This window comes from Pseudophryne corroboree, chromosome 6 (assembly GCF_028390025.1).
Source record: "Pseudophryne corroboree isolate aPseCor3 chromosome 6, aPseCor3.hap2, whole genome shotgun sequence".
In the NCBI taxonomy this organism is placed as follows: Eukaryota; Metazoa; Chordata; class Amphibia; order Anura; family Myobatrachidae; genus Pseudophryne; species Pseudophryne corroboree.
The window spans coordinates 30,581,468-30,725,646 of NC_086449.1; the positions used below are offsets into that span (position 1 = coordinate 30,581,468).

At 45.2% G+C, this 144,179-nt stretch overlaps 2 protein-coding genes across 2 annotated transcripts in view; both read left to right on the top strand.

Annotated features, from left to right (window-relative positions):
* The first annotated feature begins 5,606 nt into the window (after positions 1–5,606).
* LOC134934174 (extracellular calcium-sensing receptor-like) lies at positions 5,607–85,081 on the top strand. The gene is made up of 6 exons (XM_063929668.1): positions 5,607–5,986; positions 75,657–75,948; positions 76,076–76,897; positions 79,554–79,775; positions 82,939–83,062; positions 84,174–85,081. The coding sequence occupies exons 1-6, from the start codon at positions 5,607–5,609 to the stop codon at positions 85,079–85,081; spliced, it is 2,748 nt and encodes a 915-aa protein (XP_063785738.1).
* A 58,884-nt stretch (positions 85,082–143,965) lies between these two features.
* LOC134934176 (taste receptor type 1 member 1-like) overlaps positions 143,966–144,179 on the top strand; it is a 14,041-nt gene continuing 13,827 nt past the window's right edge. The window contains exon 1 of the mRNA XM_063929669.1: positions 143,966–144,179. This exon is cut by the window's right edge and continues 41 nt beyond it. Coding sequence (XP_063785739.1) covers positions 143,966–144,179 — 214 coding nt within the window.

Sequence of the window (144,179 nt, forward strand, 5' to 3'; positions counted from 1 at the left end):
CTCCAGCTTCTTCTGTAAAAGCCTGATGAGGGGAATGACCTGACTCAGGCTGGCAGTGTCTGAACTGACTTCACGTGTGGCAAGTTCAAAGGGTTGCAGAACCTTGCACAACGTTGAAATCATTCTCCACTGCGCTTGAGTCAGGTGCATTCCCCCTCCTTTGCCTATATCGTAGGCAGCTGTATAGGCTTGAATGGCCTTTTGCTGCTCCTCCATCCTCTGAAGCATATAGAGGGTTGAATTCCACCTCGTTACCACCTCTTGCTTCAGATGATGGCGGGGCAGGTTCAGGAGTGTTTGCTGGTGCTCCAGTCTTCGGCATGCGGTGGCTGAATGCCGAAAGTGGCCCGCAATTCTTCGGGCCACCGACAGCATCTCTTGCACTCCCCTGTCATTTTTTAAATAATTCTGCACCACCAAATTCAATGTATGTGCAAAACATGGGACGTGTTGTAATTTGCCCACATGTAATGCACGCACAATATTGGTGGCATTGTTCGATGTCACAAATCCCCAGGAGAGTGCAATTGAGGTAAGCCATTCTGCAATGATGTTCCTCAGTTTCCGTAAGAGGTTGTCAGCTGTGTGCCTCTTATGGAAAGCGGTGATACAAAGCGTAGCCTGCCTAGGAACGAGTTGGCGTTTGCGAGATGCTGTTACTGGTCCCACCGCTGCTGTTCTTGCTGCGGGAGGCAATACATCTACCTAGTGGGCTGTCACAGTCATATAGTCCTGAGTCTGCCCTGCTCCACTTGTCCACATGTCCATGGTTAAGTGGACATTGGGTGCAACTGCATTTTTTAGGACACTGGTGACTTTTTCTGAGGTCTGTGTACATCATCTGTATCGCCTGCCTAGAGAAGTGGAACCTAGATGGTATTTGGTACCGGGGACACACTAACTCAATAAATTGTCTAATTCCCTGTGAATTAACGGTGGATACCGGATACACGATTAACACCACCTAGGCTGCCAAGGCCTGAGTTATCTGCTTTGCAGCAGGATGACTGCTGTGATATTTCATCTTCCTCGCAAAGGACTGTTGGACAGTCAATTGCTTACTGGAAGTAGTACAAGTGGTCTTACGACTTCCCCTCTGGAATGACGATGGACTCCCACCAGCAACAACAGCAGCGCCAGCAGCAGTAGGCATTACACTCAAGGATGCATCGGAGGAATACCAGGCAGGAGAGGACTCGTCAGACTTGCAAGTGACATGGCCTGCAGGACTATTGGCTTTCCTGTCTAAGGAGGAAATTGACATTGAGGGAGTTGGTGGTGTGGTTTGCAGGAGCTTGGTTACAAGAGGAAGGGATTTAGTTGTCAGGGGACTGCTTCCGCTGTCACCCAAAGTTTTTGAACTTGTCAATGACGTCTGATGAATGCTCTCCAGGTGACGTATAAGGGAGGATGTTCCTAGGTGGTTAATGTCCTTACCCCTACTTATTACAGCTTGACAAAGGCAACACACGGCTTGACACCTGTTGTCCGCATTTCTGTTAAAATAATTCCACACCGAAGAGGTGATTTTTTTTGTAATTTGACCAGGCATGTCAATGGCCATATTCGTACCACGGACAACAGGTGTCTCCCCGGGTGCCTGACTTACACAAACCACCTCACCATCAGAATCCTCCTTGTCAATTTCCTCCTCAGCGCCAGCAACACCCATATCCTCATCCTGGTGTACTTCAACAGTGACATCTTCAATTTGACTATCAGGAACTGGACTGCGGGTGCTCCTTCCAGCACTTGCAGGGGGCATGCAAATGGTGGAAGGCGCCACCTCTTTCCGTCCAGTGTTGAGTAGGTCAGGCATCGCAACCGACACAATTGGACTCTTCTTGGGGATTTGTGATTTAGAAGAACGCACAGTTCTTTGCTGTGCTTTTGACAGCTTAAGTCTTTTTATTTTTCTAGCGGGAGGATGAGTGCTTTCATCCTCATGTGAATCTGAGCCACTAGCCTTGAACATAGGCCAGGTCCTCAGCCGTTCCTTGCCACTCCGTGTCGTAAATGGCATATTGGCAAGTTTACGCTTCTCATCAGACGCTTTTAATTTTGATTTTTGGGTCATTTTACTGAACTTTTGTTTTTTTAATTTTACATGCTCTCTACTATGACATTGGGCATCGTCCTTGGCAGACGACGTTGATGGCATTTCATCGTCTCGGCCATGACTAGTGGCAGCAGCTTCAGCACGAGGTGGAAGTGGATCTTGATCTTTCCCTATTTTACCCTCCACATTTTTGTTCTCTATTTTTTAATGTGTGGAATTATATGCCAGTAATATATATCAATAGCAATGGCCTACTGTACCGTACTGCTATATATATACTGGTGGTCAGCAAAATTCTGCACTGTCCTCCTACTATATACTGCGCACAACTAAAATGCAGCACAGGTATGGATGGATAGTATACTTGACGACACAGAGGTAGAGCAGTGGACTACTGTACCGTACTGCTATATATATATACTGGTGGTCAGCAAAATTCTGCACTGTCCTCCTACTATATACTGCGCACAACTAAAATGCAGCACAGGTATGGATGGATAGTATACTTGACGACACAGAGGTAGAGCAGTGGACTACTGTACCGTACTGCTATATATATACTGGTGGTCAGAAAAATTCTGCATTGTCCTCCTACTATATACTGCGCACAACTAAAATGCAGCACAGGTATGGATGGATAGTATACTTGATGACACAGAGGTAGAGCAGTGGACTACTGTACCATACTGCTATATATATACTGGTGGTCAGCAAAATTCTGCACTGTCCTCCTACTTTACACTGCGCACAACTAAAATGCAGCACAGTTATGGATGGATAGTATACTTGACGACACAGGGGTAGAGCAGTGGACTACTGTACCGTACTGCTATATATATACTGGTGGTCAGCAAAATTCTGCACTGTCCTACTACTATGTACTGCGCACAACTAAAATGCAGCACAGGTATGGATGGATAGTATACTTGACGACACAGAGGTAGAGCAGTGGACTACTGTACCGTACTGCTATATATATACTGGTGGTCAGCAAAATTCTGCACTGTCCTCCTACTATATACTGCGCACAACTAAAATGCAGCACAGGTATGGATGGATAGTATACTTGACGACACAGAGGTAGAGCAATGGACTACTGTACCGTACTGCTATATATATACTGGTGGTCAGCAAAATTCTGCACTGTCCTCCTACTATATACTGCGCACAACTAAAATGCAGCACAGTTATGGATGGATAGTATACTTGACGACACAGGGGTAGAGCAGTGGACTACTGTACCGTACTGCTATATATATACTGGTGGTCAGCAAAATTCTGCACTGTCCTACTACTATGTACTGCGCACAACTAAAATGCAGCACAGGTATGGATGGATAGTATACTTGACGACACAGAGGTAGAGCAGTGGAGTACTGTACCGTACTGCTATATATACTGTATATGTATACTGGTGGTCACAGCAAAATTCTGCACTGTCCTTCTACTATATACTACAATGCAGCACAGATATGGAGAATTTTTCAGGCAGAGAACGTAGATATTTTCAGCACACTGAGAACAGATATTTGCAAGCACACTGAGCACAGATATTTGCAAGCACACTGAGCACAGATATTTGCAAGCACACTGAGCACAGATATTTGCAGCACTCTGAGCACAGATATTTGCAGCACACTGAACACAGAAACTGAGAGAACGCAGCCACGTCCTCTCGCTGTCATCTCCAAAGCACGAGTGAAAATGGCGGCGACGCGCGGCTCTTTATATAGAATACGAATCTCGCGAGAATCCGACAGAGGGATGATGATGTTCGGGCGCGCTCGGGTTAACCGAGCAAGGCGAGAAGATCTGAGTCTGCTTTGGAACCGTGTAAAATGGGTGAAGTTAGGGGGGGTTCGGATCCTGAGGAACAGAACCCGCTCATCACTATTAATTATGCTTGTGTAGGCATAAATCGACAGTTCCCCTTTAAAGAAGGAGAACCAGCTAAACAATATAGAGAAGAAACACTCTGCGCTATTTAAAATCCTTCCAGACTCTAAATAAAGTGAATTCACATGTATACATAAAAAACACTCTTTTATTCCAGATTAAATTAATCACATGAATCTCCAATTAATAGATAAAATTATATATTCTCACCACATAAAAATGTATAAAAAAACTATCCTATGAATATACAGATTAACAGATCTAATTAACTCTGATTTCCAATAGCCGGCTTTCTGTGCACATAAAATCATATGAAGATATGGATCAGCTCCCATGCATAAACAATGTCCACAGTATGTGAAATAGGGGATATATTTGTTATTTGTTATGCCAAATGTATCCTCAAATTGTCCGCTCACTGTTTGTAGAGAGACCAAGTAATCAGATGTAGTTATCACCGCTTGTTGTTACTTTGTAAAGGAATGGACATACAATATTTCTCACTTCAATACTAGGTCCTTCAATACAAGGCTTGACCAGCAGAAGACCGCCTCCTGAACCCCTCAAAAAGCGGACACATGTGGCACCCAAGAAACCAAGGTCGGATGTCCTGTCCAAACCACAGCAGTGTACACCGCCACGAAGAATGATAGTCGTTTCTTCCATACCACCGTGCCAAATTTTGGTCACTCCACCAAGATGCCAACCACACTCCCCTCATCTGGATGGTGAGTAGGGAAAAAAAAAAAGATTAGTCCTCTATTAATTATCCATTAATTTACATTCATAAACTGGACACACATCACAACCAACAATACTTACAGAAGAACAGCAACCACAAAATGGCCACAAAGTGGAATGTAGATTTCCGCCTCCATTAAAGATATGTATGTCCACTTCAGCCATACAGTAGCAGATTGTCTGGAAGATGCTGCAACAGAAACAGATGTATAAACTTGACAAAGAGTAATGCTGTAAACATTGTTGTGTGTTTGTTTTTTTGGCATACATTGGCTTCAACATGCAAAAACATACACATGTTGTTTGCGCACACAGTAAAAGGCAACACTTTTGTTTGCAAATCACACATTTCTCATGGAGTATGTAGGATATACCAGACAAATTATGTGGTTGCTATTACATTGATGTATACAGCAAAGCAACAATGGGAGAGGCATGAGCAGCCTTTAAAGCCAGTAGTGATGTTGTTGCAATGCAGAATATGTACAATATGCGTTCACATACATGTGTACAGTGGCCTTCGTTTGTGAAACATTTGTCAAGCATATATGGCTAATTAACCAAAAATGCTTTGTCCTTCCAGAAACAAGTAACACTACCAGCATCCCTCCGACACACCAGCAAGACAGTGACATGGATGAGACAATCATTTTACAACTACAACCAATAATTGAAAGAAACACCTCCCCAGCACCAGTGAGTACCCCACCCCCACTAAACACACCACAACCACAACACAGCCCAACAACACCAGTAGCACAAGGGCCTGATCAAGTGTTTTGGGACAATTGGGCTACACAGCAGGCCACTAATCAGGATTGCCTGCGTAGACAGACACAAATTTTCTCCAGCCTGCCTAATCACCTCAAAAGAATAAGGTATCAGTTGACAAAATGAACCAACCACGCGAATGGCACACACCATGGAAATCATGCGGGCAGACATGACACATGTAATGGGAAACTTACAACGCCTAATGGAAGAACATCACAGACAACAGCAAAGCTACCTAAACATTTTAGAAACAAATCAAATGCTCATTGAATCGATATCCTGCATCATGGAAAATCACAATGCAGCAATGCGTGAACTCAATGCCACTCTCACTAACCTCAATGAAACACTCAGCTCCCAGCAGCAACAGCAACAAAGCACCAGTTCTGGTACGACAACTCCACATGTATCGCCTGTGGCCTCACCACCAAGGCGCTCCAGCAGAACACGCCTGCATGACAGTGGTAAAGGCAAAGCAGCATTCAAGCAACCGCCCACAAAAATTAAATGCCAGATGTAGTGGTTTCTGTTTGGAGGCAACAAAAAATAAGTTAGTAACTGTCTGTTTGACACTATAGATTGTCCTGTTATCACCTTACTAATTTAAGCAACATCATTAATTAGCCCTAAACAAAGTTAACAAGCGTATTTCTTCTTCACACTGCTAATTCCCAGCCTTTGTCAATTTTTTGCCCAGTGAAATGTTATCTGTGCTACACATTGGGGGTCATTCCGAGTTGTTCGCTCGTTGCCGATTTTCGCAACGGAGCGATTAATGCGAAAATGCGCATGCGCATGGTACGCAGTGTGCATGTGCTAAGTATTTTAGCTCAAAACTTAGTAGATTTACTCACGTCCGAACAAAGAATTTTCATCGTTGAAGTGATCGGAGTGTGATTGACAGGAAGTGGGTGTTTCTGGACGGATACTCAGCATTTTCACTGCGTTTGCGGAAAAACGCAGGCGTGCCAGGGAAAAATGCAGGAGTGGCTGGAGAAACGGGGGAGTGTCTGGGCGAACGCTGGGTGTGTTTGTGATGTCAAACCAGGAATGAAAAGGACTGAGCTGGTCACAATGGCAGAGTAAGTCTGGAGCTACTCAGAAACTGCGGGGTAATCGTTACGAGAAAATTAGCAAATCTTTCGTTCGCAATTTTGCTATGCTAAGATACACTCCCAGTAGGCGGCGGCTTAGCATGTGCAATGCTGCTAAAAGCAGCTAGCGAGCGAACAACTCGGAATCACCCCCATTGTGAGTTGCATGCATTAATGAGGCAACAGTCTTTGAGTATCTAATTATTATTTCCAGATTTAAATCAGTCTCATCTATAGCAGCCTCACTACTGCACAGGCATGCACATTGTGAGTTGCATGCATTAATGAGCCAACAGTCTTTGATTTTCTAATTATTATTTCCAGATTCTAATCAGTAACATCTATAGCAGCCTCACTACTGCACAGGCATGCAGATTAACACATGATCCATACAACCAAATTGCTTTCTTTGTGTGGTTAATTGTTTAATACTTTATGCCATTAGGACAATAACAGTATTGCTCAACAAGCAAGTGTCAGAATATGTGCAAACAATATTTCTAATTTTTATTTTTTGGAGGTTTGTCATTAATGTCCTGCCATGTTTGTGTGTGCTAGAAAGGCATTATGGCAGCATTAGGTTAAAAAAAATCACACTTTTCCTTGCAACTGCAAAAGTAATGTGTGTAATAATGGATACATATCGTTTATTGTGGTGTGTCTCTAAACCATGCATAATTAAACAAGCAATCAGAAACAAATAAAAAATGTAGGATGATATGAAGTTTGTGTCCCTTAAATACCATGGAACACCACACATAGGGCCACATGTATTCAGCATGGATAAGATAAAAAAAACATGGCAAAGTGTAAAGTTAATACGTAGCAGACATTCAGATAGTAACTAACATTTTCTACAACAATCAATATTATGTAGTGGTTTATCACCTGCCAGTTATCACTGCTTAATGACTTCTCTAGCCTTAATACATGTGCATCATAATATGATATGTACTCAAAACAGAAACACACAATACACATGCTGCATTTGTATGCCACTAAGCCAGTGTATGTTTTTATGTCTTTGGAATCATACACATTCTGACGAAGTAACATGTTTGAGTTGGTTTTAAACAATTATGTGAGAAAGTAAAATAAAAAAAAAACCTGATACACATATACTGTACTTACCTTAAAAATGTAGATTGATAAGCTCTTGCCTTACCTGCCTCCCTACATCTGTACTCCACGTGTCGCCAGATGTATCTAACTCCTCTGCTTGCTGACTGCTTTCTTCATCCTTCTCCTCCTCATCAACATGTGGCAGATGTTGTTGCAAACACATGTTATGAAGAAAACAGCAGCAGAAAACAATTCTGGTCACCTTTAAGGGACTATGCAACAAAAGACCACCAGACTTATCCAGAAACCGAAACCTAGATTTCAGCACACCAAAACATCTTTCTATCACACTCCGCGCGGACTTATGTACATTATTGTAATTGTGTTCAGCAGGGGAACCAGGGCAGGACAATGGAGTCAGAAGCCAAGAGAAACAGCCATCTCCTCCATCACCTGAAATACATATATAGTAACGTGTGTAAAGTACATATACAGCAACACATAACTAACACAGTAGATTTGTGCATAGTATACAAAGTCCTACACATATCAAATCACATACCCAGCAGCCATCCATCTGGCATTTGTCCGTCCTCAAATTTATCAAAGAGGGATGACTGACTGAGGATGAAGGAGTCATGGCAGCCACCAGGGTAACCATCAACAACACTCATGATTTTGAGTTTTGCATCACAAACCACCTGGACATTTGTAGAGTGGTCAAGATGTCTATGCTGCCTGCCCCTAGGTGGTCTCAGCCAAACGTTTGTGCAATATATGGCTCCCAGCACATTGGGCATGCCAGCAAGGCCATAGAAAGCTACACCTGTGTGTATATTTGTGAAAAAAAGGGTACTGATATTAAATTACATAACAGCATCACTGTTTACTGACATTACTAAAACCAACAAATTAACAGATGAGGTTATTAGGTATACGTCGCCTGTGTTAGGATTCTGGAAAAGGAGGGCTGTGATATCTCAATGACATCGCCAGACACAGCCTGAAAGCTACTAGTAGCCATAAAGTGCAACACAGCCAGGAGTTTGTGCAGGCCTGAGACAGGGCGAAAGCATGCTGTCTCAGGTTCTAGATCAGGTTTGACAAGGTCATACAGATGGAAAATGTTTGAACATTTTAGACGGAACATCTGTATGACCTTGTCATCGGCCAATGCGTTTAAGTTTAAACACCCCTTAAAAAAATGAGGCCTGCACAGCCTCCGCATAACCTGTACAAGCTGCTGACCATGTTCAGTTTCCTGGCCCTGGTTTCTTCCAGGCTGATGTCTGAGTCTCAGGAATCCCACAGCACACAAAACATCACTGCACCATAGTCCAGTAGCCATTTCTGAGTGTAGGTTGATTGAAATGAGCCTAGGGTCCTTTTATAGGCATCCTAATTCAGGTGTGATTGATCTGGAAGTTGCCACACATGTAAACACGCCAGGAAAAAGCAGGCCTATTTATTTGCTGCTTTTTTTTACGATTCGCAAAAAAACCCGACCACAATTGAGCATTCACGGACAAACATCCAAATACGAATGAATAGTAAATTCCGGTGTTGTATGAACAAACAGCCGTGTTTGACCGATGGTCTATTCATTCGTATTTCTGATCTCTGCTGTGAAAACCATTACGAATTGCCAAAACACTGCCGAGATTTGAACTTAGTAAATTCCCGTGTTGACATTTAGAAAAAAAAAAAATTGGAAAAAATCGGGACTTTAGTAAATAAAACCCCTGATCTTACATATGCTCTTTTCTGCAAGTGGGCTGCATAGTGATCACAGAGTGAAAGTTGGAGGGTGATAAATTTGTACATACAACCGATATGAGGAAGTAGTTTATCTTTTGTTGTTTGTGATGTTAGAAATGTTCTATTAGTTTTTGTCCAGTTTAAGTCAAGGCTAAGTCCAGGCTTTGATATTAAAATTATATATCTTTACCCTTTGAGCCTACTCCCTTGGAGTCCTACACCCTGAATTAATCAGCGAGGCTTAATCAGCCCACTATACTGTAATATGAACTAATATTAACATGTGTAAGTTATAGGTTCACTGATTAAAACCCCACACAATGCCCAACACCCATTAGTGGGCAATAAAAGCTAAAATAATCAAATAATGATAGGGAAGAAGGCCATCACAAATTCCCCAAATATCTAACAATTAAACAGGCTAAAGTCTGCTTATAACAATAACTCCAGTTTACCTAAGCAAAACAGATAGTGCTATGAAATAGTATCCTACTTCACTGCAGCTGGTGAGAGTTGTAGTAATTGTTCTGATTACCTGTAGGTGAGAGAATAAGATGTTAGGGTGAGATCGCAGTCCTTTGCCTACTGTATTTCCTTCCAGGCTTTGATATTAAAATGATATATCTTCACCCTTTGAGCCTACTCCATTTTAGGCCAAAAGGTTGCACCGAGGTAGCTGGATGACTAAGATCAGTGACACAAGTGGGCGGCACAAACACTTGCCCATATAGGAGTGGCACGGCAGTGGCAGACAGGATGGCACTTTTAAAAACTAGGCCCCAAAGAGCACATCATGCAAAGAAAAAAAAGAGGTGCAAGATGGAATTATCCTTGGGCCCTCCTACCCACCCTTATGTTGTATAAACAAGACATGCACACTTTAACAAACCAATCATTTCAGCGACAGGGTTTGCCACATGTCTGTGGCTGAAATGATTGGTTTATTTGGGCCCCCACCAAAAAAGAAGCAATTAATCTCTCCTTGCAAAAACTGGCTCTACAGAGGTAAGATGTTCTCCTCATCTTCATCCTCTGATTCCTCACCCCTTTCAGTGTATACATCCTCATTCTCACAGAGTATTAATTCGTCTTCACTGGAATCCACCATCACAGGTCCCTGTGTACTTTCTGTAGGCAATTGCTGGTAAAAGTCTTCCTGAAGGAATTTATAATTAATTTTGATGAACATCATCTTCTCCGCATTTTGTGAAAGTAAACTCCTACGCCGATCGCTGACAAGGTTACCGGCTACACTAAACACTCTTTCGGAGTACACATTCGGGGGAGGGTAACTTAGGTAAAATAAAACCAGTTTGTGCAAGGGCCTCCAAATTGCCTTTTATCCTGCCAGTATACCCATGGACTGTCTAACATGCCTACTTGATGCTGTCACCGATATAATCCTCCACTATTCTTTCAATGGCGACAGCATCATATGCAGTCACAGTAGACATGTCAGTAATTGTTGGCAGCTCCTTCAGTCCGGACCAGATGTTAACACTTGCTCCTGACTGCCCTGCATCACCGCCAGCGGGTGGTCTAAGAATTTTGATTCTTTTCTTTGCAGCCCCAGTTGCGCGAGAAAATGAAGGAGGAGCTGTTGATGGGTCACGTTCCGGTTGAGTTGACAATTTTCTCACCAGCAGGTCTTTGCACCTCTGCGCACTTGTGTCCGCCAGAAAGAGAGATACAATGTAGGTTTTAAACCTAGGATCGAGCACGGAGTCCAAAATGAAGTGCTCTGATTTCAGCAGATTGACCACCCTTGAATCCTGGCAAAGCAAATGAAAGGCTCCATCCACAAGTCTCACATACTTAGCAAAATCACTCCGTCCTAGCTCCTCCTTCAATTTCTCCAGCTGATTTTGCAAAAGCCTGATGAGGGGAATGACCTGACTCAAGCTGGCAGTGTCTGAACTGACTTCACGTTTGGCAAGTTCGAATGGTTGGAGAACCTTGCACAACACGGAAATTATTCTCCACTGCGCTTGAGTCAGGTGCATTCCCCTTCCTTTGCTTGTATCATAGGTGAATGTATAGGCTTGAAAGGCCTTTTACTGCTCCTCCATCCTCTGAAGCATATAGAGGGTTGAATTCCACCTCATTACCACCTCTTGCTTCAGGCGATAGCAAGGCAGGTTCAGGAGTGTTTGTATGTGCTCCAGCGTTTGGCACACAGTCGCTGAATGTCGAAACAGGACCACAATTTTGCGGGCCACCGACAGTATCTCCTGCATGCCCCTGTTGTTTTTTAAAAAATTCTGCACCACCAAATTAATTGTGTGTTCAAAACACGGGACGAGCTGTCATTTGCCCAGATGTAATGCATGCACAATATTGGTGGCGTTTTCCGACATCACAAATCCCCAGTAGAGTCTAAGTGGGGTAAAATATTGTGCGATGATGTCCCTCAGTTTCCGAAAGAGGTTGTCAGCTGTGTGCCTCTTATGGAAACCAGTGATACACAGCATAGCCTGCCTATTATTGAGTTGGCATTTGTGAGATGCTGCTGCTGCTGCCGCTGCTGTTGTCACTGTGGAAGGCAATACATCTACTCAGAGAGCTGTCACAGTCATATAGTCCATCGTTTGCCCTGCTCCACTTGTCCACATGTCCATGGTTAAGTGGACAGTGGGTACAACTGCATTTTTCAGGATACTGAGGAAACTTTTCTTAATGTCTCTGTACAGTACGGGAGATGCTTGCCTTGTGCAGTGGAATCAAGATGGGATTTGGAACCAGGGACAAAGTACGTCCATCAACTGTCTAAATCCCACTGCACTAATGGCAGATACCGGATGCACATCTAACACCAGCATAGTTGTTATGGCCTCAGTAATCCGCTTTGCAACAGAGTTACTGCTGTTATATTTCATCTTCCTCACAAAGGACTGTTCAATTGCTTAGTTAAAGTAGTACAAGTGGTCTTCCGACTTCCTCTCTGGGATGATGATCAACTCCCAGCAGCAACAACAGCAGCGGCAGCAGCAGTAGGTGTACCACTCAAGGATCCTCCGGCGGAATCCCGGATAGTAGAGGACTCATCAGTCATGGCCTGCAGGACTACTGATGTTCCTGACTGAGGAGGAAATTGACGTTGAGGGAGTTGGTGGTGTGGATTGCAAGAGCTTGGATCCTTACCCCTACTTATTAGGGGCTGACAAAGGCTACACATGGCTTGACACCTGTTGTCCGGATTTGTGGAGAAATAATTCTACACTGAAGAGGTGGCTTTTTTGGTATTTTGCCCAGGCATAACAATGGGCTGTTTCAACCCATGGTTCAACAACTGTCTCTACTAGTGCCTTATTCAAACAAACCAAATCACCATCAGAACCCTCATTGTCAATTTCCTTCTCAGCACCAGCTACACCAATATCCTCCTCATCCTGGTGTACTTCTAGAGTGACATCCTGAAACTCAATATCAGCAACTGGACTGGTGGTGCTCCTCCCAGCACTTTCATAGGGTGTGCAAATGGTGGTAGTAGCCTCTTCTTCCCATACGATCAGGCCTAGGCATCGCAACCGCGAACACACTTGGATTCTCCTTGGAGATTTGTGATATCTCTGAGTCTGAATGTTCAGTTGTTTTTTCCTGTGCTTTAACAAGCATAATTTTTTTTATTTTTCGAGAGAGAGGAGGGCTTCCATCCTCATGAGAAGCTGAGCCACAAGCCATGAACATAGGCAAAGGCCTTAGCCTTTTCTTGCCACTTTGTGTCTTGAATGGCATATTGCCAATTTACGTTTCTCATCAGATCATTTCTTTTTTTTCTAGTTATAAATTTTTGCTTTTTAGATTTTACATGCCCTCTATGACATTGGGCATCGGCCTTACCAGACAACGTTTATGGAATTGCATCATCAATGCCATGACTGGTAGCAGCAGCAGCTTCAGCAGTAGTACTAGGAACTGGAAGTGGTTCCTGATCTTTCACTATTTTTCCTCCAAATTTTTGTTATCCATTTCAAAGGACAGCATCCCTTTATTATTACAGAACATAGAACAGTGATCTTTTATTTTCACAGCACCCCTGTAATTTTACAGCATACAACACAGGGCCAGTGAACCTTTATTTTAATAACAGCACCCCTGTAATTTTTCAGCATACAGGACAGGGCCAGTGTACATTTATTGTAACAACAGCACCCCTGTATTTTCACAGCATACAGGATAGGGCCAGTGTACCTTTATTTTAACAACAGCACTCCTATATTTTCACAGCACCCCTGTATTTTTACAGCATACAAGACAGGGCCAGTGTACTTTTATTTTAACAACAGCATCCCATTATTTTTACAACATATAGGATAGGGCCAGTTTACATTTATTTTCACAGCAACCCTATATATTTACAGCATACAAGACATGGCCAGTGTACCTTTATTTTAACAACAGCACCCCTGTATTTTTACAGCATGCAGGACCGGGCCAGCATCCCTGTATTTTAACACCCCTGTCATTTTACAGCATGCAAGACAGGGCCAGTGTACCTTTATTTTAACAACTGCACCCTGGTAATTTTACAGCATACAGGACCGGGCCAGCACCCCTGTATTTTCACATCACCCCTGTTTTGTTACAGCATGCAAGACAGGTCCATTGTACATGTATTTTAACAGCACCCCTGTATTTTTACAGCATACAAAACAGGGCCAGTATACATTTATGTTCACAGCACACCTGTAATTAATCAGCATACAAGACATGACCAGTATACCTTTACAAAACCCCTGAACTTTTTACAGCATACAGGACAGAACCAGCACCGCTATATTTTCACAGCACCCCTGTATTTTTACACCATACAGGACAGTGCCCTTGTACAGCACAGTGACAGGACAGCAACACCAATGTACAGCTGCAGCACCCCTTACAGCACAGGACACCACAGTGACAGGACAGCACCCCTAGCAGCACAGGGACTTCACGGTGACAGGACAGCACCCATAGAGAGCACATACTGACCCCTTCTGATGCAACCACCCACAGAGAGACAGAGGTCTGTCTCCCTCACTCTCCAAGTCTGGAGTTAAAATATCAGTGACGCATGGCTCTTTATATGAAATCCAAAAACCATGAGAATCAAACAGTGGGATTATGATATTTTGCCTCGTTCTGGGATCTGAGTCTAGCAGGAAGTCCCAAGCCGGACTCGATTCCCAGCTTGGATCGTGAAGTTCGGGGGGGGGGGGGGGGGGGGGTTGGTTCACTGATAACCGAACCCGATCATCTCTAGTGAATACACAGAAGCCCAGATGCTCACATAGAGTAATAGGCCATTTTCAGATGCAAAAACTGCAACTGTTATATTCCTGTGACATTGCTGCACTACCATAGGGGTGTGTGGACAAATCTGGTTATGTGTCCACTCCTCATCATACAAAAGAAAGTCTTCAAAAATACTTTATGTGGCTTTGTGGTGTGGGGAGGTGCCAATCAGTGTGCAGTGGGAGTAGCCTGGTTGCATTGTGAAGCCCTCAGTGCCCCCAGCTAACATGCAAGGTACCAGCTCAGCCAGGTACCAGGCACCTTTGCAGCTCTTGGCTCTCTGTAGCCACTGTTTTGAGTTACTTGTAGCCTAGCCACACTCCCCGCCTCTCCTTTCCCCCAGAAGGCTGCCCCTCACCCACATTTTCCAGTGATACTGCCGTATATGTCCAGTGATACTGCCGTATAAATCCAGTGGTACAAGCATATAAATCTAGTCCAGTGATACTGCTGTATATGTTCAGTGATACTGCCGTATATTTCCAGTGGTACTGGCATATAAATCTAGTCCAGTGATACTGCTGTATATGTTCAGTGATACTGCCGTATATTTCCAGTGGTACTGCCATATAAATCCAGTGGTACTGCGTATAAATCCAGTCCAGTGATACTGCCGTATCTATGTCCAGTGATACTGCCATTTATGTCCAGTGGTACTGTCATATAAATCCAGTGATACTGCCGTATATGTCCAATGGTACTGCCATATAATTCCAGTTATACTACCATGTATGTCCAGTGGTACTGTCATATAATTCCAGTGATACTGCTGTATATGTCCAGTGGTACTGGCGTATAAATCCAGTCCAGTGATACTGGCGTATATGTCCAGTGATACTGCCGTATATGTCCAGCGGCACTGCCGTATAAATCCAGTGATTCTGCCGTATATGTCCAGTGATACTGCTGTATATGTCCGGTGGTAATGGCGTATAAATCCAGTCCAGTGATACTGCCGTATATGTCCAGTGGTACTGCCATATAATTCCAGTGAAACTGCCATATATGTCCAGTGGTACTGCCGTATAAATCCAGTCCAGTGATACTGCCATATATATCCAGTGGTACTGCCATATAAATCCAGTGGTACTGCCGTATAAGTCCAGTCCAGTGGTGCTACCATATAAGTTCAGTGGTGCTGTCATGTGCTGTATATTTTTTACTCCAAATAAAGGGGTTATTAATATTTAATCCAAATAATTTTTACAGGGTTTGCCCTGTGTGGTGCAGAGGTACACTCTCCTGTGCTGCATTTTGTTATATAGCCCCAAATTTTGAGGATAAAATAGAGAAAGATCAAGAACCACTTCCTCCTACTGCTGTTGCTGCCGCTGCTGTTGTTGCTGCTGAGAGTCTATCGTCATCCAAGAGGGGAAGTCAGAAGACCAGTTGTACTACTTCAGCTAAGCATTTGACTCTCCAACAGTCCTATGTGAGGAAGATCAAATATGACAGCAGTCACCCTGTTGCAAAGCAGATTACTGAGGCCATAACAACTATGCTGGTGAAAGACATACGTCCGGTATCTGCCATTAGTGCTGCGGGACTGCAGTGCCACTTCTAGATGAGCCAGGTGTTTGTGCCGCACACTTTTGTCGCTTAGCTTAGTCATACTGTACATCCACCTCAGTGCAACCATTTGGCCTAAAAACAATATTGTGAGGTGTGAGGTGTTCAGAATAGACTGTAAATGAGTGGAAATGAATGTTATTGAGGTTAATAATACAGTAGGATCAAAATTACCCCCAAATTCTGTGATTTTAGCTGTTTTTATGGTTTTTTTTTCAAAAATCATCCAGTTCCAAAACCAAAGCCAAAACACGAAAGGGTTGTTTTGGCAAAACCAATCCAGATCCAAAACACGAGCATGGAACCAGAACCAAAACCAAAACACAAAACACAAAAAGTGCCCACCGCACGTCTCTTTTTTGAAGACTGTATTACCTACAGTAGAGTATAGAAACATCTGGGATCTCAGGAGCAATATAATCTGTCTCATTATCCATGATGCACGGGAAACAGTAATATCATTAGCCACAATGCACACAAACCCCACAGATCATTAACCACAGTAAACGGGAATCCCACAGAACCACACCCCCATAAAACTCACCCCGGTCACCAGTGGATTGCCCAGGGCCAAGACCAACACTGAAATCTGTGGAAGGCGGGAAGAAAGAGACGGCCATCTGTCCGCCATTGATGTTACAATATGTGTGTCACGGACCTGCCGGTCGCTTCTCCAGATACACCAATCTGAGAATCGCCGCCTGTGACATGGTGGTCAATTTGGACACACCGGGTTATACAAACACATTTGCCACCACCAGCAAAAGTCTCTTTTTAGTGCTGAAGCGCACAGTAAACTTATGCTCTTACCTGCAAACAGGGTGTGGTATGGCTGATCGATGGTCTCCTGACCACCGTTTAGCATGCCGACGCTGGGATCCCGGCAGTATACCGACGCTGGTATCCCAGTGGGGAGGGGCGAGTACAGTAAGCCCCTTGCAGGCTCGCAGTGCTCACCACTCTGCAGGCTCGGTGGCGACCCACTAGTGGAAATAGTCCCTGTTGGTCGGCATGCCGATTGTCGGGATAGTGGGGGGTCGGGATTTTGGGGGAGGTCGTGACCTAAGGTATGCCACCCTGCAAACACACTGCAATGCTTAGAAAAATTGGTAACGTGGGCGACACAAGGCTATGCTATTAGTGGCTGTGATGACTGGGGAGGAGTGATGCTTTCAGCGGCTGCAATGCCTGAACAGCAGAGGTGATTTTGGCGGCTGTGAATCTCGGGTGGGAGTGCTATCAATTGTGGCTGTGACACCATAGTTAAGTCCCTTACACATTATGCAACACAGCAGTAGTTCCCCTTACACATTATGCCCACATTGTAGTGCCTCTTATAAAGTAAGCCCACACAGCAGTAGTGCCCCTTGTACATTCCTCTCACACAGCAGTAGTGCCCCTTACACATTATGCCCATGCAGTAGTGGTGCCCTTTAAACATTATGCCCATACAGTAGTAATGCCCCTTACACATTATGTCCACACAGTAGTAGTGCCCCTACACATTATGCCCACACTGCAGTAGTGCCCCATACACATTATGCCCGTACAGTAGTAGGGCTCCTTACAGATTACACCCACACAATAGTTGTGTGCCTTACACAATGCACCCACACAGTAGTAGCGAGCCTTACACATTGTACCCACAAAGTAATAAGGCCAATTACACCACAAAGTAGCAGTGCCCCTTACACATTATGCCCACATAGTAGTTGTGCCTCTTACACATTATGCTCACATACTATAGTAGTAATGCCCCTTACAGATAAATAACCACACAATAGTTGCATGCCTTACACTTAGAAGTGCCCCTTACACAACAAAGTAGTAGTTTCCCTTACACATTACACCCACACAGAAGTATTGCCCCTTACACATTATGCAGCAATGTCTTGAATGGCCGAGATGGGGTGGTGCCATTGCGGGGCCTGGGGCTAGTATCAAACAGTAATGGCAGTACCTGGTGTGCAGTAAGGTCTGCTGGGATCTGCAGTTTATTTTGAGTTTCTTCACTGTAGTGCAGTGCTGGACATCGGAGCCAGTGACAATGGCTCCTGCCGGCATATGCGAGTCTCCGGTCTAGAAAATGCCCAGGGTGGCACAACAGGTACTGCCTGTGAATTTGGGTAGGGGGATTTGCTATTGGCGATGGTCACTGCGATGTCCAAGGTGGGGTGTAAATCTATCAGTGATTGTGATGTCTGGGGAGGAGGGGTGCAATCGGCGTCAGTCCAGTGCAGGGGGGAGGTAACTGGAACTTGTAAAGCCACCCATTGAACGTCTCAATACAGATCCTGCAATATGCAACATAGTCATACTTTTGCACTGCTACTGATATATATGCGCAGCTGCAACACCATTAGTATACATCTCTGATTTAGGGTCAGTATATAAATGATATAAACAAATTGTCAAGGATATGAAGAGCGAGTGCTAAATAGCGCAAGTGACCGTAAAATTCAGGGTAGTAGGATTGTATGATCCTTGCACAATTTAGTTAGGTAAGCAAACAGTTATCAGTTTGGGAGCAGGAGGCTATTAGAATAGTGGGAGTGTTTAGGGAGGAGCTAGAGAACATTTTGGTGGAGGAAGGTGTACTCCTCTTCCTCTTTCTCTTTTGGATTTCCAACCCTCCCCCCCCCAAGTCACCTTTTTGCCTCACCCGTTTTTTATTTTTCTTTACCGGTTGGGGTTTGTCAACCTATAAGTGGCGGTAAAGAATGACAGTTACAGTGGCTATTGCACTGCTGTTCCGAGGGCGCTGTTTGCCCAATACATTGTATACTCTGGAATTCCTTAGCGGGGGTCATTGGGCTTGGCTGTCTGGCAGGCCATATTATGGTGTATTGGGGAGAGAATTGGAGCCTCGTCATTTATTGGCATAGCCAATGAGTAATAAAAAGTGTGGCGGCAATAAGATATAATGTCACTGGTGATCTGGCTGTTCTTTCTTATTGCCACCATACTTAGTTTAAGTATTACAAATAAATAACGGTTGATCGATTTTAATGGCATTTCAGTGGTCTGTGTCGTTATTTCTAGATAAGGTAAGCTAGTTATTATTTAATAGATAAGGTTATTGTGTAATGATGTCATGCAGTCTGACATCTGCCATGTCAGGACCTGCATTTCCTCCTGACCTGGTCCTGACATGCCACATGGAGCATTATGGGGTTGCTCCAAGGTGGGTAGCTCTTAGCTTAGATATATTGTAGCAGGGAGCCAATATCATGTGGCTCATTGCTGGTTAAACATAGACCCAGATTGGGGTAATGGAGGTGTGAGGGGTGGTGCCTCTGGACTGGCAGAGCTGGATGGCTTTAGTGTGGCATACCCTTACATAAGGCGCCCATAATTTTATTGTGATCACTTATACTTTAACTTTAAGCTAGCTTAGCACTACAAATAAAGACACAGACACAAATAGCTAGATTTAAAAGGTTAGACGGTATTTATTGATGACTGACCGGAACTTTAAACTAGATTTTATGTTGGAGGATGGCAAAGATAAAGGCGCTACCAAACGCCAGCTCCAGTCATCTGATTATATCACCGAAAAGGAGGAGGGGACTACCACAACAACCACCTCCTACATACCTAACCCGCATTGTGCAGGACCCACCACTCTTTCCTCTGGCAAATATGGATGCTCCCCTAGGGGAGCGTCCGATTGTCCAACCGCAGGGTAAGGACACACTCGCCGTCCATTCCGAAAGAGGGTGCCCCACAATGACCACTTAGGCCTATATGACCGCTGGCTGGTAGCAACTTTCCCGCCTATCTGGCTTTTAATAGCCACCAAAAGAGAAAACCAGAACATAAAATTGACTTCCGGGAAAAATAAGAGGGAGGGCGGGAGGGGCTGTCCAAATGGCAAGAGGAAGTATGAAGCACATGACCCAAGCTTTTATATGCACTGCAGCCTACACCCACAAATACTGATGGACAAGGAAAACAACCTATAGAAATTTCCCAAGATTCCTTGGAAAAACTACCTAGCAACTGCTTTGTCATAAACAACCAATCACAAAAAATGGGGCTCTTAAATGGTCTCGTGCTTATTCAGCCCTCATCTAATCTTAACACTTATCACATATTAATTTCTTTAACACTATTTCTTATTTTAATTACATCTGATTTTTGTATCACCTTCTCTATAGTTTCGGCTTCTTAAACACTAATCTATTAACATTAAAGTTTTTTCACTGGTATGCTGCCCTGGGCTGTCTGGCTTTTGCTGATATTTTTGGGGTGCCACGCCCTGCACCTAGATATAGTGCTAGGGACCCCCAATATATATATAGAGAGGCCTTGACATGGCTTGGTGGCTTACACATACATTTGCGCAGATATATGTAACCGAGATCTCTGAATTCTAAGATATTGGGGTATATTTACTAGAGATGAGCGGGTTCGGTTCCTCGGAATCCGAACCCGCCCGAACTTCAGGTTTTTTTACACGGGGCCGAGCGACTCGGATCTTCCCGCCTTGCTCGGTTAACCCGAGCGCGCCCGAACGTCATCATCCCGCTGTCGGATTCTCGCGAGGCTCGGATTCTATCGCGAGACTCGGATTCTATATAAGGAGCCGCGCGTCGCCGCCATTTTCACACGTGCATTGAGATTGATAGGGAGAGGACGTGGCTGGCGTCCTCTCCGTTTATAGAGAAGAGAGTGAGACTAGAGTAGAGAGAGACACAGTATTTACTTTAGTAATTTTGGGGAGCATTAGGAGGAGTACTACTACTTGCTGAAGTGATAGTGTGACTGTATATCTGACTTGTGGGGGAGACAGTGGGGAGCAGTTAGAGTCTGAGAGCAGGAGTACATATTTTAACGTACAGTGCACACTTTTGCTGCCAGAGTGCCACACTGCCATTGTGACCACACTGACCACCAGTATATATTGTGATTGTCTGCTTAGGAGTACTACTTGCAAGTTGCTGATAGTGTGACCAGTGACCTGACCACCAGTTTAATTAATCACCACCAGTTTAATATATACATATATATATATATATATATATATATATATAATTGTATATAATATATATATAATTGTATACCACCTACCCGTGTTTTTTTCTTTTTCTTTCTTCTTGATACATACTACTATAGTAGCTTACTGTAGCAGTCTGCAGTGCTGCTGAGCTGACAGTGTCCAGCAGGTCCGTCATCAGTCATTACATAATAAATATATATACCTGTCCGGGTGCAGTACTAGTGATATTATATATATATATATTAATTTCATCTCATTATCATCCAGTCTATATTAGCAGCAGACACAGTACGGTAGTCCACGGCTGTAGCTACCTCTGTGTCGGCAGTCGCTCGTCCATCCATAATTGTATACCACCTACCCGTGGTTTTTTTTTTCTTTCTTCTTCATACATACTACTATAGTAGCTTACTGTAGCAGTCTGCGGTGCTGCTGAGCTGACAGTGTCCAGCAGGTCCGTCATCAGTCATTACATAATAAATATATATACCTGTCCGGCTGCAGTACTAGTGATATTATATATATATATATATATATATTAATTTCATCTCATTATCATCCAGTCTATATTAGCAGCAGACACAGTACGGTAGTCCACGGCTGTAGCTACCTCTGTGTCGGCAGTCGCTCGTCCATCCATAATTGTATACCACCTACCCGTGTTTTTTTTTTTTCTTTCTTCTTGATACATACTACTATAGTAGCTTACTGTAGCAGTCTGCGGTGCTGCTGAGCTGACAGTGTCCAGCAGGTCCGTCATCAGTCATTACATAATAAATATATATACCTGTCCGGCTGCAGTACTAGTGATATTATATATATATATATTAATTTCATCTCATTATCATCCAGTCTATATTAGCAGCAGACACAGTAAGGTAGTCCACGGCTGTAGCTACCTCTGTGTCGGCAGTCGCTCGTCCATCCATAATTGTATACCACCTACCCGTGGTTTTTTTTTCTTTTCTTTCTTCTTGATACATACTACTATAGTAGCTTACTGTAGCAGTCTGCGGTGCTGCTGAGCTGACAGTGTCCAGCAGGTCCGTCATCAGTCATTACATAATAAATATATATACCTGTCCGGCTGCAGTACTAGTGATATTATATATATATATATTAATTTCATCTCATTATCATCCAGTCTATATTAGCAGCAGACACAGTACGGTAGTCCACGGCTGTAGCTACCTCTGTGTCGGCAGTCGCTCGTCCATCCATAATTGTATACCACCTACCCGTGGTTTTTTTTTTCTTTCTTCTTGATACATACTACTATAGTAGCTTACTGTAGCAGTCTGCGGTGCTGCTGAGCTGACAGTGTCCAGCAGGTCCGTCATCAGTCATTACATAATAAATATATATACCTGTCCAGCTGCAGTACTAGTGATATTATATATATATATATATTAATTTCATCTCATTATCATCCAGTCTATATTAGCAGCAGACACAGTACGGTAGTCCACGGCTGTAGCTACCTCTGTGTCGGCAGTCGCTCGTCCATCCATAATTGTATACCACCTACCCGTGGTTTTTTTTTTCTTTCTTCTTGATACATACTACTATAGTAGCTTACTGTAGCAGTCTGCGGTGCTGCTGAGCTGACAGTGTCCAGCAGGTCCGTCATCAGTCATTACATAATAAATATATATACCTGTCCGGCTGCAGTACTAGTGATGTTATATATATATATATATTAATTTCATCTCATTATCATCCAGTCTATATTAGCAGCAGACACAGTACGGTAGTCCACGGCTGTAGCTACCTCTGTGTCGGCAGTCGCTCGTCCATCCATAAGTATACTAGTATCCATCCATCTCCATTGTTTACCTGAGGTGCCTTTTAGTTGTGCCTATTAAAATATGGAGAAAAAAAATGTTGAGGTTCCAAAATTAGGGAAAGATCAAGATCCACTTCCACCTCGTGCTGAAGCTGCTGCCACTAGTCATGGTCGAGACGATGAAATGCCAGCAACGTCGTCTGCCAAGGCCGATGCCCAATGTCATAGTACAGAGCATGTAAAATCCAAAACACCAAATATCAGTAAAAAAAGGACTCCAAAATCTAAAATAAAATTGTCGGAGGAGAAGCGTAAACTTGCCAATATGCCATTTACCACACGGAGTGGCAAGGAACGGCTGAGGCCCTGGCCTATGTTCATGGCTAGTGGTTCAGCTTCACATGAGGATGGAAGCACTCAGCCTCTCGCTAGAAAAATGAAAAGACTCAAGCTGGCAAAAGCACCACAAAGAACTGTGCGTTCTTCGAAATCCCAAATCCACAAGGAGAGTCCAATTGTGTCGGTTGCGATGCCTGACCTTCCCAACACTGGACGTGAAGAGCATGCGCCTTCCACCATTTGCACGCCCCCTGCAAGTGCTGGAAGGAGCACCCGCAGTCCAGTTCCTGATAGTCAGATTGAAGATGTCAGTGTTGAAGTACACCAGGATGAGGAGGATATGGGTGTTGCTGGCGCTGGGGAGGAAATTGACAAGGAGGATTCTGATGGTGAGGTGGTTTGTTTAAGTCAGGCACCCGGGGAGACACCTGTTGTCCGTGGGAGGAATATGGCCGTTGACATGCCTGGTGAAAATACCAAAAAAATCAGCTCTTCGGTGTGGAAGTATTTCAACAGAAATGCGGACAACATTTGTCAAGCCGTGTGTTGCCTTTGTCAAGCTGTAATAAGTAGGGGTAAGGACGTTAATCACCTCGGAACATCCTCCCTTATACGTCACCTGCAGCACATTCATAATAAGTCAGTGACAAGTTCAAAAACTTTGGGCGACAGCGGAAGCAGTCCACTGACCAGTAAATCCCTTCCTCTTGTAACCAAGCTCACGCAAACCACCCCACCAACTCCCTCAGTGTCAATTTCCTCCTTCCCCAGGAATGCCAATAGTCCTGCAGGCCATGTCACTGGCAATTCTGACGATTCCTCTCCTGCCTGGGATTCCTCCGATGCATCCTTGCGTGTAACGCCTACTGCTGCTGGCGCTGCTGTTGTTGCTGCTGGGAGTCGATGGTCATCCCAGAGGGGAAATCGTAAGACCACTTTTACTACTTCCACCAAGCAATTGACTGTCCAACAGTCCTTTGCGAGGAAGATGAAATATCACAGCAGTCATCCTGCTGCAAAGCGGATAACTGAGGCCTTGACAACTATGTTGGTGTTAGACGTGCGTCCGGTATCCGCCATTAGTTCACAGGGAACTAGACAATTTCTTGAGGTAGTGTGCCCCCGTTACCAAATACCATCTAGGTTCCACTTCTCTAGGCAGGCGATACCGAGAATGTACACGGACGTCAGAAAAAGACTCACCAGTGTCCTAAAAAATGCAGTTGTACCCAATGTCCACTTAACCACGGACATGTGGACAAGTGGAGCAGGGCAGGGTCAGGACTATATGACTGTGACAGCCCACTGGGTAGATGTATGGACTCCCGTCGCAAGAACAGCAGCGGCGGCACCAGTAGCAGCATCTCGCAAACACCAACTCTTTCCTAGGCAGGCTACGCTTTGTATCACCGGTTTCCAGAATACGCACACAGCTGAAAACCTCTTACGGCAACTGAGGAAGATCATCGCGGAATGGCTTACCCCAATTGGACTCTCCTGTGGATTTGTGGCATCGGACAACGCCAGCAATATTGTGTGTGCATTAAATATGGGCAAATTCCAGCACGTCCCATGTTTTGCACATACCTTGAATTTGGTGGTGCAGAATTTTTTTAAAAACGACAGGGGAGTGCAAGAGATGCTGTCGGTGGCCAGAAGAATTGCGGGACACTTTTGGCGTACAGGTACCACGTACAGAAGACTGGAGCAACACCAAAAACGCCTGAACCTGCCCTGCCATCATCTGAAGCAAGAAGTGGTAACGAGGTGGAATTCAACCCTATATATGCTTCAGAGGTTGGAGGAGCAGCAAAAGGCCATTCAAGCCTATACAATTCAGCACGATATAGGAGGTGGAATGCACCTGTCTCAAGCGCAGTGGAGAATGATTTCAACGTTGTGCAAGGTTCTGCTGCCCTTTGAACTTGCCACACGTGAAGTCAGTTCAGACACTGCCAGCCTGAGTCAGGTCATTCCCCTCATCAGGCTTTTGCAGAAGAAGCTGGAGACATTGAAGGAGGAGCTAACACGGAGCGATTCCGCTAGGCATGTGGGACTTGTGGATGGAGCCCTTAATTCGCTTAACAAGGATTCACGGGTGGTCAATCTGTTGAAATCAGAGCACTACATTTTGGCCACCGTGCTCGATCCTAGATTTAAAACCTACCTTGGATCTCTCTTTCCGGCAGACACAAGTCTGCTGGGGTTCAAAGACCTGCTTGTGAGAAAATTGTCAAGTCAAGCGGAACGCGACCTGTCAACATCTCCTCCTTCACATTCTCCCGCAACTGGGGGTGCGAGGAAAAGGCTCAGAATTCCGAGCCCACCCGCTGGCGGTGATGCAGGGCAGTCTGGAGCGACTGCTGATGCTGACATCTGGTCCGGACTGAAGGACCTGACAACGATTACGGACATGTCGTCTAATGTCACTGCATATGATTCTCTCCCCATTGAAAGAATGGTGGAGGATTATATGAGTGACCGCATCCAAGTAGGCACGTCACACAGTCCGTACTTATACTGGCAGGAAAAAGAGGCAATTTGGAGGCCCTTGCACAAACTGGCTTTATTCTACCTAAGTTGCCCTCCCACAAGTGTGTACTCCGAAAGAGTGTTTAGTGCCGCCGCTCACCTTGTCAGCAATCGGCGTACGAGGTTACTTCCAGAAAATGTGGAGAAGATGATGTTCATTAAAATTAATTCTAATCAATTCCTCCGTGGAGACATTGACCAGCAGCAATTGCCTCCACAAAGTACATAGGGAGCTGAGATGGTGGATTCCAGTGGGGACGAATTGATAATCTGTGAGGAGGGGGATGTACACGGTGATATATCGGAGGATGATGATGAGGTGGACATCTTGCCTCTGTAGAGCCAGTTTGTGCAAGGAGAGATTAATTGCTTCTTTTTTGGTGGGGGTCCAAACCAACCCGTCATTTCAGTCACAGTCGTGTGGCAGACCCTGTCACTGAAATGATGGGTTGGTTAAAGTGTGCATGTCCTGTTTATACAACATAAGGGTGGGTGGGAGGGCCCAAGGACAATTCCATCTTGCACCTCTTTTTTCTTTTTTTCTTCTTTGCGTCATGTTCTGTTTGGGGAGTGTTTTTTGGAAGGGCCATCCTGCGTGACACTGCAGTGCCACTCCTAGATGGGCAAGGTGTTTGTGTCGGCCACTAGGGTCGCTTATCTTACTCACACAGCTACCTCATTGCGCCTCTTTTTTTCTTTGCGTCATGTGCTGTTTGGGGAGTGTTTTTTGGAAGGGCCATCCTGCGTGACACTGCAGTGCCACTCCTAGATGGGCCAGGTGTTTGTGTCGGCCACTAGGGTCGCTTATCTTACTCACACAGCTACCTCATTGCGCCTCTTTTTTTCTTTGCGTCATGTGCTGTTTGGGGAGTGTTTTTTGGAAGGGCCATCCTGCGTGACACTGCAGTGCCACTCCTAGATGGGCCAGGTGTTTGTGTCGGCCACTAGGGTCACTTATCTTACTCACAGAGCTACCTCATTGCGCCTCTTTTTTTCTTTGCGTCATGTGCTGTTTGGGTAGTGTTTTTTGGAAGGGCCATCCTGCGTGACACTGCAGTGCCACTCCTAGATGGGCCAGGAGTTTGTGTCGGCCACTAGGGTCGCTTATCTTACTCACACAGCTACCTCATTGCGCCTCTTTTTTTCTTTGCGTCATGTGCTGTTTGGGGAGTGTTTTTTGGAAAGGCCATCCTGCGTGACACTGCAGTGCCACTCCTAGATGGGCCAGGTGTTTGTGTCGGCCACTAGGGTCGCTTAGCTTAGTCATCCAGCGACCTCGGTGCAAATTTTAGGACTAAAAATAATATTGTGAGGTGTGAGGTATTCAGAATAGACTGAAAATGAGTGGAAATTATGGTTTTTGAGGTTAATAATACTTTGGGGTCAAAATGACCCCCAAATTCTATGATTTAAGCTGTTTTTTAGTGTTTTTTGAAAAAAACACCCGAATCCAAAACACACCCGAATCCGACAAAAAAAATTCGGTGAGGTTTTGCCAAAACGCGGTCGAACCCAAAACACGGCCGCGGAACCGAACCCAAAACCAAAACACAAAACCCGAAAAATTTCAAGTGCACATCTCTAATATTTACTAAGATTCGTATTTTCCCGATTGAGGTTAAAGTTCAATCACGAATGACATCGAAAGTGTAAAGTTGCAACTTTTTGAATTTATTACGACTAATTTACTAAGCTGTCGTATTCTGCATTTTCGTATTTACCGATGTCGATGTCATTCGTTTTTTTTTGCAGTGTTTTACGTGAGTGACTTGTAAAACACTGCCGACTTTAACACAATGAATCTCGGCCGGATCTGTGAGATCCGTGCTGGGCTTCATTGTGCACCTTTACTAAAATAAAAATCATTGTTAAAATCTAAAAAAAAAATGCGTGGGGTCCCCCCTCCTAAGCCAAACCAGCCTCGGGCTCTTTGAGCCGGTCCTGGTTGAAAAAATATGGGGGTAAAAATGACAGGGGTTCCCCCATATTTAAACAACCAGCACCGGGCTCTGCGCCTGGTCCTGGTTCCGAAAATACGGGGGACAAAAAGCGTAGGTGTCCCACGTATTTCTGAAACCAGCACCGGGCTCCACTAGCCAGATACATAATGCCACAGCCGGGGGAGACTTTTATATTGGTCCCTGCGGCCCTGGCATTACATACCCAACTAGTCATCCCTGGCCGGGGTACCCTGGAGGAGTGGGGACCCCTTCAATCAAGGGGTCCCCTCCCTCCAGCCACCCAAGGGCCAGGGGTGAAGCCCGAGGCTGTCCCCCCATCCAAGGGCTGGGGATGGGGGGCTGATAGCCTTTTTGTCAAAAAATGAATATTGTTTTTAGTAGCAGAACTACAAGTCCCAGCAAGCCTCCCCCGCAAGCTGGTACTTGGAGAACCACAAGTACCAGCATGCGGTGGAAAACCGGGCCCGCTGGTACCTGTAGTACTACTACTAAAAAAATACCCCAATAAAAACAGAAGACATACACCTTGAAAGTAAAACTTTAATACATACATCCACACCTCCATACACACATACTTACCTATGTTCACACGAGGGTCGGTCCTCTTCTCCATGTAGAATCCATGGGGTACCTGTTGAAAAAATTATACTCACAAAATCCAGTGTAGATGGCTCCTCTTCTTTTCTATTTGTAATCCTGGTACTTTGCAAAATAAAAAAACGGACACCCGACCACGCACTGAAAGGGGCCCCATGTTTTCACATGGGACCCCTTTCCCCGAATGCCAGGAACCCCCCCTGACTTCTGTCTAAGAGGGTTCCATCAGCCAATCAGGGAGCGCCACGTTGTGGCACCCTCCTGATTGGCTGTGTGCTCCTGTAGTGTATGTCAGGTAGCACACGGCAGTGTTACAATGTAGCGCCTATGCGCTCCATTGTAACCAATGGTGGGAACTTTGTGGTCAGCGGTTGACCGAAAGTAACCTCACCGCTGACCACAAAGTTTCCACCATTGGTTACAATGGAGCGCATAGGCGCTACATTGTAACACTGCCGTGTGCTACCTGACATACACTACAGGAGCACACAGCCAATCAGGAGGGTGCCACAACGTGGTGCTCCCTGATTGGCTGTTGAAACCCTCTTAGACAGAAGTCAGGGGGGGTTCCTGGCATTCGGGGAAAGGGGTCCCATGTGAAAACATGGGGCCCCTTTCAGTGCGTGGTCGGGTGTCCGTTTTTTTATTTTGCAAAGTTCCAGGATTACAAATAGAAAAGAAGAGGAGCCATCTACACTGGATTTTGTGAGTATAATTTTTTCAACAGGTACCCCATGGATTCTACATGGAGAAGAGGACCGACCTTCGTGTGAACATAGGTAAGTATGTGTGTATGGAGGTGTGGATGTATGTATTAAAGTTTTACTTTCAAGGTGTGTGTCTTCTGTTTTTATTGGGGTATTTTTTTAGTAGTAGTACTACAAGTACCAGCGGGCCCGGTTTTCCACCGCATGCTGGTACTTGTGGTTCTCCAAGTACCAGCTTGCGGGGGAGGCTTGCTGGGACTTGTAGTACTGCTACTAAAAACAATATTCATTTTTTGACAAAAAGGCTATCAGCCCCCCATCTGCAGCCCTTGGATGGGGGGGACAGCCTCGGGCTTCACCCCTGGCCCTTGGGTGGCTGGAGGGGAGGGGGACCCCTTGATTGAAGGGGTCCCCACTCCTCCAGGGTACCCCGGCCAGGGGTGACACTAGTTGGGTATGTAATGCCAGGGCCGCAGGGACCAATATAAAAGTGTCCCCCGGCTGTGGCATTATGTATCTGGCTAGTGGAGCCCGGTGCTGGTTTCAGAAATACGGGGGACCCCTACGCTTTTTGTCCCCCGTATTTTTGGAACCAGGACCAGGCGCAGAGCCCGGTGCTGGTAGTTTAAATATGGGGGAACCCCTGTCATTTTTTCCCCCATATTTTTTCATCCAGGGCCGACTCAAAGAGCCCGAGGCTGGTTTGGCTTAGGAGGGGGGACCCCACGCATTTTTTTTTAAAAAACAGACACTTTCCCACCCCTTCCCACTGAAAAACATGCACGGATCTCATGGATCCGTGCATGCCTATCCGAACACGGTAAAAAAAAGCAGGTCTGGTTTTTTTTAGCACTTTTTCACGATTTGTATTTTAGCACGGCAGTGTTTGGCTATTGTCGGCAGTGTTTGTGATTTGCACTTTTTAGTAGAGATGAGCGGGTTCGGTTTCTCTGAATCCGAACCCGCCAGAACTTCATGTTTTTTTTCACGGGTCCGAGCGACTCGGATCTTCCCGCCTTGCTCGGTTAACCCGAGCGCGCCCGAACGTCATCATGACGCTGTCGGATTCTCGCGAGGCTCGGATTCTATCGCGAGACTCGGATTCTATATAAGGAGCCGCGCGTCGCCGCCATTTTCACACGTGCATTGAGATTGATAGGGAGAGGACGTGGCTGGCGTCCTCTCCATTTAGGTTATAAGAGACTGAGAGAGATTTACTGGAGCTGACTAGGAGGAGTACTGTTACTGTAGAAGTGTAGAGACTGAGTGGAGAGAGTTTACTAGTGAGGACAGTGCAGTTTACTTTATAATCCGTTCTCTGCCTGAAAAAAGCGATACACAGCACACAGTGACTCAGTCACATACCATATCTGTGTGCACTGCTCAGGCTCAGGCCAGTGTGCTGCATCATCTATTATCTATATATAATATTATATATATCTGTCTGACTGCTCAGCTCACACAGCTTATAATTGTGGGGGAGACTGGGGAGCACTACTGCAGTGCCAGTTATAGGTTATAGCAGGAGCCAGGAGTACATAATATATTATATAGTGAGTGACCACCAGACACACAGTGCAGTTTATTTAATATATCCGTTCTCTGCCTGAAAAAAGCGATACACACAGTGACTCAGTCAGTCACATACCATATCTGTGTGCACTGCTCAGGCTCAGGCCAGTGTGCTGCATCATCTATATATATTATATATCTGTCTGACTGCTCAGCTCACACAGCTTATAATTGTGGGGGAGACTGGGGAGCACTACTGCAGTGCCAGTTATAGGTTATAGCAGGAGCCAGGAGTACATAATATTATATTAAAATTAAACAGTGCACACTTTTGCTGCAGGAGTGCCACTGCCAGTGTGACTAGTGACCAGTGACCTGACCACCAGTATATATAATATTAGTAGTATACTATCTCTTTATCAACCAGTCTATATTAGCAGCAGACACAGTACAGTGCGGTAGTTCACGGCTGTGGCTACCTCTGTGTCGGCACTCGGCAGCCCGTCCATAATTGTATATACCACCTAACCGTGGTTTTTTTTTCTTTCTTTATACATACATACTAGTTACGAGTATACTATCTCTTTATCAACCAGTCTATATTAGCAGCAGACACAGTACAGTGCGGTAGTTCACGGCTGTGGCTACCTCTGTGTCGGCACTCGGCAGCCCGTCCATAATTGTATATACCACCTAACCGTGGTTTTTTTTTCTTTCTTTATACATACATACTAGTTACGAGTATACTATCTCTTTATCAACCAGTCTATATATTAGCAGCAGACACAGTACAGTGCGGTAGTTCACGGCTGTGGCTACCTCTGTGTCGGCACTCGGCAGCCCGTCCATAATTGTATATACCACCTAACCGTGGTTTTTTTTCTCTTTCTTTATACATACATACTAGTTACGAGTATACTATCTCTTTATCAACCAGTCTATATTAGCAGCAGACACAGTACAGTGCGGTAGTTCACGGCTGTGGCTACCTCTGTGTCGGCACTCGGCAGCCCGTCCATAATTGTATATACCACCTAACCGTGGTTTTTTTTTCTTTCTTTATACATACATACTAGTTACGAGTATACTATCTCTTTATCAACCAGTCTATATTAGCAGCAGACACAGTACAGTGCGGTAGTTCACGGCTGTGGCTACCTCTGTGTCGGCACTCGGCAGCCCGTCCATAATTGTATATACCACCTAACCGTGGTTTTTTTTTCTTTCTTTATACATACATACTAGTTACGAGTATACTATCTCTTTATCAACCAGTCTATATTAGCAGCAGACACAGTACAGTGCGGTAGTTCACGGCTGTGGCTACCTCTGTGTCGGCACTCGGCAGCCCGTCCATAATTGTATATACCACCTAACCGTGTTTTTTTTTTCTTTCTTTATACATACATACTAGTTACGAGTATACTATCTCTTTATCAACCAGTCTATATATTAGCAGCAGACACAGTACAGTGCGGTAGTTCACGGCTGTGGCTACCTCTGTGTCGGCACTCGGCAGCCCGTCCATAATTGTATATACCACCTAACCGTGGTTTTTTTTTTCTTTCTTTATACATACATACTAGTTACGAGTATACTATCTCTTTATCAACCAGTCTATATATTAGCAGCAGACACAGTACAGTGCGGTAGTTCACGGCTGTGGCTACCTCTGTGTCGGCACTCGGCAGCCCGTCCATAATTGTATATACCACCTAACCGTGGTTTTTTTTTCTTTCTTTATACATACATACTAGTTACGAGTATACTATCTCTTTATCAACCAGTCTATATTAGCAGCAGACACAGTACAGTGCGGTAGTTCACGGCTGTGGCTACCTCTGTGTCGGCACTCGGCAGCCCGTCCATAATTGTATATACCACCTAACCGTGGTTTTTTTTTCTTTCTTTATACATACATACTAGTTACGAGTATACTATCTCTTTATCAACCAGTCTATATTAGCAGCAGACACAGTACAGTGCGGTAGTTCACGGCTGTGGCTACCTCTGTGTCGGCACTCGGCAGCCCGTCCATAATTGTATATACCACCTAACCGTGGTTTTTTTTTCTTTCTTTATACATACATACTAGTTACGAGTATACTATCTCTTTATCAACCAGTCTATATATTAGCAGCAGACACAGTACAGTGCGGTAGTTCACGGCTGTGGCTACCTCTGTGTCGGCACTCGGCAGCCCGTCCATAATTGTATATACCACCTAACCGTGGTTTTTTTTTCTTTCTTTATACATACATACTAGTTACGAGTATACTATCTCTTTATCAACCAGTCTATATATTAGCAGCAGACACAGTACAGTGCGGTAGTTCACGGCTGTGGCTACCTCTGTGTCGGCACTCGGCAGCCCGTCCATAATTGTATATACTACCTAACCGTGGTTTTTTTTTCTTTCTTTATACATACATACTAGTTACGAGTATACTATCTCTTTATCAACCAGTCTATATATTAGCAGCAGACACAGTACAGTGCGGTAGTTCACGGCTGTGGCTACCTCTGTGTCGGCACTCGGCAGCCCGTCCATAATTGTATATACCACCTAACCGTGGTTTTTTTTTCTTTCTTTATACATACATACTAGTTACGAGTATACTATCTCTTTATCAACCAGTCTATATATTAGCAGCAGACACAGTACAGTGCGGTAGTTCACGGCTGTGGCTACCTCTGTGTCGGCACTCGGCAGCCCGTCCATAATTGTATATACCACCTAACCGTGGTTTTTTTTTCTTTCTTTATACATACATACTAGTTACGAGTATACTATCTCTTTATCAACCAGTCTATATATTAGCAGCAGACACAGTACAGTGCGGTAGTTCACGGCTGTGGCTACCTCTGTGTCGGCACTCGGCAGCCCGTCCTTAATTGTATATACCACCTAACCGTGGTTTTTTTTTCTTTCTTTATACATACATACTAGTTACGAGTATACTATCTCTTTATCAACCAGTCTATATATTAGCAGCAGACACAGTACAGTGCGGTAGTTCACGGCTGTGGCTACCTCTGTGTCGGCACTCGGCAGCCCGTCCATAATTGTATACTAGTATCCAATCCATCCATCTCCATTGTTTACCTGAGGTGCCTTTTAGTTGTGCCTATTAAAATATGGAGAACAAAAATGTTGAGGTTCCAAAATTAGGGAAAGATCAAGATCCACTTCCACCTCGTGCTGAAGCTGCTGCCACTAGTCATGGCCGAGACGATGAAATGCCAGCAACGTCGTCTGCCAAGGCCGATGCCCAATGGCATAGTACAGAGCATGTCAAAACCAAAACACCAAATATCAGTAAAAAAAGGACTCCAAAACCTAAAATAAAATTGTCGGAGGAGAAGCGTAAACTTGCCAATATGCCATTTACCACACGGAGTGGCAAGGAACGGCTGAGGCCCTGCCTATGTTCATGGCTAGTGGTTCAGCTTCACATGAGGATGGAAGCACTCAGCCTCTCGCTAGAAAACTGAAAAGACTCAAGCTGGCAAAAGGCAAAGCACCGCAAAGAACTGTGCGTTCTTTGAAATCCCAAATCCACAAGGAGAGTCCAATTGTGTCGGTTGCGATGCCTGACCTTCCCAACACTGGACGTGAAGAGCATGCGCCTTCCACCATTTGCACGCCCCCTGCAAGTGCTGGAAGGAGCACCCGCAGTCCAGTTCCTGATAGTCAGATTGAAGATGTCAGTGTTGAAGTACACCAGGATGAGGAGGATATGGGTGTTGCTGGCGCTGGGGAGGAAATTGACCAGGAGGATTCTGATGGTGAGGTGGTTTGTTTAAGTCAGGCACCCGGGGAGACACCTGTTGTCCGTGGGAGGAATATGGCCGTTGACATGCCAGGTGAAAATACCAAAAAAATCAGCTCTTCGGTGTGGAGGTATTTCACCAGAAATGCGGACAACAGGTGTCAAGCCGTGTGTTCCCTTTGTCAAGCTGTAATAAGTAGGGGTAAGGACGTTAACCACCTCGGAACATCCTCCCTTATACGTCACCTGCAGCGCATTCATAATAAGTCAGTGACAAGTTCAAAAACTTTGGGTGACAGCGGAAGCAGTCCACTGACCAGTAAATCCCTTCCTCTTGTAACCAAGCTCACGCAAACCACCCCACCAACTCCCTCAGTGTCAATTTCCTCCTTCCCCAGGAATGCCAATAGTCCTGCAGGCCATGTCACTGGCAATTCTGACGAGTCCTCTCCTGCCTGGGATTCCTCCGATGCATCCTTGCGTGTAACGCCTACTGCTGCTGGCGCTGCTGTTGTTGCCGCTGGGAGTCGATGGTCATCCCAGAGGGGAAGTCGTAAGCCCACTTGTACTACTTCCAGTAAGCAATTGACTGTTCAACAGTCCTTTGCGAGGAAGATGAAATATCACAGCAGTCATCCTACTGCAAAGCGGATAACTGAGTCCTTGACAACTATGTTGGTGTTAGACGTGCGTCCGGTATCCGCCGTTAGTTCACAGGGAACTAGACAATTTATTGAGGCAGTGTGCCCCCGTTACCAAATACCATCTAGGTTCCACTTCTCTAGGCAGGCGATACCGAGAATGTACACGGACGTCAGAAAAAGACTCACCAGTGTCCTAAAAAATGCAGTTGTACCCAATGTCCACTTAACCACGGACATGTGGACAAGTGGAGCAGGGCAGGGTCAGGACTATATGACTGTGACAGCCCACTGGGTAGATGTATGGACTCCCGCCGCAAGAACAGCAGCGGCGGCACCAGTAGCAGCATCTCGCAAACGCCAACTCTTTCCTAGGCAGGCTACGCTTTGTATCACCGCTTTCCAGAATACGCACACAGCTGAAAACCTCTTACGGCAACTGAGGAAGATCATCGCGGAATGGCTTACCCCAATTGGACTCTCCTGTGGATTTGTGGCATCGGACAACGCCAGCAATATTGTGTGTGCATTAAATATGGGCAAATTCCAGCACGTCCCATGTTTTGCACATACCTTGAATTTGGTGGTGCAGAATTTTTTAAAAAACGACAGGGGCGTGCAAGAGATGCTGTCGGTGGCCAGAAAAATTGCGGGACACTTTCGGCGTACAGGCACCACGTACAGAAGACTGGAGCACCACCAAAAACTACTGAACCTGCCCTGCCATCATCTGAAGCAAGAAGTGGTAACGAGGTGGAATTCAACCCTCTATATGCTTCAGAGGTTGGAGGAGCAGCAAAAGGCCATTCAAGCCTATACAATTGAGCACGATATAGGAGGTGGAATGCACCTGTCTCAAGTGCAGTGGAGAATGATTTCAACGTTGTGCAAGGTTCTGATGCCCTTTGAACTTGCCACACGTGAAGTCAGTTCAGACACTGCCAGCCTGAGTCAGGTCATTCCCCTCATCAGGCTTTTGCAGAAGAAGCTGGAGGCATTGAAGAAGGAGCTAAAAGGGAGCGATTCCGCTAGGCATGTGGGACTTGTGGATGCAGCCCTTAATTCGCTTAACAAGGATTCACGGGTGGTCAATCTGTTGAAATCAGAGCACTACATTTTGGCCACCGTGCTCGATCCTAGATTTAAAGCCTACCTTGGATCTCTCTTTCCGGCAGACACAGGTCTGCTGGGGTTGAAAGACCTGCTGGTGACAAAATTGTCAAGTCAAGCGGAACGCGACCTGTCAACATCTCCTCCTTCACATTCTCCCGCAACTGGGGGTGCGAGGAAAAGGCTCAGAATTCCGAGCCCACCCGCTGGCGGTGATGCAGGGCAGTCTGGAGCGACTGCTGATGCTGACATCTGGTCCGGACTGAAGGACCTGACAACGATTACGGACATGTCGTCTACTGTCACTGCATATGATTCTCTCAACATTGATAGAATGGTGGAGGATTATATGAGTGACCGCATCCAAGTAGGCACGTCACACAGTCCGTACTTATACTGGCAGGAAAAAGAGGCAATTTGGAGGCCCTTGCACAAACTGGCTTTATTCTACCTAAGTTGCCCTCCCACAAGTGTGTACTCCGAAAGAGTGTTTAGTGCCGCCGCTCACCTTGTCAGCAATCGGCGTACGAGGTTACATCCAGAAAATGTGGAGAAGATGATGTTCATTAAAATGAATTATAATCAATTCCTCCGCGGAGACATTGACCAGCAGCAATTGCCTCCACAAAGTACACAGGGAGCTGAGATGGTGGATTCCAGTGGGGACGAATTGATAATCTGTGAGGAGGGGGATGTACACGGTGATATATCGGAGGGTGAAGATGAGGTGGACATCTTGCCTCTGTAGAGCCAGTTTGTGCAAGGAGAGATTAATTGCTTCTTTTTTTGGGGGGGTCCAAACCAACCCGTCATATCAGTCACAGTCGTGTGGCAGACCCTGTCACTGAAATGATGGGTTGGTTAAAGTGTGCATGTCCTGTTTTGTTTATACAACATAAGGGTGGGTGGGAGGGCCCAAGGACAATTCCATCTTGCACCTCTTTTTTCTTTTCTTTTTCTTTGCATCATGTGCTGATTGGGGAGGGTTTTTTGGAAGGGACATCCTGCGTGACACTGCAGTGCCACTCCTAGATGGGCCCGGTGTTTGTGTCGGCCACTAGGGTCGCTAATCTTACTCACACAGCTACCTCATTGCGCCTCTTTTTTTCTTTGCGTCATGTGCTGTTTGGGGAGGGTTTTTTGGAAGGGACATCCTGCGTGACACTGCAGTGCCACTCCTAGATGGGCCCGGTGTTTGTGTCGGCCACTAGGGTCGCTAATCTTACTCACACAGCTACCTCATTGCGCCTCTTTTTTTCTTTGCGTCATGTGCTGTTTGGGGAGGGTTTTTTGGAAGGGCCATCCTGCGTGACACTGCAGTGCCACTCCTAGATGGGCCCGGTGTTTGTGTCGGCCACTAGGGTCGCTAATCTTACTCACACAGCTACCTCATTGCGCCTCTTTTTTTCTTTGCGTCATGTGCTGTTTGGGGAGGGTTTTTTGGAAGGGACATCCTGCGTGACACTGCAGTGCCACTCCTAGATGGGCCCGGTGTTTGTGTCGGCCACTAGGGTCGCTTATCTTACTCACACAGCGACCTCGGTGCAAATTTTAGGACTAAAAATAATATTGTGAGGTGTGAGGTATTCAGAATAGACTGAAAATGAGTGTAAATTATGGTTTTTGAGGTTAATAATACTTTGGGATCAAAATGACCCCCAAATTCTATGATTTAAGCTGTTTTTTAGTGTTTTTTGAAAAAAACACCCGAATCCAAAACACACCCGAATCCGACAAAAAAAATTCGGTGAGGTTTTGCCAAAACGCGTTCGAACCCAAAACACGGCCGCGGAACCGAACCCAAAACCAAAACACAAAACCCGAAAAATTTCAGGCGCTCATCTCTACTTTTTAGTAAATGACCGATTTCTACCAAATTCCTGGCGTATTTGACCGATGGTGAATTGATTCGTGATTTTTTCCTAGGACTTCCAAAATAATACGAATGCCCTCATCACTGTCGTGATTTGAGTTTAGTAAATTCCTGAGATGACACTTTGAAGAAAAAACATCATCTCGGTCCAAATTGGGACCTTAGTAAATATACCCCATTGTATGGTATTTACATATCTTTACTGCTATCATCCAGGGTGCTGGGAGAAACAAAATGTATTTTTTTCTTGCTTAGAAAACCCCTCCTTTCAAGCACCTGAATGATATCACTAAGCTAATTGAGCATCCACCACTATATTCATTTATTTCTCACCATTCATTGTATGCAAATAATTATATTTTCTATTTTACTATATGAATCTTATGTAGCAAGCATAACGTACAGCTGGGAGATCACATCTGTACAATTATAACCATAATTATCCACTTGGATAAAGTTAATGTTTGATACAAGACCAGACAATGAGCACAGGGAATACTTACTATCTAACTTCAAACATAAGTGCTGCAATTATACACACAGAAATATACAAACTTCCCTATAAAACCGATAAATCACAATATGTAACTCACAAAGCCATCATCTGACTGTAAGTACCGTATACCACACATGTAACTGCTCCTATACCAAACACCCTCAACTATATACTGTCACTGTCACTGCACCTCCATCACACACCCTCATCTACACACATCACTGTCACTGCACCTCCATCACACACCCTCATCTATACACATCACTGTCACTGCACCTCCATCACACACCCTCATCTATACACATCACTGTCACTGCACCTCCATCACACACCCTCATCTATACACATCACTGTCACTGCACCTCCATCACACACCCTCATCTGTACACATCACTGTCACTGCACCTCCATCACACACCCTCATCTATACACATCACTGTCACTGCACTTCCATCACACACCCTCATCTATACACATCACTGTCACTGCACCTCCATCATACACCCTCATCTATACACATCACTATCACTGCACCTCCATCACACACCCTCATCTACACACATCACTGTCACTGCACCTCCATCATACACACTCATCTATACACATCACTGTCACTGCACCTCCATCATACACCCTTATCTATACACATCACTGTCACTGCACCTCCATCACACACCCTCATCTATACACATCACTGTCACTGCACCTCCATCATACACCCTCATCTATACACATCACTGTCACTGCATCTCCATCACACACCCTCATCTATACACATCACTGTCACTGCACCTCCATCACACACCCTCATCTATACATATCACTGTCACTGCACCTCCATCACACACCCTCATCTATATATTCTATACACATCACTGTCACTGCACCTCCATCACACACCCTCATCTATACACATCACTGTCACTGCACCTCCATCACACACCCTCATCTATACACATCACTGTCACTGCACCTCCATCATACACCCTCATCTATACACATCACTGTCACTGCATCTCCATCACACACCCTCATCTATACACATCACTGTCACTGTATCTCCATCACACACCCTCATCTATACACATCACTGTCACTGCACCTCCATCACACACCCTCATCTATACACATCACTGTCACTGCACCTCCATCACACACCCTCATCTATACACATCACTGTCACTGCACCTCCATCACACACCCTCATCTATACACATCACTGTCACTGCACCTCCATCATACACCCTCATCTATACACATCACTGTCACTGCATCTCCATCACACACCCTCATCTATACACATCACTGTCACTGTATCTCCATCACACACCCTCATCTATACACATCACTGTCACTGCACCTCCATCACACACCCTCATCTATACACATCACTGTCACTGCACCTCCATCACACACCCTCATCTATACACATCACTGTCACTGCACCTCCATCACACACCCTCATCTATACACATCACTGTCACTGCACCTCCATCACACACCCTCATCTATACACATCACTGTCACTGCACCTCCATCACACACCCTCATCTATACACATCACTGTCACTGCACCTCCATCACACACCCTCATCTGTACACATCACTGTCACTGCACCTCCATCACACACCCTCATCTATACACATCACTGTCACTTCACCTCCATCACACACCCTCATCTGTACACATCACTGTCACTGCACCTCCATCATACACCCTCATCTGTACACATCACTGACACTGCACCTCCATCACACACCCTCATCTGTACACATCACTGTCACTGCACCTACATCATACAACATCATCTATACACATCACTGTCACTGCACCTCCATCATACACCCTCATCTATACACATCACTGTCACTGCACCTCCATCACACACCATCATCTGTACACATCACTGTCACTGCACCTCCATCATACACCCTCATCTATACACATCACTGTCACTGCACCTCCATCACACATCCTCACCTATACACATCACTGTCACTGCACCTCCATCATACACCCTCATCTATACACATCACTGTCACTGCACCTCCATCACACACCCTCATCTGTACACATCACTGTCACTGCACCTCCATCACACACCCTCATCTATACACATCACTGTCACTGTACCTCCATCACACACCCTCATCTATACACATCACTGTCACTGCACCTCCATCATACACCCTCATCTATACACATCACTGTCACTGCACCTCCATCACACACCCTCATCTGTACACATCACTGTCACTGCACCTCCATCACACACCCTCATCTATACACATCACTGTCACTGTACCTCCACCACACACCCTCATCTGTACACATCACTGTCACTGCACCTCCATCACACACCCTCATCTGTACACATCACTGTCACTGCACCTCCATCACACACCCTCATCTGTACACAACACTGTCACTGCACCTCCATCACACACCCTCATCTGTACACAACACTGTCACTGCACCTCCATCACACACCCTCATCTACACACATCACTGTCACTGCACCTCCATCATACACCCTCATCTATACACATCACTGTCACTGCACCTCCATCACACACCCTCATCTGTACACATCACTGTCACTGCACCTCCATCACACACCCTCATCTATACACATCACTGTCACTGTACCTCCACCACACACCCTCATCTGTACACATCACTGTCACTGCACCTCCATCACACACCCTCATCTGTACACATCACTGTCACTGCACCTCCATCACACACCCTCATCTGTACACAACACTGTCACTGCACCTCCATCACACACCCTCATCTGTACACAACACTGTCACTGCACCTCCATCACACACCCTCATCTACACACATCACTGTCACTGCACCTCCATCATACGCCCTCATCTATACACATCACTATCACTGCACCTCCATCATACACCCTCATCTATACACATCACTGTCACTGCACCTCCATCACACACCCTCATCTGTACACATCACTGTCACTGCACCTCCATCACACACCCTCATCTGTACACAACACTGTCACTGCACCTCCATCACACACCCTCATCTACACACATCACTGTCACTGCACCTCCATCATACACCCTCATCTATACACATCACTGTCACTGCACCTCCATCACACACCCTCATCTATACACATCACTGTCACTGCACCTCCATCACACACCCTCATCTGTACACATCACTGTCACTGCACCTCCATCACACACCCTCATCTGTACACAACACTGTCATTGCACCTCCATCACACACCCTCATCTGTACACATCACTGTCACTGCACCTCCATCACACACCCTCATCTATACACATCACTGTCACTGCACCTCCATCACACACCCTCATCTATACACATCACTGTCACTGCACCTCCATCACACACCCTCATCTATACACATCACTGTCACTGCACCTCCATCACACACCCTCATCTATACACATCACTGTCACTGCACCTCCATCACACACCCTCATCTATACACATCACTGTCACTGCACCTCCATCACACACCATCATCTATACACATCACTGTCACTGCACCTCCATCACACACCCTCATCTGTACACATCACTGTCACTGCACCTCCATCACACACCCTCATCTACACACATCAATGTCACTGCACCTCCATCACACACCCTCATCTATACACATCACTGTCACTGCACCTCCATCATACACCCTCATCTATACACATCACTGTCACTGCACCTCCATCACACCCCCTCATCTATACACATCACTGTCACTGCACCTCCATCATACACCCTCATCTATATACATCACTGTCACTGCACCTCCATCACACACCCTCATCTATACACATCACTGTCACTGCACCTCCATCACACACCCTCATCTATACACATCACTGTCACTGCACCTCCATCACATACCCTCATCTGGACACATCACTGTCACTGCACCTCCATCACACCCCCTCATCTATACACATCACTGTCACTGCACCTCCATCATACACCCTCATCTATATACATCACTGTCACTGCACCTCCATTACACACCCTCATCTATACACATCACTGTCACTGCACCTCCATCACACACCCTCATCTATACACATCACTGTCACTGCACCTCCATCACACACCCTCATCTACACACATCAATGTCACTGCACCTCTATCACACACCCTCACCTATACACATCACTGTCACTGCACCTCCATCACATACCCTCATCTGTACACATCACTGTCACTGCACCTCCATCACACACCCTCATCTATACACATCACTGTCACTGCACCTCCATCATACACCTTCATCTGTACACATCACTGTCACTGCACCTCCATCATACACCCTCATCTATACACATCACTGTCACTGCACCTCCATCACACACCCTCATCTATACACATCCCTGTCACTACACCTCCATCATACACCCTCATCTATACACATCACTGTCACTGCACCTCCATCATACACCCTCATCTATACACATCACTGTCACTGCACCTCCATCACACACCCTCATCTATACACATCACTGTCACTGCACCTCCATCACACACCCTCATCTGTACACATCACTGTCACTGTACCTCCATCACACACCCTCATATATACACATCACTGTCACTGCACCTCCATCACAAACCCTCATCTATACACATCACTGTCACTGTACCTCCATCACACACCCTAATCTGTACACATCACTGTCACTGCACCTCCATCACACACCCTCATCTATACACACATCACTGTCACTGCACCTCCATCACACACCCTCATCTATACACATCACTGTCACTGCACCTCCATCATACACCCTCATCTATACACATCACTGTCACTGCATCTCCATCACACACCTTCATCTATACACATCACTGTCACTGCACCTCCATCACACACCCTCATCTATACACATCACTGTCACTGCACCTCCATCACACACCCTCATCTATACACATCACTGTCACTGCACCTCCATCACACACCCTCATCTATACACATCACTGTCACTGCACCTCCATCACACACCCTCATCTATACACATCACTGTCACTGCACCTCCATCACATACCCTCATCTGGACACATCACTGTCACTGCACCTCCATCACACCCCCTCATCTATACACATCACTGTCACTGCACCTCCATCATACACCCTCATCTATATACATCACTGTCACTGCACCTCCATTACACACCCTCATCTATACACATCACTGTCACTGCACCTCCATCACACACCCTCATCTATACACATCACTGTCACTGCACCTCCATCACACACCCTCATCTACACACATCAATGTCACTGCACCTCTATCACACACCCTCACCTATACACATCACTGTCACTGCACCTCCATCACATACCCTCATCTGTACACATCACTGTCACTGCACCTCCATCACACACCCTCATCTATACACATCACTGTCACTGCACCTCCATCATACACCTTCATCTGTACACATCACTGTCACTGCACCTCCATCATACACCCTCATCTATACACATCACTGTCACTGCACCTCCATCACACACCCTCATCTATACACATCCCTGTCACTACACCTCCATCATACACCCTCATCTATACACATCACTGTCACTGCACCTCCATCATACACCCTCATCTATACACATCACTGTCACTGCACCTCCATCACACACCCTCATCTATACACATCACTGTCACTGCACCTCCATCACACACCCTCATCTGTACACATCACTGTCACTGTACCTCCATCACACACCCTCATATATACACATCACTGTCACTGCACCTCCATCACAAACCCTCATCTATACACATCACTGTCACTGTACCTCCATCACACACCCTAATCTGTACACATCACTGTCACTGCACCTCCATCACACACCCTCATCTATACACACATCACTGTCACTGCACCTCCATCACACACCCTCATCTATACACATCACTGTCACTGCACCTCCATCATACACCCTCATCTATACACATCACTGTCACTGCATCTCCATCACACACCTTCATCTATACACATCACTGTCACTGCACCTCCATCACACACCCTCATCTATACACATCACTGTCACTGCACCTCCATCACACACCCTCATCTATACACATCACTGTCACTGCACCTACATCACACACCCTCATCTATACACATCACTGTCACTGCACCTCCATCACACACCCTCATCTATACACATCACTATCACTGTACCTCCATCACACACCCTCATCTGTACACATCACTGTCACTGCACCTCCATCACACACCCTCATCTGTACACATCACTGTCACTGCACCTCCATCACACACCCTCATCTATACACATCACTGTCACTGCACCTACATCACACACCCTCATCTATACACATCACTGTCACTGCACCTACATCACACACCCTCATCTATACACATCACTGTCACTGCACCTCCATCATACACCCTCATCTATACACATCACTGTCACTGTACCTCCATCACACACCCTCATCTATACACATCACTGTCACTGCACCTCCATCACACACCCTCATCTATACACATCACTGTCACTGCACCTCCATCACACACCTTCATCTATACACATCACTGTCACTGCACCTCCATCATACACCCTCATCTATACACATCACTGTCACTGCACCTCCATCATACACCCTCATCTATACACATCACTGTCACTGCACCTCCATCACACACCCTCATCTATACACATCACTGTCACTGCACCTCCATCACACACCCTCATCTATACACATCACTGTCACTGCACCTCCATCACACACCCTCATCTGTACACATCACTGTCACTGCACCTCCATCATACACCCTCATCTATACACATCACTGTCACTGCACCTCCATCACACACCCTCATCTATACACATAACTGTCTCTGTACCTCCATCATACACCCTCATCTATACACATCACTGTCACTGCACCTCCATCACACACCCTCATCTATACACATAACTGTCTCTGTACCTCCATCACACACCCTCATCTTTACACATCACTATCACTGCACCTCCATCACACACCCTCATCTATACACATCACTGTCACTACACCTCCATCACACACCCTCATCTATACACATACCTGTCACTGCACCTCCATCACACACCCTCATCTATACACATCACTGTCACTGCACCTCAATCACACACCCTCATCTATACACATCACTGTCACTGCACCTCCATCACACACCTCATCTATACACATCACTGTCACTACACCTCCATCACACACCCTCATCTCTACACATCACTGTCACTGCACCTCCATCATACACCCTCACCTATACACATCACTGTCACTGCACCTCCATCACACACCCTCATCTACACACATAACTGTCTCTGTACCTCCATCACACACCCTCATCTATACACATCACTGTCACTGCACCTCCATCACGCACCCTCATCTGTACACATCACTGTCACTGCACCTCCATCACACACCCTCATCTATACACATCACTATCACTGCACCTCCATCACACACCCTCATCTATACACATCACTGTCACTACACCTCCATCAAACACCCTCATCTATACACATCACTGTCACTGCACCTCAATCATACACCCTCATCTGTACACATCACTGTCACTGCACCTCCATCACACACCCTCATCTACACACATAACTGTCTCTGTACCTCCATCACACACCCTCATCTTTACACATCACTATCACTGCTCCTCCATCACACACCCTCATCTATATACATCACTGTCACTGCACCTCCATTACACACCCTCATCTATACACATCACTATCACTGCACCTCCATCACACACCCTCATCTATACACATCACTGTCACTGCATCTCCATCACACACCTTTATCTATACACATCACTGTCACTGCACCTCCATCACACACCTTCATCTATACACATCACTGTCACTGCACCTCCATCACACACCCTCATCAATACACATCACTGTCACTGCACCTCCATCATACACCCTCATCTATACACATCACTGTCACTGCACCTCCATCACACACCTTTATCTATACACATCACTGTCACTGCACCTCCATCACACACCTTCATCTATACACATCACTGTCACTGCACCTCCATCACACACCCTCATCTATACACATCACTGTCACTGCACCTCCATCATACACCCTCATCTATACACATCACTGTCACTACACCTCCATCACACACCCTCATCTATACACACATCACTGTCACTGCACCTCCATCACACACCCTCATCTATACACATCACTGTCACTGCACCTCCATCACACACCCTCATATATACACATCACTGTCACTGCACCTCCATCACAAACCCTCATCTATACACATCACTGTCACTGCAACTCCATCACACACCCTCATCTATACACATCACTGTCACTGCACCTCCATCACACACCCTCATCTATACACATCACTGTCACTGTACCTCCATCACACACCCTAATCTGTACACATCACTGTCACTGCACCTCCATCACACACCCTCATCTATACACATCACTGTCACTGCACCTCCATCACACACCCTCATCTATACACATCACTGTCACTGCACCTCCATCACACACCCTCATCTATACATATCACTGTCACTGCACCTCCATCACACACCCTCATCTGTACACATCACTGTCACTGCACCTCCATCACACACCCTCATCTATACACATCACTGTCACTGCACCTCCATCTCACACCCTCATCTATACACATCACTGTCACTGCACCTCCATCACACACCTTCATCTATACACATCACTGTCACTGCACCTCCATCACACACCCTCATCTATACACATCACTGTCACTGCACCTCCATCACACACCCTCATCTATACACATCACTGTCACTGCACCTCAACCACACACCCTCATCTATACACCTCACTGTCACTGCACCTCCATCACACACCCTCATCTATACACATCACTGTCACTGCACCTCCATCACACACCCTCATCTGTACACATCACTGTCACTGCACCTCCATCACACACCCTCATCTATACACATCGCTGTCACTGCACCTGCATCATACACCCTCATATATACACATCACTATCACTGCACCTCCATCACACATCGTCATCTGTACACATCACTGTCACTGCACCTCCATCACACACCCTCATCTATACACATCACTGTCACTGCACCTCCATCATACACCCTCATCTGTACACATCACTGTCACTGCACCTCCATCACACACCCTCATCTATACATATCACTGTCACTGCACCTCCAATAAACACCCTCATCTGTACACATCACTGTCACTGCACCTCCATCACACACCCTCATCTATACACATCACTGTCACTGCACCTCCATCACACACCCTCATCTGTACACATCACTGTCACTGCACCTCCATCACACACCCTCATCTATACATATCACTGTCACTGCACCTCCAATAAACACCCTCATCTGTACACATCACTGTCACTGCACCTCCATCACACACCCTCATCTATACACATCACTGTCACTGCACCTCCATCACACACCCTCATCTATACACATCACTGTCACTGCACCTCCATCACACACCCTCATCTATACACATCACTGTCACTGCACCTCCATCATACACCCTCATCTATACACATCACTATCACTGCACCTCCATCACACACCCTCATCTATACACATCACTGTCACTGCACCTCCATCACACACCCTCATCTGTACACATCACTGTCACTGCACCTCCATCATACACCCTCATCTGTACACATCACTGTCACTGCACCTCCATCACACACCCTCATCTGTACACATCACTGTCACTGCACCTCCATCACACATCCTCATCTGTACACATCACTGTCACTGCACCTCCATCATACACCCTCATCTGTACACATCACTGTCACTGCACCTCCATCACACACCCTCATCTATACACATCACTATCACTGCACCTCCATCACACACCCTCATCTATACACATCACTGTCACTGCACTTCCATCACACACCCTCATCTATACACATCACTGTCACTGCACCTCCATCACACACCCTCATCTGTACACATCACTGTCACTGCACCTCCATCACACACCCTCATCTATACACATCACTGTCACTGCATCTCCATCACACACCCTCATCTATACACATCACTGTCACTGCACCTCCATCACACACCCTCATCTATACACATCACTGTCACTGCACCTCCATCATACACCCTCATCTATACACATCACTGTCACTGCACCTCCATCACACACCCTCATCTATACACATCACTGTCACTGCACATCCATCACACACCCTCATCTATACACATCACTGTCACTGCACCTCCATCATACACCCTCATCTATACACATCACTGTCACTGCACCTCCATCACACACCCTCATCTACACACATCACTGTCACTGCACCTCCATCACACACCCTCATCTGTACACATCACTATCACTGCATCTCCATCACACACCCTCATCTATACACATCACTGTCACTGCACCTCCATCATACACCCTCATCTATACACATCACTATCACTGCACCTCCATCACACACCCTCATCTATACACATCACTGTCACTGCACCTCCATCACACACCCTCATCTGTACACATCACTGTCACTGCACCTCCATCACACACCCTCATCTGTACACATCACTGTCACTGCACCTCCATCACACACCCTCATCTGTACACATCACTGTCACTGCACCTCCATCATACACCCTCATCTGTACACATCACTGTCACTGCACCTCCATCACACACACTCATCTATACACATCACTGTCACTGCACCTCCATCACACACCCTCATCTGTACACATCACTGTCACTGCACCTCCATCACACACCCTCAGCTATACACATCACTGTCACTGCACCTCCATCACACACCCTCATCTATACACTAGAGATGAGCGCCTGAAATTTTTCGGGTTTTGTGTTTTGGTTTTGGGTTCGGTTCCGCGGCCGTGTTTTGTGTTCGAACGCGTTTTGGCAAAACCTCACCGAATTTTTTTTGTCGGATTCGGGTGTGTTTTGGATTCGGGTGTTTTTTTCAAAAAACACTAAAAAACAGCATAAATCATAGAATTTGGGGGTCATTTTGATCCCAAAGTATTATTAACCTCAAAAACCATAATTTACACTCATTTTCAGTCTATTCTGAATACCTCACACCTCACAATATTATTTTTAGTCCTAAAATTTGCACCGAGGTCGCTGTGTGAGTAAGATAAGCGACCCTAGTGGCCGACACAAACACCGGGCCCATCTAGGAGTGGCACTGCAGTGTCACGCAGGATGTCCCTTCCAAAAAACCCTCCCCAAACAGCACATGACGCAAAGAAAAAAAGAGGCGCAATGAGGTAGCTGTGTGAGTAAGATTAGCGACCCTAGTGGCCGACACAAACACCGGGCCCATCTAGGAGTGGCACTGCAGTGTCACGCAGGATGTCCCTTCCAAAAAACCCTCCCCAAACAGCACATGACGCAAAGAAAAAAAGAGGCGCAATGAGGTAGCTGTGTGAGTAAGATTAGCGACCCTAGTGGCCGACACAAACACCGGGCCCATCTAGGAGTGGCACTGCAGTGTCACGCAGGATGGCCCTTCCAAAAAACCCTCCCCAAACAGCACATGACGCAAAGAAAAAAAGAGGCGCAATGAGGTAGCTGTGTGAGTAAGATTAGCGACCCTAGTGGCCGACACAAACACCGGGCCCATCTAGGAGTGGCACTGCAGTGTCACGCAGGATGTCCCTTCCAAAAAACCCTCCCCAAACAGCACATGACGCAAAGAAAAAAAGAGGCGCAATGAGGTAGCTGTGTGAGTAAGATTAGCGACCCTAGTGGCCGACACAAACACCGGGCCCATCTAGGTGTGGCACTGCAGTGTCACGCAGGATGTCCCTTCCAAAAAACCCTCCCCAAACAGCACATGACGCAAAGAAAAAAAGAGGCGCAATGAGGTAGCTGTGTGAGTAAGATTAGCGACCCTAGTGGCCGACACAAACACCGGGCCCATCTAGGAGTGGCACTGCAGTGTCACGCAGGATGTCCCTTCCAAAAAACCCTCCCCAAACAGCACATGACGCAAAGAAAAAAAGAGGCGCAATGAGGTAGCTGACTGTGTGAGTAAGATAAGCGACCCTAGTGGCCGACACAAACACAGGGCCCATCTAGGAGTGGCACTGCAGTGTCACGCAGGATGTCCCTTCCAAAAAAAACCTCCCCAATCAGCACATGATGCAAAGAAAAAGAAAAGAAAAAAGAGGTGCAAGATGGAATTGTCCTTGGGCCCTCCCACCCACCCTTATGTTGTATAAACAAAACAGGACATGCACACTTTAACCAACCCATCATTTCAGTGACAGGGTCTGCCACACGACTGTGACTGATATGACGGGTTGGTTTGGACCCCCCCCCAAAAAAGAAGCAATTAATCTCTCCTTGCACAAACTGGCTCTACAGAGGCAAGATGTCCACCTCATCTTCACCCTCCGATATATCACCGTGTACATCCCCCTCCTCACAGATTATCAATTCGTCCCCACTGGAATCCACCATCTCAGCTCCCTGTGTACTTTGTGGAGGCAATTGCTGCTGGTCAATGTCTCCGCGGAGGAATTGATTATAATTCATTTTAATGAACATCATCTTCTCCACATTTTCTGGATGTAACCTCGTACGCCGATTGCTGACAAGGTGAGCGGCGGCACTAAACACTCTTTCGGAGTACACACTTGTGGGAGGGCAACTTAGGTAGAATAAAGCCAGTTTGTGCAAGGGCCTCCAAATTGCCTCTTTTTCCTGCCAGTATAAGTACGGACTGTGTGACGTGCCTACTTGGATGCGGTCACTCATATAATCCTCCACCATTCTATCAATGTTGAGAGAATCATATGCAGTGACAGTAGACGACATGTCCGTAATCGTTGTCAGGTCCTTCAGTCCGGACCAGATGTCAGCATCAGCAGTCGCTCCAGACTGCCCTGCATCACCGCCAGCGGGTGGGCTCGGAATTCTGAGCCTTTTCCTCGCACCCCCAGTTGCGGGAGAATGTGAAGGAGGAGATGTTGACAGGTCGCGTTCCGCTTGACTTGACAATTTTGTCACCAGCAGGTCTTTCAACCCCAGCAGACCTGTGTCTGCCGGAAAGAGAGATCCAAGGTAGGCTTTAAATCTAGGATCGAGCACGGTGGCCAAAATGTAGTGCTCTGATTTCAACAGATTGACCACCCGTGAATCCTTGTTAAGCGAATTAAGGGCTGCATCCACAAGTCCCACATGCCTAGCGGAATCGCTCCCTTTTAGCTCCTTCTTCAATGCCTCCAGCTTCTTCTGCAAAAGCCTGATGAGGGGAATGACCTGACTCAGGCTGGCAGTGTCTGAACTGACTTCACGTGTGGCAAGTTCAAAGGGCATCAGAACCTTGCACAACGTTGAAATCATTCTCCACTGCACTTGAGACAGGTGCATTCCACCTACTATATCGTGCTCAATTGTATAGGCTTGAATGGCCTTTTGCTGCTCCTCCAACCTCTGAAGCATATAGAGGGTTGAATTCCACCTCGTTACCACTTCTTGCTTCAGATGATGGCAGGGCAGGTTCAGTAGTTTTTGGTGGTGCTCCAGTTTTCTGTACGTGGTGCCTGTACGCCGAAAGTGTCCCGCAATTCTTCTGGCCACCGACAGCATCTCTTCCACGCCCCTGTCGTTTTTTAAAAAATTCTGCACCACCAAATTCAAGGTATGTGCAAAACATGGGACGTGCTGGAATTGGCCCAGATTTAATGCACACACAATATTGCTGGCGTTGTCCGATGCCACAAATCCACAGGAGAGTCCAATTGGGGTAAGCCATTCCGCGATGATCTTCCTCAGTTGCCGTAAGAGGTTTTCAGCTGTGTGCGTATTCTGGAAAGCGGTGATACAAAGCGTAGCCTGCCTAGGAAAGAGTTGGCGTTTGCGAGATGCTGCTACTGGTGCCGCCGCTGCTGTTCTTGCGGCGGGAGTCCATACATCTACCCAGTGGGCTGTCACAGTCATATAGTCCTGACCCTGCCCTGCTCCACTTGTCCACATGTCCGTGGTTAAGTGGACATTGGGTACAGCTGCATTTTTTAGGACACTGGTGACTCTTTTTCTGAGGTCTGTGTACATTTTCGTTATCGCCTGCCTAGAGAAATGGAACCTAGATGGTATTTGGTACCGGGGACACAGTACCTCCAACAAGTCTCTAGTTGGCTCTGCAGTAATGATGGATACCGGAACCACGTTTCTCACCACCCAGGATGCCAAGGCCTCAGTTATCCGCTTTGCAGTAGGATGACTGCTGTGATATTTCATCTTCCTCGCAAAGGACTGTTGAACAGTCAATTGCTTACTGGAAGTAGTACAAGTGGGCTTACGACTTCCCCTCTGGGATGACCATCGACTCCCAGCGGCAACAACAGCAGCGCCAGCAGCAGTAGGCGTTACACGCAAGGATGCATCGGAGGAATCCCAGGCAGGAGAGGACTCGTCAGAATTGCCAGTGACATGGCCTGCAGGACTATTGGCATTCCTGGGGAAGGAGGAAATTGACACTGAGGGAGTTGGTGGGGTGGTTTGCGTGAGCTTGGTTACAAGAGGAAGGGATTTACTGGTCAGTGGACTGCTTCCGCTGTCACCCAAAGTTTTTGAACTTGTCACTGACTTATTATGAATGCGCTGCAGGTGACGTATAAGGGAGGATGTTCCGAGGTGGTTAACGTCCTTACCCCTACTTATTACAGCTTGACAAAGGGAACACACGGCTTGACACCTGTTGTCCGCATTTCTGGTGAAATACCTCCACACCGAAGAGCTGATTTTTTTGGTATTTTCACCTGGCATGTCAACGGCCATATTCCTCCCACGGACAACAGGTGTCTCCCCGGGTGCCTGACTTAAACAAACCACCTCACCATCAGAATCCTCCTGGTCAATTTCCTCCCCAGCGCCAGCAACACCCATATCCTCCTCATCCTGGTGTACTTCAACACTGACATCTTCAATCTGACTATCAGGAACTGGACTGCGGGTGCTCCTTCCAGCACTTGCAGGGGGCGTGCAAATGGTGGAAGGCGCATGCTCTTCACGTCCAGTGTTGGGAAGGTCAGGCATCGCAACCGACACAATTGGACTCTCCTTGTGGATTTGGGATTTCAAAGAACGCACAGTTCTTTGCGGTGCTTTGCCTTTTGCCAGCTTGAGTCTTTTCAGTTTTCTAGCGAGAGGCTGAGTGCTTCCATCCTCATGTGAAGCTGAACCACTAGCCATGAACATAGGCCAGGGCCTCAGCCGTTCCTTGCCACTCCGTGTGGTAAATGGCATATTGGCAAGTTTACGCTTCTCCTCCGACAATTTTATTTTAGGTTTTGGAGTCCTTTTTTTACTGATATTTGGTGTTTTGGTTTTGACATGCTCTGTACTATGCCATTGGGCATCGGCCTTGGCAGACGACGTTGCTGGCATTTCATCGTCTCGGCCATGACTAGTGGCAGCAGCTTCAGCACGAGGTGGAAGTGGATCTTGATCTTTCCCTAATTTTGGAACCTCAACATTTTTGTTCTCCATATTTTAATAGGCACAACTAAAAGGCACCTCAGGTAAACAATGGAGATGGATGGATTGGATACTAGTATACAATTATGGACGGGCTGCCGAGTGCCGACACAGAGGTAGCCACAGCCGTGAACTACCGCACTGTACTGTGTCTGCTGCTAATATATAGACTGGTTGATAAAGAGATAGTATACTCGTAACTAGTATGTATGTATAAAGAAAGAAAAAAAAACCACGGTTAGGTGGTATATACAATTATGGACGGGCTGCCGAGTGCCGACACAGAGGTAGCCACAGCCGTGAACTACCGCACTGTACTGTGTCTGCTGCTAATATATAGACTGGTTGATAAAGAGATAGTATACTCGTAACTAGTATGTATGTATAAAGAAAGAAAAAAAAACCACGGTTAGGTGGTATATACAATTATGGACGGGCTGCCGAGTGCCGACACAGAGGTAGCCACAGCCGTGAACTACCGCACTGTACTGTGTCTGCTGCTAATATATAGACTGGTTGATAAAGAGATAGTATACTCGTAACTAGTATGTATGTATAAAGAAAGAAAAAAAAACCACGGTTAGGTGGTATATACAATTATGGACGGGCTGCCGAGTGCCGACACAGAGGTAGCCACAGCCGTGAACTACCGCACTGTACTGTGTCTGCTGCTAATATATAGACTGGTTGATAAAGAGATAGTATACTCGTAACTAGTATGTATGTATAAAGAAAGAAAAAAAACCCACGGTTAGGTGGTATATACAATTATGGACGGGCTGCCGAGTGCCGACACAGAGGTAGCCACAGCCGTGAACTACCGCACTGTACTGTGTCTGCTGCTAATATATAGACTGGTTGATAAAGAGATAGTATACTCGTAACTAGTATGTATGTATAAAGAAAGAAAAAAAAACCACGGTTAGGTGGTATATACAATTATGGACGGGCTGCCGAGTGCCGACACAGAGGTAGCCACAGCCGTGAACTACCGCACTGTACTGTGTCTGCTGCTAATATAGACTGGTTGATAAAGAGATAGTATACTCGTAACTAGTATGTAATGTTAAAGAAAGAAAAAAAAACCACGGTTAGGTGGTATATACAATTATGGACGGGCTGCCGAGTGCCGACACAGAGGTAGCCACAGCCGTGAACTACCGCACTGTACTGTGTCTGCTGCTAATATATAGACTGGTTGATAAAGAGATAGTATACTCGTAACTAGTATGTATGTATAAAGAAAGAAAAAAAAACCACGGTTAGGTGGTATATACAATTATGGACGGGCTGCCGAGTGCCGACACAGAGGTAGCCACAGCCGTGAACTACCGCACTGTACTGTGTCTGCTGCTAATATAGACTGGTTGATAAAGAGATAGTATACTCGTAACTAGTATGTATGTATAAAGAAAGAAAAAAAAACCACGGTTAGGTGGTATATACAATTATGGACGGGCTGCCGAGTGCCGACACAGAGGTAGCCACAGCCGTGAACTACCGCACTGTACTGTGTCTGCTGCTAATATATAGACTGGTTGATAAAGAGATAGTATACTCGTAACTAGTATGTATGTATAAAGAAAGGAAAAAAAAACACGGTTAGGTGGTATATACAATTATGGACGGGCTGCCGAGTGCCGACACAGAGGTAGCCACAGCCGTGAACTACCGCACTGTACTGTGTCTGCTGCTAATATATAGACTGGTTGATAAAGAGATAGTATACTCGTAACTAGTATGTATGAATAAAGAAAGAAAAAAAAACCACGGTTAGGTGGTATATACAATTATGGACGGGCTGCCGAGTGCCGACACAGAGGTAGCCACAGCCGTGAACTACCGCACTGTACTGTGTCTGCTGCTAATATATAGACTGGTTGATAAAGAGATAGTATACTCGTAACTAGTATGTATGTATAAAGAAAGAAAAAAAAACCACGGTTAGGTGGTATATACAATTATGGACGGGCTGCCGAGTGCCGACACAGAGGTAGCCACAGCCGTGAACTACCGCACTGTACTGTGTCTGCTGCTAATATATAGACTGGTTGATAAAGAGATAGTATACTCGTAACTAGTATGTATGTATAAAGAAAGAAAAAAAAACCACGGTTAGGTGGTATATACAATTATGGACGGGCTGCCGAGTGCCGACACAGAGGTAGCCACAGCCGTGAACTACCGCACTGTACTGTGTCTGCTGCTAATATATAGACTGGTTGATAAAGAGATAGTATACTCGTAACTAGTATGTATGTATAAAGAAAGAAAAAAAAACCACGGTTAGGTGGTATATACAATTATGGACGGGCTGCCGAGTGCCGACACAGAGGTAGCCACAGCCGTGAACTACCACACTGTACTGTGTCTGCTGCTAATATATAGACTGGTTGATAAAGAGATAGTATACTCGTAACTAGTATGTATGTATAAAGAAAGAAAAAAAAACCACGGTTAGGTGGTATATACAATTATGGACGGGCTGCCGAGTGCCGACACAGAGGTAGCCACAGCCGTGAACTACCGCACTGTACTGTGTCTGCTGCTAATATATAGACTGGTTGATAAAGAGATAGTATACTCGTAACTAGTATGTATGTATAAAGAAAGAAAAAAAAACCACGGTTAGGTGGTATATACAATTATGGACGGGCTGCCGAGTGCCGACACAGAGGTAGCCACAGCCGTGAACTACCGCACTGTACTGTGTCTGCTGCTAATATATAGACTGGTTGATAAAGAGATAGTATACTCGTAACTAGTATGTATGTATAAAGAAAGAAAAAAAAACCACGGTTAGGTGGTATATACAATTATGGACGGGCTGCCGAGTGCCGACACAGAGGTAGCCACAGCCGTGAACTACCGCACTGTACTGTGTCTGCTGCTAATATATAGACTGGTTGATAAAGAGATAGTATACTCGTAACTAGTATGTATGTATAAAGAAAGAAAAAAAAACCACGGTTAGGTGGTATATACAATTATGGACGGGCTGCCGAGTGCCGACACAGAGGTAGCCACAGCCGTGAACTACCGCACTGTACTGTGTCTGCTGCTAATATAGACTGGTTGATAAAGAGATAGTATACTCGTAACTAGTATGTATGTATAAAGAAAGAAAAAAAAACCACGGTTAGGTGGTATATACAATTATGGACGGGCTGCCGAGTGCCGACACAGAGGTAGCCACAGCCGTGAACTACCGCACTGTACTGTGTCTGCTGCTAATATATAGACTGGTTGATAAAGAGATAGTATACTCGTAACTAGTATGTATGTATAAAGAAAGAAAAAAAAAACACGGTTAGGTGGTATATACAATTATGGACGGGCTGCCGAGTGCCGACACAGAGGTAGCCACAGCCGTGAACTACCGCACTGTACTGTGTCTGCTGCTAATATAGACTGGTTGATAAAGAGATAGTATACTCGTAACTAGTATGTATGTATAAAGAAAGAAAAAAAAACCACGGTTAGGTGGTATATACAATTATGGACGGGCTGCCGAGTGCCGACACAGAGGTAGCCACAGCCGTGAACTACCGCACTGTACTGTGTCTGCTGCTAATATATAGACTGGTTGATAAAGAGATAGTATACTCGTAACTAGTATGTATGTATAAAGAAAGAAAAAAAAACCACGGTTAGGTGGTATATACAATTATGGACGGGCTGCCGAGTGCCGACACAGAGGTAGCCACTGCCGTGAACTACCGCACTGTACTGTGTCTGCTGCTAATATATAGACTGGTTGATAAAGAGATAGTATACTCGTAACTAGTATGTATGTATAAAGAAAGAAAAAAAAACCACGGTTAGGTGGTATATACAATTATGGACGGGCTGCCGAGTGCCGACACAGAGGTAGCCACAGCCGTGAACTACCGCACTGTACTGTGTCTGCTGCTAATATATAGACTGGTTGATAAAGAGATAGTATACTCGTAACTAGTATGTATGTATAAAGAAAGAAAAAAAAACCACGGTTAGGTGGTATATACAATTATGGACGGGCTGCCGAGTGCCGACACAGAGGTAGCCACAGCCGTGAACTACCGCACTGTACTGTGTCTGCTGCTAATATATAGACTGGTTGATAAAGAGATAGTATACTCTTAACTAGTATGTATGTATAAAGAAAGAAAAAAAAACCACGGTTAGGTGGTATACAATTATGGACGGGCTGCCGAGTGCCGACACAGAGGTAGCCACAGCCGTGAACTACCGCACTGTACTGTGTCTGCTGCTAATATAGACTGGTTGATAAAGAGATAGTATACTCGTAACTAGTATGTATGTATAAAGAAAGAAAAAAAAACCACGGTTAGGTGGTATATACAATTATGGACGGGCTGCCGAGTGCCGACACAGAGGTAGCCACAGCCGTGAACTACCGCACTGTACTGTGTCTGCTGCTAATATATAGACTGGTTGATAAAGAGATAGTATACTCGTAACTAGTATGTATGTATAAAGAAAGAAAAAAAAAACACGGTTAGGTGGTATATACAATTATGGACGGGCTGCCGAGTGCCGACACAGAGGTAGCCACAGCCGTGAACTACCGCACTGTACTGTGTCTGCTGCTAATATAGACTGGTTGATAAAGAGATAGTATACTCGTAACTAGTATGTATGTATAAAGAAAGAAAAAAAAACCACAGTTAGGTGGTATATACAATTATGGACGGGCTGCCGAGTGCCGACACAGAGGTAGCCACAGCCGTGAACTACCGCACTGTACTGTGTCTGCTGCTAATATATAGACTGGTTGATAAAGAGATAGTATACTCGTAACTAGTAGGTATGTATAAAGAAAGAAAAAAAAACCACGGTTAGGTGGTATATACAATTATGGACGGGCTGCCGAGTGCCGACACAGAGGTAGCCACAGCCGTGAACTACCGCACTGTACTGTGTCTGCTGCTAATATATAGACTGGTTGATAAAGAGATAGTATACTCGTAACTAGTATGTATGTATAAAGAAAGAAAAAAAAACCCACGGTTAGGTGGTATATACAATTATGGACGGGCTGCCGAGTGCCGACACAGAGGTAGCCACAGCCATGAACTACCGCACTGTACTGTGTCTGCTGCTAATATATAGACTGGTTGATAAAGAGATAGTATACTCGTAACTAGTATGTATGTATAAAGAAAGAAAAAAAAAACACGGTTAGGTGGTATATACAATTATGGACGGGCTGCCGAGTGCCGACACAGAGGTAGCCACAGCCGTGAACTACCGCACTGTACTGTGTCTGCTGCTAATATAGACTGGTTGATAAAGAGATAGTATACTCGTAACTAGTATGTATGTATAAAGAAAGAAAAAAAAACCACAGTTAGGTGGTATATACAATTATGGACGGGCTGCCGAGTGCCGACACAGAGGTAGCCACAGCCGTGAACTACCGCACTGTACTGTGTCTGCTGCTAATATATAGACTGGTTGATAAAGAGATAGTATACTCGTAACTAGTATGTATGTATAAAGAAAGAAAAAAAAACCACGGTTAGGTGGTATATACAATTATGGACGGGCTGCCGAGTGCCGACACAGAGGTAGCCACAGCCGTGAACTACCGCACTGTACTGTGTCTGCTGCTAATATATAGACTGGTTGATAAAGAGATAGTATACTCGTAACTAGTATGTATGTATAAAGAAAGAAAAAAAAACCCACGGTTAGGTGGTATATACAATTATGGACGGGCTGCCGAGTGCCGACACAGAGGTAGCCACAGCCATGAACTACCGCACTGTACTGTGTCTGCTGCTAATATATAGACTGGTTGATAAAGAGATAGTATACTCGTAACTAGTATGTATGTATAAAGAAAGAAAAAAAAACCACGGTTAGGTGGTATATACAATTATGGACGGGCTGCCGAGTGCCGACACAGAGGTAGCCACAGCCGTGAACTACCGCACTGTACTGTGTCTGCTGCTAATATAGACTGGTTGATAAAGAGATAGTATACTCGTAACTAGTATGTATGTATAAAGAAAGAAAAAAAAAACCACGGTTAGGTGGTATATACAATTATGGACGGGCTGCCGAGTGCCGACACAGAGGTAGCCACAGCCGTGAACTACCGCACTGTACTGTGTCTGCTGCTAATATATAGACTGGTTGATAAAGAGATAGTATACTCGTAACTAGTATGTATGTATAAAGAAAGAAAAAAAAACCACGGTTAGGTGGTATATACAATTATGGACGGGCTGCCGAGTGCCGACACAGAGGTAGCCACAGCCGTGAACTACCGCACTGTACTGTGTCTGCTGCTAATATAGACTGGTTGATAAAGAGATAGTATACTCGTAACTAGTATGTATGTATAAAGAAAGAAAAAAAAACCACGGTTAGGTGGTATATACAATTATGGACGGGCTGCCGAGTGCCGACACAGAGGTAGCCACAGCCGTGAACTACCGCACTGTACTGTGTCTGCTGCTAATATATAGACTGGTTGATAAAGAGATAGTATACTCGTAACTAGTATGTATGTATAAAGAAAGAAAAAAAAACCACGGTTAGGTGGTATATACAATTATGGACGGGCTGCCGAGTGCCGACACAGAGGTAGCCACAGCCGTGAACTACCGCACTGTACTGTGTCTGCTGCTAATATATAGACTGGTTGATAAAGAGATAGTATACTCGTAACTAGTATGTATGTATAAAGAAAGAAAAAAAAACCACGGTTAGGTGGTATATACAATTATGGACGGGCTGCCGAGTGCCGACACAGAGGTAGCCACAGCCGTGAACTACCGCACTGTACTGTGTCTGCTGCTAATATAGACTGGTTGATAAAGAGATAGTATACTACTAATATTATATACTGGTGGTCAGGTCACTGGTCACTAGTCACACTGGCAGTGGCACTCCTGCAGCAAAAGTGTGCACTGTTTAATTTTAATATAATATTATGTACTCCTGGCTCCTGCTATAACCTATAACTGGCACTGCAGTAGTGCTCCCCAGTCTCCCCCACAATTATAAGCTGTGTGAGCTGAGCAGTCAGACAGATATATAATATATATAGATGATGCAGCACACTGGCCTGAGCCTGAGCAGTGCACACAGATATGGTATGTGACTGACTGAGTCACTGTGTGTATCGCTTTTTTCAGGCAGAGAACGGATATATTAAATAAACTGCACTGTGTGTCTGGTGGTCACTCACTATATAATATATTATGTACTCCTGGCTCCTGCTATAACCTATAACTGGCACTGCAGTAGTGCTCCCCAGTCTCCCCCACAATTATAAGCTGTGTGAGCTGAGCAGTCAGACAGATATATAATATTATATATAGATAATAGATGATGCAGCACACTGGCCTGAGCCTGAGCAGTGCACACAGATATGGTATGTGACTGAGTCACTGTGTGCTGTGTATCGCTTTTTTCAGGCAGAGAACGGATTATAAATAAAAGTGGTGGTCACTGGTCACTATCAGCAAAACTCTGCACTGTACACTACTGAGTACTCCTAATGCTCCCCAAAATTAGTAAATCAAGTGTCTAAACGGAGAGGACGCCAGCCACGTCCTCTCCCTATCAATCTCAATGCACGTGTGAAAATGGCGGCGACGCGCGGCTCCTTATATAGAATCCGAGTCTCGCGATAGAATCCGAGCCTCGCGAGAATCCGACAGCGTCATGATGACGTTCGGGCGCGCTCGGGTTAACCGAGCAAGGCGGGAAGATCTGAGTCGCTCGGACCCGTGAAAAAAAACATGAAGTTCTGGCGGGTTCGGATTCAGAGAAACCGAACCCGCTCATCTCTACTATACACATCACTGTCACTGCACCTCCATTACACACCCTCATCTATACACATCACTGTCACTGCACCTCCATCATACACCCTCATCTGTACACATCACTGTCACTGCACCTCCATCACACACCCTCATCTATACACATCACTGTCACTGCACCTCCATCACACACCCTCATCTATACACATCACTATCACTGCACCTCCATCACACACCCTCATCTGTACACATCACTGTCACTGCACCTCCATCACACACCCTCATCTATACACATCACTGTCACTGCACCTCCATCACACACCCTCATCTATACACATCACTGTCACTGCACCTCCATCACACACCCTCATCTGTACACATCACTGTCACTGCACCTCCATCACACACCCTCATATATACACATCACTATCACTGCACCTCCATCACACACCCTCATCTATACACATCACTGTCACTGCACCTCCATCACACACCCTCATCTATACACATCACTGTCACTGCACCTCCATCATACATCCTCATCTATACACATCACTGTCACTGCACCTCCATCATACACCCTCATCTATACACATCACTGTCACTGCACCTCCATCACACACCCTCATCTGTACACATCACTGTCACTGCACCTCCATCACACACCCTCATCTATACACATCACTGTCACTGCACCTCCATCACACACCCTCATCTGTACACATCACTGTCACTGCACCTCCATCATACACCCTCATCTGCACATATCACTGTCACTGCACCTCCATCACACACCCTCATCTATACACATCACTGTCACTGCACCTCCATCACACACCCTCATCTGTACACATCACTATCACTGCATCTCCATCACACACCCTCATCTGTACACATCACTGTCACTGCACCTCCATCATACACCCTCATCTGCACATATCACTGTCACTGCACCTCCATCACACACCCTCATCTATACACATCACTGTCACTGCACCTCCATCACACACCCTCATCTGTACACATCACTATCACTGCATCTCCATCACACACCCTCATCTGTACACATCACTGTCACTGCACCTCCATCACACACCCTCATCTATACACATCACTGTCACTGCACCTCCATCACACACCCTCATCTGTACACATCACTGTCACTGCACCTCCATCACACACCCTCATCTATACACATCACTGTCACTGCACCTCCATCACACACCCTCATCTATACACATCACTGTCACTGCACCTCCATCACACACCCTCATCTATACACATCACTGTCACTGCACCTCCATCACACACCTTCATCTATACACATCACTGTCACTGCACCTCCATCATACACCCTCATCTGCACATATCACTGTCACTGCACCTCCATCACACACCCTCATCTATACACATCACTGTCACTGCACCTCCATCACACACCTCATCTATACACATCACTGTCACTGCACCTCCATCACACACCCTCATCTATACACATCACTGTCACTGCACCTCCATCACACACCCTCATCTATACACATCACTGTCACTGCACCTCCATCACACACCCTCATCTGTACACATCACTATCACTGCATCTCCATCACACACCCTCATCTGTACACATCACTGTCACTGCACCTCCATCATACACCCTCATCTATACACATCACTGTCACTGCACCTCCATCACACACCCTCATCTGTACACATCACTATCACTGCATCTCCATCACACACCCTCATCTGTACACATCACTGTCACTGCACCTCCATCACACACCCTCATCTACACACATCACTGTCACTGCACCTCCATCACACACCCTCATCTATACACATCACTGTCACTGCACCTCCATCACACACCCTCATCTATACACATCACTGTCACTGCACCTCCATCACACACCCTCATCTGTACACATCACTGTCACTGCACCTCCATCACACACCCTCATCTGTACACATCACTGTCACTGCACCTCCATCACACACCCTCATCTATACACATCACTGTCACTGCACCTCCATCACACACCCTCATCTGTACACATCACTGTCACTGCACCTCCATCATACACCCTCATCTGCACATATCACTGTCACTGCACCTCCATCACACACCCTCATCTATACACATCACTGTCACTACACCTCCATCACACACCTCATCTATACACTTCACTGTCACTGCACCTCCATCACACACCCTCATCTATACACATCACTGTCACTGCACCTCCATCATACACCCTCATCTATACACATCACTGTCACTGCACCTCCATCACACACCCTCATCTATACACATCACTGTCACTGCACCTCCATCACACACCCTCATCTATACACATCACTGTCACTGCACCTCCATCACACACCCTCATCTATATACTGTCACTGCACCTCCATCACACACCCTCATCTGTACACATCACTGTCACTGCACCTCCATCACACACCCCATCTATACACATCACTGTCACTGCACCTCCATCACACACCCTCATCTATACACATCACTGTCACTGCACCTCCATCACACACCCTCATCTATACACATCACTGTCACTGCACCTCCATCACACACCCTCATCTATACACATCACTGTCACTGCACCTCCATCACACACCCTCATCTATACACATCACTGTCACTGCTTCTCCATCATACACCCTCATCTATACACATCACTGTCACTGCACCTCTATCATACACCCTCATCTATACACATCACTGTCACTGCACCTCCATCACACATCGTCATCTACACACATCACTGTCACTGCACCTCCATCACACACCCTCATCTATACACATCACTGTCACTGCACCTCCATCACACACCCTCATCTATACACATCACTGTCACTGCTCCTCCATCACACACCCTCATCTATACACATCACTGTCAGTCCAAGGGTGCTCTGTCAGCTCTGCTGTATCAGTCCAGGGGTGCTCTGTGAGCTCTGCTGTATCAGTCCAGGGGTGCTCTGTCAGCTCTGCTGTATCAGTCCAGGGGTGCTCTGTCAGCTCTGCTGTATCAGTCCAGGGGTGCTGTCAGCTCTGCTGTATCAGTCCAGGGGTGCTCTGTCAGCTCTGCTGTATCAGTCCAGGGGTGCTCTGTCATTTCTGCTGTATCAGTACAGGGGTGCTCTGTCAGCTCTGCTGTATCAGTCCAGGGGTGCTCTGTCAGCTCTGCTGTATCAGTCCAGGGGTGCTCTGTCAGCTCTGCTGTATCAGTCCAGGGGTGCTGTCAGCTCTGCTGTATCAGTCCAGGGGTGCTCTGTCAGCTCTGCTGTATCAGTCCAGGGGTGCTCTGTCAGCTCTGCTGTATCAGTCCAGGGGTGCTCTGTCAGTTCTGCTGTATCAGTCCAGGGGTGCTCTGTCAGCTCTGCTGTATCAGCCCACGGGTGCTCTGTCAGCTCTGCAGTATCAGTCCAAGGGTGCTCTGTCAGCTCTGCTGTATCAGTCCAGGGGTGCTCTGTCCGTCCATCCATGGGCTTCGCTCCAGTGTAAAATGTAAATAATAAACACTAAAAACAAAAAGCATAAAAATATAATTATTTAAAACTTTTTTTTTTTTTTGCCCCAAGTGTATTGTACCCAAATACAATCTTTATTTAAGTAGTTTTAAGTACTGTGAGACTGCCGGTCAGACCGCAGTGTATTATTATATCATACTCATACACATATTGTGCGACACTGTTGGTGAAGGTCAACCGCAGTGTTCGACTACAATTTATTACTAATACACGTATTGTGCGCCGCTGTGGGTGAAGGTGGTACCACAGTAATATATTGTATTTCCTACTCATACAGGTATTGTGCGACACTGTGTTATGTCTGGGGCATTGCTGACTGTTTTGGTTTTTTTTGCATAGCTTATTAAACTGCTACCCTGTCTGCCACTGCAGTGCCACTCCTAGATGTGCCACATGTTGTGCCGCCCACTGCTGTCGCTTAGCTTAGTCTTCCAGCCACCTCGGTGCAACATTTAGGACTAAAGTGAATGAAAACAATATTGTGAGCTGTGAGGTGGTCACGATTTACTGGAAATGAGTGGAAATGAATGTTATTGGGGTTAATAATACCGTAGGAACAAAAACTCCCCCAAATTCTGTGATTTTAGCTGTTTCTATGATATGCAAAACCAAGATAGATCCAAACCACGAAGGCTGCAAAATCAAAACACAAAACGCGAGAAAAAGTCCGGCGCACATTCCTAGCAGCAATGCAAAAATAGAGACAGTAAATGGGCTACTTTGCTCCTGGTCACTCTACGTTGTAATGCAGGGGATGTAATAATACTTTTGTTTGCATGCAGGGGAAATACTGTAAGTACTGATTTGTTTTACAATGGCATTTGAGTTTATATATACTGTGCACCTTCCGAACTATAATTCCTCTTCCTCATTACTGTTTTACCCCCTTACAGAGCAATTCGGTTTTGCCAAGATACTGCAAACAATCATTTGCTTTGTGCCACGCTCTGTGTAAGCCCCCGCTGCATTGGTGTTATATTATAAAAGTGACATCGTCCTTGTCTGCAGGTATTTACCAACAAATAAAATGATCAGTTTCTCTTCAGTAACCTGGACCATGACCATGTTTATCCTCCTTCAGTTGATTAGTTCCATGGATCAGAGATGCAGACTGGATCTCCCTGCTGTTGAGGGGCAAACACACCCTGGGGATATCATGATAGGAGTTCTTCATCCTATTTTTATGGATAAAGTTTACAAAAAAATTTCCTTTACTGAGAGACCACCCAGAATTATCTGCGCTCCGTAAGTATGCACTGACCTGGTACTGTATACGTGCTGCATCATGATAATGTCGGGATTGTGAGCTGCGCCCCCGTTTTCCTTCAGTGAGGGGCATGCCCATTTCTCTAGGCATGTTTACACTGAAAAAAGGAGATTAAGAGGGGACATGATTAACATTTTCAAATATATAAGGGGACAATACACAGAGCTATTGGTGGATTTGTTTTTGTGAAGATCAACACTAAGGACACGCGGCCACCCGCTTAGGTTAGAGGAGAGTAGATTTCGCAAACTGAGATGGAAAGGTTTTTTCACAGTAAGTACAATACTTATTTGGAATTCCCTGCCTGAGAGAGCTGTAATGGCGGACTCGGTCATTGCTTTTAAGAATGGGCTAGATAAATTCCTAAAGGATAAGGATATACAGGGTTATGGTGGGTAAATCTCGCACTATAGTAATAAAAATAAGAGGAATAGACATAATGGTTAAACATTCACCACATTTAAAAGTAGTCTTAAAAATATTACCGTGTAGGAGACCACTAACAGGTTGAACTCGATGGACAAATTGTCTTTTTTTTTAACCTCAGAAACTATGGGGGTAATTCTAAGTTGATCGCACCAGGAACTTTGTTAGCAGTTGGGCAAAACCATGTGCACTGCAGGTGGGGCATATGTAACATGTGCAGAGAGAGTTAGATTTGCGTGGGTTATTTTGCTTCTGTGCAGGGTAAATACTGGCTGCTTTATTTTTACACTGCAATTTAGATTGCAGATTGAACACACCACTCCCAAATATAACTCTCTCTGCACATGTTACATCTGCCTCCCCTGCAGTGCACATGGTTTTGCCTAACTGCTAACAAAATTCCTGCTGCGATCAACTCAGAATTACCCCCTATGTTACTATGTTACTATGATGATATAATATATCATATGATTCCATTCTAAATTTTGAATATTTATTTTCCCTTACTTGTATAGCGCAGCAGATTCCATTGCACATTATAATTGGGATCAAATAAATTAAAACTGTATAATAAAAGAGACATTGAGGTAAGAAGTATAAAATCATTATATACTGCGCTGCCAATAGCAGCCAGGAAAGGATTGTCAGCCCCTATAGAGGCAGCAGGAAAAATAACATAAACAAATTTAAATAGTTTGCAAAGATAATAAGTCATATTTTTTAAAACATGAAAAAATATTGAGGGATAAAATGTCATATGACTGGACACAAAATAAAATTTTTCACATATAAACAATATCACATATATTAATCCACATATATTTGGATCCAAGATGGCTAGTAAATGGATAGGGACTACAGCTGCCACAATCAGTCACTGAAAACTGAAAGACAGCAGCAAGGTTTTACCCAAATTATATGGATTGATGTCCAAAGCAGTCCTCTCTAGCAACAGATTGCAGAGGTTGTAGGCTGCGCACTAGAAATTCGAGTGCTGCAGGTGTAGTAGTTCAGGTGGAGAGTTAAACTGGCTATACTCCCAGTGATACAAGTAGAATTTTTTTTTTGTGACATTGTGTGTGCGCGCTGAAGGCGCATGCACACCAAAAAATGGGTGTGGACACATGCCACATGGGGTGTGGCCAATAGAAATGGGGGTGTGAGACACATATGACCCCAATATGCCCCAAATAGTGCCAGGTACATATATGCCCCCAATAGTGTCAGATACACATATGCCCTCATGGTACCAGATACACATATGCCATCATGGTGCCAGATACACATGCCCCCAAAGTGTCAGATATGCCCCCACAGTGCCAAATACACATGCCCCCACAGTGCCAGATATGCCCCCAGCAGAGCAACTCACCTTTGTTGCTGCTGCTGTCTGGGGCCGGCTGTGCAGTCTAACTGTTGGGGAGAGGAGAGCACAGCATGGACCTCTCCTGCCCCTCTCCTACCTGCTCAGTCTGGTCTCCTCTCCTCCTGCGTCGGCGTCCTGTATCTTAGATCTGGCGCCGGTCCGTGAGCTAATCAGAGCTCGCGGCGGCAGCTCCTGATAGGCTGCTGGTCCGAGAAATCTGATTGGCTCACGAACTGGCGCCAGATCTAAGATACAGGACGCCAACGCTGCCGCAGGAGGAGGAGAGACCGCCGGTCACCAGAGGCTGGACTCCAGACTCACTGGGCAGGCAGTAGAGGCGCATGCTGCGCTCTCCTCTCTCCAACACCCGGTGTCTGCAAGGTGGCGGCTCAGCGGTACTGCATACCGGCTGGGAATTTCTTACTGGTACGCAGTACCGCACCATACCTCCACACTTCCAGCACTGCATACACCTAAAGATTTATTGTCCGATCTGGCTGGTTGGAATGAAAATCTGGTATGTACAGGAGCAAATGACCATTTGCTTCGAAATGCTGTAAAACTGACAAAAATGGTCGTTCAGACAAATGGATTTTGCTTCTAAAACGAAACTATGCAAATACGATGAAACAATGCACATATGACGCACAAGCAATTCCTGCTGTTTAAAATTATATTTGGCATGCCTATATTTTGTGTGTAATAGCATCTGTATCTGCATACAAAATGTTATGCTACAGTGTATTCCAGCCAAACACTGTAAAATAATTAGGTATGCTGATACAGTTGCAATTACACACTGAATATAGCCATGCCATATTTCATTTAAATCAGCATTATCTGCTTGTGCGTCCTGCAGGACCTGGGTTTAATTATCATGTGTGTTGCTTTAATTATGGGACTTTTAAGGGTCAATGGGTGACTTTCTCTGATGCTGTGGTTCTCCTGTACTAAAAAGACGCATTCCGGTTGCTCCAAAAATATTGAATGTTTTCTAGTCTAAAAGTAAATACCATGATAACTAGTGATGTGCACCGGAAATTTTTCGGGTTTTGTGTTTTGGTTTTGGATTCGGGTCCGCGGCCGTCTTTTGGATTCGGACGCGTTTTGGCCAAACCTCCCTGAAATTTTTTTGTCGGATTCGGGTATGTTTTGGATTCGGGTGTTTTTTTTACAAAAACCCCTCAAAAACAGCTTAAATCATAGAATTTGGGAGTCATTTTAATCCCATAGTATTATTAACCTCAATAACCATAATTTCCACTCATTTTCAGTCTATTCTGAACACCTCACACCTCACAATATTATTTTTAATCCTAAAATTTGCACCGACGTTGCTGTGTGACTAAGCTAAGTGACCCAAGTGGCCAACACAAACACCTGGCCCATCTAGGAGTGGCACTGCAGTGTCAGGCAGGATGGCAGATTTAAAAAATAGTCCCCAAACAGCACATGATGCAAAGAAAAAAAGAGGCGCAATGAGGTAGCTGTGTGACTAAGCTAAGCGACCCAAGTGGCCGACAAAAACACCTGGCCCATCTAGGAGTGGCACTGCAGTGTCAGACAGGATGGCAGATTTAAAAAATAGTCCCCAAACAGCACATGATGCAAAGAAAAAAAGAGGTGCACCAAGGTCGCTGGATGGCTAAGCTAAGCGACACAAGTGGCCGACACAAACACCTGGCCCATCTAGGAGTGGCACTGCAGTGTCAGGCAGGATGGCACTTCAAAAAAATTGTCCCCAAACAGCACATGATGCAAAGAAAAAAGAGGCGCACCAAGGTCGCTGTGTGACTAAGCTAAGCGACACAAGTGGCCGACGCAAACACCTGGCCCATCTAGGAGTGGCACTGCAGTGTCAGGCAGGATGGCACTTCAAAAAAATTGTCCCCAAACAGCACATGATGCAAAGAAAAAAAGAGGCGCACCAAGGTCGCTGTGTGACTAAGCTAAGCGACACAAGTGGCCGACACAAACACCTGGCCCATCTAAGAGTGGCACTGCAGTGTCAGGCAGGATGGCACTTCAAAAAAATTGTCCCCAAACAGCACATGATGCAAAGAAAAAAAGAGGCGCACCAAGGTTGCTGGATGGCTAAGCTAAGCGACACAAGTGGCCGACACAAACACCTGGCCCATCTAGGAGTGGCACTGCAGTGTCAGGCAGGATGGCACTTCAAAAAAATTGTCCCCAAACAGCACATGATGCAAAGAAAAAAAGAGGCGCACCAAGGTCGCTGGATGGCTAAGCTAAGCGACACAAGTGGCCGACACAAACACCTGGCCCATCTAGGAGTGACAGTGCAGTGTCAGGCAGGATGGCACTTCAAAAAAAATAGTCCCCAAACAGCACATGATGCAAAGAAAAATGAAAGAAAAAAGAGGTGCAAGATGGAATTGCCCTCCCACCCACCCTCATGTTGTATAAACAGGAAATGCACACTTTAACGAACCCATCATTTCAGCGACAGGGTCTGCCACACGACTGTGACTGAAATGACTGGTTGGTTTGGGCCCCCACCAAAAAAGAAGCAATCAATCTCTCCTTGCACAAACTGGCTCTACAGAGGCAAGATGTCCACCTCATCATCATCCTCCGATTCCTCACCCCTTTCACTGTGTACATCCCCCTCCTCACAGATTATTAATTCGTCCCCACTGGAATCCACCATCTCAGGTCCCTGTGTACTTTCTGGAGGCAATTGCTGGTGAATGTCTCCACGGAGGAATTGATTATAATTCATTTTGATGAATATCATCTTCTCCACATTTTCTGGAAATAACCTCGTACGCCGATTGCTGACAAGGTGAGCGGCTGCAATAAAAACACTCTTTCGGAGTACACACTGGAGGGTGGGCAACTTAGGTAAAATACAGTCAGTTTGTGCAAGGGCCTCCAAATTGCCTCTTTTTCCTGCCAGTATACGTACGGACTGTCTGACGTGCCTACTTGGATGCGGTCACTCATATAATGCTCCACCATTCTTTCAATGGTGAGAGAATCATATGCAGTGACAGTAGACGACATGTCAGTAATCGTTGCCAGGTCCTTCAGTCCGGACCAGATGTCAGCACTCACTCCAGACTGCCCTGCATCACCGCCAGCGGGTGGGCTCGGAATTCTTACCCTTTTCCTCGCACCCCCAGTTGCGGGAGAATGTGAAGGAGGAGCTGTTGACGGGTCACGTTCCGCTTGACTTGACAATTTTCTCACCAGCAGGTCTTTGAACCTCTGCAGACTTGTGTCTGCCGGAAAGAGAGATACAACGTAAGTTTTAAATCTAGGATCGAGCACGGTGGCCAAAATGTAGTGCTCTGATTTCAACAGATTGACCACCCGTGAATCCTTGTTAAGCGAATTAAGGGCTCCATCCACAAGTCCCACATACCTAGCGGAATCGCTCTGTTTTAGCTCCTCCTTCAAATACTCCAGCTTCTTCTACAAAAGCCTGATGAGGGGAATGACCTGACTCAGGCTGGCAGTGTCTGAACTGACTTCACGTGTGGCAAGTTCAAAGGGTTGCAGAACCTTGCACAATGTTGAAATCATTCTCAACTGCGCTTGAGTCAGGTGCATTCCCCCTCCTTTGCCTATATCATGGGCAGATGTATAGGCTTGAATGGCCTTTTGCTGCTCCTCCATCCTCTGAAGCATATAGAGGGTTGAATTCCACCTCGTTACCACCTCTTGCTTCAGATGATGGCAGGGCAGGTTCAGGACTGTTTGGTGGTGCTCCAGTCTTCGGCACGCGGTGGCTGAATGGCGAAAGTGGCCCGCAATTCATCGGGCCACCGACAGCATCTCTTGCACGCCCCTGTCGTTTTTTAAATAATTCTGCACCACCAAATTCAATGTATGTGCAAAACATGGGACATGCTGGAATTTGCCCAGATGTAATGCACGCACAATATTGCTGGCGTTGTCCGATGTCACAAATCCCCAGGAGAGTCCAATTGGGGTAAGCCATTCTGCGATGATGTTCCTAGGTTTCCGTAAGAGGTTGTCAGCTGTGTGCCTCTTATGGAAAGCTGTGTTACAAAGCGTAGCCTGCCTAGGAACGAGTTGGCGTTTGCGAGATGCTGCTACTGGTGCCGCCGCTGCTGTTCTTGCTGCGGGAGGCAATACATCTACCCAGTGGGCTGTCACAGTCATATAGTCCTGAGTCTGCCCTGCTCCACTTGTCCACATGTCCGTGGTTAAATGGACATTGGGTACAACTGCATTTTTTAGGACACTGGTGACTCTTTTTATGACGTCTGTGTACATTTTTAGTATCGCCTGCCTAGAGAAATGGAACCTAGATGGTATTTGGTACCGGGGACACAGTACCTCAATCAAGTCTCTAGTTGCCTGTGAATAAATGGTGGATACCGGAACCACGTTTCTCACCACCCAAGCTGACAAGACCTGAGTTATCCGCTTTGCAGCAGGATGACTGCTGTGATATTTCATCTTCCTTGCAAAGGACTATTGGACAATCAATTGCTTACTGGAAGAAGTACAAGTGGTCTTCCGACTTCCCCTCAGGGATGACGAACGACTCCCAGCAGCAACAACAGCAGCGCCAGCAGCAGTAGGCGTTACACTCAAGGATGCATCGGAGGAATCCCAGGCAGGAGTGGACTCGTCAGACTTGCCAGTGACATGGCCTGCAGGACTATTGGCTTTCCTGTGTAAGGTGTAAATTGACACTGAGGGAGTTGGTGGTGTGGTTTGCAGGAGCTTGGTTACAAGAGGAAGGGATTTAGTGGTCAGTGGACTGCTTCCGCTGTCATCCAAAGTTTTTGAACTTGTCACTGACTTATAATGAATGCGCTGCAGGTGACTTATAAGGGAGGATGTTCCGAGGTGGTTAACGTCCTTACCCCTACTTATTACAGCTTGACAAAGGCAACACACGGCTTGACACCTGTTGTCCACATTTGTGTTGAAATAATTCCACACCGAAGAGCTGATTTTTTTTGTATTTTGACCAGGCATGTCAATGGCCATATTCGTCCCACGGACAACAGGTGTCTCCCCGGGTGCCTGACTTAAACAAACCACCTCACCATCAGAATCCTCCTTGTCAATTTCCTCCCCAGCGCCGGCAACACCCATATCCTCATTCTGGTGTACTTCAACAGTGACATCTTCAATTTGACTATCAGGAACTGGACTGCGGGTGCTCCTTCCAGCACTTGCAGGGGGCGTGCAAATGGTGGAAGGCGCAAGCTCTTCCCGTCCAGTGTTGGGAAGGTCAGGCATCGCAACCGACACAATTGGACTCTCCTTGGGGATTTGTGATTTAGAAGAACGCACAGTTCTTTGCTGTGCTTTTGCAGCTTAAGTCTTTTCATTTTTCTAGCGATAGGTTGAGTGCTTCCATCCTCATGTGAATCTGAACCACTAGCCATGAACATAGGCCAGGGCCTCAGCCGTTCCTTGCCACTCCGTGTCGTAAATGGCATATTGGCAAGTTTACGCTTCTCATCAGACGCTTTCAATTTTGATTTTTGGGTCACTTTACTGAACTTTTATTTTTTGGATTTTACATGCTCTCTACTATGACATTGAGCATCGGCCTTGGCAGACGACGTTGATGGCATTTCATCATCTCGGCCATAACTAGTGGCAGCAGCTTCAGCACGAGGTGGAAGTGGATCTTGATCTTTCCCTATTTTAACCTCCACATTTTTGTTCTCCATTTTTTAATGTGTGGAATTATATGCCAGTATCAATAGCAATGGCCTACTACTATATATACTGCGCACAACTGAAATGCACCACAGGTATGGATGGATAGTATACTTGACGACACAGAGGTAGGTATAGCAGTAGCCTACTGTAACGTAATGCTATATATTATATACTGGTGGTCAGCAAACTGTGCAAAACTTAAATGCACCACAGGTATGGATGGATAGTATACTTGACGACACAGAGGTAGGTACAGCAGTGGCCTTCTGTACCGTACTCCTATATATTATATACTGGTGGTCAGCAAAATTATGCACTGTACTCCTACTATATACTACAATGCAGCACAGATATGGAGTGTTTTTCAGGCAGACAACGTATACTGGTGGTCACTGGTCAGCAAAACTCTGCACTGTACTCCTCCTATATAATATACTGGTGGCCCCCAGTCCCCACAATAAAGCAGTGTGAGCACAGATATATGCAGCACACTGAGCACAGATATGGAGTGTTTTTCAGGCAGACAACGTATACTGGTGGTCACTGTCAGCAAAAATCTGCACTGTACTCCTCCTATATTATACAGCTGCTCCCCAGTCCCCACAATTAAGCAATAACCAAGCACAAATATTTGCATCAACAATAAACGGAGAGGACGCCAGCCACGTCCTCTCCCTAACATTTCCAATGCACGAGTGAAAATGGCGGCGACGCGCGGCTGCTTATATAGAATCCGAATCTCGCGAGAATCCGACAGCGGGATGATGACGTTCGGGCGCGCTCGGGTTAACCGAGCCATACGGGAGAATCCGAGTATGCCTCGGACCCGTGTAAAATGGGTGAAGTTCGGGGGGGTTCGGTTTCCGAGGAACCGAACCCGCTCATCACTAATGATAACTCAGATCTGATATGCAGAAGCTGGGAAATAGATGCACGTCATTAAATTGCCCGAGTTCCATGAAAAAGACGCATATTTGTAATATCTGATGCGGTGCGATAATTTCTCGGGCGGCATTATTGGCTAGCATTAAATCCCAGCCTATAACTCACATAGGCATACAGAGACTGTAAGTACACACTGTAGCTCCACCATGACTACTCTTATGGGGCATTTACTGGATGAACAGCATGGGAAGACAGGGAGAAAGGACATTCTTAAATGCACAACTTTTTCCAACATGTTTGCCCAGCTACATAGACCCGGTATACTGTAGTCCACAGATTCTAGTGAGAAGTTTGATAGCTCTTCTCAGCACTGTGTCTATAAATAAGAATCAGTGCATGATTCCAAGACACCACCTATGATTCCCGTCAGACTATTTATGTTTTTAGTTCCTTTCATGATACTTTGTTCTGTCTAATTTTCTGTATTTGTGTACACTACAGTACCTTGTATTTATTTCTCTCCTGAAGATTCAGGTTGGACTCCTACCAACAACTTCTATCCATGATGTTTGCTGTACATGAGATTAACATGAACCCCAATGTTCTCGGCAACATGACTTTAGGGCTGCAGGTGTATAAGACATGTAATGTGCCCCACTATGAAGTACAAGGAGCCTTACATTTGATGACGGAATCCAGCATGGCCATCCCAAACTACAGGTGTCGCGGGCGATCTATCTACAGTGCCGTTATAGGATCCTCATTTTCAACCAACTCAATTATGGTGGCAAATATTTTGGGGGTCTTCAGATATCCACAGGTAAGAATATTTTAATTATGTGTCCTGTATTAGCATATATATATATATATATATATATAGATAGTTATATATATATATTTTTATTTAATAAAGAATGTGAATGACCTTCTTTATTTTTATTTACCAGATCAGTGCATTATCAAGTATCTCTCTCCTAAGTAATCGTTTTAAGTTTCCCTCTTTTGCCAGGACTGTTCCCAGTGATAAGGAACAGTCAAAGGGACTGGCTAAGCTTATGCTGCACTTTGGTTGGACCTGGGTCGGTCTGTTGGCTGTGGACAATGATTATGGCCTACAAGGCATTCAGCCAATCATGGAAGAGATAATAAAGGCCGGCGCATGTGTGGCCTTCACTGAATATATTCGTTTAACTCAACCAGACCGCAATGCTCCCCACATAGTCAAGGTCATTAAAGAGTCATCGGCTACAGTTATAATTATCTTCTCTAATGATGCTCATTTGGTTGATATCATGAGTGAGATGCTGAAACAGAACATCACAGGGAAGCTTTTTGTTGCTAATGCTGATTGGTCAATGTCTAATTTGTTCTCAGCTGGAAGCTTTTCTCCAATATTATCAGGGACCATTGGTTTTTTTATCAACAACAGAGTGATTCCAGGATTCAGTGACTACTATACCAAGGTCAAACCTTCTTTGGAAGAGTCCTGGGTGAACATATACTGGGAGAAACTTTTCAACTGTAAGTTTCTGTATGAGAAAAACACAACTGGTCCATTGGATCCGGCAGTGACAGAGTGCACAGGAGCAGAGAGTATAGACAGCATCAGGGAAAGCTTCGCCTACACGAGCAGCTTCCGCTTTGTTAATGGTTTCTACGCTGCTGTCCATGTTGTGGCCAAAGCTCTGGAGGACCTGAAAAAATGCAACTCAAGAGGAGCAAATTCTAATGTGAGATGTGAAGACATTTTGAATTTTAAACCATGGCAGGTAATGTTTTGTCTGCAATTAAAGTACTGTAGTACTGATAGTTTATAATATTGTGGTAAAATGTAACAAAATGTCTAAATGTAAATTTTTGTGGCATTACCTGATATTAACACCTATGGAGTAGTGATCCCCTCATTCAGTGGTCGCTGCTGAAGGCTACAGTATTCCAGCAATAACAACTCTATTCTGCTAATCCACACAGTGGTAGCTTAAATGCCCATGCCCCTTTTTATTATCTTCTTTTTCTTCTCTTTCTCTTTTGCCTTCTTCTCATTCTCATTCTCATTCTTCTTCTTCTTCTTTTTCTTCTTCTCCTCCTACTTCTTCTTCTTCTTTTCCTCTTTCTTCTTCTTCTTTTTCTTCTTCTTCTTCTTCTTCTCCTCGTCCTCCTTCTACTTCTTCTTCTTTTTCTTCTCCTCCTACTTCTTCTTCTTCTTCTTTTTCTCCTTCTTCTTCTTCTCCTTCTCATCCTCCTTCTTCTTCTCCTTCTCATCCTCCGTCTTCTTTTTTTCTCCTCCTTCTTCATTCTTCCTACAATTAAGCAGCACACAAATATTTTTCTAAATAATGTTGTTGAAAGAGAAGTGCGCTACTGAGCAGTCTCCAGTCTCCCAGTACTGCATAGAGGCTTCATGCCCTATCCCACAATGACTGTCTCTTCACTGTGAGGTATTGTATAAAGTGACATGGTGGGAGACAGAAGTCTCCAGCATATCTACAACACTACCCATTTGCAGCATATGAGAAAAACACAACTAGTCTATTGGATCCGGCAGTGACAGAATACACTGGAGCAGAGAGTAAAGATAGCGCCAGGGACAGCTTCGCCTACACGAGCAGCTTCTGCTTTGTTCATGGTTTCTACACTGCTGTCCATGTTGTGGCCAAAGCTCTGGAGGACCTGAAAAAATGCAAATCGAGAGAAGGAGCAGGTGAGCTCCTTCTCTTGATTTGACACCCAAGCTCCGCTACATCACCAGTGTAAATGCAACAGTGAGTACAGCTGTGCCTGCTATCTATCAATTAACCAACATCAATGGTTAAGTATAGTAAATGGGCTGTTCATAGTGTGAGCCACCTGCTGGTGTGTGCCTATATATAACGCTGCAATATCAACACCTGCGCAAACATAATTTCCACCAATGGTTACTGCTTGGTGGTAAATGTACAGCATCACCTGACCACTCATGTTATACTATTACTGCACGTTTGTTCCACGTAGCCTGAGCCCTAATCATACCTGGTAATTGGAGGGGAAAATATTTAAGGTCTGCTGGCATCTGCAGTACTGGCACATTTTAAGATGACCTTTCTAATGTTGGTGATGAGGTATGGAAGAGACAAGTAGGATAGGGATCTGCATTTCTTACTCTGTCTCTGTCTTAAGAGTGAGAATTGTCTTAACTGGAAACTCAGTGTGTCTTTAACTTTCATGTTCAAAAAATGATGAGTTACTTAGAAGGAGATTTGTGATTAGTTTCTCCAGAAATCTGAATCCACACAAATTTTGTGGATCCAAACCTGAACCAACACCCAGTCCGAATCTCCAGAGGTGATCTGAACCAAGGGCCTAATTCAGACCTGGTCGCAAGCAGGCGATTTTTGCACTGCTGCGACCAGGTAATCGCCGCCTACAGGGGGAGGGGGTAATCGGTGTGTAGGGGTGCGAACGGATGTGTAGAGAGCTGCACAAACAAAAGTTTGTGCAGTCTCTGCACAGCCCAGGACTTACTCAGCCTCTGAGATTATCTGGGCCGGTGCTGACGTCAGAAACCCTCCTTCTGAACGGTTTGGCACACCTGCGTTCTCCTGGACACTCCCGGAAAATGGTCAGTTGCCACCCACAAAAGGCCTCTTCCTGTCAATCTTCTTGCGATTGCCGGCGCAATCACTTTCTTCGTAAAATCTGTTACTGTTCGCTAATTCCCGTCGATGTTGGGATACGCATCTGCGCATACGCATGCGAAGTTCAGACCCGATCGCACCGCAACAAAAAACAGCCAGTGTGCGATCGGGTCTGAATGACCCCCCCAAGTCTCGATTCAAATCTCCCTGTGGCTAGGAATTCAGATTTTAAATCCTTATACAGGTTGAGTATCCCATATCCAAACATTCAGAAATACAGAATATTCCGAAATATGGAATTTTTTGAGTGAGAGTGAGATAGTGAAACCTTTGTTTTCTGATGGCTCAATGTACACAAACTTTGTTTAATGCACAAAGTTATTAAAAATATTGTATTAAATGACCTTCAGGCTGTGTGTATAAGGTGTACATGAAACATAAATGAATTCTGTGCTTAGACTTCGGTCCCATCGACATGATATGTCATTATGGTATGCAATTATTCCAAACTACGGAAAAATCCCATATCCAAAATACTTCTGGTCCCAATCATTTTGGATAAGGGAGACTCAACCTGTATTGGGTTTTGGATTGCAAAAATCACATTATTTGGCTTTGAAAATCTAACATTTAGTAACTATACCCCTTAGATACTCATATGCATACATACACAAGTGGATAAACAGATCTAGATACATATACACAGGAAGACAGACACACACACACAAATATACATGCAGACACACATTAAAGTATAAAATCTTTTAAATATGTTTTCAAGTAAAACATCAAATCATTCTCTCCTGTACAGCTCCTGCACTATATAAGGAATATGAGGGTTACACTGAGCAGCGGAAGAGAACTTTATTTTGATGAACATGGCGACATCCCTGCGGCCTATGACATTGTCAACTGGCAGCTGACCCAAGAAGGGACTATAGAACAGGTCAAGGTCGGCAGTTATGACACATCTTCCGGTCAATTTCTCAATATCAACGCCAGTCAGTTGTTGTGGTCTATGGGGGACAAGGAGGTGAGACCTTGTCTAGATTTTGTCATTTTTACTTCTAAAGTGTCCTATCGAGGAGATGAATGAGTTTAAAACAACCATAAAGAGCTAATGGAAATTAATACTTAGTTCTGCTTTGTGTCATACATAGCATAAGACCTACCTGGGCCTCATGTTGTATATAAGAATGCACAATATGAGCTATTACAGATGCAACCGCACCAGATACTGTAAGTGTCTTAAGGCCTGATTCAGTGCTGCACACAGTTCATGCATGGCTGCAATTTCTCATGGATTATCAAGCGTGAAAATATACATATGCCTGCGTAAACATTCCGCTTGTGCACTTCCGTGCGATGGACTGAGCAAACCCTGCAATGTCCACTTTGCATACATGAGAAATACTCAACCGATGGTACACCATTAGACACAACATTGACTCCTCGCGCTGTCCCTGACTGGTGCAGAGACTCCCTTGTAACGTTCTTAAACAGTGACCACTGTGGCTGTGGCTCTGCGAAAGAGATCTCAGCCGCATGCAGATACACACCCATGACACTCCCATAACACACACATGACACCTCTTCTTTTTGCAAGGACTTTAGGCCCTGACCCGCACTATGGGTGTCATTCTGACCAGATCGCACGCTGCGCATTGTCGCAACCGTGCGATTGGGTCGGAACTGCGCATGAGCTGCTTCCGCATTGCACAGGCGCGTCATTGCCAGGCAGCAATGCCGCTAGCGATGAAAGTGGTCGCAGCGGCGACTGCAAGAAGATTGACGGGAGGAATTCGTTCCGGGGCATCAACTCACCATTTTCTGGAAATGAAGATCTGAATGCAGGCATGTCGAGGCGTTTGGAAGGCGGATGTCTGACATCAATTCCGGGACCTACAGTACTGGATCCGTCGCACAGGGTAAGTAAGTCTTACCTGGTATTGTATTACACAAAACTATTTTTGCATAGCAGTGGTGCACAAGCGATCGCAGCCTTGCTATGCAGAAATACACTCCCCCATAGGCGGCGTCTAGTTGATCGCATGGGGAGAAAAAAGTTGATTAACGATTGAACAATTAATTTTTATTCTAAGGAACTGACTTTTAGGTACAGTATTGTGATAAAAGCACTGCTAAGGTGATAAACTGGAGATACATTTGTCCCAGGTTTTTGAACCTATATGATTTAAACCCCCAGGAAAGTACATGTTTCTGCAAAACAGACTTGGGGGGTAATTCCAAGTAGATTGCAGCAGGATTTTTTTTAGCAGTTGGGCAAAACCATGTGCACTGCAGGGGAGGCAGATATAACATGTGCGGAGAGAGTTAGATTTGGGTGGGTTATTTTATTTCTGTGCAGGGTAAATATTGGCTGCTTTATTTTTACACTGCAAATTAGATTGCAGATTGAACACACCACACCCAAATCTAACTCTCTCTGCACATGTTAAATCTGCCTCCCCTGCAGTGCACATGGTTTTGCCTAACTGCTAAAAAAAATCCTGCTGCAATCAACTTGGAATTACCCCCTTGGTTAGAGTTTGGCTTTAGCAAAAACTGGTCAAAGGATCCTGGGGATATGGATGGAGAGAGAGGACGGGCTCCAAACATGAGGCCCATTCTGGTTGTTTAGGCCTTCAGACTAAGAGGAGAGTAATTAGTACCTGCACTCATAAGAGGCTGATATAAGTGTGTCATAGCTTGTCTAAGGGTCTAACAACCTGGGGAAACAGGCAGCAGGCTTGTTATGAGACACTGGGATTTACTGACTGTAAGTACTGTGCATATGCCTATGTTTGTGGTTGGGGCATTAGGTCCTACCACTCTGAGAGAGGGAATCTGTTTTGTTTAGTTGGTGCCCAGATGTGCTAGAATTAACTTTTATGGTTTGTGTTTTTGTATTGAACAATAAAACTAGCTACAGCTAGTTTGCACAAAAACCCTGCACTGGTGTGCTGTTTTCCTGGCTGCCATGTGTTTAGATATGCCCATATATCCCTATAAAGGGCACCCCTACCTTGAGCTGCTCACAGTATATTATTGTGACAAAGTCTAAAATGGCTACTATCTAAATTTTTTTTTTTTATGTACTTCTTTGAAGAAAGTGTTGGTAACTTGGTTTTTTTTTTTTTTTACTCCTCACTAATTCAAAGAGTTAATGCAAGTGTTACTAAAGCTACTAGTAAATGTGAACCTAAAAGTGTTAAGAAACTTGTAGAACAAATACATACTGTAGACTTTGTATCCACAACCCAAACAAAAAATAAGTCATCTATATACCTGCAATAGTGAATCAAGTGTGCCCCTAGCCCATCAGTTAATTTGTCTTGATCTTTGAGCAAATCCATATAGAGTTTGGTAATGCTTGGCATAGACCTTGCTCCCATGGCAGTGCCCTAAATATGAAAATAGAATATTTAAAAATAAAATAATTCTCCCCTAAAATACACTTGATAGTAGATGAAACAACGTCACATGGCCTGTCATCTATGTTAATGTCCCTATCTAGAAATGTTTTCACCAGCACAATCCTTGCTTTGTGTAGTATATAGTATTTAAATATACTGTAGGGACTCCACATTACATGTTTTAAAATATAAGGGCCTAATTCAGACCCGATCACTGCAATTGCGGCGCTTGTAGCCTGATGCTCTTTGAGGAGTGCGCCCGAAAGCATCTCACTGCTGCGATTGCCTCTGCCTGATTGACAGAGGCGATTGCGGGCTGGGAGGGGCCGTGCCAATGGCATAAGAACGCCGTTGGTGGGGAGCAGTCCGGACAATGCAGGTGTCGCTGCGACATAGAACGTTGCTGCTAGCCGCCTGCCTGCGCAGCTAGGCTTCATAGACAAGGAGCTACTTGGCGAGTGCGAAAGCCGCCATGCAATGCTTTCCCACCTGTGTGTGTGTGTGTGTGTGTGTGTGTGTGTGGGATGGGGGGCATGTTTGCAGGGCCTGACATGCGGGGTGGACTAGCCCTGTGCTGGGCTGCCCCCCCACATGTCAGAGAAACTGATCGTAGATGTGCTATTTTCAGGTCTGAATCACCCCCTCAGTCTCTTTCCACATGCTGTAATAATCTTGATCATATAAAAAATTGAGATATACATATGATGCACAGTAAGATTTCATAGCACAGTACAGAACAGTAATTGGTGATATATATGTTTTTTTGTGTCCTATCACCAGACCCCTCGCTCAGTCTGCAGTGAGAGCTGTCCACCAGGTACCAGGAAGGCAGCTATCAGAGGACAACCTGTGTGCTGCTTTGAATGTGTTCCTTGTCTACAAGGAGAAATATCTAACCAGACAGGTGAGTGATGGACCTTCTGATATGTCCTGCAATGCTAGGGATATTAAAGCACATTCCTTCTTCTGGGGCGTGATCTACCAAAAATTGAAGAGGCTGGGGCTGCATTGCAATTACCATGACTTTTATAATGAATGGCCAAGTTTAAGAACATCTGGAATACTGTATTTAATGCATTAGAACACTCCAGGATCACAATATAATATCAGGTTTACTTCATTACTAGCAATAGAACAGTATCAAGGCTAGAGTAACCAGTCGTCAACCAGTGTGGTAGCCCATGCACCATGCAATGCTAAATGTATCTGGTGTTTTGGTCTTTATTCAAAAATGTATGTTTTATGCAATCCAACTCTAGTGCTATGATAAATTATCTGCTGGTGGCACTGGGTCTGATTCAGAAGTTGACGCAATGCTTATATTTCTCGCTGTTAGGCAATGTTTTTTCTACTGCGCATGCCTCTTGCGTTGTTGGTGGAAGTCTCTATACACAAGTCCGCGACTGCGGCATTAGCATATATACTCAGATCTGCTGTGTACAAAAATACAGATGGGATGCAATTAATGTCCACCTCTTCATCAGGACTACTGTTTTTGTGGATCCCACTTCTCCTTGTCTCCATTTATTATCTGCAATATGAATATGTTACTGTGCTTTGGTGATCATCTTTTGACATATAAAGTAAAAGAATCTGCTTACAAATTGAGTTGACTTTAGGTTTTCTAGAAAATAATAATAGATGAGGCAAGAATATGCCTGATGGAAAATCAGTAAGAATCAGCAACATACTTCTTATAAGGTATAGAGTGAGGCCATTATAGAAGGACATAGTAGTAGCAACAAATCAAAATCATTTGTCCAAAGTAATCTTGGAAAACTAGAAATACATTCTTCAGACAATGCTTAACAAAAAAACACTGAAGAAGACTACTAGTGTAGAAACAACACTGTCCTCTTTATGGTGAATGAGGGGGAACAAAACACAGGTCTTTTACAAATGGATATCATTACTTCCATGTAGAAAGTATGTTACTGTATCCATTCTAGTTCCTTTTTTCAAAAACAAAATATCTAGAAAGTCGCATATAATAATTTTGCTATTCCCTCTCTCAGATTCTGTTGACTGCCTGAAGTGTCCATGGGATCATTGGCCAAATATCCAGAAAAACAAATGTCTACAGAAGACAACAGAATACTTGAACTATGAAGGTCCATTAGGAGCAGCATTGGCAGCGACAAGCATACTGTCCTCCTTCATCCCTGTTTTTATTGTAATATTTTTCATCGGCTTTAAGGACACACCCATCGTTAAAGCAAATAATTACTCTCTAAGCTGCCTTCTGCTGGTGTCCCTGTCTTTGTGTTTCCTCTGCTCTTTAGTTTTCATTGGGTATCCCCAACCTGAGAATTGTCTCCTACGACAAGCTGCATTTGGCCTTTTTTTTGCCGTTTGTATCTCTTGCATATTGGCAAAAACTATCATGGTGGTCCTAGCTTTTATGGCCACCAGACCGGGCAGCAGCCTGAGAAGATGGACCATACCTCAAGTGTCCTACATGATTATTTTTATTTGTACTCTGTTACAGTTCCTCTTGTGTCTCACTTGGCTGTCACTTGTCCCTCCTTTCCCACAATATAACACTCAAACTAAACCTGGACTCATCATTGTTGAGTGTAATGAGGGCTCTCCAATTGCCTTCTGGACAATGCTGGGTTATCTGTTTCTTCTAGCTACCATTAGTTTCATTGTTGCCTTCCTGGCTCGGAGACTCCCTGACAGCTTCAATGAGGCCCAGTTTATTACCTTCAGCATGCTGGCCTTCCTCAGTGTCTGGGTGTCCTTTATCCCGGCCTCCCTCAGTGCTCAGGGTAAATACACCGTGGCTATGGAAGTCTTTGCCATCTTGGCTTCCAGTTGGGCTCTGGTGATCTGTATGTTCCTGCCTAAATGTTTCATCATAGTGTTCAGACCAGACATGAACTCAAGGGATTATCTCATGAGAAGAGAGAGATCAGTCTAAAAGCAGGTCAATATAAAAAAATAAAGCCTCTGCAAAAATGTTAAGACATTTATAATTTTCTATTTCTAGTTAAGCTTCAATGTAATAAATATGTTTTAAAAAATTTGTTGGACAAGGGTGACAAATTTTACCCTCCACTCCCAGATCTCCCAAGAAAGAGATGCTTGTACAATATGTGAAATGTAAAAATAATAAATCTAAAAATTCAAAATTTTCTGGCAATTTGGCCACTTTAAAAATGTATTTTTTAAATTGTATGCCTGAAAATATTCCCAGTGTAATTCTTTTATGATTTCCTGAGGGTCAGCTGACAAAGTTTCACTGAAGGCTGACAGTATAAGGGGTGTGGATCATAGAGTCGACAGTAACTAGGTCGACACTCATTAGGTTGAACACTATAGGTCAACAGTGACTAGGTTGACACCTGAAATAGGTCGACATGGTCATTAGGTCAACATGGACAAGGTTGACATGGAAAAAGGTCGATGTGACCGGATGGTTCTATACGAAAGCCCTCACCACCTTGAGTCCCGCCCCCAGTCACAGAATGGAGTTTTAGGTCAAACAGGACCTGGACAAATAGGGGATTCCCGCTTACCGTCAGTAACTGCCTGTTACTGACTCCACCCACTGTGCAGTGGGTGGGTACTATGCTTCCACCTCCAGACTCCTCCCTGCCATGGCATCTGGAACTACGGTTCTGCACTGTATGCATCGACACGCTGTCTTACCACCCCTGTGTGGTGTTGACGAATCCCCAATTGTCGCTTGCCTAAGCACGGTAGCAGGCAGAAGGCGGAGCTTGGAGACGCTGGGTGTACCCTGGACAGCCGGAAAATGGATCTAGGTTTCACCTATCCCTGCAGGTCACAAGATGACGTGGTCATCTTGAGGCATAAGATGTTTATTTGCCAAAACAGTCTTTAAAAAGACTCAGCAATACAGCAAGATGTTTACAACAGAGTGCAAATGGTATAATTCACCTCTGAAACTCACAGGCCTCCTCTTTTTATACAGTAAAACCACAATGCATCTCAGGGGGTAGTTTTCCCCAGAGTCTTTTCCATCCATTCAGGATATCTTACAAAATATAAATAAATAAATTACATTTAAAAGGATATAAGTACATGACGCAGTTTACTCCATCCTGTCACACACAAAGGTTGGTGTCATTTAAACTCCATTCCTTTCCACCTGGTAGTTAACAATTCGCCTTTGATACATTTATCACATAGCTTAAAAATACGGTTTGTATTTGATTTCTCAAACAAATGTTCCTCATCCTTCCTGCATAGACCATTCAGGATTCGTATATCAATCAAACCAGCTACCTAAATAAATACAGGTTCCAAACCCAATCTGACACTTTACATATGGAATATGGAAATTCCCTATGATTAACGCCTTTGTCTGAGGAAATCACACCCCCAGCCATTACCTGCCGTGCCCTGTCCAACATCAAAAGGTTTTGTCAGTCACCAGATCTGCTGGGAGAGGGCAATTAGCATCTAATTTCCTAGTCATAGAAGATCCTTATTCAGTCATATATAGTGAGTGCATTTTTCCCTGTAAATACATGTGACTAGTGATGAGCGGGTTCGGTTCTTTGGAAACCGAACCCCCCCGAACTTCACCCATTTTACACGGGTCCGAGGCATACTCGGATTCTCCCGTATGGCTCGGGTAACCATCATCCTGCTGTCGGATTCTAGCGAGATTTGGATTCTATATAAGCAGCCGCGCGTCGCCGCCATTTTCACTCGTGCATTGGAAACGTTAGGGAGAGGACGTGGCTGGCGTCCTCTCCGTTATTGTTGAACTTGATTGTGCACTATTGCTTAATTGTGGGGAGGGCTGGGGAGCAGCTGTATAATATAGGAGGAGTACAGTGCAGAGTTTTGCTGATTAGTGACCACCAGTTATCCGTTCTCTGCCTGAAAAAAACGCTCCATATCTGTGCTCAGTGTGCTGCATATATCTGTGCTCACACTGCTTAATTGTGGGGACTGGGGAGTAGCTGTATTATATAGCAGGAGTACAGTGCAGAGTTTTGCTGACAGTGACCACCAGTATACGTTGTCTGCCTGAAAAACACTCCATATCTGTGCTCAGTGTGCTGATTTATTGTGGGGACTGGGGACCACCAGTATAATATTATATAGGAGGAGTACAGTGCAGAGTTTTGCTGACCAGTGACCACCAGTATATAATATATAGCATTACGGTACAGTAGGCCACTGCTGTACCTACCTCTGTGTCGTCATTTAGTATACTATCCATCTAGATTCTATACCTGTGGTGCATTTCAGTTGTGCAGTTTGCTGACACAGTGACCACCAGTATATATAGCAGTACGGTACAGAAGGCCACTGCTGTACCTACCTCTGTGTCGTCATTAAGTATACTATCCATCTACATTCTATACCTGTGGTGCATTTTAGTTTTGCAGTTTGCTGACACAGTGACCACCAGTATACTATATATAGCAGTACGGTACGGAAGGCCACTGCTGTACCTACCTCTGTGTCGTCATTAAGTATACTATCCATCTACATTCTATACCTGTGGTGCATTTTAGTTTTGCAGTTTGCTGACACAGTGACCACCAGTATACTATATATAGCAGTACGGTACGGAAGGCCACTGCTGTACCTACCTCTGTGTCGTCATTAAGTATACTATCCATCTACATTCTATACCTGTGGTGCATTTTAGTTTTGCAGTTTGCTGACACAGTGACCACCAGTATACTATATATAGCAGTACGGAAGGCCACTGCTGTACCTACCTCTGTGTCGTCATTAAGTATACTATCCATCTACATTCTTTACCTGTGGTGCATTTTAGTTTTGCAGTTTGCTGACACAGTGACCACCAGTATACTATATATAATAGCAGTACGGCACGGAAGGCCACTGCTGTACCTACCTCTGTGTCGTCATTAAGTATACTATCCATCTACATTCTATACCTGTGGTGCATTTTAGTTTTGCAGTTTGCTGACACAGTGACCACCAGTATACTATATATAGCAGTACGGAAGGCCACTGCTGTACCTACCTCTATGTCGTCATTAAGTATACTATCCATCTACATTCTATACCTGTGGTGCATTTTAGTTTTGCAGTTTGCTGACACAGTGACCACCAGTATACTATATATAGCAGTACGGAAGGCCACTGCTGTACCTACCTCTGTGTCGTCATTCATTAAGTATACTATCCATCTACATTCTATACCTGTGGTTCATTTTAGTTTTGCAGTTTGCTGACACAGTGACCACCAGTATACTATATATAGCAGTACGGAAGGCCACTGCTGTACCTACCTCTTTGTCGTCATTAAGTATACTATCCATCTACATTCTTTACCTGTGGTGCATTTTAGTTTTGCAGTTTGCTGACACAGTGACCACCAGTATACTATATATAATAGCAGTACGGCATGGAAGGCCACTGCTGTACCTACCTCTGTGTCGTCATTAAGTATACTATCCATCTACATTCTATACCTGTGGTGCATTTTAGTTTTGCAGTTTGCTGACACAGTGACCACCAGTATACTATATATAATAGCAGTACGGAAGGCCACTGCTGTACCTACCTCTATGTCGTCATTAAGTATACTATCCATCTACATTCTATACCTGTGGTGCATTTTAGTTTTGCAGTTTGCTGACACAGTGACCACTAGTATACTATATATAGCAGTACGGAAGGCCACTGCTGTACCTACCTCTGTGTCGTTATTCATTAAGTATACTATCCATCTACATTCTATACCTGTGGTGCATTAAAGTTTTGCAGTTTGCTGACACAGTGACCACCAGTATACTATATATAGCAGTACGGTACGGAAGGCCACTGCTGTACCTACCTCTGTGTCGTCATTCATTAAGTATACTATCCATCTACATTCTATACCTGTGGTGCATTTTAGTTTTGCAGTTTGCTGACACAGTGACCACCAGTATACTATATATAGCAGTACGGAAGGCCACTGCTGTACCTACCTCTGTGTCGTCAAGTATACTATCCATCCATACCTGTGGTGCATTTCAGTTGTGCGCAGTAAATATAGTAGTACGCCATTGGTATTGATACTGGCATTTAATTCCACACATTAAAAAATGGAGAACAAAAATGTGGAGGTTAAAATAGGGAAAGATCAAGATCCACTTCCACCTCGTGCTGAAGCTGCTGCCACTAGTCATGGCCGAGACGATGAAATGCCATCAACGTCGTCTGCCAAGGCCGATGCCCAATGTCATAGTAGAGAGCATGTAAAATCCAAAAAACTAAAGTTCAGTAAAATGACCCAAAAATCAAAATTAAAAGCGTCTGAGGAGAAGCGTAAACTTGCCAATATGCCATTTACGACACGGAGTGGCAAGGAACGGCTGAGGCCCTGGCCTATGTTCATGGCTAGTGGTACAGCTTCACATGAGGATGGAAGCACTCATCCTCTTGCTAGAAAAATGAAAAGTCTTAAGATGGCAAAAGCACAGCAAAGAACTGTGCGTTCTTCTAAATCACAAATACCCAAGGAGAGTCCAATTGTGTCGGTTGCGATGCCTGACCTTCCCAGCACTGGACGGGAAGAGCTTGCACCTTCCACCATTTGCACGCCCCCTGCAAGTGCTGGAAGGAGCACCCGCAGTCCAGTTCCTGATAGTCAAATTGAAGATGTCACTGTTGAAGTACACCAGGATGAGGATATGGGTGTTGCTGGCGCTGGGGAGGAAATTAACAAGGAGGATTCTGATGGTGAGGTGGTTTGTTTAAGTCAGGCACCTGGGGAGACACCTGTTGTCCGTGGGAGGAATATGGCCATTGACATGCCTGGTCAAAATACAAAAAAAATCAGCTCTTCGGTGTGGAATTATTTCAACACAAATGCGGACAACAGGTGTCAAGCCGTCTGTTGCCTTTGTCAAGCTGTAATAAGTAGGGGTAAGGACGTTAACCACCTCGGAATATCCTCCCTTACACGTCACCTGCAGCGCATTCATCATAAGTCAGTGACAAGTTCAAAAACTTTGGGTGACAGCGGAAGCAGTCCACTGACCACTAAATCCCTTCCTCTTGTAACCAAGCTCCTGCAAACCACACCACCAACTCCCTCAGTGTCAATTTCCTCCTTACCCAGGAAAGCCAATAGTCCTGCAGGCCATGTCACAGGCAAGTCTGACGAGTCCTCTCCTGCCTGGGATTCCTCCGATGCATCCTTGAGTGTAACGCCTACTGCTGCTGGCGCTGCTGTTGTAGCTGCTGTTGTAGCTGCTGGGAGTCGATCGTCATCTCAGAGGGGAAGTCGGAAGGCCACTTGTACTACTTCCAGTAAGCAATTGACTGTCCAACAGTCCTTTGCGAGGAAGATGAAATATCACAGCAGTCATCCTGCTGCAAAGCAGATAACGCAGGCCTTGGCAGCCTGGGCGGTGAGAAACGTGGTTCCGGTATCCACCATTAATTCAGAGGCAACTAGAGACTTGATTGAGGTACTGTGTCCCCGGTGCCAAATACCATCTAGGTTCCATTTCTCTAGGTAGGCGATACCAACAATGTACACAGACCTCAGAAAAAGACTCACCAGTGTCCTAAAAAATGCAGTTGTACCCAATGTCCACTTAACCACGGACATGTGGACAAGTGGAGCAGGGCAGACTCAGGACTATATGACTGTGACAGCCCACTGGGTAGATGTATTGCCTCCCGCAGCAAGAACAGCAGCGGCGGCACCAGTAGCAGCATCTCGCAAACGCCAACTCGTTCCTAGACAGGCTACGCTTTGTATCACCGCTTTCCAGAATAGGCACACAGCTGACAACCTCTTACGGAAACTGAGGAAGATCATCGCAGAATGGCTTACCCCAATTGGACTCTCCTGGGGATTTGTGACATCGGACAACGCCAGCAATATTGTGCGTGCATTACATCTGGGCAAATTCCAGCACGTCCCATGTTTTGCACATACATTGAATTTGGTGGTGTAGAATTATTTAAAAAACAACAGGGGCGTGCAAGAGATGCTGTCGGTGGCCCGAAGAATTGCGGGCCACTTTCGGCATTCAGCCACCGCGTACAGAAGACTGGAGCACCACCAAACAATCCTGAACCTGCCCTGCCATCATCTGAAGCAAGAGGTGGTAACGAGGTGGAATTCAACCCTCTATATGCTTCAGAGGATGGATTAGCAGCAAAAGGCCATTCAAGCCTATACATCTGGCCACAATATAGGCAAAGGAGGGGGAATGCACCTGACTCAAGCGCAGTGGAGAATTATTTCAACGTTGTGCAAGGTTCTGCAACCCTTTGAACTTGCCACACGTGAAGTCAGTTCAGACACTGCCAGCCTGATCAAGGTCATTCCCCTCATCAGGCTTTTGCAGAAGAAGCTGGAGACATTGAAGGAGGAGCTAAAACAGAGCGATTCCGCTAGGCATGTGGGACTTGTGGATGGAGCCCTTAATTCGCTTAACCAGGATTCACGGGTGGTCAATCTGTTGAAATCAGAGCACTACCTTTTGGCCACCGTGCTCGATCCTAGATTTAAAACCTACGTTGTATCTCTCTTTCCGGCAGACACAAGTCTGCAGAGGTTCAAAGACCTGCTGGTGAGAAAATTGTCAAGTCAAGCGGAACGTGACCCGTCAACATCTCCTCCTTCACATTCTCCCGCAACTGGGGGTGCGAGGAAAAGGCTAAGAATTCCGAGCCCACCCGCTGGCGGTGATGCAGGGCAGTCTGGAGCGAGTGCTGACATCTGGTCCGGACTGAAGGACCTGCCAACGATTACTGACATGTCGTCTACTGTCACTGCATATGATTCTCTCACCATTGAAAGAATGGTGGAGGATTATATGAGTGATCGCATCCAAATAGGCACGTCAGACAGTCCGTACGTATACTGGCAGGAAAAAGAGGCAATTTGGAGGCCCTTGCACAAACTGGCTTTATTCTACCTAAGTTGCCCTCCCTCCAGTGTGTACTCTGAAAGAGTGTTTAGTGCAGCCGCTCACCTTGTCAGCAATCGGCGTACGAGGTTACTTCCAGAAAATGTGGAGAAGATGATGTTCATCAAAATTAATTATAATCAATTCCTCCGTGGAGACATTCACCAGCAGCAATTGCCTCCACAAAGTACACAGGGACCTGAGATGGTGGATTCCAGTGGGGACGAATTAATAATCTGTGAGGAGGGGGATGTACACAGTGAAAGGGGTGAGGAATCGGAGGATGATGATGAGGTGGACATCTTGCCTCTGTAGAGCCAGTTTGTGCAAGGAGAGATTGATTGCTTCTTTTTTTGGTGGGGGCCCAAACCAACCAGTCATTTCAGTCACAGTCATGTGGCAGACCCTGTCGCTGAAATGATGGGTTCGTTAAAGTGTGCATGTCCTGTTTATACAACATAAGGGTGGGTGGGAGGGCCCAAGGACAATTCCATCTTGCACCTCTTTTTTCTTTAATTTTTCTTTGCATCATGTGCTGTTTAGGGACAATTTTTTTGAAGTGCCATCCTGCCTGACACTGCAGTGCCACTCCTAGATGGGCCAGGTGTTTGTGTCGGCCACTTGTGTCGCTTAGCTTAGTCACAAAGCAACCTTGGTGTGCCTCTTTTTTTTCTTTGCATCATGTGCTGTTTGGGGACTATTCTTTTGAAGTGCCATCCTGCCTGACACTGCAGTGCCACTCCTAGATGGGCCAGGTGTTTGTGTCGGCCACTTGTGTCGCTTAGCTTAGCCATCCAGCGACCTCGGTGCAAATTTTAGGACTAAAAATAATATTGTGGGGTGTGAGGTGTTCAGAATAGACTGGAAATGAGTGGAAATTATGGTTATTGAGGTTAATAAAACTGTGGGATCAAAATGACCCCCAAATTCTATGATTTAAGCGGTTTTTTAGGTTTTTTTGTTAAAAACACCCGAATCCAAAACACACTCGAATCCGACAAAAAAATGTAAGTGAGGTTTTGCCAAAACGCGTCCGAATCCAAAACATGGCCGCGGAACCGAATCCAAAACCAAAACACAAAACCCCCCAAAAAATGTCCGGTGCACATCACTAGTTTTTACCTGGCACGCCTGCGTTTTTTAGCACACTCCCTGAAAACAGCCAGTTACCTCCCAGAAACGCCCCTTTCCTGTCAATCACTCACCGATCAGCACAGCGACTGAAAAGCGTCGCTCAGACCTGTGTAAAAATGCATCGTTTGATGTTACAATACTTAGCGCATGCGCGCTGCGTACCATGCGCATGCGCATTTTCCACCTGTTCGCTGCGCTTCGAAAAACGGCAGCGAGTGAACAATTCGGAATGACCACCAATATTATTTTTAGTCCTAAAATTTGCACCGAGGTCACTGGATGACTAAGCTAAGCGACCCAAGAGGGTGGCACAAACACCTGGCCCATCTAGGAGTGGCACTGCAGTGTCTGACAGGATGGCACTTAAAAAAATTTGCCCCAAACAGCACATGATGCAAAGAAAAGAGAAAAAGAGGTGCACCAAGGTCACTAGATGGCTAAGCTAAGCGACACAAACACCTCAATATCACAGGAATTATTTGTTCTAATCAATGGTATTATTGGTCCAAATCACTGGAAGAAATGACAAAATAACAGGAATTATTTGTTCTAATTAATGGTATTATTGGTCCAAATCACTGGAAGAAAATGACAAAATCACTGGAATTAAATGGCCGTAATGTCGGGAATTATATCAAATGGCAGTACCACTGGACATATACGGAAGTGTCAGACAGGATGGCACTTAAAAAAATAGTCCCCAAACAGCACATGATGCAAAGAAAAGAGAAAAAGAGGTGCACAAAGGTCACTAGATGGCTAAGCTAAGCGACACAAACACCTCAATATCACAGGAATTATTTGTTCTAATCAATGGTATTATTGGTCCAAATCACTGGAAGAAATGACAAAATAACAGGAATTATTTGTTCTAATTAATGGTATTATTGGTCCAAATCACTGGAAGAAAATGACAAAATCACTGGAATTAAATGGCCGTAATGTCGGGAATTATATCAAATGGCAGTACCACTGGACATATACGGAAGTGTCAGACAGGATGGCACTTAAAAAAATAGTCCCCAAACAGCACATGATGCAAAGAAAAGAGAAAAAGAGGTGCACTGTGGTCGCAGGATGGCTAAGCTAAGCGACACAAACACCTCAATATTACAGGAATTATTAGTTCTAATCAATGGTATTATTGATCCAAGTCACTGGAAGAAAATGACAAAATCACTGGAATCATTTGGCAAGATCACTGTAATTAATAATTAATTATAAATCACTGATGTTAATTGGTAAAATCTCGCTATCGCCTGCCTAGTGAAGTGGAATCTAGATGGGAATTGTCTAAATCCCAATGCACTAATGGCGGAAAATGGGCGCACGTCTAACAGCGCACTGATTATACTGAGAACTGATTATACTGATTAATCACTGATTATACTGAGCACTGATTTTACTGAGCACTGATTATACTGATCACTGATGATACTACGGAGAACTGACACTGAGCAGCGAGAACAGCACTGGACTATTGTACTGTAGTATACTGGTCACCACAATGCAGCACTGACACTGAGCACTGTACTACTGTACTGTACAACTATATACTGTTGGTCACCAAAATGCTGCACTGTACTACTATATATACTGCTCACAACAATGCAGCACAGATATGGATACTTGCCGTGGCACGGAGCTACAAGATACAGTAATGGACTACTGTAGTGTACAACTATATACTGTTGGTCACCAAAATGCTGCACTGTACTACTATATATACTGCTCACAACAACGCAGCACAGATATGGATACTTGAAGTGACACGGAGCTGCAAAATACAGCAATGGACTACTGTACTGTACTACTATACTGTTGGTCACCAAAATGCTGCACTGTACTACTATATATAATATATGTAGTATATACTGGTCACACAACAATGCAGCAGATATTGAGCACTGATGATCAGGATACTGTCTAGAACTGAGTCTGACACAGAGCTGCAATATACAACAATGGCCTACTGTACTGTACTACTATATTTATATACTGGTGGTCCCCACAATGCAGCACACTGAGCACAGATATTTGCAGCACACTGAGCACAGATATGGAGCTTTTCAGGCAGAGAACATAGATATTTGCAGCACACTGAGCACAGATATGGAGCGTTTTTAAGCAGAGAACGTAAATATTTGCAGCACACTGAGCACAGATATTTGCAGCACACTGAGCACAGATATGGAGCTTTTCAGGCAGAGAACGTAGCCACGTCTTCTCCGTTCAATCTCCAATGCATGAGTGAAAATGGCGGCGACGCGCAGCTCTTTATATGGAATACGAATCTCGCGAGAATCCAACAGCGGGATGATGATGTTTGGCCTCGTTTGGGTTAACCGAGCAAGGAGGGAAGATACGAGGCTGCCTCGGACCCGTGTAAAACACATGAAGTTCAGGGGGGGGTTCGGATCTCAACGAACCGAACCTGCTCATCAATTCGTCCATTAAAATGGCGCTGGGCAGCTGAGGGCTAACCTCTTCAGCGCAGCAGCCGCCAGTACACATGTGGCTTGGGGGGTCTTTGGCCACAGTAGACATGAAATGTTTTTTTTGTTTGTTTCGTCTTCTTCTAAAAGTGACCTGGAACCCCAGTTAGTGCACCGTGTCTCCTTGCATGGTTCGCTTCGCTTGCCATGCTTCGTGCCAGGTTACCGTTCCCAATTGTAGTCCACGTGGATCGTAAAGTATGAAAAAGTAAAAAAAAATTAAATTAATGTGAAAAACTCATGTCGACATTTTTCCATGTTGACCTTGTCTAGGCCAACCTAGTGACCATGTTGACCTAGAGACCATGTCAACCTAATGCATGTTGACCAATAGTGGTTGACCTAATGAGTGTCGACCTAAGTGCTGTTGACCTAAAGACCGGATACCCAGTATAAGCATGAGGTGCAGTAAACCACATAGAGTTTGAATACTGCCACTGTAATAATGCACGGATAGTTCCCCCATTAGAGCAGTCAATAGTAGTTATGTGGGAAGGAGTGTTGGATTTAATAGTTTCATGAGACAGGATATCTGCCTCCTTGTACTGGTTTCTTCAGGCAGAGAAGTGCTTCATTGTGTTACACAACACTGCTTCATGTGCAATGTTTTTTCTTTTCATTCGCTCATTCCACAGCTTTCCTCTGCCCTCTGTTCTGCTCCTATCCTCACTTTCATTTTCTTTCCAAGTTCCTGTTTCTTTCTTCCCTGCTTTCTTTCTTGCTTCCTTCCACCCTTTTTCCACCATGTCCTGTCCCCAGCTTTTATTCTCCCCCCCCCCCCTCCAGCCCACCTTGTCGATGGTCTCTCTCATGGGAGCCCTGCAGCTACAGGCTTCTATAATGATATCTGCCACATCTGTTGGGCTCCAGTGGCATCTAGGCCTGCAGCCACAGCCGCGCATACACAGGAACAGTAATGAGAGACGTGGTTGAGGCTCTGGCTGATAGCTCTTTGCTAGGTCTGGCACTTCCCATGGTGCAGCATTATACAACGCTATTGCCATCAATGGAGGTGGGGAATGTTGCTGGATGGTCTGGTCATATGCAGTCACGCACCCATGATCCATACCTGAAGAGGGGGCATGACTTTGTGGTGAGTCATGGGTGCCATCTTGGTGCAGGGAAGGTTGCAACTGCATGGTCCAGAAACAGGGATTAGCCTTCCCAGGGAGCTTCTACCTATTCAATCATGCTCCAGGGTAATGGGTGGCTGTCTTGATATTCAGGATCTGCACAGCAGTCAAGGTAATTTTAATATCTATGATCCTCTGGTTCTGGAGGATGCCCTGATAAATCTACTGTGATGGGGCCAAGTATGTTGCTGGAGAACACCCTCTATGCCATGATGCTGATGGGAGGTCTGAAGTGGAGTCTAGGTGTACAGCATATGTAATGGGTAGGCCCCATCTATATAGCAAGGTGGTGGTGTCAAGATGAAGTCTGCCCATCAGAGTGAGGGCTGGTGCTGCCGGTACACTACCTCTACCAACACTGCAGCATAGTGGTGTGCTTGCATCTATCCTGTGGAGTCACTACTCCATTGTGCCAGTGGTAGTGCTGTCTCCATTGCATAAGGCTACATGGTAATAGTTTCCTCCCCATCTGTACCCACTTCATTGACTCCTGCGGTATCTTCTAATGTCTACCTATCTGCTACTGATCTGGATGTTTCTACAGGTGCTCCCCCAGTCCCGGAGGTTGTGGCAGACACACCTGGTTTGTACCTTGCACCCATGCGATAGCTTAGTAAGCACGTGGTTTTATCATCCTCTTCCTCCAGCACAGACTCAGAGGATGAGGGAGCGAAACAATCACAATACAGCCATTAGAGTTATTATGCATACGCTTAGGAAGTCCCATTTATCTAGTGAAAGTAGTTCTGGTTGCCTGGTAGTCATGGGGCTGTGGGGTGGGGGGTTATAAATGTTATAACACTGCGGTGCTTTGGGGGCTGCATCAGAATTTTCATGACATGATTAATATGGGGAAGTACATTAATATTTTGGCCTTAACTACGAAAGCAAAGAAGGCGCTTAAGGCAGAAAAATGGCGCTGTGATATAAGTGAGGATACTTACTGCTTGTATCTAAATTGAAATGTGAAATTCTTCATATTTCTGGTGTCTTTTCTAGTGACATGGCCTCAGGAGCACTGGAATTAAGCATGACATTTGATGCATTGAATGACATTTGATGCATTTAGTGTTCCATTCGGAGGGATATAAATCCTGGTGGATGTATTATGAGGAATTCCAATGTAATCAGTCATGTGAATCGATCATTGAGTTTGGGTATAAGGCTGTTGAGGTTTGACTGGAACTACCACACCCAGCCTCTGCCCCTGAAGTCATCACCCCACATTGTTTGCACCCTCCCTTTCCAAGGGTTCCTCCATTGCCATTAATGGGTAGGTGCTACGTCTTCAGTGGCTCCAGCTGTCCAGAAGGAACCTGTTGCCTGACTCCACTGTGGTCGCCCTCACACTGCAAAAAACTGCCACCAACTGTCCGGCCACTGGTGGTGGGTCTACTGTGACTCCGCAGTGAGTGGTGATTTTTGAAAAATAAATAAAAACTACTATTAAAATGTAGCTTTTGTACTTGAGGGTGCTCATCAATATGGATTATGATGATCATTCAAGAGAAGATCAGGATCAGCAAACAAATATTAGCACTGGAGTTGCTGCAACCAGTCAAGGTGTTGATTATAGTCCTTCAACTTCATCTAAAGCACCATAGTGGTTTTAAGTCAGGGCATCTAATATATATATATATATATATATATATATATATATATATATATAGTGGTAAAGAGAATAACACATCTATTAAAGGGAAAGTTCGGTGTAGAAAAATATAAAATTGGCAACATGCCATTCACCACACTCAGTAACAAGGAAAGGCTCAGGCTTTGAACTTAATTCTTGAGTGGTGGCTCTGCAACTGTCAGTGAGACATCTTTTTCTGCCTCTCATGGGGATGCAAGACCTTCTCACTCAGAGTCTAGAAGAGGTGTAAAAAAATAGAAATCACTAAGGCAGTAAAACAAACTAAAAAAAGGAAAGTCGACAACCCAAGTTTCCAGTGCGCTAACAATGAAATATACATAATGTGTAAACAAAATAATTTATACAATACATCCCTCATTGTAATCATTATGGAGCATAATGTTCATTCTACGAGACGGATCCGGCTGTTTATGGTGTATAGGAATCCAGAGGAAATCTAGAGTTGAGTTTAATACTCATGTGGAAAAAAATAACAAAACAAGCAATGTGTAGTATTGTCTATGACAAATAAGTCAAAACAGAAAGATTTGGTGACCGGAAAATCTAATAAGTGAAAATGGCGTACCACACTCACTCTATGGGGGTCATTCCGAGTTGTTCGTTCGTTGCCGATTTTCACTATGCTGCGATTAGTTGCAAATTGCGCATGCGCAAGGCACGCAGGGCGCATGCACTTAGTTATTTAACACAAAACGTAACTGTTTTGCTGTGGCTTCTGCGGCGCTTTTCAGTCGCACTGGTGTTCGGTAAATGATTGACAGGACAGGGGCGTTTCTGGGCGGTAACTCAGCATTTTCCCGGCGTTTGCAATATAATGCAGGCATGTCAGGGAAAAACGCGGGAGTGTTTGGAGAAATGGGGGAGTGGCTGGCCGAACGCAGGGCGTGTTTGTGACATCAAACCAGGAACTAAACGGACTGAGCTGATCGCACTTCGTGAGTAGGTCTGGAGCTACTCAGAAACTGCTAAGAATTATTTAGTAGCAGTTCTGCTAATCTTTCATTCGCAATTCTGCTAAGCTAAGATACACTCCCAGAGGGCGGAGGCCTAGCGTGTGCAATGCTGCTAAAAGCAGCTAGCGAGCGAACAACTCGGAATGAGGGCCAATATAAGGTGCTTTCCTGCCTATAAAGGTCTCTTTTAGTAATATGTATCCACCATTCAGCTATACGTGCATACAGTTGGAAAGGACTTGCTAGGATGGGCGTACCCAGGACTCACACAAGGTGCTCTGGAAAGACTCCTATCAAGGTATCTCTAATATTAGACTTATTTGTGATAGACAATACTTCACATTGCTTGTTTTGTTATTTTTGTCCACGAGTATTAAACTCAACTCTAGAATTCATCTGAATTCCTATACACCATAAACAGCCAGGTCCGTCTCGTAGAACGAACATCATGCTCCAATTACAATGAGGAACGTATTGTATAAATTTTTTTGTTTACACATTATGTATATTTAATTGTTAGTGCCCTAGACACATGCGGTTGTCGACTTTACTTTTTTTGTTTGACATATTATGTAAATGTGGTGACATTTACTTTAGATAACCTTAGTTGCACCACCAAGGCTTATTCCATGTCTATTTGGTTTATTCTATTGTCTTTTTCACCATTGTGGATTAACCCTTACCGGCAGTAGAACAAACTGTCTGTTCAGAACCATCACACATTCCAGAGGAGAGTTTAGGGGTGTACACGTTAGCTATGTATGAGTCTGACATTTCTCACACTGTACTCATAAAGATGCCTCTTTTGCCTCCTTCTACCATATTTGCACCATCTGCACAAATGAGGAGCAGTACAAGTAAAGATGGTGATGAGGACATAATTGAAACTGAGGATGCTTGAGTGGAAGTGGAACAGGATGAGGGGGGTATTTGTGTGCTACTATTATCTGAAACTGAAGATGATGATGTTGATTATGTTGTTTGTGTAAGTCAGGCACCACTGGCTGCAGTTTTTGCCCTTTATAAAAAGAAAGTATTGTTATGCCTGGGGAAAAAACTCTTGGGTATGGAATTATTTTTACCCAAACACTGCTAATTCTCGTGAAAGCATCAGCTCCATTTGTGAGGCCAAAGCTAATAGAGTTAAGGACGTTAGCCATCTAGGCACCTCCTCCATGTTATTACATTTACGGCTAGTTAATAAACTTTATTTTACAAAGTTTTAATTTAATTAACACCCTCATCATCAACCTCTTCATTAGTTTTCGGAAGCAGGACTTCCAAAAAAAATGTTGTTGTTTTTTTTCCAAACAAAGCAAGCAATTCAGCCAGAAAAGTGTCAGCCCCTGTCGCTGAAGTGCTTGGTTTGCTAAACTGTGCATGACCTTTTAAATATTAAACATAAAAGTGGAAGGGAGGGCCCAAAGACAATTCCATATTGGACCACTCTTCTTTTCAACATGGGCTGTGATTCTGGGGGGCATTAGGGATGGTCTCTTTTGCATAAATATTTTTATTGGAAATTATTATTATTATTATTATTATTATTATTTACTACTACTATTATTATCATCTTTAATTTATATGGATCCACAAGGCATCCGCAGCGCCCATTTCAGAGTACATAAACAAAGGTGCAAAACAAGAAAAAAGCACTTTCAGTTTGAGACAACATAGGACAAGTACAAGGTATATACAAAAATCCAGGGGTTTAGGTGCCATCAAAGGGAGTATTGAGTAAGATATAGTGTAAGTAAGAGAAGTAAAGTCACATAAAGGTAGAAGGGTGAAGCTTACCATCTAAAAGGTGAAGGGCTAACAGACCGGGGTGACACAAATGGGGTAGACCATGAGTGTGGACAGGAGAGTTAAGGAGGACAGTTGGCTTGGTTTGGTAAAGAAGTAAATCTTGAGAGCCCATTTGAAGTTTTGTAGAGACGTGGAGAGTTGGATGGGGAGAGGTAGAGAATGCCAAAGAAAGGGAAGAGCACATGAAAATTCTTGTAGGTAGGAGTGGGAGGAGTTAATCATTTGGCAGGAGAGGTGGCATACATTAGCAGAGCGAAGAGGAGGGGTGGGAGTGTAGAGAGAGAGGAGGTCAGAGATGTAAGAGGGAGAGAAGTGGGTGAGCACTTTGAAGGTGATTGTGAGAAGCGTGAATTGGATTTGGAATGGGAAGGGGAGCCATTGAAGGGCTTGTAAGACAGGGGAGGTGGATATAGTAGGTTTGGTGAGGAAGATGAGACAGGCAGCAGCATTGAGGATAGATTGGATTGGAGAGAGGTATATGTCTGGGAGGCCAGAAAGGAGATTTCAGTAGTCCAATCTGGAGATGACCAGTAAGTGGATGAGTGTTTTAGTAGCATCTGGGTGAAAAAGGGTCTTTTCCTGGAAATTTTTGGTGAGATAGAAACGGCAGATTTGTGAGAGGTACTGAATGTTTGGTTTGAAGGAGAGGGAGCAGTCAAGCACTCCAATACAGTGCACTTAGGGGCAAGAGAAGATAGTAGTGCCATCAATAGATAATGAAATTGTAAGAGGTGAGGTTATGTCGGAGGGAGGGAGGGAAGACGATCAGCTCAGTCTTAGACATGTTAAGTTTAAGAAAGTGCTGAGACATCCAGGAAGAGATAGCAGAGAGACAGTTAGAGTTATGAGTGAGGAGAGCAGGGAAGAAGTCCAGGGAGGAAAGGTAGATTTGAGTATCATCAGTATAGCAATAAGTCAAAAGAGCTAATTTACCTAAAGATGATGTGAAGAGAGAGAAGAGGAGAGGCCCAAGAACAGAATCTTGTGGGGCACCTACTGGTAGAGGAATTGGGGGGGTGGAGTCATGAGAGGAGACAGAGAAGGAACGGTCAGAAAGGTAGAAGGACAGTCAGGAGAAGGCAGTATCATGCAAACCAAGGGAGTAAAGGATTTTCAGGAGGAGATGGTGGGCCACAGTCTCAAATGTAGCAGAGAGATCAAGGAGAATAAGCAGGGAGTAGTGGCCTTTGGATTTAGCAGCAAGGAGGCCATCGGAGACTTTCATGAGGGCAGTTTAGTGGAGTGAAAAGGACAAAAAGCACTTATGTATATATACTGTAGTTGTTAAGCAGATAACATGTAAAAGGCATCCTGAGAATATGTTGTTAGTAAGTTACGTTTTTATCAAAGGCAGACGGTTATCTGAGATGTGCATCTGACCATTTTTAATGGTTTTGGTTCTTATTTGTCCTCTGATTTTGGATTCAGTTTTGCGAAAAATGTCATGACTGGATTTAGTTTTGCACCTTTTTCAAAAATTGATAAAATAACCAAAATCACATGTTGGGCCTTTTTTTGTTCCTAGAGTATGTCTAACCTCAATATCATTAATTTACAGTCATTTCCACTCAATTTTAACCACCTCACAGCTCACAATATTGTTTTCATGCAGTTTAGGCCAACAGGCTGCAACGAGCAAGTTGGAAGCTAAATGACAATAAGCTGAGGCCCTAGCAGCACAAAGACAATAAAAGAAGAAATAAAAAAATGGATTCATTAATTGATTTTGGTAGGCAACTGTATGGTCCACTTTATCCATATTGATGAACTCAACAAACACAAGATGTACAATTAAAAAGTTCTTCTAAATTTTTTTTTTTTTACTTTTTTCACAAATGACAACTCACAGTGGCAAATCACCCTGTTTATATTTATTATATCAACAATAAAAGAAGAATAAAAAAAATGATTGATTGATTGTTGGTAGTAATTGCCAATGTTGTGGTCTACTAGGGAAGACACTGATGTGAATTAACTTTTCTCTGTGAGGCCTAGCAGCAAAAAGACAATAACAGAGGAACAAAAAAAATTGATTATTTGATTAATTGTGGTAGGCATTGGCATCTGTGTGGTCCACTAGGGAAGACACTGATGTGAATGAATAGTCTCTGTGAGGTGAGGCCTAGTGACAAAAATAATAAAAAATTTTTATTGATTGATTGATTGATTGATGGATTGTGGTAGGCACTGGCACATATATGGTCCATAGTCTCTGTGAGTGAGGCCTAGAGGCAAAAAGACAATAAAATATGAATTAAAAAAAATGACTGATTAATTGATTGATTGTTGTGGGAAACTGTATGGTCTATATGCTCTGTGAGGTGAGGCCTAACTCAAAACAAGACAATAAAAGACAGTCACCAATGACTCCCCAAAATTATTATTATTATTATTATTATTATTATTATTATTATTATCCTTTATTTATATGGCGCCACATGGAATCCACAGTGCCCATTACACAGTGCATAATTAAATGAGCAAACAAGAAAATAGCACTTACAGTAAAAGACAATATAGGACAGGTATAGATATCCCGGGGTTAGGTGCCATCAAATGCAGTATGGAGTAAAAGATAGTGTAAGTAAGAAAAGGAAAGGAACATGAGGAAAGAAGTCCCTGCTCTTGTGAACTTACAATCTAAAAGGTGAGGGGCTAACAGACTGGGGTGACACAGAAGGGGTAGACAGTGAGCATAGACAAGAGGGTTAGGAGGAGAGTTGGCTGGGTTTGGTGAAGAAGTGAGTCTTGAGAGCCTGTTTGAAGTTTTGTAGAGAGGTGGAGAGTCGGATGGGGAGAGGTAGAGCATTCCAGAGATAGGGAGCAGCATGTGCAAAATCTTGTAGGTAGGAGAGGGAGGAGGTAATCTGTAGGCAGGAGAGATGGCGTCCATTAGCAGGGCAAAGAGGAGGGGTGGGAATGTAAAGAGAGATAAGGTCAGAGATGTAAGAGGGAGAAGAGTGGGTGAGGGCTTTGTAGGTGAGTGTGAGAAGCTTTAATTGGATCCTGAATGGAAAGGTTAGCCAGTGAAGGTCCGGCAAGAGAGGGGATGTGGATGTAGTACATTTGGTGAGGAAGATGAGACTGGCAGCAGCATTGAGGATAGATTGGAGTGCAGAGAGGCATTTTTGAGGGAGTCCATATAGGAGGAGATTACAGTAGTCCAATCTGGAGGTGATCAGTGAGTGGGTGAGGGTCTTAGCAGCGTCCTGGATGAGAAAAGGTCTGATCCTGGAGATGTTTTTGAGATGGAAATTGCAGGTTTGTGAGAGGTACTGAATGTGTGGTTTGAAGGAGAAGGAGGAGTCAAGGATCACTCCAAGACAGCGCACTTGGAGGCTAGAGGAGATAGTTGTGCCATCAATGGATAATGAAATTGTTGGAAGTGAGGTTATGCGGGAAGGAGGGGAGAAGATCAGCACAGTCTTAGACATATTAGCTTAAGAAAGCGCTGGGACATCCAGGAGGAGATAGCAGAGATACAGTTGGAGATACGAGTGAGGAGAGCAGGGGAGAGGTCAGGGGAGGAAAGGTAGATTTGAGTATCGTCAGTGTAGAGATGATATTTTAAGTCAAAAAAGCTAATGAGGTTACCTAATGAGGATGTGTAGAGAGAGAAAAGAAGAGACCCAAGAACAGAACCTTGGGGGACACCTACTGGTAGAGGAAGTGGGAGGGGGGGTGGAGTCATGAAAGGAGACAGAGTAGGAACGGTCAGAAAGGTAGGAGGACAGCCAGGAGAGCGCAGTATCACACAAACCAAGGGAGTAAAGGATTTTCAGGAGAAGAGGGTGGTCTACAGTGTCAAAAGCAGCAGAGAGGTCAAGGAGCATAAGTAGAGAGCAGTGGCCCCTAGATTTAGCAGCAAGGAGGTCATTGCAGACTTTCATTAGGGCAATTTCAGTGGAGTGAAGGGGATGGAAACCAGACTGGAAAGGGTCAAGCACTGAGTGGGAAGAAAGAAAGACAGTGAGGCGGTTGTAGACAATATGCTCAAGGAGTTTAAAGGCAAAAGGGAGGAGTGAGATGGGTCGGTAGTTGAAGAGATTGGTTGGATCAAGGGTAGGTAATTTAAGAATAGGAGAGATGAGTGCGTGCTTGAAGTCAGAAGGGACAGTGCCTGATGAGAGTGAGAGATTGAGTAGATGGGCAAGATGGGAAAAGGCAGAAGAAGAGAGGAAGCAGAGTAGGCAGGAGGGAATAGGGTCAAGTGGGGAGGTGTATGGGGATGAGGATCGTATGAGGACTATGACTTCCTCTCCAGATACAGGGAAAAAAAGAGGCCAGGGATGGTTGGTTGGAGGGAAGGGGGGGGGGGGGGTCGGAAAAAGGAGGAGGGGGGCTCAAGTTTTGGTGGGATGTTATGTCTTGACTAATGGAGTCAATTTTGGATGTGTAGTAGGTGGCAAAGTCAAGAGCAGAAAATGAAGATTGGAGTTGAGGCGGGGGTGGGCAGAGGAGCTAGTTGATAGTGGCAAAGAGGCGCTGGGGGTTTGAGGATTGGGAAGAGATAAGGTTTTAAAGTAAGATTGTTTAGAGAGGAAAAGGGCAGCAAAGTAGGATGAGAGCATAAATTTGTTGTGGAGGAAGTCGGCCTTAGAGTGTGATTTCCTCCACTGTTGCTCAGTGGTACGTGAGCATTTTTGCAGATATCTGGTGCATTTGGTCTGCCAGGGCTGAGGTGTTGATCTGCAAGGGTGAATAGTGGTTGGTGGGGCAACAGAGTCAAGAGCAGAGGTAAGGGATGCATTGTATAGGGAAGTAGCATGTTCAGGTCAGGAAAGAGAGAGGATAGGAGAGAGGAGTGAGTCAAACAGGGAGGCTAGGGAAGTGGTATCAATAGCCTCAATGTTACACTTTGTGATGGTAGTCTTAGGTGGTAGAGATGGATAAGCAGATAGAGATAGAGGTTAAAAGTGAGCTGGTGATGGTCAGGGAGGGGGAATAGGGTGTTGGAGAAATCAGAAAGATCACAGCGGTGAGTGAAGACCAGATCCAGTGAGTTCCCACTCACATGGGAGGGGGAGGAGGTCCACTGGGAGAGACCAAGAGAAGAGGTGAGGTTATGGAGTTTATAGGCAGGTGATTTTGTGGGGTTGTCGATAGGGATGTTGAAATTACCTAGGATAATGGAGGGAATGTCAGAAGAGTGGAAGTGAGGAAGCCAGGAAGCAAAGCTGTCAAGGATTTTGGATGGCATGTCAGGGGCGCGGTAAATGACAGCTACTCGAAAATGAACAGGTTGGAAGAGGCGTATAGCATGGACCTCAAATGTAGAGAATGTAAGGGATGGTACTGGTGATATGAGTTGGTATGAGTAGCTAGAGGGGAGTAGGAGCCCAACACCACCACTGCACCACCGTGGCGACCCCCAGGTCAGGGGGTGTGTGAGAATGTGAGACCCCCAGCATAGAGAGCAGCAGGAGAAACTGTGTCAGAGGGGGTAATCCAAGTTTCAGTGATGGCTTGGAGATGCAAGGAATTTGAGATGAAAAGATCATGGGTGGTGACTAATTTATTACAGACAGATCTGGCATTCCAGAGGGCACAGGAGAGAGGGAGAGAGTCTGAGAGAGAGAAGTGAATAAGATTATTGAGGTTGCTGTAGCAATGAGGTGAGATGGATTTAGAAGGCAGGGATACAGAGGGTGTAGTGAGACTGCTGGCTCCTGAGCTAGGAAGGGACACTGCAGCACTTGAGCATGAAGGGAGTAAAGTGTGGTACAGAGGCAGATGAGGTGAGGTAGGGAGAGGAGGGAGGGAGCAGGGCAGAGTGGTGGACGATTGGGCCAAAGGTAGGGTAGAGGTGAATGACAGTGGGGTGTCGGGGCAAGAGTGCCTGTAATGCAATGGGGAAGATGGGAGACAGAGAAGGGGAGAGAAGAGGAAATGTAGGAGACTAGGGGAGATGGATAGAGGTGGGACATAGAAAAGGATAGGGCAGACAAGTAGTGTTGGGGGGTGTTAGTGAGAGGATGGACATGCTGTAGTGTGGAGGAGGTAAATAGTATGAGAAATTTGGAAATAGGAGTGGTGGTTGTATGATGAACAGAGCAGTAGTATAGCAGAAAGGCAGATGAAAGGATAGTGTTGGAAGTGTTCAGTGGCATTAAAATTTGGTTACAGCAGAAAGTTTATGTAGTTGCAGAAATTGAAGTAGAAGGAGGTGTTAGAAATAAGAGGAAATTGGAGGGTAAGCAAAAGGCAAAGGTAATTCAGACTGGATTTGCAAGTGTGTAAAGACAAAATGATATAGGTTCAGCATGTGCATGAAGATTGTGAACACTGCAAATAAACATATAGTACAAGTAACGGAAGGAGAAATAAAAAATTGAAAGTGTGTCAATAACATGGAAATACAGTGCTTATTGTCCAGGTTACACAGACAGGATTTGTTAGGTGTGATAAGAAGGTGAACTCACAATTGTGTCAGTGAAGACTTTTGTGATCCTGATTATGGATAGAAACCTGGGGGTTTATTTACTAATATTCGTGTTTGTGTCGATTTGTGTTGATTTTAATTTCGAAATGTTTCAGACGTGTTTTCCTGCAACTTTTTGAAACTATCTACGCTAATTTAATATGCAGCCGAGTTTGTTGTTTTCGTATTTTCCGATGGCGATGTTTTTCGTGTTTTTTTTTTTGCGCTTGTAAATCACTTGTTCGGTCAGGAGTTTGTGTTTTTTCCACGGATTGGGACTATTTTAAATGCGGCAGTGTTTTTAGACAACTACGGCCGCATTTCCACATTTACTTTCGATTTTAACCTTCGTTCGTGATTGGTTGTGTTTCAGATGTAGGAGTGTCTGTGCGCAACCATATAAATATGCCCCAAACCGTCTGCACCTCGTGGGTTTAGTTAATGGTGAGGAGAGAGGTTGTGCTGTGGAGTTTGGTGAGTAGGTGTGATTTGGAGTACTTTTTTTGGCGAGTTCTGAGTAAAAAAGGGGTTCTCTCTCTGTCTGCTGTATGTAAAAGGTGTGCTCTCTCTGTCTGCTGTATTTGAAAGGAGTGCTCTCTCTGCTGTATCTGAAAGGGGAGCTCTGTCTGCTGTATCTGAAAAAGGGGTGCACTCTCTGCTGTATCTGAAAGGGGTGTTCGCTCTGTCTGCTGTATCTGAAAGGGGTGCTCTCTCTGTCTGCTGTATCTGAAAGGGGTGCTCTCTCTGTCTGCTGTATCTGAAAGGGGTTCTCTCTCTGTCTGCTGTATCTGAAAGGGGTGCTCTCTCTGTCTGCTGTATCTGAAAGGGGTGCTCTCTCTGTCTGCTGTATCTGAAAAAGGGGTGCTCTCTCTGCTGTATCTGAAAGGGGTGTTCGCTCTGTCTGCTGTATCTGAAAGGAGTGCTCTCTCTGTCTGCTGTATTTGAAAGGGGTGCTCTCTCTGTCTGCTGTATCTGAAAGGGGTGCTCTCTCTGTCTGCTGTATCTGAAAAAGGGGTGCACTCTCTGCTGTATCTGAAAGGGGTGTTCGCTCTGTCTGCTGTATCTGAAAGGAGTGCTCTCTCTGTCTGCTGTATTTGAAAGGGGTGCTCTCTCTGTCTGCTGTATCTGAAAGGGGTGCTCTCTCTGTCTGCTGTATCTGAAAAAGGGGTGCTCTCTCTGTCTGCTGTATCTGAAAGGGGTGCTCTCTCTGTCTGCTATGTCTGAAAAAGGGGTGCTCTCTCTGTCTGCTGTATTTGAAAGGGGTGCTCTCTCTGTCTGCTGTATCTGAAAGGGGTGCTCTCTCTGTCTGCTATGTCTGAAAAAGGGGTGCTCTCTCTGTCTGCTGTATTTGAAAGGGGTGCTCTCTCTGTCTGCTGTATCTGAAAAAGGGGTGCTCTGTCTGTCTGCTGTATCAGAAAAGGGTGCTCTCTCTGCTGTATCTGAAAAAGGGGTGCTCTCTCTGTCTGCTGTATCTGAAAGGGATGATCTGTCCATTCATCCAGGGGCTCCGCCCCAGTGTAAAATTAAAATAATGAAAGCTAAAAACAAAAAGCCTAAAATTATAAAAAAAATGTATATTATTTTGTTTGTGCTGTATCCTAGTGTACTATACAATTTGTGTTTTATTTTCATAAGTACTTTGACACTGTCGGTCAGCCCGCAGTATATTATTTCCTACTCATACACGTATTGTGCAATGCTGTTGGTGAAGCTAAACCGCAGTGTGTAATAATATATATTTCTGACTCATTTGTGCGACACTGTGACCGCAGTGTGTGATATAAAAAATTATATATATATATATATATATTTTTTCTTTTCTTTAAACTAATATTTTGTGCTGTATCCTCCCAGTATACATCCACGTGTGCTCCGTCCATTTCAGGGTGCTGTGTCCGTAGCTCAAATTCTTATGTTATAACTTATTGTCCTAATTCCATAATTCTTCTTATCACCACATTGTGATTAATTCAAATTAATATAACTAACCTTCTGCTTGTCAAAGATATCTTTGAGGAACAGAGGAACTTGATCCTAATTTTAAAATAATTTTAACAGATGAATACATTGTTAACTGCCACGAGTTTGTTGCCCACTGCTGTTGCTTAGCTTAGTCATCCAGCTACCTTGGAGCAACCTTTAGGCCTAAAGTGGATAAAAACAATATTGTGAGCTGTGAGGTGTCCAGAATATACTGGACATGAGTGGAAATGAATGTTATGTAGGTTAATAATACTGTAGGAACAAAAACACCCACAAATTCTGTTATTTCGGCTGTTTGTATGATTAAAAAAAAAAATCCAGATCCAAAACCAAACACGCAAGGGCGGTTTTGGCAAAACCAATACAGATACAAAACACGAAGGAGATACAGATCCAAAACCAAAACACAAAACCCCAAAAATTGCCCGGCGGTCACCCCTACTGTACAGTATTTCATTGGAAATCTCATGCATGCATAATGGTGATTTTAATAAGGCGCCCATCATTTTATTGTGATCACTTACACTCTTAACTTTAAGCCAGCTTAGCACTACAAATAAAGACACAGACACAAATAGCTAGATTTAAAAGGTCAGACAGTATTTATTGATGGCTGACCGGGACTTTAAACTAGATTTTATGTTGGAGGATGGCAAAAGAAAAGGCGCTACCAACGCCAACTCCAGTCATCTGATTATACCACCGAAAACTGAGGAGGGGACTACCACAACAACCACCTCCTACATGCCTAACCCGCATTGTGCAAGACCCACCACTCTTTCCTCTGGCAAATATGGATGCTCCCCAAGGGGAGCGTCCGATTTGTCCAACCGCAGGGTAAGGACATACTCGCCGTCTTTCCGAAAGAGGGTGCCCCACAATGACCACTTAGGCCTTATGACCGCTGGCTGGTAGCGACTTTCCAGCCACAATGAGGTTTACCAAACCACGACCGCCATCCCCAGAAAAAACAAAAACCACCCCGTAAGTTAACTCACAACCCAAAAACCCCATCAAGAAAGAACCACGACCCCCCGGGAAAAAGACTAACATGCCGAACATTGCAAAAAACTGCGGGCCCGGAGAACCAGCAAAAGATGTCGCACTAACAATACACCCAATGCTACAAAAATGAAACGACAGCGTCACGTTTGCACGGGCCCGAATAGGCAGCAGAGAAATCGTCGCACCCATACGATAACAATGAAGCATAATCCTCCCCGGCCAACGACAGCAGAACGCCGCTGCACAGCCATGGAGAGCACAGGGCAACAAAAGGGGACCCGATAGCAAATATGAGGTAGAAGACGCGAACACGACCCAACTAAGTCTGACTAGGGGCAGGATGATCTAAACGGGCGACACCACCTACCTACCCGGTAGAAAAGAAAGATCCCACCAAATCACGCCCACACAAGCCACGAGCTCCTAACCTACGGACCACCCCGTGACCAAACCCACAGCCGTTCCTCTTGCCATAGGATGCGAAGCCGCCCCAATTATAAAACTGGCCCAGAAAGGCACACGCTCCTGCGTGTCGATAGCATCTGAAAAAGAAAAGATCCCCAACACCTGTGACTAGAACAGACAATAAACATCACACGATAACAGCAGTAAAAAACAGACCCAAGTGAAGGAGAAAACTCAAAAAACCTCCCGTGGACCTTTGATTTGATAAGTAAATTGTAATTAGGCCCCCTCGGAGGAAAATTTAAAAATTCGCTTTACACCCTCATTTTCTGAACGCTATCCATTCAAAAACTGACCGTTAAACATAGTTTTTGGGTACGCGCAACAGGCGCAACGAAGACCTTACAAACATACACAAAACTTATACCCGCAGCTACCCAGTGGCCAAGCATCCGAATCGCAGCCGCTGTCATCCGCGCAGCTGCCCCAATCCGCATGGACCGGGTACCGTAGCCCTAAAGCCGCAACCAACGCCTTTTCCAAAAGGCGCTACCAACTCACCAGCAGCCGTCAAGGAGAATAATACCGACATAACTAGGAGGGGACACCCACCTCCTCCGAAAGCATAATCTGCATTGTGCAGGCCTCACCACCCCTTATTCCAGCAGAGCATTGGACGAAACCGCACGGGAACGTCCGTAGTCTTCCCGCAGGGGTAAGACACACTTGCCGACCGACCAAAAAGAGGTGTTGCCCCACAATGACCACTTATGCACACCCTTAACCGCTGGCTGGTAGCGACTTTCCGCCACACCAGAATACAACACAACACACCCAGCAGCCCAGCACTGGAATCACCTCCGCTGACGAAACTGCCATTGCAGCATGCGCAACTGCCCACATCCGCTAGGAATGGGTACCATAGACCGAAAAACTTTATCCAACGTGCTTAAGTCGGATACCACGCAGACGCCCAGCACCCAAACTCCGCCGCTGACAAACCTGCCACCGCAGCATGTGCAGCTGCCCCCATCCACAAGGAATGGGCCCCCATTTCCCAAAACCTCAAAACAACGCAAAATCCCAGCGGACCAGCACCGGAAACGCAGCCGCCGAAGAACCTGCCATCGCATGCAGAGCTGTCCCCAGCCACAAGGAATGGGTACTCCAGCCTTAAAATATCAAAACAACGCACAGTCCCCGCGGCCCAGCACCCGAATCACCGCCGCCAAAGAAAACCACCACCGCAGCACGCGCAACAGCCCCAATTCGCAAGGAATGGGTATCATAACCCGCAAACCGCATCCAAACGTACAGAGGCCATACATCACCAGCCTCCCAGCGGCCCAACACCATAATCGCTGCCGCTGAAGAACCCGTTGCCGCAGCAGGTGCCACAGCCCCAATCCGCAAGGAATGGGTATCATATCCCGAAAACCGTATCCAAACGCACAGAGGCTGTAACCCACCCATATTCCCAGCAGCCCAGCACCTGACAGCTGCCGCTGAAGAAACCGCCGCGGCGGCACCGTAGCCGCCCCACTCCGCAAGGAAAAGGCACCCTGGTCCCCCCACTGCAAACCCCCGGCAACCACCATAGCCGTAACGCTGCAGAAGAACTGAAAAACTAGAAAAGAGGCCCTGCAGGGCACACAAAAGAAAATGGTCACCCCCTAACGGACGCACCGGACACATTCCCTCGCCACTTGCACTGGGCCACCAGCCGTAGTCGCCCGTGCTCTAAGGGGCAACCAACGACCCCGGCCATCCTAATCCCTTGCAGAATGTGCAAGGCCGCACAGCACCTGGTCGCACCGCAAAAACACATCACTGAAAGGCAGGCCGGAGTACAAAGACGACTTGCCACCAGCCACCAACCCACTGATCCTGAACGCCCCAAAGAAAAACCTGCGCAAAAGCCATCCCGAGCGACACAACCGCATAACCAGACTATACCCCGCCTGGCCAGACACCGAATGGGACCACCAAAAACGTCAAATCGACGGGCCCACCCAACTGCAGGCACAGGGTGCCCCATCGCCCATACATTAAGGGCCATGGATATATGAAAGACCTGACGGGGTCCGCCAGCCGCGGTAGTATGGAGTGAAAAAAAGTGCCCGCAAGGGCAGATGCCATGGCCGCCCAGACCTGCCCTCCCAGGAAAACCCCCCAGACAAAGTGCAGCAAAGTTCCTAAAGTGATCCAATAAACACCAACCCGCTGGAGCGTACAAACCTACTCAAGCAAACCAATTAAGCACGGCAATCCAAGCCAACGTCCGGAGCATGGGAGGAGCCACCACTGGCCCATCCAAGCAGCTGGACCAACTCGGCCATCCGCCGGACACAAGGCAGGCACCAAAGAAACAGCAACAGCCGCCCCAGGCCCCGACGCACGGAATGTGGCAAAGTGGAAGCACAACCAAACCTCCGCCACCCCACTGGCCATGCCCAGTTCGCGTCGCTGGGAAACACACGTTGCACTGCCAACAACTGAGAACCAAACGACGTAACAGGCAGAGGGCCGAGAGGGGGGGGGGAGAACTCTTATCATGAATGGGGGGAACCACACACAGGTAATCGCCCAGAGAAAGAAAACACGGCCCCTAACCACCACCGGAAGTGGCCCATAAGACCCACGCAAAACATGCGAAATATAACAAAAAAGGTGAACAGAACAACCTACGTAGAAAGCTCATCCCCAACGGAAAACACAGAAATCGCAAAGGATAACGGGGCAAGGGAAGAAGGTGGAAAGTGGACGCAACGCCCAGCTCCAATCAGCAGGAAACACGACAGCTACGTCACCACAAAGCATGGACTCATCAAAAGACAGATAACGCTCCCTGCAGGAAGCAACCAGAAACTAATGTAGAAACCAAAACCCCCATGTGGGTGAGACAATCTCGACAGAAGGAGGAACCTACCCGGGAACCTACCGGCAACCGTGGAAGAGGCCATCCGTGTTACCCACCCTGGCCCCTGAAGGAGCGGAAGGGTTCCGCTCGCGACCGGAGTGCATTCCCTACCGGGCGACCACCCCGCCAGAGTGGCGAACAAGACAATTCACGCCCACCCTGCGCCTAAGTCGAAGCAAACACTTACCTCAGCCGCCCAGGGAGGGAAGCCTGTGCCAAGAGGACAGTCCACGGTCTTAGCACCAGCATGGCAGGCGGAAGCCCTGAGATCAAGAGGCCCATGCTCCACCGACCGAGCTAGCTGCAACCACTGATAAAATTGCGCGTTCCCAGCAGCTCAGCCATTTCAAGACCGTGTCGCATGACCCCCATAAGGGTGAACTTGGCCACCTAACCCTTCCCAATCGTCCCCTCTATCTTTCTTGACTAAAATAAAACGGCACCTATGACCTACCAGTACATATGTGGATTAGTGAGTAAACCCAAGTAAGTATGGGGAGAACGTACAAACTCCAAACAGTTAGAGCCATGGAGGGAATCGACCCCCTGACCACAGTGCCATGTGGCAGCAATGTTAACCATTACACCATCCATACCACCCGTAGCTGCCGCCATAGCACCATGAACCAGTGAACAAAGCAGTGGTGAGCCGACATGCCCATATCCACAGGCACCCCGTCGTACCCAGTTCCTGTAGCTGCGCGACGCGCATTGCGCTATGCCAATTTACGCAGGCGCCCGGGAAAACCAGAGGAAACACTACAATACTAAACAATGCTAAAGAAACAAAAAAGGAACAGCAGCTCACCGATATCTGAAGGACTCGGAACCACCCCAGCCAATGACGATCCCAACCGTACATCTCCGGCAGACATCGGCACCGAATCATCTCACGGCCTCCGTCTCGTGGACCTCGATTCTGCAGTCCTGATGAAGCTGGAACTGCACACTCAGGGGGAACAAACCGGGTTAGAGCCGACAGACAACACAACGAAAAGAATGCCAAGGCGGAAGGGGGGTGGATCCCCACATACTGGGAACCAGGGAGGGGGGGCCGCGAACTGCGAGGCCCGCAAAAGTACCACATGGGTTTAACACCAGAAGCAGGGAGAACCCATAACGTAAGGGGCAAAGACAGGAGTCCCCAACACAGGTAGACCGGGCCGGCGGAAGGCGCGGGGAACAGGGAAAGGAGGAACCCCGGCCAACAAGACACAAAATAACCCCAGTATGAACCCTGGGGAAATAAAAAGCTTGAGCAGGCCCAGCCAAGGGAAGGAAGACACAGCGGTACACCGCCGGGACCAACCTACAGATCCCGGAGGGAGCGGAAGTGAGCGCACTAATGGCCGCACCCGGGAGACCCCACGGAAGGACACTGCCACCGAGGCACCGAGCTGCGCGAAAGCCAACCACACCAGCGCGAAAATACACGTGGCCAAGGCAAGCCCCGGGGACCCTCAGACAGAAGATCCCCAGGTCCGCAATGGAGAGCCCGTCAGGGAGACCCCCGGAGAACAGCGCAGTGGCCGACCTGTAGCGGCAGCGCCAGCACCGCCGCCAGTATAGTAAAAAGGAGGGCCCCCGCAGCCGCCGGGTAAATGACGCAGTGGCCGGGGACACCAGCCCGCACCAACCCCCCTCCCCCCCGTAGCGCGTGAACCCGGCACAGCAGACTCCTCGGTGAGCAGCGTCCGCCGCCAGGCGCCGCAGCAGGGAAGAGGGGGAACAAAGCAGATGCTGAGCACTCCGATGCAGGTAGTGGACCCGCGGGCGCCACCAGCCGGCCGAGGCAAGGGACCCCGGCTGCATATGACAGCTGGGGGGGCGAGGTGGGGAGGAGCGGACGCATGCGGTGGGCACGGGGGGAAATGGTAAGACACAAAACTAAATGACCAAGGAGAGGGTGGGAGGGAGGAGGGGAAAGAAGGGGGGATGTGTACAAATAAGGTACAAACAAACAGCAGAAGGGAAAGGGAATGAAAGCACTGTAATAACTGAGCAGCCACAGAGACTGTTACTTAGCTGTCCAAAATGGCAAGAGGAAGTATGAAGCGCATGACCCAAGCTTTTATATGCACTGAAGCCTACACCCACAAACACTGATGGACAAGGAAAACAACCAATGGAAAAATCCCAAGGTCCCTTGGAAAAAACTACCTAGCAACTGCTTTGTCATCAACAACCAATCACAAAAAATGGGGATCTTATATGGCCTCGAGCTTATTCAGCCCTCATCTAATCAAAGCAAAATTTGGTAGAGGAATGTTAGTATTACACTCGCCAACAACTTCATACGCCACACTAAGCCTCAACGTGCCATGCTGGACCATAATACACCACCCTGCTACAAGGCGCAGTGTGACTACCGTATTGATCTATGCGCCACGGGAGGATAGATGAGCATGGCTACATCTGTAGCTTAGTACTGTATGAGATTAGTAGAATCAACATTGTTACATTTACACATACAAGTAAATGTGAATTAGAAACTGTTCCCAGCACTTTGTAACACATATGTTTAAAGAATGTATTACCTATTTAAATAGCTGGGATCTCAGGAGCAGTATAATGTGTCTCATTAGCCACAATGCATGGGAACCAGTCAGATCATTAGCCACAATGCAAGGAAACCCCACAAATCATTAGCCACAGTGTACAGGAACCCCACAGATCCATACCTCAATAAACACTCACCCTGGTCACCAGTGGGCTGCCCGGGGGGCAAGACCAATGCTGAAATCTGCAGCAGGCGGGAAGTAAAAGACGGCCTGCTACCCGCACTCGCTGTAATAATAAATGGTCGGCTGCTGGCAGGACCATCTTTACAGTAATGTAGGCCCCTGGGCAAAGCAATGCACAGGGGCCCCTACCGATACTCCCGTTATCAAAGGTGGGGAGTGATGCTATCGGCAGCTGTGTTGCTCGGGTGGGGTTCTCTATCTGGGGCTGTGATGTCTGAGGAGAAGAGGAGATTTGATGCTCATGGGGGAAGTGTGCTATCGGTGGCGGCTGGGAAATTATTGTAATTCCCCTTACAGATTATGCTCACATTGTAGTACTGCCCTTTTCACATTATGCCCACATAGTTATAGTGCCAGTTACACATTATGCCCACATAGTAGTAGTGCCTCTCACACATTATGCCCAAACAGTAGTAGTGTCCTTTATACATTACCCACACAGTAGTAGTGCCCCTTACACATTATGCCCACAGAGTGGTAGTGCCCCTTACACATTGCACCCACACAGTAGTAGTGCCCCTTACACCACAAAGTAGTAGTGCCCCTTAAACATTACACCCACACAGTAGTAGTGCCCCTTATACATTACCAACAAAGTAGTAGTGTCCCTTACACATTATGCCCACACAGTAGTAGTGCCCCTTACACATTACCAACAAAGTAGTAGTGTCCCTTACACATTATGCCCACACAGTAGTAGTGCCCCTTATACATTACCAACAAAGTAGTAGTGTCCCTTACACATTATGCCCACACAGTAGTAGTGCCTCTCACACATTGCACCCACACTGTAGTAGTGCCCCTTACACCACAAAGTAGTAGTGCCCCTTAAAACGTACACCCACACAGTAGTAGTGCCCCTTACACCACAAAGTAGTAGTGCCCCTTAAAAATTACACCCACACAGTAGTTGTGCCCCTTACAGAATACATCCACACAATAGTAGTGTGACTTCCACATTTCACACACACAGTAGTAGGGCCCCTTATACATTAACCACAAAGTAGTAGTGTCCCTTACACATTATGCCCACACAGTAGTAGTGCCCCTTATACATTGCACCCACACAGTAGTAGTGCCCCTTACACCACAAAGTAGTAGTGCCCCTTAAAACGTACACCCACACAGTAGTAGTGCCCCTTACACATTGCACCCACACAGTAGTAGTGCCCCTTATACATTGCACCCACACAGTAGTAGTGCCCCTTACACCACAAAGTAGTAGTGCCTCTAAAAATTACACCCACACAGTAGTTGTGCCCCTTACAGAATACATCCACACAATAGTAGTGTGACTTCCACATTTCACACACACAGTTTTAGTGCCCCTTATACATTAGGACCACATAGTAGTAGTGCCCCTTACACATTACACCCACACAATAGTAGTGCCCCATACATGTTATGCCCGCATAGTAGTTATGCCCATTACACATTGTGCTCCATGGTAGAAGTGCCCCTTACACCATAAAGTTGTAGTGACAATTACACATTACACCCACACAGTAGTAGTGCCCCATACAGAATAAATGCACACAATAGTAGTGTGCCTTACACATTTCTCCCACACAGTAGCAGTGCCCCTTACACATTACACCCACAAAGTAGTAGTGGCCTTTACAGATAACACTGAAACAATAGTAGTGTCTTACAGATTGCACCCACAAAGTAGTAGTTCCCTTACACCACAAAGTATTAGTGCCCCTTACACATTTCCCCACACATTAGAAGTGCCCCTTACACATTATGCAGCAGTGCTTGGAGGTGCCATCCATGGTCAGGGGGTGCAATCATAGTAGTGCCAGAACCTGTTGAGCAGCAAGGTCTGCTGGCATCTGTAGTTTATTTTGAGTTTCTTCACTATAGTGCGGTGCTGGACAGTAATTCCTGCCAGCATGTACGAGTCTCCGGGAGACTCGTACATGCACGTCCAGGAGGTGGGGTGTGCTATCGGCAGCAGTCCAGTAGAGGGGGGATTGGAACTTGTAAAGCCACCCATTGGCATCTGCGACATTTCCATACTTTTGCACTACCGCTAAGTAGATATGCGCATCTGCGACAGCATTAGTGTTGATGGTGTAGGAGCTTCCGCAGTATAGCAAATATATTGATTCACGCTTTTTCGCATTTCTTAAGATATTTACTGTTAATCACAAAATGTGTTCATGTATCCTTAAATGTATTGCACAGATATTCTGAAAACTATATACTCCGAATATCTTGTTTAAAGCATGAATTGTTCAAGGACATACAATACCAGATGTTTCCAAGGCCAATCAGGAAGATCGGGAAGAATGTTTTCAGCATATGTCCGAGAGACTGACAATCACAAAGCAATAAACTATATTCAAGAATGTTCTAATTGCCAATTAGAACATTGTATGACAATTGATGTATTTCAGGTTCTGAGACATACATGGTGTATTCTGATTGGCTAAATGTATTGGCAAGCATGATTCTTTTTTAAGCTATAAAAATAAACCTATAACGGCCCCTAATTCAGGTCAGCTATGGTCTGCTTAGGTTACACATAATCCTGTGTCATCTTTTCATTCACTGACCTCCAACCGGTTGGTAAAGGAACAGAATTCTGACTGATGACTGCAGAGAGTTTATAGACCAGACCAGAAGAGGTTAAATTACCCTAACATTTTGGGGGCATCGTCCGGGATATTCCAGCATCTCCTCCACTGGCAACAAATCCTCTGATCTTTCAGGAACCGCTGATAAAAAAACCGGTAAGTGAGATTTAATGTGTAGATTTCTACCTGCTCACTTGACTCAGCGTTTCTTGTATGAATCTGGGGAAGTCCAGTCGGGAAGATCAGAAAATATCTTAAAGAACCCAGTGTCAGTCAGAAGTAATTTTTTAAGGTACCATACATTTATGTCATATTGTTGAATTGTGAGTAAATATCTTCAGCTAATTTGTCACAAGTGTACAGGGGGAATTAATCAAATATCCAGGAAACTTTTACATTTAAAAAAAAGGTGGCGTATGGCCAAGGTGTATTCTAATGCTGATAAACAGTTTGAATTGATAAATAACCAAAGAGGTGTATGCAAATCTTGTACCGGTGTTGTTGTGTTAAGAAAATACAAAGCATCTGTAGCACCAAGATTGGTGGCAATTACAAGCACTGAAGTCTCATTTGGTTATGTGGAAAATGATGATGAATTTTATTGTACAATAGGTTGTCATTTAAAAAGGGAATTGTTGGAACATTACATTGAGAATGATTGGTCTAACATCATAACCTATTGGCCTAGAAACCACATAATCCCAGGTCTAAGACCCATTTGCCCATACAGCCTCAAACAGCTGCCGTGCACACAGATAACAGACATAGCAGTAAGAGGGTATCCAGAAGACAGAAAAACCAGATATAAGAGGTGGTCGTCTGTCAGAATATAGCACTTATTGTCATCCTTGTTTATGGATCCTTGCACTGTTGTATGTACTCTGCCAATATGCTTTTGAAAAGGTGGGGGGAGTTGGGTGTCTGCTAAACAGTGAAACCAGTGCCAGTAACTAGATTCTCCTGCACACATTGTACTGTATATATTGTATGTCCCTATGCAAGACACAAGCAGGAGTCTATATAGGCAGGGGGATAGACCCTTGGAGTGAATTAACAATAATATTAGGGACGCATCTCAGTGATCCAGAAGAAATAATCTATTATGCAGGTCTCACTTGGGGAGCAGTACTAATAGATTTTCCACCAATACAGGGAGGAAGGGGCAACACTACAACCCCAGTCATTTGACCACAGACGGATTTAAGGAGCTCTTTAGGTTCAAGGATAGAAGAGATTCTTCAGAGTCAGCGTCTCAAAAGGAGATTTTAATTCCCTCATAAGGGGTTACTAAAATACCACATCAGGAGGGGTTCCGCGCACACACACCCAGGCATGGGAGCGCGGTCTGTAAAGATGTCAGGGCCCGACAAACCCGTGGATATTGTTAGTAACAGGGAGGGGAGGAAAGCTCTGAAAGGAATAAGTAATATTTTCAAAAGAGCAGGTTTTCCGTCAGAAGGGACACTAGACCTAGAGAAATGGGAAAAGTTTGCCTCCTGTAACAAGAGTTGGATAATTAAGCATAATTGTAGAGATCAAGTATCCATCTGGATCACTGTAGCAGAAGAATTAGAAGCAGAAAATAGAAGAAGAGATGAGGAAAATGATTTCCCCATTGTTCCAGAGTACCCAATAGCACCACAACCAGCGTTAAACTCACTGCCTGTGATTCCAGCAACAGCACCCCCACACAAACCCAACCCTATACTCAGACATGCATGCACACCCAGGTACCCCTAGTATGAATAGAATTGGATCATCTGCAAGCTCACTAACAGTGAAATTGAAAAGAGATGAACCAGGAAAAGAGTGGCAAATAATCAGCCCTATCTTGAAAGGATCTGTGGTTGAAAACCCGAATGATTTACCTGAGCTATGTGTACAGAGTATGCCCCAGTGTCCTGATACTTTATCACAAGCAACCTCAACAAGATCAAACCAAAGAAACTGGCCACCTAAAGCTCCCCTCATGTTTAAACGAGTGGTGGACACCTGGAATCAAGCTATGAGTCCAGTAAACAATAGTCCACAATCAGGAACTATAGGCGAAAGGGTGCAAATCAGGCGGAGAGGAGAAGCAAGGGGTCAAGACACAGCCTCTACAGCTTTTCATGCCCAGGTACATAATGTACAGAATAAAGTGATATATTTTCCAGAAAGATTGTGTCCGGTATGTCAGTTTTGCGTTCCAGAAGGATATGAACATTGCCCAAATTGTGGAAACTGGATTTCACCCCATGAACCGCCATGCCAAGATATCTATGCAACTAGAAATGCTGAAAGACGGTCATCATTGCCTATTTCTCTGTATCCAGTACAAGTGCAGAGAATACGCAACACAAATGATGCAACCAGGGTGGATGAACCATACATTGTACAGAGCCAACACCACAAACCATGGTATGGCAACGACCTCGCAAATATAGTTGCAGAGTCCCCAGATCCTAGAAAAAACACAGCAACATTTTATGCCTATATGGAAAGAATTCAAGCCATATGGACACCAGCATGGGTCGACTATCACCAGTTGTGTGAGGCTATACTAGGACCAGGAACAGCTCAAGCAGTGAGCACCATGGCAGTAGCAATTGCAGCAAACGATTGCCCAGCCATAGAGGCCACCCCGGTAGAGGAAAATAGAACAACGTTCGAAAGTGGAAAGATGTACATGACAAGACTTAAGAGATAGTGTCATGCACAGACACTCAGGGCACCAGCAGCCCCAGACTTGAAACAGGAGAAGACTGAGTCCATCAGAACTTACTATGATAAAGTCACTATACGACACACTGATGAAGGATATGCAACAGATAACCCTCAACACAAAAGACTGTTAAAAATTAAATTCCTAAATGGGTTGTCAGAAGCCTATAGAACTCAGTTGTTCCAGGTTAGGCCAGAAACTTCTTATATGGAACTTGAAGCAATAGTTCAGGTGCTAGAAGGAATGGAGGAAAGGGAGAATGAAAAAATAAGAAAAGCTAAAGAAAAGAATGCCATACCGAAGGTAACAGTTCACGTTGTCCAGGAACAAAGCAAGTGGAAAATCAGAAGCCCAACACAAGGGGCCACAGGAAGGAACTCAAAAGAAGGAACCAAGCTAGATGACAGAATGTGTTATTTCTGCAAGCAAGAAGGACATTTCAAGAAAAATTGGCAGAAAATACAAGGAATGGTGTGAAAACCAGCAAGAAAAACCTAAAGCATGAAGAAGTTGCTTCCCGAGGTACCTCCCTGCCAAAACACCATCTGAACAAGAAAATGATCAAGTGACCCTTGTACTGCCAACAGGTCACCAATATCAATGCATTATAGACTCGGGAGCAAGCCGAACAATTTTACAGCAGCAGGAGTTACCAAGTGAATTAATGACAACTGAGACACTTCTAGCAACTGGTTTAGAAGGAACTACAGTGAAATTAAAGGAAAGTAAACCTATGGTATTAACCATTGAAGACGTTGAAACTCCCATTCCGGTCCAATTACTCACCTCTAGTACTTGCCCAGTAAACTTATTAGGAGCAGATGTTCTAAAGTTGATTCAAGCCTGCATACAGTACACACCAAAAGGAATTAAATTTTCCAGTAAATTACCAGAGAAGGTTCATCAACAGATGGAAGCAGCCATACAGATATATCATATAAGACAAGATTATAACCCAGCACCAAAACAAGATTTGGCTGATGTACCTGACTGGTTAAAGGCAGTACCAGAAAAACTCTGGTCCAAAGGAAAGAATGATGTTGGACACATGCGGGTTCAGCCAGTACAGCTACAGCTGAAACCAGGAACGCAACCAGTATCAATCAGACAATATCCTCTTACAGAAGCACAATCAAAAGCCATAACCCAGCAAGTGGAACAATACAAGAAGGTGGGGGTTATTAAAGAATGCAGATCCCCTTTTAATTTTCCTTTGTTTCCCGTGAAAAAAACGAACTAATACAAATGAAGTTCAATATAGGCTTGTTCATGATTTAAGAGAAATCAATAAAAGACTGATTGTCAATACTCCAATAGTACCCAATCCTCAACCTTTACTCAATCAGATTCCGACTGAAGCTGCATGGTTTTCGACAATCGATCTCGCGAACGCATTTTTTTCAGTCCCCATTACAGAAGAAAGCCAGAAGTTTCTAACATTCACTCACGAAGGTAAACAATACTGTTGGACAAGATTACCCCAGGGGGGAGCAACCAGTCCATCAGATTTCTCAGAGGCAATGGCATTAATCCTGCAGAAATGGAGACCGCACTTTACAGACACCCAGTTAGTTCAATATGTCGATGATCTGCTTATTGCTGCACAGACAGAAGAGAAGTGCAAAAAGGAAACAGCATCACTACTCATCTTTTTGGCAGAAGAAGATTGCAGAGTGTCAAAAGACAAACTACAGCTAGTACAGAAAAAAGTTATCTTTTTAGGACACTGCATATCCCAAGGAACAAGGCATCTTACTGATGAAAGAACAAAAGCAATAACTTAAGCAAAAACCCCAAGAACATTAAAAGAAATCAGAGCTTTCCTGGGCCTTATTGGTTATTGCAGAGAATGGATACCCTCAGCTTCATTACTGATGCAACCTCTATATGAATTAACAAAAAAGGAGGCGTCCGCAGAAAACAGGGACACCATTGAAGAAGCAGTAAGAAAACTAAAGCAAGCCATAATAACAGCCCCAGCATTGGGATTGCCTGATTATAAAAAATCTTTTAACCTATTCTGCCATGAAAACAGAGGGCATTCTTTAGGGGTGCTCACCCAGAAATATGGACCAAAACAAAGACCAGTGGCATACTATTCAGCCCAGCTGGATCCGATTATCAGAGGAGCACCATCCTGTGTCCGAGCAGTGGCAGCAGCAGCAATACTCAAGGAAAAGGTGGCAGACATTGTGCTTGATCATCCACTATGTATACAAGTACCCCACGCTGTAACAGAAATACTAAGTCAAGCAAAAACCAAGCATCTTTCTGCAGCCAGACTTACTAAATATGAAGTAGCGCTATTAAGCGCCTCCCATGTCACCATCACAAGATGCACTGTACTAAACCCAGCTACACTCCTTCCCATCAACGATTCAAAAGAGGGGAGGAGAGGGTGAAATGGTAATGATGGTGAATCGTCAGATGAGGAGGAAAATGCTGCTACAGACGCAGAAAATACAACACAATCATCTCCACATGATTGCCTAGCCCTCATGGAATTAGAGACTTTACCTCTTCCTAATGTCCAAGATACACCACTGGACAATCCAGACATGAACCTGTTCGTCGATGGATCAAGATATTATGATAATGGATCCCCAAGGACAGGATATGCAGTAACAACTAAAACTGAAGTCATAGATTCTGGACCATTGCCACCAAGCATGTCAGCACAAGAAGCAGAACTCATAGCAATGACCAAAGCCTGCATACATGCTGAAAACATGACAGCTAACATCTACACGGATTCACGCTATGCTTGGGGGGTGTCCCAGGATTACGCTGTTATTTGGAAAAGTAGGGACTTCAAAAGTGCAAATGGAAAACCCATCAAACATGCCAGTTTGATTATGGAACTTTTCAGAGCATTGGAACTACCTAAAAGGATTGGAATAATCAAGGTACAAGCACATACTAAGAGCCAAACCATGGAAGCTAAAGGAAATGCATTTGCAGATGCAGAAGCCAAGAGAATTGCCTTACAATCAAAAGAACCTGAGCAAGTCTTAGTAGCTCAAGATGTGAAGCAAATGCCCAGTGAAGAGGAGTTGATCAAAATTCAACAACAAGCATCACAAGGAGAAAAGGAGAAATGGACACGATTGGGGGCAGAAGAAGATGAACATGGACTTTGGAAGTCAAGAGAATTAAAGTACTGTCTACCAGCAGCTCTATTTCCACCTATGTTACAAGTAGCTCATGGATAAGTACATCATTCAAAGGAAGCCATGGTGAATAGAGTACAAGAACATTGGATAGCTCCCGGCTTCAATAAAGCTGCAACAAACTTTGTAGCAGGATGCTGGATCTGTGGAATCAGCAATCCAGGACAAAGAACCAAGACACCTCTAGGAACTATACCCAAAGCCTCTTACCCATTTCAAAGACTACAAATCGACTATATACAGTTGCCACGAAGCGGTCCATATGAATATGTACTAGTAGCAACGGACATGTTTAGTCACTGGGCCGAAGCCTGGCCAGTAAGCAAAGCCACAGCAAAAACCACTGCAAAGAAACTGATAGCAGAAGTAGTATGTAGATTTGGGGTACCTGAGGTTATAGAATCAGATAGAGGTACACATTTCACAGGAGAAGTCATGCAGCATATAATGAAAGATTTGGGGGTACAGCAGGCCTTCCACGTGCCTTACCGTCCCCAGGCGAGTGGGAGGGGGGAACATCTGAACTTTGACCTTAAGCTAAAACTACAGAAAATGATGACAGAAACCAAAAGAACTTGGCAAGAATGCCTACCTATAGTCTTGTTCAATATTAGGACCACACCTATGAGACCTAGTAAGCTGACTCCATATAAAATATTGTTTGGGTCAGCTCCAAGAACAGGTTATTATCCACAACAGTTACAACATAATCATGGTGATTTAACAGGTTATGTACAGGAGGTCTGTAAAACATTGACTAACCTCCATTGCCGAGTGTTTTCTTCCATTCCAGACCCAGAAGGATCAGCTACGCATAAGCTAAATCCAGGAGATTGGGTCTATTTTAAGAGACATGTGAGAAAGACCTTTGAACCAAGATATGATGGTCCATATCAAGTGCTGCTAACCATGCCTACCTCAATTAAGGTGAAAGGTCGTGATACCTGATTACACGCCTCCCACTCGAAGAAGTTACCAGTGACTCTCCAACCGGAAGAATGAAGTTGCTTATCCTTTGGTTGTAGTTAGGGGTAATCCCCAAGGTTTGGGCTATAAGTCCAGGGGATTGGTTTACTGAAAGGGGGTAGTTCAGGCCTAGTGTAGGTAGAATAGGGAGAAAAAGTGGAATCAAAAAGAGGGGAAATGATGGTGTAGGAGCTTCCGCAGTATAGCAAATATATTGATTCACGCTTTTTCGCATTTATTAAGATATTTACTGTTAATCACAAAATGTGTTCATGTATCCTTAAATATATTGCACAGATATTCTGAAAACTATATACTCCGAATATCTTGTTTAAAGCATGAATTGTTCAAGGACATACAATACCAGATGTCTCCAAGGCTTATCAGGAAGATCGGGAAGAATGTTTTTAGCATATGTCCGAGAGACTGACAATCACAAAGCAATAAACTATATTCAAGAATGTTCTAATTGCCAATTAGAACATTGTATGACAATTGTTGTATTTCAGGTTCTGAGACATACATGGTGTATTCTGATTGGCTAAATGTATTGGCAAGCATGATTCTTTTTTAAGCTATAAAAAGAAACCTATAACGGCCCCTAAGTCAGGTCAGCTATGGTCTGCTTAGGTTACACATAATCCTGTGTCATCTTTTCATTCACTGACCTCCAACCGGTTGCTAAAGGAACAGAATTCTGACTGATGACTGCAGAGAGTTTATAGACCAGACCAGAAGAGGTTAAATTACCCTAACAGTGTACATCTCTGACTCAGGCCCAGTATACAAATATGTGAACAAATTGTCATGGATAAAGAACATATTAGAATATGTGACAATTGATAATATCTTTTTCTCCATTCATTGTATACAAATTAATTAATGAATTTTATGTTTTACCATATAAATCTCATGTACCAAGCAATAAAAACAGATGGGAGATCACATCTGTACAATTATAACCATAATTATCCACTTGGATAAAGCTAATGCTTGCCACACATCCTGACAATGAGCACAGGGAATACTTACTATCTAACTACAAATATAAGTGCTGCAATTATACACACAGAAATACACAAACTTCCCTATAAAACCGACAAATTACAACATGTAACTCACAAAGCCATCATCTGACTGTAAGTACCGTATACCACACATGTAACTGCTCCTATACCAAACACCCTCATCTATATACTGTCACTGTCACTGCACCTCCATCATACACCCTCATCTATACACTGTCACTATCACTGCACCTCCATCACACCCTCATCTATACACATCACTGTCACTGCACCTCCATCACACACCCTCATCTGTACAAATCACTGTCACTGCACCTCCATCACACACCCTCATATATACACATCACTGTCACTGCCCATCCATCACACACCCTCATATATACACATCACTGTCACTGCACCTCCATCACACACCCTCATCTGTACACATCACTGTCACTACACCTCCATCACACACCCTCATCTATACACATCACTGTCACTGCACCTCCATCATACACCCTCATCTATACACATCACTGTCACTGCACCTCCATCACACACCCTCATCTATACACATCACTGTCACTGCACCTCCATCATACACCCTCATCTACACACATCACTGTCACTACACCTCCATCACACACCCTCATCTGTACACATCACTGTCACTGCACCTCCATCACACACCCTCATCTATACACATCACTGTCACTACACCTTCATCACACACCCTCAACTACACACATCACTGTCACTGCACCTCCATCACACACCCTCATCTATACACATCACTGTCACTGTACCTCCATCACACACGCTCATCTATACACATCACTGTCACTGCACCTCCATCACACACACTCATCTGTACACATCAGTGTCACTGCACCTCCATCACACCCTCATCTATACACATCACTGTCACTGCACCTCTATCACACACCCTCATCTATACACATCACTGTCACTGCACCTCCATCACACACCCTCATCTATACACATCACTGTCACTGCACCTCCAACACATACCCTCATCTATACACATCACTGTCACTGCACCTCCATCACACACCCTCATATATACACATCACTGTCACTGCCCCTCCATCACACACCCTCATCTGTACACATCACTGTCACTGCACCTCCATCACATACACTCATCTGTACACATCACTGTCACTGCACCTCCATCACACACCCTCATCTATACACATCACTGTCACTGCACCTCCATCACACACCCTCATCTATACACATCACTGTCACTGCACCTCCATCATACACCCTCATCTATACACATCACTGTCACTGCACCTCCATCATACACCCTCATCTATACACATCACTGTCACTGCACCTCCATCACACACCCTCATCTATACACTGTCACTATCACTGCACCTCCATCACACACCCTCATCTATACACTGTCACTATCACTGCACCTCCATCACACACCCTCATTTATACACATCACTGTCACTGCACCTCCATCACACCCTCATCTATACACATCACTGTCACTGCACCTCCATCATACACCCTCATCTGTACACATCACTGTCACTGCACCTCCATCACACACCCTCATCTATACACATCACTGTCACTGCACCTCCATCACACACCCTCATCTATACACATCACTGTCACTGCACCTCCATCACACACCCTCATCTATACACATCACTGTCACTGCACCTCCATCACACACCCTCATCTATACACATCACTGTCACTGCACCTCCATCACACACCCTCATCTATACACATCACTGTCACTGCACCTCCATCACACACCCTCATCTATACACATCACTGTCATTGCACCTCCATCACACACCTCATCTATACACATCGCTGTCACTACACCTCCATCACACACCCTCATCTGTACACATCACTGTCACTGCACCTCCATCACACACCCTCATCTATACACATCACTGTACCTCCATCACACACCCTCATATATACACATCACTGTCACTGCACCTCCATCACACACCCTCATCTATACACATCACTGTCACTGCACCTCCATCATACACCCTCATCTATACACATCACTGTCACTGCACCTCCATCTTACACCATCATCTATACACATCACTGTCACTGCACCTCCATCACACACCCTCATCTATACACATCACTGTCACTGCACCTCCATCACACACCCTCATCTATACACATCACTGTCACTGCACCTCCATCACACACCCTCATATATACACATCACTGTCACTGCACCTCCATCACATACACTCATCTGTACACATCACTGTCACTGCACCTCCAACACATACCCTCATCTATACACATCACTGTCACTGCACCTCCATCACACACCCTCATATATACACATCACTGTCACTGCACCTCCATCACATACACTCATCTGTACACATCACTGTCACTGCACCCCCATCACACACCCTCATCTGTACACATCACTGTCACTGCACCTCCATCACACACCCTCATCTATACACTGTCACTATCACTGCACCTCCATCACACCCTCATCTATACACATCACTGTCACTGCACCTCCATCACACCCTCATCTATACACATCACTGTCACTGCACCTCCATCATACACCCTCATCAGTACACATCACTGTCACTGCACCTCCATCATACACCCTCATCTATACACATCACTGTCACTGCACCTCCATCACACACCCTCATCTATACACATCACTGTCATTGCACCTCCATCACACACCCTCATCTATACACATCACTGTCACTGCACCTCCATCACATACCCTCATCTGTACACATCACTGTCACTGCACCTCCATCACACACCCTCATCTATACACATCACTGTCACTGCACCTCCATCACACACCCTCATCTATACACATCACTGTCACTGCACCTCCATCACACACTCTCATCTATACACATCACTGTCACTGCACCTCCATCACACACCCTCATCTATACACATCACTGTCACTGCACCTCCATCATATACCCTCATCTGTACACATCACTGTCACTGCACCTCCATCACACACCCTCATCTGTACACATCACTGTCACTGCACCTCCATCACACCCTCATCTGTACACAACACTGTCATTGCACCTCCATCACACACCCTCATCTATACACATCACTGTCACTGCACCTCCATCACACACCCTCATCTATACACATCACTGTCACTGCACCTCCAACACATACCCTCATCTATACACTGTCACTATCACTGCACCTCCATCACACCCTCATCTATACACATCACTGTCACTGCACCTCCATCACACCCTCATCTATACACATCACTGTCACTGCACCTCCATCACACACCCTCATCTACACATCAGTGTCACTGCACCTCCATCACACACCCTCATCTATACACATCACTGTCACTGCACCTCCATCCCACACCCTCATCTATACACATCACTGTCACTGCACCTCCATCACACACCCTCATCTATACACATCACTGTCACTGCACCTCCATCACACACCTCATCTATACACATCGCTGTCACTACACCTCCATCACACACCCTCATCTATACACATCACTATCACTGCACCTCCATCCCACACCCTCATCTATACACATCACTGTCACTGCACCTCCATCACACACCCTCATCTATACACATCACTGTCACTGCACCTCCATCATACACCTCATCTATACACATCGCTGTCACTACACCTCCATCACACACCCTCATCTATACACATCACTATCACTGCACCTCCATCACACACCCTCATCTATACACATCACTGTCACTGCACCTCCATCACACACCTCATCTATACACATCGCTGTCACTACACCTCCATCATACACCCTCATCTGTACACATCACTGTCACTGCACCTCCATCACACACCCTCATCTATACACATCACTGTCACTGCACCTCCATCACACCCTCATCTGTACACAACACTGTCATTGCAGCTCCATCACACACCCTCATCTGTACACATCACTGTCACTGCACCTCCATCACACCCTCATCTGTACACAACACTGTCATTGCACCTCCATCACACACCCTCATCTGTACACATCACTGTCACTGCACCTCCATCACACCCTCATCTGTACACAACACTGTCATTGCACCTCCATCACACACCCTCATCTATACACATCACTGTCACTGCACCTCCATCACACACCCTCATCTGTACACAACACTGTCATTGCACCTCCATCACACACCCTCATCTATACACATCACTGTCACTGCACCTCCATCACACACCCTCATCTGTACACATCACTGTCACTGCATCTACATCACACACCCTCATCTATACACATCACTGTCACTGCACCTCCATCACACACCCTCATCTATACACATCACTGTCACTGCACCTCCATCACACACCCTCATCTATACACATCACTGTCACTGCACCTCCATCACACACCCTCATCTATACACATCACTGTCACTGCACCTCCATCACACACCCCCATCTGTACACATCAGTGTCACTGCACCTCCATCACACCCTCATCTATACACATCACTGTCACTGCACCTCCATCACACACCCTCATCTATACACATCACTGTCACTGCACCTCCATCACACACCCTCATCTATACACATCACTGTCACTGCACCTCCAACACATACCCTCATCTATACACATCACTGTCACTACACCTCCATCACACACCCTCATCTGTACACATCACTGTCACTGCACCTCCATCACACACCCTCATCTATACACATCACTGTCATTGCACCTCCATCACACACCCTCATCTATACAAATCACTGTCACTGCATCTCCATCATACACCCTTATCTATACACATCACTGTCACTGCACCTCCATCACATACCCTCTTCTGTACACATCACTGTCACTGCACCTCCATCACACCCTCACCTATACACATCACTGTCACTGCACCTCCATCACACACCCTCATCTGTACACATCAGTGTCACTGCACCTCCATCACACCCTCATCTATACACATCACTGTCACTGCACCTCCATCACACACCCTCATCTATACACATCACTGTCACTGCACCTCCATCACACACCCTCATATATACACATCACTGTCACTGCCCCTCCATCACACACCCTCATCTGTACACATCACTGTCACTGCACCTCCATCACATACACTCATCTGTACACATCACTGTCACTGCACCTCCATCACACACCCTCATCTGTACACATCACTGTCACTGCACCTCCATCACACACCCTCATCTATACACTGTCACTATCACTGCACCTGCATCACACCCTCATCTATACACATCACTGTCACTGCACCTCCATCACACCCTCATCTATACACATCACTGTCACTGCACCTCCATCACACACCCTCATCTACACATCAGTGTCACTGCACCTCCATCACACACCCTCATCTATACACATCACTGTCACTGCACCTCCATCCCACACCCTCATCTATACACATCACTGTCACTGCACCTCCATCACACACCCTCATCTATACACATCACTGTCACTGCACCTCCATCACACACCTCATCTATACACATCGCTGTCACTACACCTCCATCACACACCCTCATCTATACACATCACTATCACTGCACCTCCATCACACACCCTCATCTATACACATCACTGTCACTGCACCTCTATCACACACCCTCATCTATACACATCACTGTCATTGCACCTCCATCACACACCTCATCTATACACATCGCTGTCACTACACCTCCATCACACACCCTCATCTATACACATCACTGTCATTGCACCTCCATCACACACCCTCATCTATACACATCACTGTCACTGCACCTCCATCACACACCCACATCTATACACATCACTGTCACTGCACCTCCATCACACACTCTCATCTATACACATCACTGTCACTGCACCTCCATCACACACCCTCATCTATACACATCACTGTCACTGCACCTCCATCATACACCCTCATCTGTACACATCACTGTCACTGCACCTCCATCACACACCCTCATCTGTACACATCACTGTCACTGCACCTCCATCACACCCTCATCTGTACACAACACTGTCATTGCACCTCCATCACACACCCTCATCTATACACATCACTGTCACTGCACCTCCATCACACACCCTCATCTGTACACATCACTGTCACTGCATCTACATCACACACCCTCATCTATACACATCACTGTCACTGCACCTCCATCACACACCCTCATCTATACACATCACTGTCACTGCACCTCCATCATACACCCTCATCTATACACATCACTGTCACTGCACCTCCATCATACACCCTCATCTATACACATCACTGTCACTGCACATCCATCACACACCCTCATCTATACACATCACTGTCACTGCACCTCCATCATACACCCTCATCTATACACATCACTGTCACTGCACCTTCATCACACACCCTCATCTATACACATCACTGTCACTGCACCTCCATCACACACCCTCATCTATACACATCACTGTCACTGCTCTTCCATCACACACCTCATCTATACACATCGCTGTCACTGCACCTCCATCACACACCCTCATCTATACACATCACTGTCACTGCACCTCAATCACACACCCTCATCTATACACATCACTGTCACTGCACCTCCATCATACACCCTCATCTATTCACATCACTGTCACTGCATCTCCATCACACACCCTCATCTATTCACATCACTGTCACTGCACCTCCATCACACACCCTCATCTATACACATCACTGTCACTGTACATCCATCACACACCCTCATCTGTGCACATCACTGTCACTGCACCTCCATCACACACCCTCATCTCAGTTACAGAACTCCTTGAGGAACTGGAACCAGTTGCTCACAGATTTTCAGGGTTGCACTAATTGCTAAGGCTGGTATTTGGGCTATTGTTGTTGCCACTAGGACCTTTTGAGTGATCATTTTTGGTGGTGCTGACAGCTTCCACAGCTCCAAATTTTCCGAAGCTCTATGTTTTGCGAATCATTGAGTGACTCATCCTGAGTGTCTGATGTATCCCAGGCTGTGACCTTGGGGTACGCGATCGGGGATCATTTGTTTTTTCCCTGTGTGGGACAAAGTTGTGCTTTTTTCTGTAGGGAAAATGTGGATTTTTTTTCTGTAGGGGATAATGTTTTTTTTTTTTTTTCCAGCAATGTATAATGTGGAGTCTTTTTCTGTGGTGAAATTTTTTTTTTTGTGGGGTAATAATGGGTTTTTTTCTGTGTGGAAAATGTGGATTTTTCGGTGGGGGATAATATGTTTTATTTTCTGTAGGTTATAATGTGTTCTTTTTTCCTTTGAGGAATAAAGTTGTGCTTTTTACTGTGGGGAAAAAGTGGATTTTTTTTATCTATTGTGGATAATGTGTTTTTTTCTGCAAGGGATTATAAGGTGTTTTTTTCTGTGGGGCAAAAGATTTTTTTTCTGCCGGGGATAATGTGTTTTACTTTCTGTAGGATAAAAAATTTTGGGAAATTGGGGAAAATTAGGATTTTTTTTCTTTTGGGGATAATGTGTTTTATTGTATGTAGGGGATAATGGGGGTGATTCCGAGTTGTTCGCTCGCTAGCTGCTTATAGCAGCATTGCACACGCTAAGCCGCCGCCTACTGGGAGTGTATCTTAGCATAGCAGAATTGCGAACGAAAGATTAGCAGAATTGCTAATAGAAATTTCTTAGCAGTTTCTGAGTAGCTCCAGACCTACTCACAAATAGCAATCAGTTCAGTCAGTTTCGTTCCTGGTTTGACGTCACACACACGCCCAGCGTTCGCCCAGCCACTCCCCCGTTTCTCCAGACACTCCCGCGTTTTTCCCTGAAACGCCTGCGTTTTTCCGCACACTCCCAGAAAACGCCCAGTTTCCGCCCAAAAACACCCATTTCCTGTCAATTACACTACGATCAGCAGAACGATGAAAAAACTTTGTTACGCCGTGAGTAAAATACCAAACTTTTGTGCTAATTTACTTAGCGCAGGCGCGCTGCGTACATTGCGCATGCGCAGTTCGCGACTAATCGCTCTGTTGCGAAAAAAAATAACGAGCGAACAACTCGGAATGACCCCCCATGTGTTTTATTCTCTGTAGGGAATAATGTTTTTTTTTTCCTTGTGAGGAATAAAGTTGTGTTTTTTTTCTGTGGGGATAATTTGGATTTTTTTCTGTGGGGGATAATACGCGTTTTTTTCTGCAAGGGATAAGATGGTGTTTTGTTCTGTGGGGATTTTATTTTTCTTCCTGTCGGGGAATAAAGTTGTGTTTTTTTCTGTGGAGAAAATGTGGATTTTTTTTCGTTTCGGGGTAATGTGTTTATTTTGTGTTGTGGATAATGTTTTTTTTTTCCTCTTTGGTTAGAAATGTATGTTTTGTTTGTGGGGGACTTTTAGGCCTTATAATTTGCGGCTACCCCCAAATATAAAAATTCCTTTATTCACACAGATGTTGGAACAAGCTGAGATAGGAGCTCATCCCGGTGATCACTGAGAATTAATGTGATCATATTGCAATCACATTAATTCCTCCTTTGCCCCCTCAGTTGTGTGCCAACAGATGCTGGAGTAGAAGCGGAGGGCTGATATCTGATATCTGATATGTACTATCGCCTCTGCCTCATCTATATACATCAATGTCACTGCACCTCCATCATAAATCTTCATCTATACCTACAAAATCACTCCCATATGTTTACATTGATGTCACTATACACCCAGTACCATAAACAACATTGTTACAATACATACTGCACATTATACACTCATATATTTATCACTACATCCTGATCTTACACCATCATTAAAAAATGATTGTGGTATAAAGATCTATAATTATTGTATAGACCAGTGGTTCTCAACCTCGGTCCTCAAGTACCCCCAACAGTTCATGTTTTCCAGGTCTCCTTACAGGATGGCAAGTGAAATAATTTGCTCCACCTGTGGGTCTTTTAAAATGTGTCAGCGAGTAATGAATACACCTGTTCAACTGCTAGATGACCTAGAAAACAGGAACCGTTGGGGGTACTCAGGGACCGAGGTTGAGAACCACTGGTATAGACTGTTGATAGGTCGATACCATATGGTCGACAGAAATTAGATCCACAAGGTCAAAAGGTTGACAGGTAAAAGGACAACAGATACAAAAAGTTGACAGGGTAAAAAGTTCAACAAAAGTTTTTTTTATTTTTTTGTGTTCTTTGGAATGTTTCATGACTACTTAAACAGTACAGGTGTGACGTAGTAACAGTGTCATCATCCTTGTCTACAGGTCATTTATCAACAAATTTATATACAATGCTCAGTTTCTCTCCAGCGATTTGGATCATGACAATGTTTATTTTTCATCAAATGATTTGTTCTATGGATCAGAGATGCAGACTGGACGTTCCAGCACTGGATGGGGCAACCATACCTGGAGATATCATGATAGGAGTTCTGTTACCTATTTTCATGGATAAAGTTTACCCAAAAAAATCATTCACTGAGAGACCGCCCAGAATAAACTGCACACAGTGAGTACGGATATGCAGTGTATATAGCTGCACACAGTGAGTATGGATATGCTGTGTATAGCTGCACACAGTGAGTATGGATATGCAGTTAATAGCTGCACACAGTGAGTATGGATATGCAGTGTATAGCTGCACACAGTGAGTATGGATATGCAGTGTATAGCTGCATACAGTGAGTATGGATATGCTGTGTATAGCTGCACACAGTGAGTATGGATATGCTGTGTATAGCTGCACACAGTGAGTACGGATATGCAGTGTATAGCTGCACACAGTGAGTACGGATATGCAGTGTATAGCTGCACACAGTGAGTATGGATATGCAGTGTATAGCTGCACACAGTGAGTACGGATATGCAGTGTATAGCTGCACACAGTGAGTATGGATATGCAGTGTATAGCTGCACACAGTGTGTATGGATATGATGTGTATATCTGCACACAGTGAGTATGATATGCAGTGTATAGCTGCACACAGTGTGTATGGATATGATGTGTATATCTGCACACAGTGAGTATGGATATGCTGTGTACAGCTGCATACAGTGAGAATGGATATGCAGTGTATAGCTGCACACAGTGAGTATGGATATGCTGTGTATAGCTGCACACAGTGAGTATGGATATGCTGTGTATAGCTGCACACAGTGAGTATGGATATGCTGTGTATAGCTGCACACAGTGTGTATGGATATGATGTGTATATCTGCACACAGTGAGTATGATATGCAGTGTATAGCTGCACACAGTGTGTATGGATATGATGTGTATATCTGCACACAGTGAGTATGGATATGCTGTGTACAGCTGCATACAGTGAGAATGGATATGCAGTGTATAGCTGCACACAATGAGTATGGATATGCTGTGTATAGCTGCACACAGTGAGTATGGATATGCTGTGTATAGCTGCACACAGTGAGTATGGATATGCAGTGTATAGCTGCACACAGTGAGTACGGATATGCAGTGTATAGCTGCACACAGTGAGTACGGATATGCAGTGTATAGCTGCACACAGTGAGTATGGATATGCAGTGTATAGCTGCACACAGTGAGTACGGATATGCAGTGTATAGCTGCACACAGTGAGTATGGATATGCAGTGTATAGCTGCACACAGTGTGTATGGATATGATGTGTATATCTGCACACAGTGAGTATGATATGCAGTGTATAGCTGCACACAGTGTGTATGGATATGATGTGTATATCTGCACACAGTGAGTATGGATATGCTGTGTACAGCTGCATACAGTGAGTATGGATATGCAGTGTATAGCTGCACACAGTGAGTACGGATATGCAGTGTATAGCTGCACACAGTGAGTATGGATATGCAGTGTATAGCTGCACACAGTGAGTATGGATATGCAGTGTATAGCTGCACACAGTGAGTACGGATATGCAGTGTATAGCTGCACACAGTGAGTACGGATATGCAGTGTATAGCTGCACACAGTGAGTATGGATATGCAGTGTATAGCTGCACACAGTGAGTACGGATATGCAGTGTATAGCTGCACACAGTGAGTATGGATATGCAGTGTATAGCTGCACACAGTGTGTATGGATATGATGTGTATATCTGCACACAGTGAGTATGATATGCAGTGTATAGCTGCACACAGTGTGTATGGATATGATGTGTATATCTGCACACAGTGAGTATGGATATGCTGTGTACAGCTGCATACAGTGAGTATGGATATGCAGTGTATAGCTGCACACAGTGAGTGTGGATATGCAGTGTATAGCTGCACACAGTGAGTGTGGATATGCAGTGTATAGCTGCACACAGTGAGTATGGATATGCAGTGTATAGCTGCACACAGTGAGTATGGATATGCTGTGTATAGCTGCACACAGTGAGTATGGATATGCAGTTTATAGCTGCACACAGTGAGTATGGATATGCAGTGTATAGCTGCACACAGTGAGTATGGATATGCAGTGTATAGCTGCACACAGTGAGTATGGATATGCAGTGTATAGCTGCACACAGTGAGTATGGATATGCTGTGTATAGCTGCACACAGTGAGTATGGATATGCAGTTTATAGCTGCACACAGTGAGTATGGATATGCAGTGTATAGCCGCACACAGTGAGTATGGATATGCAGTGTATAGCCGCACACAATGAGTATGGATATGCTGTGTATAGCCGCACACAGTGAGTATGGATATGCAGTGTATAGCTGCACACAGTGAGTATGGATATGCAGTGTATAGCTGCACACAGTGAGTATGGATATGCTGTGTATAGCTGCACACAGTGTGTATGGATATGCAGTGTATAGCCGCACACAGTGAGTATGGATATGCTGTGTATAGCTGCACACAGTGAGTATAGATATGCAGTGTATAGCTGCACACAGTGAGTATGGATATGCAGTGTATAGCTGCACACAGTGAGTACGGTTATGCAGTGTATAGCCGCACACAGTTTGTATGGATATGCTGTGTATAGCTGCACACAGTGAGTATGGATATGCAGTGTACAGCTGCACACAGTGAGTATAGATATGCAGTGTATAGCCGCACACAGTGGAGTAAATTTACTAAGCTCCCGAGTCCATTCGAGATTTCATTCACGGCCGTAGAATGCTTCTCGATAATTTACTAAACACCAAACACGGTAGAGTTTGACTAATTCGTATTGACATACATGGCCGACCACACATTTATGAACATATAGACTTTCCGCCAAACATGGTTGGATTTTCACGTGCACCTCATACAACATAGGAATTTACCAAGGATTGGTATTCTCAATCACTGCCAACATTACACAAACACTGCCCAACAGGATGGAATTCTTGAAATAGACCTGATTTGGCTGGCAAGTTTGGATAATCATGCATAGATCAGTAGGATCCGTGCTTGCTTCTCTGTGTATATGTGTACTAAAGAGTTAAAAATCTAGAAGAAAATGAGCATAACCAGCCTCTTTGACCAAGTCCTGGTTCTAAAAATACCGGGTAAGATGTGCAAATATATGGGGGGAAAGGACTTAGTGGTTCCCTGTCTTGTTTTAAACCAGCACCAGGCTTCACTAGTCTAGGACAAATGCCACAGCTGGGGACACATTTCTACAGGTCCATGTGACTGTAGCGTTACCCTCCCAACTAGTATGTCCTGGCCAGGGATCCCTGGGGTAGTGTAGTCCCACAAATAAAGCCCCTCCCCCCTCCAAGACCCCCAGGGGCCAGGGCTGAAGACCACGACTATCTCCGGCAATCCTGGGCTGTGAATGCTGAGTTGATAGTCCATTAATTGCGTAAAAGTAAGAATTATTATTGTCTTTACAGTGGAATTACAGGTCCCACAAACCGCCCCTGCATTCTGGTACTTGGTATACCACAAGAGCCCGCTTGTACCTGTAGTGCTACTGTAAAAGAAATATGACAACAATGACGACACTCACACACTGTGACAGTCCAGCTTTATTGAAACATACGTACACACTCACACATACTTACAGTACCTACCATCGCACATAGCCCTTCGGTCCCCTTGTCCAAGTAGAAATCCATAGGGTACCTGTATAAACAAAATACATACTCACCTAAATGCAGCGTAGATCGGTCTTCTTCTTTCCATATAGGCATCCATAGGGTTATAAAAAAGAACATATTTACCATTGTCCAGTGTAGATCGTCATCTTCGGTTCATGTAGGCATCCATAGGGTTAAAAAATAAATGCACTACCTGATCCAAGCGGACGTTGGGGGATCCATATGTACACGAATGGCGGCACTCCACATGTGTTCTGTCACTTGGACACCTGTCAGCCAATCAGGGAGCACCACATAGTAGTGCTCTCCTGATTGGCTATGGGCTCCTCACCTGTCAGTCAAGCAGAGCCCATAGACTTCAATGGGGGGGGAAATCACCATTGAAGTTTATGGGTGGGAACTGGTGGTCTATCACAGACCTCAATGTTAATTGCGGTCACTCTTGTGGCATTTGTGTGGCTTTACGTGACATGCTAGAGAAAAAAATAATCTTATGATGAGATATCACAACTCCTGATGTCACAAACTACTATTCTATACAGTGACACCTTTCCACCAGTTGTGGTATCTTATATACGTACTTGCCTACACTTCTGGATCCTGTGGGAGACACCCAGTTGTTTGGGTAGTCCCCCACACCCCTGGAAGAGTGGGCACCCCTCCTGCATTCTGGCCACTTCCTAGTGAAGTAGGCACCTGTATGCAGAGATAAATGCAGGGAATCCGCTGTCCCAGTGGAGGGGACCAGGCCTGATGATGCGCTTATATGCTAATCACATCATTTTTGCCCTGCCCCTATGCAAATTCATGACAATCACATCGTAATCCCCATAAGGGGGTGGCACTAATGATGCAATTAGCCTGGCCCCACCCCATGTTACCGCCCACCTGCTTCTCCACTCTGGGCATTTCCAGGAGAGAAAAGCTTTAAAGTAGGTAAGTATGCTTATATGAAATGTAAATGATTAATTGCAAGATCCAGTTGTAGGCAAGAAGTAACAAACATTGGGGGTCATTCCGAGTTGATCGCTAGCTGCATTCGTTCGCTGTGCAGCAATCAGGCAAAAAAATGGCGCTTCTGCGCATGCGTATGCAGCGCAATGCGCACGCACATCGTACTATTGCAATGAATGATGTAGTTTCACACAAGGTCTAGCGCTGCTGGCCTCAGAGTGATTGACAGGAAGAGGGCGTTTCTGGGTGTCAACTGATCGTTTTTAGGGAGTGTTTGCAAAAACACAGGCGTGCCAGGAAAAATGCAGGCGTGGCTGGGTGAACGCAGGGCGTGTTCGTGACGTCAAAACAGGAACTGAACAGTCTGAAGTGATTGCAAGCGCTGAGTAGGTATTGAGCTACTCTAAAATTGCACAAAAAAAGTTTGACGCCGCTCTGCGATCCTTTCATTCGCACTTCTGCTAAGTTAAAATACACTCCCAGTGGGAGGCGGCATAGCGTTTGCACTGCTGCAAAAAACTGGTAGCGAGCTAATAACTCGGAATGACCACCATAGTTTATTCGTTAAGGAGGGACATCAGATCATTGTTCGATCTACTTGTTCTTTACATAGTAAACTCTAACAATTTTCATTAGCAAAGTCTACCAATAACAACACAGCTGGAAACATAGGGCCTCATTCAGGTGTGGTTGTCTTGCTGCTGCTATCTTTTGCCGTACACAGTTGCAATTATATGCTAATATGGGCAGAAGCTAACCTGAGCATAGGGACACCTACTGCTATTGCATCATTTCCATATTACAGTGTATAATTGCTAATACATCGGTACCATCATTGCAAATTGGGTCATGTCGCAGAGTCTGAGTACCTCTGTAGATGCAGAGGGTTCTCCAGTAGCATGCAACAGCACAACTGTTAATTTTTGAATGCCCAGAAAATGGTGTCTCAGCGGCTATGACACTCCTGGGTTTACCTAACCACTCCTCAGTACCACCCACAAACCCTGTCTTCTTGTCTCTCAGGGGGACATTTACTAAGCAGTGATAAGACCGGAGAAGTGAGCCAGTGGAGAAGTGCCCATGACAACCAATCAGCACTGAAGTAACATCTATAATTTGCATACTATAAAATTATACAGAGCTGCTGATTGGTTGATGGGGCAATTTCTCCACTGGCTCACTTCTCCGCTCTTATCACTGCTTAGTAAATGTTCCCCTATGTCTGTGACTAATTCCGCATTGCGGCCACCATAGTAATTCAATTGCTGCACGATTTCATGACAAATTTCCTGAAAAACCATAACTTTGAAGTCACCTGATCCACTCTCAAAGAGGTGGTAGGGGAAGCTTTTAGACTTAGAGACAATGGGGGTGATTCCGAGTTGTTCGCTCGCTAGCTGCTTTTAGCAGCATTGCACACGCTAAGCGGCCGCCCTCTGGGAGTGAATCTTAGCTTAGCAGAATTGCGAACGAAAGATTAGCAGAATTGCGAATAGAAATTTCTTAGCAGTTTCTGAGTAGCTCCAGACCTACTCACAAATAGCGATCAGTTTAGTCAGTTTCGTTCCTGGTTTGACGTCACACACACGCCCAGCATTCGGCCAGCCACTCCCCCGTTTTTCCAGACACTCCCGCGTTTTTCCCTGAAACGCCTGCGTTTTTCCGCACACTCCCAGAAAACGGCCAGTTTCCACCCAGAAACACCCACTTCCTGTCAATCACACTACAATCAGCAGAACGATGAAAAAACGTTGTTATGCCGTGAGTAAAATACCAAACTTTTGTGCTAATTTTACTTGGCGCAGGCGCGCTGCGTACATTGCGCATGCGCAGTTTGCGACTAATCGCTCCGTAGCGGAAAAAAATAACGAGCGAACAACTCTGAATGACCCACAATGTCAGAATTATAGACAAGTATTATAGTAGCCTAAGTACTACCATTACTCTTCTGACTTAATCATCATAAGCTGATTCCCTTCTATGGATTGGGTATGATTTGTAGACATTGATCATGTCAGCATGAGAATGTCAATGTCAGAATCTGTAATATGCACAGTTTAGTAGTTCATTGTCAGGTTCATTCTGTGAGGTCCAATCAGTCTTCTGTTAACCAGTCAGCTGTGCAAACTGTCTCATTGTGCTGGACTTTGTTCTTACTCCTAATTGCTGCAGCTGGAGATAGAATCCTGCTTAGTTTTTGGATTAGTGCTGATTGGATGTTTCAGTCCTTGCAAACTTAGATTTATGATCTGAGCTGCTCAGCAAAATTAATCTGCCTATATAATAGTGCAGTATTTCTCTACAAGTCAATACTGTGGAATAGTATTTGTTTTTATACATATATGGCATGGGTATGGGACTTAGGGTCAACAGTGTCTAGGTCGACAGACATTAGGTTGACGCCTATTGGTCGACCATGGATTGGTTGACACGGCCATTATGTCAACATGAACAAGGACGACATGGAAAAAGGTTACTCATTATCCGTCTCCACCTTATCACTTTTTAAGGCTTAACACAATTTGGCCTCAGCTTCTATTTAAAAGGTTAATCTCAGCAGCAAGTCTTTTTATAAATGAGGTTCAGTGTAGGATTACTGTACATCAGGACAGGGACTAGAAGATCTCTAGGGTTCCAATAGTGTTGCTGATCACTGCTTACCTTTCAATCTATTTTTGTACATTTATATACCTTGTTCCTACATAGTCACACTTTTTATACATTGTTCTCTGTAATTAACTGTATTTTGTTCCACTATCTTTTATTTCTGTCTGCCTTGAAGATTCAGGTTGAACTCCTACCTACAACTCCTATCCATAATGTTTGCAGTAGAAGAGATTAACATGAACCCCAATGTTCTGGGCAACATGACGTTAGGGCTGCAGGTGTATAAGACATGTAACATGCCTCACTATGAGGTACAAGGAGCTTTAAATTTGCTGTCTGAATCCAGCATGGCCATCCCCAACTACAGGTGTCGTGGGCGATCAGCCTTCAGTGCTGTTATAGGATCCTCCTTTTCTGCAAACTCAA

Excerpts from the sequence above, each read along its gene's own strand:
- LOC134934174 (XM_063929668.1), top strand. The coding sequence starts at position 5,607 with ATGGCACACACCATGGAAATCATGCGGGCAGACATGACACATGTAATG. Across the intron at positions 76,898-79,553 it reads TGAATTTTAAACCATGGCAG|CTCCTGCACTATATAAGGAA; the intron begins GTAATGTTTTGT and ends TCTCCTGTACAG. Across the intron at positions 79,776-82,938 it reads GGTCTATGGGGGACAAGGAG|ACCCCTCGCTCAGTCTGCAG; the intron begins GTGAGACCTTGT and ends TCCTATCACCAG.